The sequence below is a fragment of the Nymphaea colorata genome, chromosome 2 (genome assembly GCF_008831285.2).
Source record: "Nymphaea colorata isolate Beijing-Zhang1983 chromosome 2, ASM883128v2, whole genome shotgun sequence".
Lineage (NCBI taxonomy): Eukaryota > Viridiplantae > Streptophyta > Magnoliopsida > Nymphaeales > Nymphaeaceae > Nymphaea > Nymphaea colorata.
In genome coordinates, this window is record NC_045139.1 from 11993455 (window position 1) to 12106895 (window position 113441).

Here is a 113441-nt window from a genome sequence, read left to right on the forward strand (position 1 = left end):
CATCTGTTTGATGCCCTACTCGCTATCCACATTGATATTACTCTCTCGGATTCGGTGGGGGTAGCGTCCGGCTGCTTAAGTAGGGAACCGAAAAGTGGGGGGAAAAAAAAAGAGAGAATCCGAGCAACGGGTCCTTAAATAAATAGCTTATCTATTGTTGTTGGTGCTTTGGGTCACAGTTTTACTGCGTGCAATTATATTATCTTAAAACGCTAAAACAGAATTTATTAGTAGATTTTGAAAACAAAATCTTATTCCTGTGAGATAGATAGATTTTTAACAGCACCTGATTTTCGTTCATATTTGGATTTAGGCAAAGAACCGTTCACATGATGGTCGTTACACTAATCAAACCGCGCAAGCCCCCACCCGATGCCGGACTAATCTGCAGTTATGTTTACGAGATTCATCAACTAGACAGGAGGGACGGTCTTTTTCTTTCAATTACCAGTTCTTTTGATCGCAACAGAAGCAAAATGAGCTTGAGCATGTAGGCAAGCACCATTATTGCTAAATCCAACGCTTAATTTGCAGTCAGCCGAACAAGAAACATAAAAACAATTTTTACCAATCAAATATGAACCACATGACCAATCTTCAAAGACACGTTCCAATTTTACCCTTCCAAGTAGAGGTGGGCATTGGGCCGGCCCGGCCCGGCCCAATAAACCTGCGTCGGAAACAGCCCGTTAATAATAAAATAATATTTTTTAAATTATAAAATAATTTTTTAAATACTTACAGGAGCTGCTCTCCTATACTTACCCGACTGCCTCCTCTTTCCTGCAACACTTTACCTCTTCCATGATGCGTCTAACTTGCGTTTATACTATGGAGTGTATAATGAGGAATAAATATTTGCTTTTTATCTCTTTTCATATAGATATAGGAGTACAGGATTACTTTGGCTTTATATTTTCTTTTCTCAAGTGTTCCATCAACAAGTGGGATGGAGGAGGCTTCGGCCTTCACTCGAGCATGGGAACAGCCCCCCACTCACATGAAAACCATTAACCGAGTGAAAAACGCTAGTGAGTATATTATCCACGGAACAGTCGTACCTCCTCTCTATTCCATCTCAGACAAGGCATCACAAACTTAAAAAAGAAAAAAAGAGATTCCACTATGTTTGCTACATGCCCCTATTATAATTGTTTGCCTCATAAGCGCATACTTTGCTATTTACAGAAACGGATCCTCAAGTACATGGAACAGCGTCATAGTTATTTGATAAGCAACGACTTCATTGTCAGTAAATGTGACTACTGGCTCCATAGATATGAAGAATACCGGCTTGAAAATAGATGACGCTGAATGTGGAGAAACTTGAGCTGCAGTAACCTTTTACTGATTTAACAGACATCATGATGCCACAGCTGGCTCTCTTTGTGACAGGACATCAATGGGTGGCACAATCACTTTTCATTCTCTCTATGTGGCACAAGACTAAGCTGCTAGAAGGACATAGCTGTACATAGCATATTGCAGAGACAAAGAACCTTTCCATAAACAACAAGCAGCCACAACGTTTTATGCTGCCATAGTAACACTATCACAAAATGAGCACATGAAATATCACCTTTTTCTCCATCATGATGAGACCATCTCCACGTCTGCTAAGCTCTGATCATTATCGTGAAGAAGAGTTGTTGATGCTACCAAATCATCAATTCTCAAAGGAGACCGGCGTGCCATGTACTGAAATAAAATCTGCAATTATATTTGGTACGAAAAAGAAAGGATCAGTTCCGGCGGATATTGCTAAGGCAATAAAACATGACTCCATAAGATAGTACGATATACATCACTGCAATCATATTGGGTAGGTAAGGGGAAGAGGATTCCACAGGAGAAAGACTCTCATTTCTTGGTGTAGCCACCACATAAGCGTGCACACACACAAAAAAAAAACAAAACAAAAAGGACAGCAAGTTTTATCCTCAATCTTGAAACGTTTGCCTCTTCAGGATACACACAATCATGACGAAGCCACTGACTGCACCAAATAGTCAAAGCCCAAGTTTGCAGAACTTTCAGACTCGTATCAATTTCAAAGTTCTACCTTTGAGCAAGTATCAGCAAAAGCCCGCACGCGGTTTGCTTTCCCAACAAAATGAATGTCTGCCTTCTTAATGTCTCCATCAATAACATCAAGGCCTCCATCACCAACAGCAAAGCGAATAAGATTACCATGGTGGAGGTTGTTCTGTAAAGAACCAAGAAAAGGGGAAATATGAAGCTGCATCACAGAAGATACAAGCAACATGAAGAAGAAACATTCTAACAACATTGCAAATGAAATTTCAGATCAGACAGTCCTGGATTCTCAATGAGGTTATCATAACTAACAGAGTTAATGCACTGGAAGTTGGAACCGTCAATCAGCATGTGTGCTCATCCATGAGAAATGAGAAACAGGAAGTTCAAGTTACAAGCTTAAAGGGGTCTATATTTGTCTATGTTTCAGCATCTAGGGAATGATTTCTCATGTTAGATATGGACCAGAACATCACAAAGCAGTTTGCTCAGTCTTGGCAGAAACTCCACTGAGATTTAAGCACAACTTTTGCCTTCAAATGTATAACAAGGATAGATAGATAAAAAAAAATAATCAAAATATTTTTAATAATTGTTGAAAATATTTTCGTACCAAAAATAAAAATGGAAAGAATGTCCGCATATGCCACCAACTATATATGCCCCTGCTGCAGAAACTGTGCACACACAGCAGAAAATATTGTATAAACCTCTTAGCAGTGCTCTATATTTCACATCGATAGCTACCCTTTTCCATGAAACAAGCCCCATCTCAAAAATAATTGTTTTCCAATTTATATGTGTGTATGTATGAGGGTGCACAGACCTGTGCACGCATAACAACCTGGCGCTAGCATCAAGCTATTCATATATAGTTCCAGACATGTAACAACCAATTAAAGTTGCATCCAACCATGTCAAATTTATTCTAGACCCGATTCTTAAATGAAGGGCTTGTCTAGCCGTTGACCAACTGGACTCAAACACAAGAAAATTGTCTATTTGCATAAGGGAAACTTGTATAACAAATGGGTTTAACCTCCCAAGAAGATGCCGAGAACAAATTCGAACTATAGACAAAGGGTTTCCCATTGTTAATGGGGTTGAAAAGTTCTCAAGAAAATCCTTGTTCTATCCCTTAAAAAAATTCACAATGTAGCCATAGGGTCTGAATAGATTTGATGTTTCAAAAACATTAGTGAAAGTAAAGGAAGGTAGTTATTACATCAGCCAAGAAAATGATCTAATTTTCATTTAGAAAAATCAGTCACCAGTATATGCACTATGACTGCTTTGATATAGGCAGCCTCAGAAAGGGAAACACAGAAATAACCCAAGCCACCAACAAACTTGATTCAACGATTAAATAAGGTCACTGAGGTCGCCCTACAAGTGACACAACATTATCAGTGCATTGCAACGCCGGGCCACACCTTAAAAAGTGGCTCAAAGAAGCATTTCCTCATTCAGAACACAAATCCAGCATTATTCATCCATAAATTAGAACGATAAAAAGCTTTAGGTTCCATGATCCTTAGTTAGCCACCGCTAACAGGTACCACACTCAACAGAACTAAACCAAAAACTCGTGCACACCCCAAACAACCCTAATCAATTCCTCCCAGAGGGCTCTACAACTGAACTCTGCGAAATGATCCCTCTAGACACACACTACCTGCTTATTTATAAGGCTGACCCTGGGTCTATGTTTAGGATCTGACCTGTAAGGCAGCCATGATCCGAGACCCAGTTACTAACAATTACTCCCCCTTATGAAAAACACTTTGTCCTCAAGGTGTGAGGAAAATTTGGTGATTGAGACAGGCCTTCCTGCATTTAGACACCTTCCTGCCATGTCCTGAATTGAAATCTGTTAAAGATACAAAAAAAGGGGTTTTCTGAAATATTAGGAAGTTAGGGAAGGTCTCTTTAAATGTTTTGTTACTTTTAGTGGACTTCTCTTGTAATTTTCCCTAACCCTAATCTCTTAATAGAGATTAGGGTCACGTAATGCTAGACAACTTTTTGCTGCCTCTCTCTCTCTCTCGTAACATGGTATCAGAGCGGGTGTGGGCGTCGACGGCAGAGTGCACTTTCCGGTGACCTTCTCCGGCGATCACCAACTTCTCCGACGAACAGCCAAGTGAGTTCGTTCCTTTTTTTTTTCTCTCGTTCTCTCCCTTGTCACCGCTACTCCTTATTCCCTCTTATCACCCAATAAGGAGACAGTGAGGGAATAGGGGTTGGGCGTGCCGTGAGAAGGAGGACCTGATCACGCCTATGTGGAAGGCGTGATCAGATCCTCATATTGGTCGTATGAAGAGACTATTGTGGATGCAGCGTGACGTGTGACGCTGTGGTTTGTGATGATCGTAAATACAGTTTCGGTAAAGTCAAGCTGCGTGAGGTGTTGTGGATGCTTTGTGGAGTCTATGTGCTGCTTATAAATTCAGGTTTTTGAATATGATCAGATTTTTTCTATAGATCGTGGATACAAATTCAGTAAAGAAAGGCTGCGTGAGGACTGTTGCTGATCCTTAGTACAAGTTTTTGTTTGATTTCGTGGATTTCTTTGACACGTGGACAGGAAGTTTTATGAGAACTAGCTGCTGTTATAAGTGGCAGCAGTCTTCAGTCGTTGGGAGTTCATTCTTGTTTTTGTCATCGGCTAAATCAGATCTGAAGTGACAGTAATTTCCTAGCCCTCCTTCTTTAAACGTTTGCGTCAATCTGGTCTTCTTTATTTACTATGGCTGAAAACAGTAAATCTGAAGGGTCTACTGACTACAAGATGGCTGGGAATTCATTCTCTTATGGAACCACGATGAAACTTAATGGCTCAAATTATGAAATATGGTCTAGGGTATTCATAATGTCGGTGGCTGGTCATAGGAAGAAATATATTCTTGAGGAGGATGAACCTATTGAGAAAAAAGGAATATATGCTGCGTGGGATGAAGATAATTATATTGTTATGTCTTGGATTATGAATAGTGTGGAGTCTCATATAGCCCCAACTATTGCATATTATACCAAGGCCAAGGATATGTGGTCTTTCTTGAGAAAGACATACTCGCATGCCACTAATGTAATCAAGATCCTACAACTAGAAGAGGAGTTATGCAACATTCGACAAGGGGATCAGGACCTATCTCAATATTTTGCTACTTTGACTGCTGCATATGAACGGTTAAAGGCTCTTCGCCCACCTTGCCAGCATTGTTATGCATCACACGTTGAGACTGGTATGGTGGCAAAGTTCTTATCTGGCCTATCTTCAGAATACTCTGTGGCAAAGTCTCAAATTCTAACAGGCAGTGAACTTCCAGATTTAGCAGACACGTATAATAGGCTGAGTCGCTTTGCAGCCACTCTTTCTCAGACTACGCATGACATACCAGTCTCTGCACTTGTGATATCAGGAGGACGGGGCCCTAGTTCTTTTGGAGGCACTAGGGGGCGTGGTACAGGCCGTGGTGCTGGACGTGGCAGATTTCAGTGCTCTTATTGTGGCAAAATTGGTCATCTAGAGGACCGTTGTTGGGACAAACATCCTCACCTCAGGTCTAATGTTTCCTCTGGACGTGGTGGAGGTAGAATCACCACAAGCAGAGGTCCTTCTTCATCCCAGGCAACTCATTCAAAGGCAACAATATCTATGGTTGAGTCTTCTACTGATCCTTCTATATCTATGTCATATTCTCTTAACCTAAGTAAGGATGAATATGATCGTGTTCTTGCTCAGAGGTCTGGCTCTACATCTGCCTCTACATCTACCAATGCTGCTGTTGTAGATTCAGCATTCTCTGTTGGTGCTCCTACTGCTGATCCAGGTATGACATGGATGATAGACTCGGGCGCTTCTAGACATTGTTGTAATCAACCACAAAATTTTTCATCATTTGTCAGATTTTCTACACCACAGTATGTTAAGCTGGCTGATGGCAAGTTGTCCCCTGTTTTGGGTAGCGGTGATATTTATCTTCCACATTTAGGCACTATTACACATGTGCTATATGCACCTCAATTTCCTGTTAATTTGATATCTGTGAAGCAGCTAGCTATCGACTTACAATGTAAAGTCATTTTTGAATCTGACTCTTGTTCTTTTCAGGACTTACCAACTGGGAAGATGATTGGTGGCGGCCATGAGCGTGAGGGCCTTTATTTTTTGTCAATCCCAGTTGATGTTGCTGCATCTTCAGTCCCTTCCAAGCCTTCTCCCTTCCAATGGCATCTCAGATTGGGTCATCCGTCCGTACCAAAACTTCGTCGCATGTTTCCAGACATTCCTGCATCAGAGTCCTTCTTATGTGATGCCTGCCAGTTGGGCAAGCATACACGGAGCAGCTTTCCTTCAAGTCAGAGTCCATCGAGTCAGAGTCCTTTTGATCTCATTCATGTGGATGTATGGGGTCCTAGTCGGGTTCCTTTTCGATCATGTTTTCGATATTATCTTGTTCTAGTTGATGATTTTACTAGAGTCAGTTGGGTTTTCTTGTTAAGGGAAAGATCTGAAGTCATATGTATTCTTCAAAAATTTATCAAGGAAATAAAAACTCAGTTTGGATTCATTGTCAAAAATATTCGCACTGATAATGCTCTTGAATTCAAGTCTTCCATTCTACTTCAGTTTTATGCCGACCATGGAATTCGACCTCAATATACTTGTCCACATACGTCCCAACAGAATGGTGTAGCCGAACGCAAACATCGGCAACTCCTAAACGTAGCTCGTACCCTCATGTTACATTCTCACATGCCTGCCTATTTTTGGGGTGATGCTATCCTTACTGCGTGTTACCTCATTAATAGATTACCCTCTTCCTCCATTCAAGACCGTATTCCAATTCAAATTCTATATCCAGGGCGTTCATTATTTCATTTACCTCCCAAAGTTTTTGGATGCACTTGCTTCGCACATATCCTAGGCCCGAACAAAAGCAAACTGGCTGCCCAAGCTATCAAATGTATCTTTATTGGCTATTCAGCTAATCAAAAGGGATACAAATGCTTTGATCCCGTGACCAAGAAAGACATTATCAGTGCGGATGTTACCTTCTTTGAGTCTCGTCCTTATTTCCCTCCGTCAAGTCCCTCTTCATCTGAGATGCATGCACCTATACCTCTTCCTATTCCACCAGTGTCACTTGAGTCATTTCCATCATCTCAACCTAGGTCACATGAACGTTTTCTTGAGCCTCCGTTGGTTTACACTCGTCGTCTAGGTCCCTCTCTCAACCGTCCACCAGCATCGTCTCAAGAGGTAAGCTCTACTGATAAGACTGACTCAGGTTTAAGTGATGACTATTCTGCAGCAGATCTCCCTATTGCTATTCGCAAGGGCAAGCGACAGTGTACCTTACATCCTATATCTAATTCTGTCTCTACTGCTCATCTGAGTACACACTTAGTACAGTTTGATCAAGCTTTATCTAGTCATGTTATCCCGTCCTCGCACCATCACGCCCTGTTAGATCCACGTTGGCGACAAGCTATGCAGGAGGAAATGGATGCTCTTCTTTCTCGGGAGACTTGGGATTTGGTAGACCCCCCAACACGCTGTGATGTGGTTGGCTCACGATGGGTATTCACCATCAAGTATCATTCTGATGGGTCAGTTGAAAGGTTCAAGGCCCGTCTTGTCGCAAAAGGTTATACTCAGACTTATGGTGTTGACTTCTTTGAGACCTTTTCGCCTGTGGCCCGGTTGGGCACTATTCGCTTGATTATCTCTCTTGCTGTCCAACGAGAGTGGCCTCTTTTTCAATTGGATGTCAAAAATGCCTTTCTGTATGGAGACCTTTCTGAAATTGTTTATATGCAGCAACCACCTGGTTTTGAGCGACAAGGGGAGTGTTCCAAGGTATGCAAGTTAAAGAAGGCTATTTATAGACTCAAACAGAGTCCCCGTGCATGGTTCCAAAAGCTTACTGAAGTGTTATCTAAGTGTGGATTTAGCCGATCCCAACTTGATCACTCATTGTTTATCAAGCGAGGCTCAGCAGGACTTGTGATATTGATTGTCTACGTGGATGATATTGTTCTTACAGGGGAAAATGATCAAGAGATAGCTCAAACAAAGGAGTTTTTACAGCAACACTTTGTTACGAAAGACCTTGGACAACTTCGTTATTTTCTTGGTATTGAGGTGGCTCGTAGTAATAAAGGAGTTGTAGTGTCTCAAAGGAAATATGCTCTTGATCTTCTACAGGAAACAGGACTATTGGGGGCTAAACCTGCCACACTTCCCATGAATCCTCGCATTCATATACATGATGATGACTCAGAGCCGTTTGACTCTAGATCTTACAGATCTCTGATAGGGAAACTGTTATATTTGACTGTCACTCGTCCCGACATTAGCTTTGCTGTGAATAAGTTGAGCCAATTCATGGAAAAACCCCGAAAAGTTCACTGGGATGCAGCTCTAATGATTGTAAGATACTTGAAATCAGCCCCGGGAAAGGGGCTATGGTTCAAGAAAGGAGAATGTGTTGACATCGAGGCGTATAGTGATGCTGATTATGCTGGATCTATAGATGATAGGAAGTCTACTACCGGGTTTTGTGTCTTTGTGGGCGGTAATCTTATTTCCTGGAGGAGCAAGAAGCAGAATGTTGTGGCTCGTTCTAGTGCTGAGTCAGAATATAGGGCTATGGCTCAAACTGTGGCTGAAATGTCGTGGGTTAGATCACTACTTGTAGAGTTGGATGTCTCAGTGAATCTCCCAATGAAGATGTATTGTGACAACAAGGCAGCTACATATATCGCTAACAATCCTGTCTTCCATGAGCGGACTAAACACATTGAAGTGGATTGCCACTATATTCGGGACTTAGTTCAAGGAGGAATTGTTAGCACTATTCATGTCTCCTCAGAAGATCAGGCAGCAGATATTCTCACTAAAGCTCTTCCCATAGGCGATTTCCTGAGATGTTGTAACAAGCTGAGCATGATTGACATATATGCTCCAGCTTGAGGGGGAGTGTTAAAGATACAAAAAAAGGGGTTTTCTGAAATATTAGGAAGTTAGGGAAGGTCTCTTTAAATGTTTTGTTACTTTTAGTGGACTTCTCTTGTAATTTTCCCTAACCCTAATCTCTTAATAGAGATTAGGGTCACGTAATGCTAGACAACTTTTTGCTGCCTCTCTCTCTCTCTCGTAACAAGGCAGCCATGATCCGAGACCCAGTTACTAACAATTACTCCCCCTTATGAAAAACACTTTGTCCTCAAGGTGTGAGGAAAATTTGGTGATTGAGACAGGCCTTCCTGCATTTAGACACCTTCCTGCCATGTCCTGAATTGAAATCTTTATGGATGGGATGGTGACTAATGTCGCAATACTGCTGTGGCTGGCTTGCAACCCACAACCACCCAATCTCTGAATCTCCCCTATGCCATCAGGCCTACATAGCTGTTGCTCAGACACCAAATGCATGCATTTCTTGAGAAATAGCAGTTGTAGAACCACCTTTGAATTTATCGCCAGAGTGACCTCATGTGGAAGAAGCACATGATCAATTTCTAATTTTCGTGGTGCAATTGTTCCTTGAGTTTGAACAGAAAGCGAGTACAGTCAAGCCCAATAACCATATCCTTCACCTTTTCTGCTGTTTCGTACTTGTAAATCCTGCACGTAAAATGCCCCACGGCCCCAACAGCAAACTCTTCTCTTACATATAAATAGGCACCCTATCCTCATTTCTCACCTGAAATTGCAAGTGTAGCATTCGTGACAATAACCCTACCTCTTTAGTCGGCACCCATGAACACATAAAATGTTGTTCTTGTCAATTACCCAACAATATGGTGATCCACTGGTATTACCAAATAAAGAAGGATGACACCACCTTCACCTCCATTCACCCTAGCAAGCTTGTAGATTTTTAATTGTGTTTTCCAAAGCCCATATAATTAAGTCAGCATAAGCAGAAGTCATTGTGTATGTATCTGACCCCAAGTCCTCCAATAGGTGACCAAATTTATAAAAAGGATAATCACTATAAATCTTTTTTTTGTTCTTTTTATGCCCATCAGGTTCGTTCCTTTCAAGGTTCCATTTTTTTCAAATAGAATAGCTACCATATCTAACCTTCCCAGTAAAGAGTAAACTGACCTGGCCATGACGAGATCCATAAGTGGGTATGCTAAGGAGGTATTCGATCTCAAGAGCACCCTTGGCTAGTTGGTATGGTTGTATCTGGGAGGTTGTGTCTACGATAGTGAACTGCGCAAAGCACTCTTCCTCGGGGCGAAAGCAAAGAGACTACCTAGTGGACGGCCATATACAAGTAACGTATGTTCCATGACAGTGACCACGCACTGAACTCATGCTCCCACTCCCGATAAGGACTCCATGGCAGTGCATGCTCTGCAATCAGTAATAGTCTGATACAGTATCAATGGTAGGATTTCAAGTATGCTCCCTAACTTCAATTTCCCTCCAGGATCAGCTATATGATTGTGGTGGTAGTTTAATGATCACCAATAAATGCCCCCAAACTGCCTGTCTCGCTTTGGCAACCGACAACGGCTGGCAACAAGCTTGGGGCTGGATGACATGAGGACAATCTTTGCAACTGTCATATCTCTCTTAGTTCTTTCTGCTCTCCAATCTTTAAAGAGTTTAAGGACACTTGCCGACTCCCAAGACATTATGTCTCCGAAAAAGATATTCCCTTTCATGGTTTCAACAACCTTAATCCAGTTCTCAGTCTTAGCGAAGGAAGCATTAACAACTAGTAACCATCTTTGACATGATGAACCCACTTTATCCAAGGTAAGCTCTCGTTCAATGTTCAATGCCGAGAAACATCGAATTTCAACACCTATCCTTGAAGAAGGTGGCACCGAAGCACTCATGTCTTTGAGTGGCATCCACTAGTGGCTATCTCACCTAGAGCAAAACCAATGATGAATGGTGGCAATTTCACAAGATGGAAAGGGTCGGCTTGGTCAAACAGTGCAGGAAAGGATGCGACTTCATCAAAAATTGGTCGAGAGCGTCATCGCTTGTCCACATGCTCCTAACAGTTATTGTCCCCATTTCTGCTATGACTAGGAAAGGATCCTTCCAAGTTATTGCCTTGTTCCACACACTACCAGGATGCCTTGCATAAAATAGTGGAGTGTCACGCCGACCACCCACAACATCTACAGGAACTGGTAACTCGTCTATGCCTTCGCATGAACAGAAATTTGTGGACGCCTGGACGGGTAGTGGGGATACCTCGATGCCATAGCTGCTGATGTAGTGAATGAGTCCCACGAATGATCTTCAAGGCCATCCCTTATCACTTCAGTCCCCATGTTCTGCAAAATTTCTGTACAGAGCTGTGATGGTTTTGCAACCTAGCAAGCCATCGTCAATGGAAGTCTCGATTGTCCCTGCTTCCCGATCTGCTTGATGATTATTAGGGTCCACGCAGAGATGTTTAGGTCAATTAATTCATACATTGTTCTAAGACCAAAACTGTAGGGTCCCTCCCATGCGGGCAACAAGTGCTCATAGTGTGGCGAACTCAACAAGGGTTGAGTGAGCCTTGTCTCCAATTCCAAATAATAATGATTGTACCAAATTTTTCAGAGGCCTCTGCATACCTAGGTACTCATATGCAAGCAAACAAGGTGTAGGCTTCGCCGGGTACTCCAGCTGCTACCGCACATTCCTATTAGTCTTCAGGCAAGGTAGAGCCCTAGCGCCTGTAGTCCGAAGGATTGGCACTTCCGTTTTCTAGCCTTTTTGGCCATCAGACGTGTCTTTACCACAAATCTGCGCATCTTTTTTGTGCTAGACTCATATCAACGTTTTGCAAAATCCATTGTTTTCACTTTGTCACGTTTTGTTGCACCCATGGTGCCAATGAATGCGACACTGTAGGAGGATGAGCAGATGGTAGCCTGGCATGACATTGATGTTGTATTGTACTTTGTCGTTCCTCATCTCATTCTATTCCAATGAATCCTCTTCCTCTTTTTTTGAAAAGGCAAATCAGAAGTCCTCGATCTCTCATGCCTCCATTTTTTTCTTTCATGCCTGCCATGAGACCTATTGGGTGGCATCAAAGGTTTTGCATGCATCCAAGAAGGTTTCCATTGCCTTAAACACCTTTGATCCCTATGTAATGATGTGTCCAGAGCGACCTCGTGCTCTATCAATAACTCCTCTTTCGAAAGATCGCTGAATCCTGCAACTTTCGTATCCCAACAGGAAGATTGCATAGAAACATTAGAAAAATGGTGTGCACCTTGCCTTTTTAATGTTGGTGATAGGACAAATACTGTAATCTTGCAGGTCCTCCTCTTTGCTGCTTGTAATCTCTTGCTTCATGAACTCATCACGAGGGGAATTGCTGATGCTACTGTAAAACTTGACCTCATGGAAGACCTTATAGCAATTTCTGCTTGAGAGGCCGGTGCTATAGTTATTGCTTGACTTGCATTAGTATGTATGTACAAAAACTCAGAGATATTCTCGGTTCCATTCTTCCTACTATCGACTCTATTGAGCAACTGTTCTAACAGCCCTCTGAAGACCCTTTGCTCAGCCATCATCATCTCCAACCCGTGATCAATGGATTCCACTGACTGTTCAATCTTCCCAAAACTCCTTCCATCGCCTCCAAGCAATCATTCATCATTTGGTGCTCTACATCCGATCACTTGCGAAAGGATTCAAGAGCCGAGAGTAACTCATTAACATGCATTGTGAAAAGGGCGGTATGGCTTGGTGAGAATGATGACTGGCTATGATACCAATTGTTAGCCACCGCTAACAAGTATCACACTCAACATAACTATACCCTTGCAAAAACTCACGCACACCCCTAACAACCCTAATCCCCGATTAGGGTAATTCCTCCCAGAGGGCTCTACAACTGAACTCTGCGAAAAGATCCCCCTGGACACACCACCTGCTTATTTATAAGGCGGACACTGGGTCAATGTTTAGGACCCGACCCGTAAGGCAGCCACGGTCTGAGACCGGTGACTAACATCCTTCCATCAGTCGTCCAATTCAGCTACAAGTAATTGCATTCCCAGAAAAATTTTAACTGCAAAAATCAAAATGTAGGGCTAGGTGATAACAACCTTTTGTATTGTTTCCAGATCAAGTTTGCCTAAAACAACTGGAGAGTCATCAGAGGTAGCTACACTTCCATCTTCCAGCAATTCCAGCACCACCTGTAATAAGAAATCATTCTAGATCATGCACACATTCAGATGCAGTGGATAAAAAACAAAGAGAAACAAATGAAGCGGGACAATGTAAGTTATCGTTCAACATTTTTCACAATTAGAAATACACGTGCCCACATGCCCAAGGGCAAAGAACAAAACTACGAAAAGCAATACCAGGCAAAAGGTTAGAAGAAGATTTTGAGTGCATTGTCAGGCAAATACTTATCCCCATGTGTACAAAAGATTTGAGATGGTCCTATGTTGAAAACTTCTAGAAATCTTCAGAACATCATATGCCTGTGTCATACTATCCATTAGTTGTCTTAATTCATCGCTTTTATTTTTTTTATGCGAGCAAAAGCTAGTTACGAGTGGTTGGAACTCGCTATACTAGGCACTAAGGCTGGTTTTTGGGCACAATAATTACAATTGATATCAGAACCAATATCAAAACTCACATCTGGAGCCCAGCACACGTGGACTTAGATTATAATGCACAATTTGTGTCAGAAGACTTAAGAATAGACCCACATCAAAGATTTTGAGAAATCTTCAAGGCTTTGTAATGCAGTGAATAGGGCTCCTCACCATAAACCCCATGATAATATGATTTAAAGAGAGACACTAAATAATAATGAAGAAAGAATGGAACAAGAACCCAATAAAGCAAAATTAGGGATACTCTTATTATTTGACTTCACTCTTTATTATTCCTCAAAAACTCAACACGTCCTTTAAATAGGGCTTTCTAACCATTTGGATCCACGATCAGAACCCAATAAAAATAAAATTTCTCAACACAATAATGAGGAAAAAAACAAAAGAAAACAAGTAAAATGGATCCCAGCAAAAACATCTCTAAACACGGTTCTAGCACCATGCCAAATGTGGCCAAAAAAGAAAAGCAAAAAAGATGTCCAAAAGTGAACCAACCCCTTGGACTACTACAGAAAACACTAGCGGATTTCAAAGTAGCAAGATCCAATTCAAAAACTTTAACCAATCGGCCACGTCTAGCATATTTGTTCACAGTAGTAGGAACTAGGAACATTATAACTGACTCTATCGAGTTCACCACCATAGAACTCAACAATTGCAGGACTGATCCATAGATCTAATAGTGTTTTGGATCCAACTTTTATTTATTTGTTCCATTTAGTTTAATCATTTCAACCCTTTTATTCACATTGGTTTATGTCTTCGATACAAGACAAATTTGTTTACAGTTCTTTTGAGAGATTACTAAAGTTGATCAATATTAAGCCCAAATTTTGTTTTGTTAATTTTCTTTACTCCTTTCTTTCCTTCATTCAAGTATCTTTCAAATTTCACTTTAAATCACATCACCATAGGGTTTAGGACAAGGAACCCTATTCATTATGTTAGCATTAATGCAATCGTGGAAACAACAAACCTACATACCACCAACAGGAATCACTAGCATCAATGGGGGCTTTGTATCATTGGTATTCTTGTTTGTGGCTTCTCTACCCCAAAACATACCCTTCCTAGTGCAAAAAACCAACTTAGGATGGGGTAGTCATGAGGATAGCAACCCCATGGCCATCGTTGCACAGGAGAGAAGCACAATGAGAGCCCCGTTGCCTGTCAATGATGCCCCTTGCATTGGATCAACCTGACCAGTGTGAGTGATTCTTGTTGTAACACACTCAACTTTAAGGTAAAAAACAAAAGATTATAATTTTTTTATTATTAACAAGAAATAATTTTTTATAATAAAATCATATACACAAAATATCCATCAATACCACATTTTTATTAAAATGTAATAGAGTTTTAAGAAACTTAACGCTTTCAAAGTTTTCAATCTTAATATTTAATTTCCTTCTTTTATGTTCTATTTCCTAAAATTCATATTTTTACAATATTGTTTTAAAATTTACTAAAAACAATATTGAAACAATGTAGGATTTATATATGACAAAATTTTTCTCCCAAAAAGATTTAAAATAAAATAATTTCTTATTTTTTATCTAAATGAAGTAAAGTAATTATGTAACTTAAATAATAATAAATTATTTAAAACTTAAAAGTTGGTTTTTCTTTCACTTTCTAAAGACAACTAAGTAGTGTACCAGGAAATATAGGTTTTTAGAAGTTAAAATACATTCTTTGTACTTCTGGCAGAGGTAGAACTCTAGGTTTTTAAAAGTTCAAAATGCATTTTATGTACTTTTGGCAAAAGGAAACAATTTGTGAGAAATACCTTAACTCTTTCTTATCTACTTCATGAAGCTAGGGAGGCACTAAAGTGAATCAAAATAAGACACTGGCTACTTTTCAATAAAAATATCTAAAAGTCAAGATGGGCAGCTCCAACCAATACCATAGGGTGTGTCTGCCGCCACAGTCAAGCTCAAGTTTGACTTGCTTACTGTATGACATACACTTTTGACTCAATTGACCCTGAAGTGAGATCTTGAGAGAAGCTAAACTCGTTCTCCACTATTGCAAGAGCATGAAGCAAAAGCTGAAGGTAACGAAATAGAAGACCTGGTGACCATAAAACAGCTGTGAACATAAGAACACATGAAACGTTAGGGACTGAATGTTGTGATGGCAAAGCTCTTAGACTCAAAGAAATGGTAAACATGCATTTGAAAATATTTAGATTCTTCAAATTCCACAAAACCGTGTTCTATCCCTATAATCAGTGAAGAAAGATAAAAAATTGTGTGAAATAATTGGAAAATTTCAGGCAAAAAGGACTCATAGATGTGAAAATACCTGTTGCAGAGTTGGGACTACTCCTTTGCTATCTGTGTCTATAAAATACTGACTGCAAACTTGATCCTTCCATACTAACGATAGAGGGGTATTTCCAGTTTGATAATGAGCATGCCTGAGCAAATAAATTACCATGTCTCTTAAATCACAAGAAAAATTGTGTCAACCATATAAACACATTAACAATCACCTACATGTACAATACTTTCCCTTGGGTGAACAGGTCTATGTTAAAGTTATGTGATATAAAATTTAGGCAATCTCAATACAATGTTAATCTCCAAGATAGAATAAGAAATGTAGCATCAGCTGAAGGTCGCCTAAAATGATACAAGAGAGTGCAGTTTACAAATAAAGATTACACTAGAGAATGCATCATACTTCTTTGTAGTCAAGCAAGCTAAATAAAGGGTGTTTCCTACCTAACCGAGCAGTATACTTGATCTGTATAATTAGAACAGAGAAGAACCTATATATTTTTGTAAACTAAAGGACCATAACATGCAAGCAGAAAATTTATGCTAATTCAAACTTCAAAACTTAGAGATAATATAGAAAAAATGGAGTAGTTGAAACTTGAAAGGTAAAAGGTAGTCTACTACCAAGTTACCATCAACAAGCAGATAACACATATCTCTAGTTACATATATGGTATACCAAAGAGCATGAAGATGCACTTTTTCAGATAAAAACTTGACACAAAATCAAATAATTGGAACAAACTGGAGTAGGATAGCAGTGACTAGCATAACTAAGATTTAACTTGTAGCCATCACCACCTAGGGAACTAACAAATAGAAAATAAGTCACATGGATATTTCAGTAAGGTCCCACGTGCCCATGTTGCTAAGCGTACCCAAAGTGGGTACTTGGACACACTTGGATACTTTTTAGATCGAAACTGATGTAAACTACTTAGTTTTACTTGATTTAATTTTTTTCCAACTAATTTTCATTCTGTCTCGAGAGTTATTGTTCATGTAACGTTATTATTTATATCACTTGTTTATTTAAATGTTGCTTTCATTTAGATTTTTTTGTGTTATTTTGCACGTATACATATATATCCTGTCATGTACCCACATTTTCTAAAGTTGTCATGTCGGTACTCGTACTCCATACCTGGAACCAAACCGTACCGTATCCACATGACTTAGGACTGGACAGACTACTTACTGACACACAACTTCCAACAGGGATATTATGAGGACAGAAAAACATATCTCAAACCTATACATTACAAAACCACTGTATAAGCTAGTAGCTAAGAAGCTTTTACCAAAAGTAAACCAAAAAGTATGAACTATAGAAAATGTTAGCAGCCAAAGCTAGAGAACTTTTCATAGAAATACCCAACAATTCTTTTAATAATTCAGATGAAATCCAAAAATAAACAACTACACAAAAAGGCCAGTGGCCAAAATCTAGAGACTGAGAACTTGTAGCAGAACTACTCAACAACTTTCTTAGCAAGTCAGATGAAAGAAAAAACAACAAAGGTAGATCAAACAGACGCAAAGCTTAAGTCTCTAGGTCGCTAATATATCAATATGGCAGGTTCCCAAGTCCATGCGAGCATCGAAATGCATGAACAGTTTAATGAGGTAGAATATGTACAAGGCTGACTGTGAGCTTCCAAAGCATAAATCAGCCCTTAAATGGGCACCTAAATGGTTGCAAATTGCTGAGTAGAATGAAATGAAATGAAATGATAAAGCTTTATTTTTATGTAAAATTACATGATAAGATCAAATAAATTATGTACTTACCTGTTGTAAAACAACAAGCCATCTCTGATGAAAGGAAGATGACCTGTGTATGCTGCAAGGATTCCTGCTTGATCACAATCATAGACAGGGACAACACTGAAGCGATATTTGTGATAAAATGATGGAGGATTACAAGCACCGGTTTCAGCCAGCTTAGAATTCAACCAAAAAAATCTGAACTCTGCAGTACAATCATACAATGAATACCCTCGCCAGCAAATCATGTCAATCACATAGTAAGTTTGATCGTGCTGCACAATTCCCAAAGGAAGTTCTGTGTTAGGTAATGAGAAAAGCAACCTAAATGCTCAAAGAAAATATCTTAGTAAGTATTTCTGTAATCTTACATAGAAGTCTGTCAAAAATCGGCATACCTCATGAAATACACAATCAAGGATGGAAAACATGCTTGCAGGACCCATGACCTCCTTTGTCCTTGCACCATTAGGCAAAGCAGAGGGGAAGCGGTGTAAGACAGTGCCATTCCTTAGTCTGCTAATAGTAGTGCCATTTGATGACACCACGAAGCACCTCTTTCCAGCAGGCCTTGGGAAGACATACCTACAAAAAATACTGATTATTCATCAACAGAATCCCTTTCCAAGGAACATGTACAAGGAGGATCTCTGGAATAAATTGCAAGCAGTGAAAGTACAGCATCTTGCAACTGGAGTGTCCTATCATGACAATAATACATCATCATCCTCAAAAAATAGAGTACCTGTGACAGATTGACGCAGAAGCGGAGAAACAAGATTATTTGGATCTTTATTAAGTATTAACTATTCTTTTGTGTTTGGGTCCAGATCCACATATCAGTTTTACCCCACTTAAGGGTGATTAGGCCTCTGTTGTAATTAGTCTGGAGTTTAATGAAACCCTAATTTCTTTGAGTTTTCCTTTCCTATAGTTATTTCCGTTTCATTTTGCAATTTGTTTGGTATTCCTAGTTTAAGTTGGATATTGACCGTGGGTTAGAGGAGCAGTCCTCTTCCCCACTGCGTCACAGATCCATTTGCAGGATTTATCTACTCAACCTCACTAGTTGTTGATAAATGCATGGCATTGGGTCAGTTCTTTCTCTATGTCATGGAAAATTTATGTTGTATGTATGGTTGGATTAAGAAATGGTCTAAATTTAACTAAATGAATCTCGAAAGTCAATTGTCTTATATCCAAGAGAACGTGATAACAACATCCCATGTGTAAAGATGGCTTGAGAATAGTCTAGTACGTATAGTTCATTCATAGTCACAAGCATCAACGACTGCTACAACTTGGTGAGCCAAAACCTTATCATAACCATAATCTAGTAATTTCAGGCAGAAAAAAATCTCAGCAATTAAAATTATGAAAAATGAAAAAAGTAAAAATCTACTTCTTAAGAAAGTAAACGAATGTGTCACGATAATATCACAACAATGTCATGATATAATTGAGATACCAGCATGAAATATTTAAATTTCTTCCATTTTCAATAACTCAGAAGATTTTTACCGTTTATATAGACTTCCTAACATCTCATAATATTTAAAAATATCACAGACATCTGATACTATAGGTCAAACTCACTTAAGCATCCTTATATGTTCCTGCTATTTCACAGACCTTTTAGGTGCCAAAAGTAAAAACTGATTTCTAAAACCATAAGGTATCGACTCAACTCAACACAGAACATGGGAACATAAAACATCATATCGATTTGCGGTGATAATTCGAGGAAGAGTACTTTGAATTCCCTAAAACCCTAAAATTGACCAGGCAATGCAATATGAAACAAGCAACTCCAAAGTGGTATCATATGACAACGTGAAACAAGTAATTCCAAAGTTGTATCATATCCAAACACCTCGCAATCAAACTTCGAGTCTACGCAAACATTCCACCTAATTAATCCATACACTGAGGCAAAATTCCGCATTAAATGGCATAAAATAAAAGGTTCCTCCATACCAATCGACGCTAAGTCGGGGAGGGACGTCAATCATCCACTCAGGAAGCATAAGCTGCCGAGAGAACCACCGCCGCGCCTTTGGTCCCCGGAGCTTCGATGCCTGGAGCACGTCCATCTCCGAAGACGCGTCCTCAGCGTCCCCGGCTTCTGCCGGAGCCTTCGCCTCCGCCTCCGCCTCTGCATCGCCCGCGAGCTCACACTCGGGCTCCAACGGCTCGCGCTCGATGTCGGCTGGAGGATCGGAGAGGATGGCAGAGGCGAGGCAGCGGGCCTGATTCTGGGCGTCCCTTCGGGCCTGCGCCTGGCGGAGGAGCGCGATGTCTCGCCTCCTCTGCTGGTCGGAAATCGCGCGCCGCTTCAGCGGAAGACGCTCCATCGGCGGAGCCATCTCTCTCGCTCTGTCCCTCCCTTCGGCCGACCAGCTTTTGAAAATGCGGATCTTCTTGTCCCGGACCCTTCACCGAATCCTTATTCATTATTAGATCCGAAGAGGAGTCCGTATTGACGGACCCGACGACGGATCAGTCAACAAAGATTTATGGCTAAATGGATGTTGCTTAATCTACGCAGTTTTAATTCAGATTCTAATTCAATTATTGAAAAGCTATATATCTGACACAATTGGTAGCTATATCCATCAAATTGAATAAGAGAGCTTCCATGCCAAATTATTTATAATTTGTTCGAATATAAATTTTGTTTTGTCAAATTTGCCAACATTAATGGGATTGATTCAAACCAATGTTATCATAATCAATTTAATTCGACTAAACCAAATTTTTGTTAAGTGAGCAAATGAGTATTTTATCCTACCACTAAAAGAGAGAACTGAAGTCCTTCCCCACATCCTTTTAGGGCATCAGGCTTGTTTTCAATGGCTCCAGGTAAGACTTGTTACAGTGCTTTAATTTGTATATAAATGTATCTCTTTGTTTAGTACAAAAAGTTTGACATTACAAGAGCTCTCTCGAAATAGAGACTAGCTGCCTACCAGGTTCGTCTTTTCCATTGCACCAACCCATTGAGGTAAATAATCCAAATTCACGTTAAATTGAAGGCAAACCAATATGTTTTAGTAGCATATTCAAGAGATTTTTACAACTGATTCACGTTAAATCAACTGAATGGATGAAACCACCAAAAAAACCGAAAACTCGTGAAGAGATTTTTACAACAGTCATTAAAAAAGGCCCAAAAATCACACGAGCAATTTAGGTTCTATGCATTTGCATTTAGAGCTGAGACTAGGGATGTCAATATATCCGATTTGAATCGGATATCCGACCGATCCGATCCGAAAATCAGATTTCGGATTCGAATTCGGATATGACTTTGTTTTGTCCGAATTCGAATCTGAATCCGAATATATGACTATCCGAAAAAACGGATATGGTTGAAGATGTATCCGATCTGAATCCGATCCGTTGACATCTCTAGCTGAGACCCATGTCTTATGACCGTATGACATGAAACCATGGGTAATGGTCACCTCATTTTAATTTTCCCACTGGACACCATGACCTATGAATTGTATGATATGAGACCATGGTAATGGTAGCATTGATGATGATGCCAGACTGATGGTGGGCAGATGCTATCGCATGGTACCATGATGATGATATGAGGGGTAGAGAAGCGGCTAGACATACCACATATGTATATGATGGTTGGTCTCAGTTGATCCGTATCAGATCCAGAGTCCACCAGTTCTTGAAACGCTTTAGAGAACACAAAAAGAAAACCATGGGAATTGGAGAAAAACTTTTCTTTTTCAGTTTCGTTCTAGCAAAGCGTCTTTCAATCGGAGCCTCTTTTTCTATGCGAGCACAAATGCAGAAGAGCCATTGTTTTCTCATAAAAGGCTGGAAGCCCCTTTCTTTGAAATGTATAAGATTGATATCACCGGAAATGGAGAGAGTTGATTGGTAAAGTTGACAGTCGGGCTGAGGGTTTCCCAAGAAGAATAAACGGAGTCTGGGTTTAAAGGGAAGACAAAGAGTTACACCCCTCATGATAAAAGTATTGTTGGAAAAACACTTCAAGGGAGCTAAAAATTTATCGTCATTGAATTGGTGGGGGTCGCGCGAACGCGTTCCCCCGCTATCACAAATTATAACGTCCACTCTCCCAACTTGGGGAGATGGTAGAGGGACTCTCCTCCCGAGTGCAATGGAAGCAGTCACCCTAGGCCATCGGCCTTCTTGTTCACCGATAGACCCCGTCCAGGTAAGTATGCTTTTAAACAGCCCAGCGAGTCTCTTTTATAACCGCTCTCCAACCCCGCTCTCTTTCGACGTCGTTCGATACAGGACTAAATTTTCTCCCCTGGCTGGCCGCTTTACTCTCCCTCACAAAGGGATGCACTGAGCGCTGAGTTGGATATTTTCTTTTATTCCAGATATCCGTCTAGACTATAGCGTATATCCTCTTCAGGAGTAAACAATTTTTTGTTTTTTGGCAAATTTGATTTTAAGCTTATGAAGTCTCGATCTTCTTCCTTTTTTTTTTCTTTTTCTTTTTCTCGCGTCTCAAGAGTTTTTCCTCCATCCTTGATCAGAGTAAGATGGTGACTCGTGCCAATGGTTTCACTCAGTTCCATGGCGCGATTTCGTTGTTATTTTCCTTTTGATTATTTGATCGTAAATGTCCTGTGATATTATATCTTTTACCAAATGAGCGCAAACTCCAAAGAGTTTTTGTTGATCGACAACGTCCGGAAGTATACTTTTTGTCAAACAGAGTGGACAGGGAGACCTCGAGCTAATGCTTTTCTTCTGGAGCAGCTTGCAAACTCGCTTTTTGGTATCAATTGAATCCGTTTTCAGGGCTTACTTTCTGCCTATAACCTAAAAATGCAATTTTTTTTTTTCCAAATGTTTATACTAATCTAGACAGCAAAAGCTTTAGCCAACTGTTGAGGAACGAAAATGTAATTTAATGATAAACATTTTCTATTTTTCAAGTTAACAAATGTTCCCATATATATATATATATATATATATATATATATATAACCATTCTTTGCAAAGCTAGGCTAAAACATAATCTGTCATTTCTCGTCCAACTAACCATTATCAATTTGACCAACTTTACTTTTAATCCTTTCATTTGATTACTATTTTGTTTGAGTAGTATCATTCAAGTGAGCGAGAGGTTAACAACCACCGCTTAGAAAAAAGTCCTAAAGCCCCCACCCATTTCCCTACTCCCAAGTCCTATACTATGTTGGCACTTGGATAGAATACGGTATATCAGTCAACTAGAGTGTCACAATCACATCATTTACAGTCCAGAAAAGTAGCATTCATGGAAATCAAGCTGATAATGTGCCTTCTACACAACTGTTTGTCCAACCAAGTATGCTACGCCCCTTGACGTCTGTTTGCTACATCATTAACCCTCTTCCATCTTACCTTCCATCTTACCTACCAAACTCTTTTGCATTCCAAGAGATCTTGCATTCTCCTATTTCATCCACATTGGCAGCCCCATATCAACTGCATCACCACCTTTACGGATTTGATGCAAATATGGCTTTTCTTTGTTTATATTTGAATATGAATTTGAACCTGAATATATGAATATCCGAAAAGGCAGATATGGTTAAGAGTATGTCCAATTTGATTCCGCAACATTGATATCCCTACCTCTATCAGATTTCTACTTTCAATCTGAACTTCATAGTGGAAGGAAACTCAAGTATTGCTATAGCAATTTTTTTTCGTTTATGATTCTAGTTACACCAATACTTAGAGCCCACTCCTTTTACTTCTTCCCTCCCAACTGCCTTGCGTATCAAACCTGTTTGAGACCAGACGTTCGTCAACAAAGCAAATTATCGTCCCAAACCCTGCCTTCAAACCATGAAGCAGTCTCTCCAAGTTGTCTCGTTCCTTCAACTATTGACTGAACAGATTTCCATTCTTCCGTGAGGGACCATACTCCTCGCCCACCAGATTTTCTAAATCACTGAAAATAAACAAATTTTCCGACATCGGTTCCGTTCAACCATTTCATCTTCAAATTCACCTTAGACCCGGTGTAAGTTCCTCCTTAGCCCTCTGCCACGGAATCCGTCTCAAAGTTCTTAATTATGAAGTCCCACACCCCCCATAGCCTTGGAACATCTGAAAATTTTGTGAAATGTTTCTTTCCTCCTCTTCCATGCACCATACACCTATTGGCTGTGCTCATTCCCGTATCTTCCGGATTATATATCCTAAGTGAGCAACTTCTGCTCAGAGGCAACAGACCAGATAACTCCTTCCTCCAGTTCTCCTTCACACTTTTTTCTGTAATCCACCCCCCCCCCCCCCCCCCAGAGTTTCTTACCTTTATCTTCAACCCATGTTCTTTACATCAAACTTTTTCTCATATTGAATCACCAACTCTCCACAATGGGTCTCTTTTATAATGCCATCCACCAACAAAGTGCCAAGAATTATACGAAGGCTACCCATTCCTCATCTTAGAATTTGAGCAAGCCTTATGCTCTTCTCTTGTGAGCGTGAATGTAACTATTGATGGTTTTTCAGGATTCACTCTCAACCCTGCCTGCGCTTCCAACCCAACCAGTTACTTCGACTGTGGTTGATAGATTTAATCAAGTGATGCTTATTAAAAAAATACAGAAAGTAGTCTCGTTTTGAAATTATAGGCAAAAAGTAATCCCACAAATGAGAATTTCTCTTCTACGTAAGATAGAGAACAATGTCAACTTTTCAAATCGTTTGCATCAACCTGGCCACAATTGAAAATGCCAGTCCACTTCCATCTCTCTTATTAGGTGAGATTTTTACTATAGTCATGGAGCTTGTTTTCAGGATTTTCTGCCCAAAAAGAAAATTTCATGATAAATAAAGAACAATTATGTTGGTTGAGAAAATCTCAATAGGACATTATTTCAGGAAGGTGCAGCAAATTAAACAACAAATTGAAAAAAAAAAAAACAGGATCAATATTGTTGTAGCAGGTTTGTGGAAACCCCATGTTGGACCAAAAACGACAAGGACCAAAGAGAGGATGGGAACTGAATATCATTCTATCATATAAGAAGCAGCTGAACCGAAAGGAAAAAGGGGCGAGAGATATAGGCACATGCAAGGAGAAGCAGACTAGCCGTTAAGTATATCCAGCAGAATCTTGCAGCTGCAATGGTTCGTTCCCAAACTAAGAAAAATCAACTCGGGCCAATGATAGAACATACATGCAAACAGCAGAAATATGATGGGACGCCCAAAGTATCACAAGACATTTAATGATATAATCAAAGAATCGAGGTCCATCTGACAATTTTCTAAGTATATGCCTACACTTCATGATAGCACGGCACTGTATTATGTGTGAGAACGTCTTATTTTCTTACATATTAAAGTTTGTAGTGGGATCCTGTGGTAGATTACAAACATCTCATATATGCAAGTCGCCTCCAAGTAGACAAAATGATCCACGGCGAGACCAAGTCCACCGCCATCGAGATTGAAGTCACCTGCCCATGCCTGATGTAAAAGATAATAGCTACACCCTTTGGTCTTCACATTTGGTCTTCAGAATGTGCTACTTTTCACATGCAGCTCTGGGACTCGTAGCGATGGATGTGCTAGCAGATTCAATTGAATATATTTACAGCTGTTTTGGAAGAAGGAAAACAGAACAGGAAAAATCAACAGAGATCAAGGCAAACAAGTGGAGAGTCTTCTGACCAAACAAAATGTCTATAAGTTCAACCATAAGTAATCAGGGACACACCTTTTATATACTGGCTTCCATGCGTGATGTCACATCTGATGCTGTTGACCATACATGGTGCTCATCTCTGTCGCACGTTTAAGAAGATACCTGTATTCCTGACTTCTTGACCATTCATCAATTTCCCGTGCACGTAAAACAGGCAATGGATGAGACAGTTGGCTCGTCTGTGCATTCCTGAAGCCATATTCACAGGAATATATAGTCAATTGTGTATGTGTTTGCCTAACAAATTGCACAAATTCAAACCTAAACCAGCTCCTACCACGAAGTGCAAGCACATGAATCAGTGAAGTTGGTGAGAACATGCATTTATTTGTTAGCTATGAAATTTAGATGTATAAAAGCCTTACACATGGACCGATATATGTGAACATGAACTTCCAAGTGTTTCACAAATAAAAAGCAAATGAAAGAACACGTGGAAAGGCTACTGAAGATCGATTATGATATTTTCACCTTATATACCATCCCAATGGGCTTGAAGAGGCCTTGTCATATGAGCGAGCCTGCTCAAGAAAGGCATCCACATTCAACTGATCGGCCAAGGATGGGCAGCCTCCTGCTAGTTTCATCAATACCGAGATGACCACCTCTTGATTCACAAGAATACAAGTTCAAACTTAGTTATTAAAGCAAATGAGAAATGCCAAAATTTAACGCTCGAAGAGAATACAGTCATCCTCATGCAAGTTTCACATCTAAACATAGGAAAAAAAAAAGCAATATATTTCTTTTAAGGTAAAAGATGGAAAAGTTTTAGAAAAATCAACACAAAAAGAACAAAAACAAGAGTGACTACACAAAAGGAGGACAAATAAAGTGATTACACACACACACACACACATAATAGCCGCAAAAAACACATGAACAACAAGCAAAATAAGCCAGCCAAACAAAACAGCAAAAAAAGGCCAAAACAAAAAAAAAACATTTTTTTTCATTTTAGGTGCCTTTTTATCCTTTTTAAGGAAAGACCATAGTGACACATAACGTCTCGGAGTTTTAAACGGCAAGGTTTTTCTCGGGTATAATACGGCATGCTTAAAAAATACAGGGAAAAAAGGAAAAAAAAACAGTATTTTTTTAAATTAAAAAAGAAAAAATAAAATAAGTGAGAAAATAATAACACAAGCATCAAAAGATAAGTAGGTTTGCAACAAATAAAAAATAGAAAAAGAAAAAAAAAACTGTTTGGCATTACAAAAATAAAAAAAAATGAAAAAAAGTGAAAAAAGGCGTTAAAAATGCATTTTGTTCATTTTTCATGTTTTTTTCGAAAAAACACATTTTTTTAAAGTTTTAAACGGCATTTCATTTTCTCGTGTTTTTTTTAAAATAATGTGTTTTTGTGACTATCGAAAGACTACTTGTTTCAATTTTCTAATTTTTATTTGTTACTTATCTATTTATTTTTTTGATGTTCACTTATTAGTTTCTCATCTATTTTATTTTTCTATAAATTTTAGGATTTTTTATTTTTTTAAATTTACCATATTTTTTCCATTTTTTTCAAGTTTGATGTATTATACCCAAGAAAAACCTCACCGTTTAAAACTCGAAAAGGATATTTGTGGCTATATATATGCCTAAAATCAATTAGCCAAGTCCTAATAGGGGACAAATGCATTCCCAGAACAAGCATGTGGTAATGATTGTCTCTTTTTTCGAACAAAGTCAACTAAAAATATCAAATATAACTCTTCGCTTCAAAGATGATAAAAGGCTTAACTAGAGTAGCTATATCACTTAACATTACTTTTCCAAATTAAACCTGTTGGTTGCTCTAGAACTTGCATAGTAGGCCACAGAAATATCAAACTAAAACCTTAACCACATAGATGTCTAGTCAATTTCTGGCAGCTTAAAGAATGATATTCCATATTCTGAGAAGGTGGATTCTTCACTGCCGAGCTCCTCATTTTTCTGTTTCCTTGCCCTAAATTTGAAAGGAGAACCAAAACATCCTTTTCTAGGAATATGGTAATTCAGGAGCCTCTCTACCTTCGGATTTTGCGAAACAAGAAGTGCAGCTCTATCACAAGTCAACTCAGCTGCACGGAGCCACCTGAATAGTTGTTCTTCCAAATTTTGTGCTATAAATCCACCCAGCCCTGAAAGAAGCAGAAACACTCCAAGTGAATTTTGTCCCCTGAGTCCAAGACTCCAAACACATATATTGAAAGGTAGGCATGTGTTTCCAATTCTAGCTTTAGAATTATAGATGTTAACTCACCAGGAATAGTGTATGCACCCAAGGTCAGAATGTTGGCGAAGGTAAGCCACACCCCATGATCGCATTTCAAATGGCCTAGCTCATGAGCCATGACAGCCTAGAAAACAAGCATGAAGAAGGAAAAAGTTAAGCGCTTTGTTTTTCCTTTTCCTCTTGATACAAATGGTGTAAAGAAGACATCCAGCAACCCGCACAAGAACATTTATTTCCTTTAGCAGTACAACTATATATTTTAAAAGTTTAACAGGCGCTATATTATATTGCCTGCTTTCTCAAACATCAACTTCCTGAATGTGCTATAAAAAACAATGTTCTTGACAGAAAGTATGCCACTTTCAAAAGGAAAAACTCAAATGAACTACTCAAAGAGAGGACTGTGATAATTGTGCAGGTTCATTCAAAATTGGATAATGAATTGTGTTCCTCAACAGTCAATAGGAATACAATCCTCCTCAATTCATGAATAGGCATTATAGCTGTTGCTAGAGCTACTATAATCCTGCTTATACAATGATATGAATTAAATAAACTACAGAACTTGTATTCATGGGCATCATCCATATGAAATCTCTCTCTCCCCACTCTTATATATGTGTGTGCGAGTGTGTCTATGCATGTAGATACATATGAACGTGAGTATTTATATATGAATCTTCACATACATACATATCATTCTGCAGACAGAGATTTTAAATAAAGTGCTTGGCGACTGTGCAACACAAGTTTATATTCATGCACAGTAATGACAGAAAGCATTTAAACCAACTAAGCAAATACTGAGTTAGAATCAACTACAAAGAATGTTGAAAGAGACACAACAAAACCTGCAATTCTTTTCTTGTCAATAGCTCCACAAGGCTTGTGTGCACAACGACGAATGGCTTCCTACCACTAATGGCAAGTGTATATGCATTTGGAACAGGATTTTGACGAATATAGAGATCTGGAGCTTCAACATTCAGTATTGCAGCAGCCTCAACCATCAATGTATGAAGATCAGAGAGCTGACAAGGGAACATGAAAGGAGTTATATGTAAGCTGTAAAACAGTCTGCAAACAGTTAGCAGTGCAACTAAGAACTGTAAATGAACTTTTTGGGGTTGAAAATCAACAACCAACAAAAAGAGTATACATGTGGAAACCCCAAATCAGCTAATTCTGTAAAGAAATGGCTTAGTTGTTTGGTGTCAATTGTAAATTTTGAAGAAGTAATTAGAATATCTCCTCAATTTGTTTTCGGGTGGACTCAAAGAGAAAAGGATAATGGTTCTGGCAACAAGACAATGGAAGTTGACCATGGGCTCCACTCTGGGTCAGAGTATCACTCATATAACGCAGAAGTCCAAATATTTCAGATGGTTCAGCAATAACGATGAAAACAAAAATTAATAAGGAGATTGTGCTACACACAGTTCTTCCAGATAAATAAACATTACAAACGAACAGTTGAACGCCAAGGAGTACAAGGATTTTATGATTTTTATGTGAAATTTTAAAAGCTGCCCCCTTGAGGATGTCATCCATCATATCATAGTCCAAACTCCATCATAATCCAAAATTTCTGCACCAATAGAGTGTTCTAGTTTTCTGGCTAACATTTTAGGGACACAAGAAAACAAATGTGGTAAATGTACTAAATCTGTACTAGAATATTCATAGAGGTTCCTTTTGTTCCTATTGGTCCTTTAAGAATGAAGTTTAATTTAGGATATCAAATGCAGTTCTCAAATTACTTGCAGTAAAGAACTAGGAACTACCCTATATGGTTTCTAAGACGTGCGGCAACTGCTTGGTACTAATTTAACTACACATGCAGGTCTGTTTTTGCGATAAGAAAGGCATTTTTGAGTGCAATCCAAAAATAGTAAAAAACTTCTACTCTCGTCGGGGAATAATCTTGGGCACGACAAAATCCATTGCTTCGAAATACTTATGACTTATGAGATGATAACAGATTACAAGGTTTAAACTGTTTGCCCTATGTTCAACAACCTTCAGGTATTCAAAAGTTTCTGCAACTACCAAGGCAGAAATTTATCAAAAGCTAAATGAACGCCATGATTTAGATGTCTATAAAGATTTGATGACACAAGTTTGTCACCTAGTAAAATTTGCTGACCACAACTGCTGACTTCATTCCTACAACCAAGACAATTTCTGGAAAAACTAAAACCTACTGGGACTTAAAAGACAATGATTGAAAATGAGCCAAAACCTGCACAGTCTAAGACTCTAAAGACTGTGGAGCCAATAGAAAGCTAAAAGCTTCTCTTGTGGGTAAATTTTGTCCTTATAGGTATCAAATTAAAGCAGCAAAAACACTGAAATAATCACTCTTTTCAGATTAGATCTTCACCAATTGGTGAATACCCATACCTGATTTTCAGTCACAAGAACAGATGTCCCTATATTTTCAAGAAGCATCACTTGCTCCGAAATTGGTCCTGCACAGAAAACAGTTTCAATCATTGATTTTGATTATCTAAGTGATAATGGAAGAAAATTCATAAAACTTAGCACCTAGCAGCTAATTGTGTAGTCTCCATATATTTGGTGCTTCTATGTTGGATCAGGATACTGTATACGTTGTGATTTGAACCAATTTTATGTCTTCATTATCCAGTGTGTGAACGTAACCTTAACAATGCAATTTGTTCAGATGATTTTATAGTTCAATTTTATTGGTGGAGACTAGCACTTAAGGAGAAAGAAAAAGAGAATGGTGATGATATGGACAGAAAAAAGGGGAATAAAAAGGAGAAGGAACTACTAGGGAGCAGGGACTTCATATGCAATAACAAAGGGAAAATCACAAACAGGAAAGTGCATGAGTTATGAAGCACCTTAAGATAGACAAACCTCATTAAGAAAGGACCACTGTACTAAATAAGCTATCCCATTTTTTAGTACAATTTGTTTCAAATTTGGGACGTAATGCAAATAAGAACACCAGTTGATACAATTGCTTTAGTGGAAGTCGTGTCAGAAATGAATTTGACAAATAAAAATTCAAGCATTAGATGAAATATAACATTTGGCAACTCACTGTTCACTGAAAGGATCCTATCAAAACAATAACTTTGAAGACGTGTATTATGAAAAGGATAGCAACAGTTACCTAGTAAGGCCTTGCCAAGCTCATTCAGTCCAGGAATTGCCCTCAAAAGTAATGTGTTCTAAGATCAGTAAAAACAACTTATTAGCAATATAATAAATTGAAATAGATTCCAAAATTGTAGCATAGAGTATTTTGCAGGTGAAGAACTATGCCTCCAAGGAAAAGCCTTCACTATATGGGGAACTCAGGATAAAAGAGGGATTGCCATTAAAATGAATTATCTTGTTTGTACGTAGGAATATATCTTGATAAGCTTCATTAATTGATGTATACACCATTTCCTTTGTTTAATCAATAACATTTAAGCAGAAGTGGAAAAAAGAGAGAACGGGATACTTTTGAACCGCTAAATGTCAAGCAGCTGATATAGCTAAAAGGTAAAACCAGCTATGGTACAAAGCTATAGAAAGGCTTTTCCTCTAGCAGCTTATGACTACGGTCAAACTTCTTCAACAAAAAGTCCTCTCATACACCAGCCATGTCTAACTCCACCGTAGAACAAGATGGCTTAGGATGAAATGTTCCAACCTACTCTGCCTGAACATGTCTTTTCAGAAGGTACGCTAAGAAAAAATAAAGTAGACGAAAAATAAACATTTCTCCCTGGGAATTCTATCGTAAATATAGCAACAACGACAAGAAACTGGTATTCAGATAAAGCAAGGGAACCGAATTAATTTCTACTGCATATAATAGAACGAAGGTTTTCGGTTACAAAAAGAAGAAACATATTTCAAGGCCCACAAATTTTGCTTCAATCTTGTAAACGAATTAAACGAAGAAAGAACAGCCTCTTTCTAGATGATCAAAAAAATCGAAACTTCCCGTCTCATCAGCCGCTCCAATTCAAATTCCAAAAACAACAAGAAGCCACATATTTATTTCAATCACCTCTAAACAAACTCCGAGAATAAATTCAGAGTAGACGCTCGTCTTGGCGAGGATTCGTCACAATCAGACATCCCAAATCTCCAGAGAAAGTACTAACTACACAATTCAACGACCGAATGCAACAAAAAAGAAAACGTATTACTCGAGCAATTTTGGACAACAAAGGCAAACAGTCAACTCTCTCTTCCACCCGAACTCGAAAAAATCGAAAGTCCCAATCCCTCAACACAACACACTGAAGTAGGAGACTTAACCTGCTTGTCAAGAGGGTGCCTGAAATCATCTGCCTGCAGGTCTCGGAAGACCATGGCCGCTCGACAAACCGCAACTCTACCCCTTGGCGCCTGCTCCACTCAAGGTACTATCGGGATCAGGCGAGAAGCAGAAAGAAAGAAGAAAAAGACGGACTAACTCCAGTACGAGCATAGCACGGATTACCTTCGGTACGGCAGAACTGAAGAAGGTTGAAGGAAGGCAAGGCTTCCTCGGGAGGGAGGAAGGAGGAAGGAGCACCCCCGCCATCGATTCACCGATGAATCGATCAGGGGAGCGGGAGATTGAGAGACAAAGCGAGAGGAGCAAGAGGAGAAGAAGGGGACGAATGGGAGGGAGACTTGGAGCGAGGGCGTTCACATCCCCCGTCCGTGGAAGGCGTCTGCCGCCACCTCCCTGTCGATGGAACCCATGGCAGACTTTGTTCGATAAGTGGGTCCCGCTATGGATTTTTCGAGTTCTGATTCTTCTGCGAATGGTGGGGACAATTAATTCCTAAATAAGGCAATGTTGTGCATGGGTAAGAAGTCCCGTTCAGATCGCAGCCATACTCACAGCGACAGCCCCACCTCGGGCCCGCCTCCTTGTCTAAACCCCGGATGAGCCCTGGCCTGATTATATATATATATATATATATATATATATATATATATATAAAATTTAATATTCAATGTAATTATTATAATAAAATAAACATATATTATTTGGTATTTGGTACAGTTGAATTCAATTTGACCCAACATAAACCCAATTTTAGGGTTTTGGTTTGAGTCGAACTGGATATCCAGTATCCATCAAGTACTGTCTTGATGCCACCTTATGGGCAATTGTATGTGCTAAGCTCCAGGTGATTGTAGGTTTAATAAAATAAACGATTATAAAAAAAGAAAAAAATGGTAGTGGGAGAGATTGAATGCTGCCATGTACTCGATTTTGTTGGATGGTTAAAATATTTTAAAATTTTGTCATTAAAATAATCATTAGATTGACATTAATTACAATTTATGGTACAGTGCAGTGCTAGTTGATGATAACTTTAGTGACAATTTATAATTCTTTATCAATGAACTTTTAGATTTTAGTCATCTAAGAACACTTAACACACGATAACATTGTCTTTTATTAAACATTAAGGAAATGAAATGGATTCTGGTGGATGGCAAAATATTTAACTACCATCACTAAAAACATTATATTACAATGATGTATAATGTAGTGACAGTTTGCCATGCTTTTAATAATGGTTTATAGTGTCATTAACATTTTAAATATTTAGCCATCACAATTGGCTGGTTTCAGTTTTCTTATGTTTCGATACTATTACTCTTTGTCTACAACTTTTCCATGGCATTGTTTCCATAAGTCAAAGTTTACTTTTGTAAAAAGAAAATTTAAAATTAAATCTAGATGCAATAATAGTCTTGCTTAATGCTCAATGTTGTTAATATCGGTATTGTATCATAGCAATGGTATTAATACACTGCGTTATGAATATTGGGTTTATAATATTGCCCTTTTTAAATTAAAAACAAGAATTTCAAATAGGAAGAATTTTCAAACATTATGAATGTTTTCTCTCTCCCCCTCAATCTTTATGTGCCTCTCTCCTAGGGCTGGGCGTCGGGCCGGTGCCGGCCCGGCCCGTTTAGGCCTGATAAATTAAAAAAAAATATTTTTTATTTTTGTTTAAATAATATTTTTTATTCTTAATAAATATATTTTATATTAAAAAATGTTATTTTATAATTAAAAAATATTTTTTTTAATTTAAATGGGCCCGCCCTTACCCTCTCCCCCTTTAGTTTCCCTAATTTCTCTAATGCCAAATTTTTTTTGTTTGGCCACCGTCACCATAACAGGTCGCCACCTTTGTCTATTTCCTACGTAATTCGGTTGGCCTAACAAAGTGTTCGATACGAATATAACAAGTTTATCAACAGTGCATGACACACCAACCACCACTCTAGCTGGATGCTATTGTCCAACAAGTCACCATACAGTTATTGCCTATTGGTTTGCTTTATATAGCTATTAATTTCTGCTCATATTACAAAGAATTTAACTAAATTAAGTAGAATCACTTTGCATGATGTTCACAATATGTAGCTAAAGGTATTTTCGTTGGCAAGGCTCAAACACTATTTCTCTCATGTATAATAAACATTTGTTAAGATGATGTTTGCAGCCTTTTACGAGCGAATAGTTTTTTTAGTATCTAGTTGCATAATATTATTGAAGATAAGTAAAAGCTCCATTTTGCCCATTTTTCAAACGGTAGATGACAAGAAACATGTTAAGCAACTTTTGCCATTGCCATTTCAGCAAGGACAATGTTACAAGCAACATTCTTTTGGAGCTGCTGCATGTTGTGAAATTGGCTTTGGTTATGCAGCTCATTTTGCAAATCCTTCTGTGAAAAGGATAATGATGTGGCTGAAAGTTGTACAAGTGTGTAGGGAATAGAAAGTTGTAGAAGCAATTATTATAAATGAAACTGATTTATTTTTTCATTATGTCATTCCTTTAAAAGAACTTTGATCTATATATACCTTGTAACAATGTCAATGTAATGAATGAATTCTTTCTAGCCAAGTTCCATTTCTCTAGTTTTGTTATGTTTCCTGTACTATTTCTATGTGCGCTAGCTAAGCATGAAGCTTCGTCCTACCAAGTGCCTACGTTTAGAAGTTCTCCACCAATTGGATCATAATCTTCAGTTGATTTAAACATAGCTAAGTTTTGTAATCCACATTATCTTCAACACTCCAATAAAAATGTGAATGTGCTTGTCTCTCTACTGCTCACAAGAGAGATGATACTACTTAAGGCAGTGGTACTTAAGATTGCTTTTATTGATGGAAACCTTTCCCAACCAGACCTTTATTTTCCTTCGCCCATTTTCTAGAGGCATAGCAATCACATGGTATAATTTTAAACTTATATCAAATGGTCTTGATAATAGCATGATTTATATAAGTTATAGTGGCGAGGTATAAACAAATTTGAAAGATCGCTTTACACATAATACAACACCTTGTAAGTTTTAAAACAAAAATTTGTGATTAGTTGCTGGAAAATGGCCTTTGATCAGGCAGGTCTGTTGCTGGTCACGGTAGAGCGGCAGTGACGATACAAGTCTGTTCTACCACAGATTTGATTACCCAAATGATCTCCGATCTTTATGAAAATTGAGTATGTGATATATCAGACCTCAAGACAATTCCAACGGCATATTACACGCATTGAGATTCTCAGAGAATCGTCAGATCCAAATTGAAGAACAGCAACCTACTGTCGGATGCGACAGAGTCACAACCGAGGAAGTCGTTCTGTTTCTCCTATGATTTGACCAACCAAATGACTCCAATTGCCACAAATTTAGGTATGTTGTAGAGGATGCTGAGATAATTCCGATGATATATGACACGTCCTCTAACTCTTGGTAGATCTTCCGATCTTGCTGTTTGAACAGACAGGTATTTCTGAATGTTCGCCTGAACGCTCGACCGAGTCCGAGCTTTCTTCCGTGAATCAACCCAAGGGTAAATATCAAGGGGAACTCGAGTACTTGCCTGGTTTACAGGATTGGTCAGTTGTCTTTGTAGCCTTCGAACGACTCCACTAGATCCATGAAAAAATCAACCTTTGGCAGCCTTCCCGGTAGAGATGTCGGCTTCTCAACCCTTGTGTGTTTGTAAAAGAAGGCACCGAGATCTCTAACCTTTGTGTGGGGTATTTTGTGGACTTGTAAAAGACGTGGTACGTCGGAGCTTGCCTCGAATCCAAGAGATGTATCCTTCAGTCGAGTGGGTTAAGGAGAAGACAAGAAAGGGAAGAAGGGAGAGAGTAGACCGTCGGGTTTTGGAGTGAAGGGGGAATGCCGACAGTGCAAGCCAGATTCAGCCAAGGGGGAAGGTAAGAAACGCCGCGGAAGAAAGGAGGCGCGTGGGGGAGAAGGAGACGAGAAGAAAGAGAAAGTTGAGGCCCAAATGAATTCCAATGCTATTGAAGCATAATTGAAAAACCCTAATTACAAAGCTTATATACATCAAGTGTCTTAGTTCTAACTATAACCCGAGACAAAACAAAAGCAAATACGAGTCTAATGTGTCTCAAACTGAGACGGTACAAAAAGTACTAAAACAAAGAACCAAATCAAATGGGCGCCTGGATCCAATTATGTACCACACGCTCCAATGTGTCTTGGACTTATGGGTCCGAGTATGACCTTGCAGGTTGCTTCTTCTGCTTGTGCCCATGCTTGGCTGTGCGTAGTGCAGTGGCCTGCTGCTCTTGGCGTTCCACGCCAAGGTCAACCTCACTAGAAACTGATGCTATCGGCCTGCCAAGCAGTACTTGGCATGCCTACCTGCAACTCACGCCGCTGGTCGACTCTGCTCTAGTGCTCTTGGCTAGGCATTCGGCCATCCTCGACAGTGCCAGAATTAAGCATGTATCAGATCCACCCTCCTTAGATCGAGCTTGACCCCAAGCTCATGCCACGATGTCTCCATGGGTGATCTGTACCGCTCCAACCAACTCCCCCCAACTCCTATGCATTTTATTAGGTCCGTAATCCCTGGGTAAGAGCTCTAGGGAGTTCCTCTGAAGAGGAAACCGTCACCTTAGCATCCTCGTATAAACCTGTAAGATGACTCCCATATTCCTCTTTCCAACTAGCATCTGACCACCTTGTCTTTACCTTGGACCATAGTCCCATGGTATAATGCCAAGTAGTGACCTTTGCTGCCCAAGAATATACTTGGGCTCTTGCGGTTTCTCCATCTTCATGCGTGGATTGCCCCTATCATGGATCTGCCATATACAATCTTTTCTTGGGTCCTCATGTTGGCCCCTAAGGAGTAACTGTGGTCCTATAGTACCAACCACATCCAGCCATGCTTTAGTTGCGCTATCAATTCCCGGATCATGAGTTAGGGGCGAGTGAATAGATCCAAGAACTAGGATCTCTAGTAGACTCAGTGACTCTTCAAGCTCTGATGTATAGCCTACTAGGCCGGGGTATTGGATCTCTTCCAAGGCATGGGAAAAAGACTCACTATCTCATTGTGGTTTGGTTCCTTTTTGGCCATCCTTTCATGAGCATCACATAAGTCAACTTCTTTTTGGAGTAGCCCACGAAAGGTTGTCCTCTGTAGGTTGCTCCTCTCATTTTCCGTAGTACTACCACCCTCCTTAGGCTTTTCCTTACCCTTAGGAGTGAGGAGTTGCAGTGATAATTGTGCTCTTGGGGCACTTTGAACTTGCGTGGAAGATACAAGTTGACCATTCTCCTCAACATCTCTGAGTGGTTCCTTGACATCATCTTTTCGACTCAAGTTAGGGACTGCACATAAGGACTCGAGGATCCGATCTTCTTTGAGAACTACAAGGGGATCTCCTTTCCACTCTTCGTCATAGCCTTGGGTGGTACCGAGTTTGAGCTCATCTTGTAGTTGGCATCGTATCAACTCTACTTCATCGTTAAGCATGATGCTCTCAAAAGGTGCGAACTCATTCTTTCCATTCAAGTCCTTGACATTTTCAGCTAGCTTGACACATTGTTACCTTCTCATTCATCTTGGGCTCTATAACGCCGAAACTCTCAACCTTTTCCTCCCTTGGCTTCGGTTGGGCACTTGGTATCGTCCTCTTTGGATTGACAACAATCATAGGAGTTGGAGTGGGGTCACATGTAGTCAAGGTAGGGCAAGACACCAAGTGTGTTTCTCCATGATGAAATCTGGGCCTTGTAAGAAGACCTTTGTTTGAGTAGGCTCTTCCGTAAGCCTTAGTATTGCCGGTTTTTGATGGAGGTGGCCGAGTCGTTCTACCCATGACTTCTTTTTCACAACTTAGACTTGTGTTGCGCTTGAGAAAGGTTAGACTAGAAGTTTCAAGTATCTCTTTCCTTTTGCCACCTTGTACAATTAGGCCTTGGGCCACGGTCTTCAAGTGAACAACCCCTTGATTTAGGGCTGGTTTACCGGAGATCAATGCCTTAAACACTTCCTTGATTTCGTCGAGTGTTTGAAGATGATCATCGCTATTCTCCCACTCGTGACTTATCTGATATATTTCATTCTCATGTGTCGAAGATTTCTCATTATATGCTGCCCCCAATTTGTGCGGAGTGGTATTCACCTCACTTGGTGAATCCGAACCTTCACCATCTTCACTAAAAAACTCTGAGCCACTGCTATCATCATTAGATTCAAAGAAAGTTTTATCTTCATCTTCACTTTTGTCACTTGGCTCCATACAAGGTACTTTACGTTCATTAGCAACTAGAGGGAGTCTTGCCTCCAATACAAAATATTGGGTCAAAGATCCAACTTGGATAACATTTCCCCGAAAGATCGGCACCCTTCGTTGAGGTTTCACCTCAAATCCAACCACATTGAGCCTACCCATGTGACTGTAGTTGGTGATCATAAATGCACGGGTCACCTTATTGATGGCCAATTAAAAATGACGTCATTGTATACTAGGGTGTCGAAAACCCAAATCACAATCGGGATCTCTACCTGCCAGGATATAAACCCACCCTGGACCTTGGTCCAAATCTGCTCCTCGGATCAACATGGTGCTCTTCACACACACTTCGTTCTTGTAGGTGCTAAAAACCAAATCCATCATTGTCCTCTCAAGACGGGCACCCAAATGCGCCTTCCACTCTACCAAATCAAAAACTGCTGAAACAAAACGCTAGAAATCTGCTACTACTGAAACCAAAGCACTCACTACTTCTACTGAACTTAAATTGCTCAAAAACTGCCCATACAATCTTCGGTCTACTAATTGCACTTATGCCCTATGTGTGCTAAGGGAGGCAGAACCGCCTGTCAACGTGCCCGCCAGGCGCCTCAGTGACTATCTCTTGCTCTCAGCCGGGCCAAAAAGTGGGGCCTAAACTGTCACGTCCGCCTGACGCCTCGACAGCAACCTCGAGCTGAAGCACCTTAGGGTCGTGCAATGTGCATACCCGCAGTTAGACTGTTTTCAAGCAGTCCATAGACTAGTACAGAGATATGCCAAATGGTGAAATTTTGCCTCCAAACTTGGTCAGTACTAAGATATGATAATTATCTAACTACCCTCTCAATCTGAGCTCAATTCAACCTCAGAAAGCCTTCGAACCAACTTAATCTTGCTGGCAGACTGTTACTTGAACATGTTCTGTCCACCAAGCCTGTCTGGCTGGAAAATGGGCAAATATCCAAACTTGTCAAAAAAATGTCATTCAGTTCCCTATACAACCTTGAAGCACAAATTATTACGAAACTCTTCACCAATTTTCGGGCTATTCCGATTCTGTTTGTCCTTAGAAATCGCCGATATACTACTACTGGCTGCTACAAAAACTGCAGTCTATTCCTACCGCAAACTCCAAAATAGAAATCCAAAACAACTGCACACCAAAACTAGAACTGACTCAAAACCAGAAGTTGGCTACCTTCAAGTATGCTCTGATACCAACTGATAGGTTGATATCAGCCTATGGGAATCACCAAAATAGCCTATACAACTGGCTGTACCACAGAAATCCAACTCTCTACAAATTGAAATCTGCAACTCCTACTAGCACCGAAACACCACAATATGAAAAAGTTATCGGTTGTACTCCGATCTCACTCTGATACCAAATTGTTAGGACCCAGACCCGGCCAACGTTGACCAAGACCTCTGCCAGATGCTAATCCTCTCCCAAGATCTCTCGGAGGAGCCGTCAGACAAAAACTAAAAACAAGTTATTTACAAATTCAAAACCCGACCGGACAGGACCCTGGCACAAAATCTCCTAGGTAGCGGTACAAGTATAGTGTCTCCCAAGCCGTGAAACTTACTTCCTACTATAAAAAAGGAGGTTTGAAGGTCGTACAATGCGCGAGCGATACAAATGAAGCTCTCAATCTTCACTCACAAACCATACAATCAAACCATTCATATACCTTGTCATACATGCCTAATGAACGTGCAAACCACACCTAATCTCAATAGATAGGCCGCTGCCCCCGCAGTCGTGTCCTCAATTGTTGAGCCTTAGAGGTACCGCTGGTCATGGCGATGGCCGTAGCCGGGACAAAAAGTAAAGCATGGAAGATAACACCCAATCCACGTAGCTATAGGGGGTTAAGAAGTCATTGGCCAAGTCAATGTTTTGCTAAGTCTAGATGATGACCTGAGGTGAAGACCAATCCTCGGGTATTGCAGGAACGGGGAGTGAAGAGGCTCGGCCCTCCTGGCCGAGGACGAAGTATGCTCCCGTCGAAGGTGGCTGTAGCTCACGGGATGAAGTCCACCTGACGATGCGGCACGCATTGCTGCAGTTACTCCTTGCTTAGCCCCGTAGGAGGGGAGGTGGTTCGCCTAGGCTATGTCTCGGATGAGGGGGAAAGGCTAGGTCGGGTTACCCTTGCTTGGACTCAGTGGAGGTAGGTTCGAGTTCGGCTAAGTGGATGGGGTTTGGTCAAGGTTGGATGGGTAGGTTCGGTCTACGTGGGCTAGGTCAGGTTTGACCTTAGGTGGGTTAGGTTCGCGCGAGGCTAGGTTTGGTCAAGGGTAGGAAGGAAATTATGCGAGTTAGGGTTTGAGTATTATTGCACAAGGTAGCACTTTCACTTAATTAGAAAGGGACTACTTGTTAGCAACGGCTAAGGTGAGGTGGCGCAGCTGCTAGGTATGGCGTGGAGGGAAAGTACGGATTCTGAGTAGGATAGTGGAGGCTAGGAAAAGTGCGTGGAGGGAGAGTTCTTATTTTGGCGCTAATGGATTGGCTAGAAATTAGGAACCGTTGAGATGGAGATGGGCGAGTGGGCATGCCTTTCTAGATGCAAGGCGAGGTGGCAGCACCAGGAATGTGCGAGCTGACTTCCTTTCAACAATATTTCCTCCAAAAATGATGGAAGGGATCTCCTTTTGGAAACGGCTAATCCTTCCTAGATTGTCGCTAGGACTTGCCCTATGGAATTGCGTCCAGATTCATGTATAGTTGTCTGCCTTCTTTGATCATGCCAAGGATAAATGACACGTGTAGGACTTGGATGATGTGAATGAGGTACTAGCTAGGGTAACCTTGAATCCTTCCAAACTTAGCAACGGTTGATGAGGAAGCGTGCGACGGCTAGGGTTTGGAGATGAAACCCATGCGTCCTCAATTCGAACAAAAGACCAAAAGGGAAATCAAATTAAATCCACATTAATACGAAATTAATATAATGAGTAAGGGTATTTTCATCACTTCATCAGATTACCAAAAAATCTAATTCTTGATCGAAAAGAGTGTCGCTTTCACTGGTTGACCACGCCGGTGCAATTGGCCCTAGATCTCTAAAGATGGTGTGCAGACAGTCCCGATTCAACCGTAGGTTTATCAGTCAAATGATATCCGATTAAAATTCAGATATGTTGTAGCTGAGATTAAATTGAATCCAACGATACCAAGAACGTCTGAAAACTCTCTGCGGATCACCGGAAAATGGCCTTTGATCAGGCAGGTCTACTGCTGGTCATGGCAGAGCGGTGGCGGTGATACAGGTCTATTCCGTTGCAGATTTAACTACCCAAATGATGTTTGATTCTTATGAAAATTGAGTATGCGATAGATTACCTCAAGACGATTCCAAAAGCGTATTACATGCATTGAGATTCTTAGTGAATCGCCCAATCCAGATCGAAGAACAGCAACCTGCTGCTGGATGCGGTAGAGTCGCGGTCGAGGAAGTTGTTCTGTTTCTCCGACGATTTGACCAACCAAACGACCTTCGATCGCCCCAAAATGATTCAGATGATATATGGCACGCCCTCTAACTCTCGGTATATCTTTCGATCTTGCTATTTAGACAGACGATGAGAGGAGTGGTCCAGGTGTTCCGAGTATTCATTTATCCAATTGTTAGGATCGAATCCGGTAGCGACTAGAAAAACCTCCCCAAGCGTCGGTCCTACCATCTCTCGAGGGAGCCAAAAAGCCAAAACCTAAACAAGTTAATACAAGAAAACTACCCAGCCAGACAGGCACCCCAGCACAAAGCCCAGTAGGACAGTGATACAAGTAAGAGTTACCTAACCGAGAGGTGTAGTTGCCTACTACAAAAGATGGAGATCAAGGCGTACAACCATGAAGCGATACAAGAAATAACACTCACAACTCAATCAAACCATATAAACCATAAAAAACCACAACCTAAATTAAACAAACCACACCGAACCCTTGGTAGACTTGCTGCCTGGTGGTCATGTCTATGGCTAAGAGCCTCCGAAGTACCGCTAGAAACAACACTGGCCGAAGCCGGGCTAAATCAAATGAAGCAAGTGCTACCAGCCCACGTACTATAGGGAGAAGAGGGAGTTACTAGCCTAGAAACTCGGCTCTCTCTGCAAGAGATATCAAGGAAAAATCAATGGCAAATACTGTCCCCGATACAATACAACTACTGAAGGAGAGATGCCCGAGGAGACCGGCCGGAATGGCCTACCGCGCCTAAAGCTATCGCCAAAGAATGTTGCCGCTGCTGAAGAGGTGATGTTGTCCATGCTTGGCCGAAGAGCCGAGGCAATCGATGACGCTGAATGAGGATGGTCGATAGAGTGGTCGAGAACGTCTCAGACTGCCTCCAGTCGTGGCCAAGGGTGGTTGCCCTTGAAGATGCCAGAGGCCACTTGGCACAAGACGATGTTGTGTCGCCTGGAAGGTGATCACGGACAACCTCCTCGAATGTTGGAGCACAAGCTGGTGTACAAACCCCTTGGTTGGTCTTGTTGCGTCGCCTGGAAGGTGATCACGAACAACCTCCTCGAATGTTGGAGCACAAGCCGGTGTACACACCCCTTGGTTGGTCTTCAACTGCTGGACATCTTCGTGGTAACAAGAAGTTTTGTCTAGAGCTCGGGGAAATCCTAGCAAAGGAATGGGCTAGGTCGGATGAGCTCGGTCTAGAGCTCCATCAAGCCTAACTAGAGGGGGGGTTAACTCGGGATTTAGATAGGGTAGGTTTGGTTGGGGTTTGACTAGGTTAAGGCTTGGGTTCAATTGCAGCTAGGGTTCAATTGCAGCTAGGGTTGACTCGAAGGGGGTAGGCTAGGTAATTTGGATAAAGGTTAACTCGATGATGAAAGGGTGTTCGAATTGGAAGGCTAGACGAGAAGGTAGGAAACGGCTAGGGTTTAACCGGTTAGGAAAGGTGGGGGCTACTTCCCTAAAGATTAGGAAAGGAGGCGCGTGAAGGATGGGTTGCCTTAAAGGTAGGGGAGAGAACAAGTGTGGTGGCATGGAAATTCCTAAAGAGTAGGAGGGGATGGCGAGGTGGGAAAGGGTTTCCTAAATGATAGGGAGAGGTCGTGGGGGTTGGAGTTACTTAAAATGTAGGAGAGGGCTGAGATGGCGGAAGCTTCCTAAAGTGAAGGGATGCAAGTGAGAAGGGAAAGCTTCTATTTGGAAGGAGGTGGCACGCGATAACCTTCCTAGATGAAGGACTAGGGTTGAATGTGATAGGGCAAGAGAATCACTTACCGAATTTGAAGATCGATGGCTAACAAAATGATATAGGCACCAGCGGCTAGGGTTGAAACCCTAGTGCGCTCCTCCGATCAAGTCCAAAATACCCCTCTATCCTTTGAACGCTTTTGAGACCAATGAAGGGTAGTTTCATCCCATGCCGGCAAATTACATGTCCGGAAATAGTGCATCGACCACTGTGATTGGTATATTTCGGCCGAGGCCGAATTTCATACTTTTTTTACTCGGTTAGCCGTCAATTTTGGCTGATTTCTTCATTTCCTATGGGTGATGCTTTTGAACGATAGCACTTGTCGATTTGACACTCAATCTCGCTTATTTTGAAGGATTTAACTTGCTGATTTCAAGCAGATTACTTGACTTGAATCGAGAGTCACCAGATTGAATTTTGAGTGGATTTCACCGGTGGACTCGAACCAAATTTTCAGGAAAAAACCGGGAGATAGTAGGTGTTCTTGAGACATATAAGAGAGGAGTTAAGGAAGATTTCAGCTGTGAGAATGAAGCCCTAACTCTCGGGTTTACACCGAATGATCGAACTTATCCTTTGGTCAAACTCAAGCTTAACTCATTCACAATGTAGTTGCTCACCAACACGTTAAGATCTTACTGTACTAACATTGGTCGCCCAAGACCATGCAGCCTTCCCGTAGAGATGCTGACTTCTCAACCCTTGTGTGTTTGCAAGAGAAGGCACTGATATCTCTAACCTTTGCATGGGGTATTTCATGGACTTGATGGACACGCGATTTGCCGGAGCTCACCTTGAATCCTAAAGCCGTGATCCTTCGGCCGAATGGGTGAGGAGAAGACCAAGAAAGGGGAGAAAGGAAGAGATTAACCATCGAATTTTGGAGTGAATGGGGAATGCCGACAATGCAAGCCGGATTCAGCCAAGGGAGAAGGGAAGAAACACCGCGGAAGAAAGAGGGTGCGTGAGGGAGAAGGAGACGTGAAGAGAGAGAAAGATGACGCCTAAATGAATTCCAATTCTATTCAAGCATAATCAAAACCTAATTACAAAGAGTTTATATACAATCTCAAATGTCTCGGTTCTTAAATGACGCGAACCGAGACACACACGAATCAAAGTAAAGTGCGAAGAACAAAAAAACCGGGACGAGACCCCCTAAGTGTCTAAAACGCCTTGAGTCTTGCGAGCTCAAGGGGGGAACTTGTTTGGGTGCCGCCCAGACTCGGTCTTAGATGTAGCGCATGGTTGAACCAGGTAGGTTCAGCCCAACTTGTCTAGGTTTGGTCCTAGACTACCTTGATCAATTTCAGGTTTGGACTCAGACAATGGTTCGAACTCTCCTAGACCGGTAAGTTCTTGTGTTGATTCAAGTCCGCTTGAGGGGTCGCCTTCAATTGCCCGAACTTGGCAATTGATGCTCTGCCCTCGCCTCCCACTGCAACAACTCCAAGCTCTTCTTGAACCTCCTTAAGCTTACTCATATCTTGGTCGGCCATGGTTTGGCACCAGGCCGATGCCCTTAGTCGACGTCGGCTGCACTCGGCGGCCTCAGTGGCCAGCCTTTTCTTTGGTTGTCGCCCGCATTCGGCTGCGTGCCGCAGCCCTTTTTTCGCTAGGCTCTTTTTGCTTGGCCGATGGTCTTTGGTGGGTGTTGCCACGGCTAATGCCCTTAGCCCGGCCCTTTTGCATTGCCTTGGCCATGACCTCGGCACTCCTCGACATGCCCGGAATTTGGCTCGTATTAGATTCACCCTCCTTAAATTGAGCTTGTCCCCAAGCTCGTGTTAAGTAGTCTCCCTGGTGGGTCTGCCCGATATCATTCATGCCTATCACGCTTTGCCTCATATGTGGCCTATAATCTCTGGGTAGCAGCCCTAAAGAATTCTTAAGCTGAAGGAATAATCGTCGTGGGCTTCTAGAATACACCTGTGTGAAGGCCCCAGTCGGTTTACTCTCAGTTACTATCCGAATGTGCTATGATTGTCTTGGACCATAGTCACGAAGTAACTGTCCGATGAATATCCTCTGCTACCCTTGTAGTTGTTGGTCAACTTCTGTGCACTTTATCTATGAAGTGGCTTTGCCTCGATAGTGTGCTTGCCATGGTCTACTGCCCGCTCGTGGTCCTTACTGGGCCATAGTGATTAATGTCTGCTCCTTACTCCTTACTGCATCCCACAGATTTCTGCTCTGGGGTCGTATGTCAAGGGTTACTCTGGCATGCGTGTTTCAAGGGGGCTAGGAGATTCCCACAGCTCTCGGCTATAGTTCAGTGAATCCAAAAACTGTTAAGCTTTCCACCGCTCTAGGTAAAGCTTTTCGTTCTTGTGACCAAGAGTCGGCATCCTTAATTGATCGTGGCCACCCTCCTTAGGATGCATCTGGTGTTGTGATGATACTAGGATGGCCAAAGAATAACCCATGCATGCTGACTCTACTTCTAAGTCCTCATGGCCGTGCGAAGCTAGGCCCTTGTTCTCATAAGATTCTGCTTGTTGACTCATAGCCGATGGTTTCTTTTTACCCACTTTGTTCGCATCATACATGCTGACATGGTTTGCCCTTAATTTGGCACGAGGTCTCTTTATCCTTGGATTAGGACAATCCTCAGTGCTAGTCATGTGGTCTCCTTCTGACTCCGGAAGGATTCCGTCAAGCTCGGCTAATAACTCCTCATTTAACATTTCCTAGTTGCTAAGTGGTTTCGTTCTCTGCTTACACTCTGGCCTCGTTGAGTTCTTCTTATGAGGGGTTTCGTACAACTTCGATTTGCTCCCTTTTCATACTATGTCCTGGGCATGGTCTGATCCAAAAGAGTGATTTACTAGCTCTTGAGTCACCCGTATTTGGAGTTCCTTTCTTGCCCTTTTAATGGGTTGCGTGTAAATAGTTGGATCTGTACCACCCTCCTTAGGTTTTGTCTTATCCTTAAGAATGGAAGGAGGTGATACCTGTATATTTACTCTCCTCGATTGGTTCATCTTTTGTTACCGAATTCAGAGTAGTGTCAAGGGGATTGGATCCCACACTTAGAGCAACGAGTGATTCTTCCTCACGACATCCTTTGCTACCTAGTATGAGCTCTTCTTGGAGTTGACAACGGATCGGCTCGATTCCATCATTCGAAAGTATTCGCTCAAGGGGGTCAAGCTCACATGGCTCTTCCTTCTTCTCCATGGGTGAAGCTAGAGCTTGACAGATTAAAAGCTCATCTTAGTACTGGCCTGGTGCTGACTTAGGACTAGATTCGCATATCCTGTCTTTAGACATCAAAGGATCTTCTTTTTGTGACACCGGGTGAGTTTTACTTGGCTTGCCATCCTTTGTATTCGGCTTAGAGTTTTCACTAAGTCTAGCCGAAGTAGGTTCGGAGAATGCCAACACCCTCGTGGTATCTCTTGCTATACAGTCTGTAACTCCCTTCTGAAACCTCATTTGGTTAGACGGCTTTTCTTCTGTAGGGGCAGTTTTTGTTGCATAAGTCTGCCTATACACCTTTGTGTTACCCGTTCGCCTAGGTGGAATGACTTTTGGTGAGGTTGGCTTTCGTACAGAGGGGGTACCGCCGCTTTCTTTTTCTTGAGATCGTGCTACTAGTGACCGGGGAGTCTCAAGTAGCCCTTTCTCTTGATTACTCCTAAAAGGTAGCTGAGGTGTGTTTCTTAATATTCTCATGAATTTATCTCCACTGTCCATGCTTGTGTGAGAAAGGGTGGACTAGCAGTCAAAAGTATTCATTTCATTTTGTCATCCTGTAAGGTTTGGCCTTGGGCCATAGATGTATTGCTCTTGGCAAGGGTGGACCAAGTGTCCTGAGTATTCCTTTATCCAGGGATGAAACTTTTTCATTATATGTTGCCCTGAGTTTGAGAGGTGTCCCGAGTATTCCTTTATTCTTGAAAGAAAGTACAGGAAAACAACAAAAAGATAGAGTAGTTCAGTCCTTGATAAGCTTTAATGATACACACAATGCTATAAGAGGCTAAAGTTCTTGGTGGCAAAAGTCTACAAGTTGGTGTTCCAAGAAGGAAATGGAAGGAGCCTTGAATTTAGCCAAACTGAATGAAGATGTGGGGCTTAATCACAAATTTAGACACTTGATTTCTCAAGAATTGAGTAACAGAAGGCAATCTCAAGAATTGAGTGACAAAAATAATATTATTGCATGATATCATACTTTTAGGCCAGACCAAAGAGTGATGTTTGAAGTTAAATGGTCTTCCTAGCACCTCTACAGGAGAAAATATTGGGAGAAGACAATGAGCTCCAATGTTGTTGAAACTAAAAAGCCTAATTCCTCTATTTTACCTTCAATTGTGCATAGTAAAGACTCAAAAAAAAAAAAAATCATGCTCTAGTTTTAACTAAAAATGAATGTATTTATATCAAAGAACTCACAAAAGATAAATTTATCCCTCTGGCTAACTTTGTAGGTATGATTTATCTCCAAATGCATAGTTGGATTATTGATAGGGTGCTAACAACTATAAGTCATCATCCATTAATCTTATTACTAATATTTCACGTCTACATTCACATTTTCATTAGATTACCTGCTATCAAAACTGCTTGACCCACTCATGTCAATCAAGTTGTTCTTTCACTATCCTTGTTAGTCCAAACATTGACTACTTCGTCCAACTTTAAGTTCAACAAGATATCAATTATTACATTCACCAATCACGATAATTTCTATACATTTTTTTCCTCTATAGTTGTTTTATGCATGATCCTAACTCCAAGATGACTGGTTTGGGTGATTTGAGGAATAACTTATATATCTATAAATTTTCAATCAATTTAGCAAACTCTATCTCTATTATTTATGGCTCCAAACAACCTAAGAAAGGAGACCTAGAGGTGGAACATCCTTCATATTCCAAAAGCTACTATTTTCATAGTATGGTTCAAACACCAAATGTCAAACCTTTTCTTATACCTATAAAATTTTGAAAAAGAATATGGAAACCTTGTATTTTGATATACCTTTAATTTTGAATTATTGCACTTGATACTTGTAGACTACATTCATAATCTTGACCTTTGAGTGCATTACTTCCTTTTAGGTATTGATGTTTACACAAGAGTAATGTGGATTTACCTAATGGGATACAAAAGTGAACTTATTATTAGTTAAAAACTTCATCAATATAGTAGAAAGATAGTACAAAATGAATCTTGAAAGTTGGAGTTCATAATAGACATTTTTTCTAATGAGATGGAGAAATTTCTGTTTGACAAGGAATTGAACATCAACATTTCTTTGTGTCTATATTTCACAATAAATGACATGGTTGAGAGAAAATGCTGCCACATTCTAAATGTTGCTCAAGACTTGAAAATTCAATCTATTCTGCCCTTAATTTTTTAGTATGCAAACATTCTAACAACTACCAACACCAAACAACCAAAAATCCTTACGTAGTCTTTTAGGTCTCATGGGTTACTATTGTCTTTTCATACTGCATCACTTTCCCTCCCACCCACCTCTTGAAAAAAAGTTTAGTTGTTCTGGCTTAAAATGTCACTTTTGTATTTCAAGCCTTAAAAGAAGCGTTGTCAAAACCACATGTTCTCGCCTTACCAAAATTCTCGAAGGCCTTTGTCATGGAAATAGATGCTAGTGGTTTGGGGATCAGAATAATGCTTAACTATGATGGTTATCTTATTGCCAACTTATGCAAAACTTTCATATCTTAGGGCAAACCCTTGTCCACCTATGATAAGGAAAAACTAACCATAGTTTATGACCCTAGACAAATGGAGACCCTACATTTTAGGCCGTCGCTTTATTGTTAATACGAACATCATAACCTCAAGTTCCTCGCTAGGCAACACATTACTATTCCCATGCAGCAGAGGTGGCTTGCTAACGTTATGACCTATGATTTTGAGTTTCAATAACAAAAGAGTCATGAGAGTGACATAATTGATATTCTCTCAAAGGTTGAGAGTGATCGTACGAAGATGGAGCAATCCTAATGCTATCTCATATTTTTGTTACGATATGGCCTAAAATAGTAGACGACAAATTTAGATGAAGAAATACCCTTTATAGGGTCCAAGCTCCAGAATGACCCTGGCATGTCCGAGTTAAACCTTTAGAAATGAGTTCTTAATTTCAAGGGTAGAATATGGTTGTCTACTTATTCATTGTTGATCCCTCAGTTGTTAGATTATTTACATTACTCACCTTTAGTTAAATACGAAAAGTATGCAAAAAACTCTTAAGTGCCTCAAAGATCATTCTTCTAAAAGCATTTGAAATCGATGGTCAAAAAATTTGTGAGAAAGCATGTTCCTTGTCGACACCATAAGTATGAATGCACCAAACCACCAAGCCATTTGTCTCCTCTACCTATATCTGAAAAAACTTAGGCGGACTTTTTTGTGGACTTTGTTGAAGCTGTACTTTGCTCTCATGCCAAGGAAACAATCATGCTTATTGTTGATAGGCTCACGAAATATGTTTATTTCATTCATTTACCTCAGATCTTCTCTGTCCCTACAGTAACAAAAGCTTTTATGAGCATGTTGGCAAAATTGCTTAATGTCTCACAGACCATAATCTCTCATAGGGATTCACACTTCCAAAGTAGTTTCTGATGTGTGTACTTTAATCTTATGGGAGTCAAGTTTTTCTTTGATTCGACCTTAAGCAGGGTTTTACCTTTACAGTCCCAAGTCAATATGCTCTGTCGTGTTTCTCACCATAAGTATTTTCATAGTCAGCCCCCATCCGACCAAAATGCGCCATGGGATGCACTCTCATCCTTGCCCGAACCAAATCTTAAAGGTGAGAAGGTTCACAAAAGAATGCACATTTAGTTGTTGTCTTGTTCCAATGGTATCAAGAAAAAACAGGTCAGACCTGGGAGGACGAAGAATGTTTGTTCGACAAGTTCCCGTTCATTCGGTCTTGGGGACAACCAATTCCAAGGAGGAGGAGCTTATGTGGACCCATTGTCACAAAAAACGGGGATGGGTATTAGACGGCGAGGAAAAAAACGGGTATAATACGACAAAGTTTTATATATCGGGAATAAAACGGGAAAAGTTTGGCAAATTTTTTTTAAAAATTAAACATTTAATACATCTTAAAAATTATAAAAAATAATAATTAATAAAAAACGACAAAAAACAAGAAAATAACGTATAATACGGGTATTATACGAATATTAAACGGGTATTATACGCGTTTTTTGTTTTTTGACGTTTTTTTTTTAAAAAAGGGAATAGTACGGGTATTATACAGGAGAACTGTTTTTAGCGTTAAATACGAACGGTGTTTTTTGTGACAATGTGTGGACCTTAGTAAGAAACCCCACCCTTCATGACCCCCAACATGCACCCTATAGCAACAGCCCAGTTGAGCATTAGGAGGAGGCGAACTGAGCAGTATAGACCGTCCAGAGCAGCACGGCTACACTTGTAGTCGATTCCATATCTAGCATGCGAGGCTTGGCCACACCCGACAGCCCAAAGCCAGCACCGTCGAGTCCACAGCAAGAGCACATGCCAAACCCACGCCACTTCTGCGGGTTCGAACGCAACTTCAAGTACACAAGACCGATCCAGGACAGTCCTCATACATGGGGCGTTACGCCTCAGCACTGGAACTGATAGGTCTCCTTTCGGCACCCACCACCTCCAGTACACCTCCTCAGGCACTGGTCCCGCTAGAGCATGCGAGCTAGAAAGGGTGCTTTCGTCTTGGCAAGCCCCATGTTTTTAGCTACCCAGAGCGCTCGAGCCATTGGAAGAGCTCGATCTCCCTTAGTTTCTACCTCCCACATCACTCAAGCCAATAGGAGTGCTTCATTTGAATTTAGCATTCTTTGATTGGTTTTTTGCTTGAGTTATAGTGCATTGGGCTTGAAATCCTAAACTTTGCATTAATTGATATTATAGAAGATTGATTTGAGTTAAGGAATACAATGTCTGTCTCTCTCTCATCCGTTTCTTGGTTAGGTGCAAAGCCTACACCTCCCTCATCTTTGTCGCAATTCTGTTCGGTCCGCCAGGCGGGCCAACCGCTTCCCCCCTCTCAGACTTCAATGGGCGATCTTGTATTTTATCGCGTGAGGGACTAGGCACTTTCTAAGGATCTTAGGGCTAGGTGCACGGAACCGCACTACTAAGACCCCACATGAAGATCAGTAAATCCTTTGAGGATTGATAGAGATAACCTTAACGCATTGGAGAGATCACTCTTAGCCACGAACATTATTGTAACGGAAGCCTGTGTTTGAGGGAATATGCCATAAACTGCGAGAAATTATAATGGCATCATCCAATTGAGAGAAAGTTATGTGCGTCGGGCGACTGGAAATGTCTTCTATACTCTTTTTACTTTTTTTTTTATTTTCAATTTTGTCTTTACAAAAAAAAAAAAATAGTGTGAAATAAGGGTATTTTAGTCATTAACCATACAGACACATGAAAAATCGTGCACCAATATAACACATATAACGGTTCGCATCCAATTCCTTGTCTTTCCTTTCCTCCTTGAGAACTAAACTCGGATTAGGGATAATCATTTTTTGCACCTGGCCCCTCCAAGGTAAGTGGATATAGATCTTGACCATCATGGGTAGATCCAAATCCAAATAACGGCATAGGAGAATCTTTTATCTTATCAAATACCAAATGTAGAGGACACATCTAGTTTGTTCTTGAAAAATGCTCTCTTGCATGTTTCGTGCGCTCGAATAAACACATGAAATAAAACTATTCTGATTGGGTGTTTCGTTCCACCAATCAAGCGACATCTTATAGCCTTTTCTTATAATGTGCCTGGTTCCTTGGTGCTTCATGTGGGCAGAATATTTCAGGTCTATGCTTGTCTCCATTCTACACTAGTTGCTTATTGTTCCACCAATTTTGGTGGAATGCCATGTGCTGCATGGAATGTTGTGTTCCTGGAATGCAACGTTCCAGAACATCAGAACAAGCTCTTATGGAACAAATCATGTGCCTTGGGAGTGGTGGACTTCGCTGACACCCATGACACTTGGTATTTCATAAGGGGAGCGAATACCCCGAATCTCTTATAACCATGAAAATTGTCTCGAGTCTTACTTGCCTTCTAGAAAGTACGCAGACGAAAAATTTTCAATATCGCGACATTGGTAAGTCACTTTTACCAATCAAAGTGACATTGACAGGTCAACTGTTACTAGATGAGTGGAGTCCTAGTGAGCTGTAGAAAATTCAACATATTTTCAACTATGAAAAGCTAAAACGGATATAACATAAAAAATCAGCTCATATCATGTTTCCCCTGCAATTGAAAAACCCAAATCCCATATGAAATAGATTAGCAACTTAAAATGAAGAACCATGTTATCTTATGTTACGAAATATAATTAGAAAAACGTAAATAACGTAAAAACCAGATAACCTTTTTTGGCATTCGAAATATACGATACGCTTTCGAAAATCCAAAATTTTGAAAGGATATTGCTATCCATTTCAAGCATAAGTGAGAGAACTTTTAACTTTATTGATTGATCTTAGGGAAGCAACAGTAGGTACATGGTAGGTAAACGACTAGGTCTCAGTTAATGAGAAAAAACTTTACGGGTTGGAGCACTTTGTCTTGATGGAAAACAATCCGTGGAAATAGTAACGTGCAACGTCACAGCCTAGCGAAGATGATGTTCTATCGCTTTCCACAATCTTCGCCCTGATAGAAACAAATCAACTAAGGTTGGAGAAGCAATCTAACTTCAGATCCAAAGCCAACAAGAGAGAGTTAATTTGAGAGAGAGAGACAGAGGGAGAGATGACGATCCTTGAGAGGAAAGCAAGCTTCATATTTGTTAGACGACGCCCACCATCAGCCACTTTTCTGACGTGTCTTCAAAGCAAAAACTCTACCGTTCTAAGTATCTCTCCCTATCTTGGGCTCAGTCTTGTGTTTTTCTTGAGTCCTCAAAAATTCATGGACTGGTCGCTTAGTTTCTTAATGTTTCTCTGAAACTGAAACTCAAAGTACCACCGCGTTCTATTCCCGGTGACAGTTGACGGTCTTGATTCCCATTGGAGAAATGAGGAACTCAATGTTGATTGAGTCCTCATGTAGGTATCTGCTTCAAGAGCTGAAGGTTGGTATAGTTTTCATCCTGACAACAGTAAGATTTATTTCTGTAATTTACGCTCTTGGTTGTTTGATCAGTTATTGTCATTATGGCTGCATAATTTTAATCGTCATGAGGTTTGTATCGGCTGCAACAGTTTAATGTTGCTGTTGTTTTTGTTGTTTTTAAATCAAATTATTGCATTAGATATGCTCTTGATTGCCTCATCATACAAGCCATGATGGTTAAATGATTAAATCCTCATCTGGGTGACTGCTAAAACAATTGATCAGGACTTGCTATTTCTTAATAACAAAACGATTTTTATCACTCGTTATTCCGTGCGACTGGAAGGCTGATAATGAAATGATTTAGATTATCCCGTTGAATTCATTACAGAGATCAAGATCGGATCTCTTCATTAAAAGAATAGGACAAATGACTTCCTGTACTCTTTATAGGTGCCGATTTTGTACCAATTTTGTTTCATTGACTTACTTATTTGTTGTGGTTCGAAATTGAGTAGCTGATATGGGATGAAGTTGGAGAAGACCAGATAGAGAGAGAGAAGGCTCTGCTTGAATTAGAGGAAGAGTGTCGAGAAGTTTGCAGAAGGAAAGTTGACAGAGCGAACACTTTGAGAGCTCGTTTGCACCAGCTGTTGGTAGACTCTCAAGCAGAATACACCAACCTTCTTGTGTCCTTAGGAGAAGGGTTCCTCGCTCCTCGAGTGAGTGTTATTTCTCTCAGATCTTTCTTTTTGGTTTTTTGGTATATATATATATATATATATATATATATATATATATATATATATAACAAGCAGCTGTATATATGAGATTTGATGCCAACGGCTGCTGCCGAGCAAGGAATGAGCGAAAATTTAACAAGAAAACTTCTTGTTTCTTTTTCTCTTTTTCTTGTATTGAGATTTTCAAGGTTTTCTTATTTTGCTGCTGGGGTTTTATCAACAAAAGTTTCTCAAGAAAAACAATGTTGGAATTGGTCGTAACAAAAATTCTTTAATTTCTGAGTACCACGTTCCTTTCCATGACAAAAGACCTTATCATAAGAGGTATATATATACATATATATCGAGAGAGATAGAGAGAGAGAGTACCAAACTCATAGGTGTTAAGACCTCGTAGGAACCACCATTCTTGACTGTTAACGTTTCCTAATTGAAAGAAAATCAAAGAGAACAAGTTGTTATGGTGAATGACTAAAATACCTATCTCTTTTTCTCCTTGGTTTTTTCTCGGTCATTCAACTTATAAATACCAACTGTTAATATTATCCTTTAGGGTCTCCACTTAAGGTCTACTGGCTACCAATTTCAGTATATACAGATATATAAAAAGTCAATGCTACCATATGTCATTAGTTACATGATGGTTAAAATTTAAAAAATCATTTACTAAAAACAATCACTAAATTGATATTAGCCATGGTTTATGATGCGGTGTAGGTGTATGGTGGCATTACCGACAATTTATTGAGTCCTTGGTTTTCTTCTTTACGTGTTCAAGTGGGTACAATTTAGCTTTTGTTGTTGCTTCTTAGATTGCATTAACAATCAAATCATATTAGCCATCCAATTAATTGATTTGATGGTTGTGGCCGGGTAAGAAATCTTAGGCCACATAAAACTTGGAGAAGACCGTTCAATCTAGTGGGGGGAAATATCAGATAATGCCACTTACCCAATACTTCATGCAGTAAAAGGAAAAATAACTACATAAAAAATGCAAAATATTGAAAAAATGTAAGAGGAGAATAACTGTGAAAATCTATGTCTGCACCAAATTTTATAGGCCAAAAGAGTGTGGCCGTTAATCATCAACGAGATATACAATCAATTCCTCAAGTTTCCAGTGCACATTGTGCGTCTTAGCTAAAAAGCAACAATTTCATTTGAGTTAATGAGATAAAGGTTCGATATAACTTTCTTGTACAAAACATGTTTTAGATCATGCTCTTAAGAAATAGTTATAACCATCAACAATTGATGCATTTTAAGCGATTGATTTTTTTGTTCTTGATTTTCCTTTCTACAATTTCCGCTAACATGCTCCAAAGGTTCTTATTTTTCAAATAAATTATGTAAATCACTTTTAACAAAATGATTTTGGTTATTCAGTACTTGATCGCTAAAGCAGGAAACACAAGAGCACAAAAAACATGGGGACATCCAGTCATTATATATGTGCAAAATATTGCGTTTGTGGGTGTGTGTCTATGGTTTATCTTTCAGAAAGTCACCGTCTCATAAATAAAAATATATTAAAGATAATAATACAAGTTAGTGAATACTTCTTGGGCCCTTAAAGCTGGTTATGTATGTCATACTGGTGGTGTATGAATTTTTGTTCTCAGTATGGTTAATAACAAAAATACTCTCATTTAATAAAAAAAAGAAAACTTTTTGAAGATAAAAAAAATCAAAAAAAAAGTGAAAAGATTAAAAATGTCATTTTTTTTGTATAATTACCAAAATGTCCCCCTTTCCTTTTGGCGTATGTGGGTTGCATGCACCTCACTCTACTGGGCCCTGCTTGGGAGATCCCATCGTTTATTCCTGGATTTTGTATTTGCGTAGCCAGAGAAGTTAGCTGGAACGCTGAAGCAGCAGCTCGACTCCATCACGCCAGCACTTAGTGAAATGAAGAAGAGGAAGGATGACAGAGTCAAGCAATTTCAGGACGTTCGAACCCAAATTCAGAGGATTTCATCAGAAATATCTGGAAATGAAGAACCAGAAACTCTTGAATGGGATGTCAACCAAGGCGATCTCTCTCTAAAGAGGCTTGAAGATTACAAAATAGTACTACAAAAACTATACAAGGAGAAGGTGGCACAACCCATATTTGATTCCTTTGGGCATGTTTGATAACAAGATGTTACTGTTCCATTTATCTGCCCCCAAAATTAGGTGGGTTCATGGAACAATTCAAAAAGTGTACCATGAATCTGCCTCAATTTTTGGAACAGATACATAAAACAATAACAACAATTACTGTTGCCAAACAACCCCTTTTAGTAAACATCATTTCCTGTTCTGACTTGGAACTGTATTTCCGTTTCATGGTAGAATGACAGACTTAAGAAAGTTGATGAATATCTAAGGTCTATAAACAGCCTCTGTGCTGTTTTAGGGATGGATTCTTCTCAGATCTTGGGAGACATCCATACAAGCATGAATACTTCATTTGGGCTGCAATTGAAGAACATAAACAGTGATACTTTGGCCAAATTGAATGATACACTTGCGTGGCTGAAGGATGAGAAGAAAAAAAGGCTTGACAAGGTAATTTTCACATCCAGAAAAGCTCTGTAGTCCACTCACGAATTTTGGAGTGTGAAAATTATTTTCATCTGAAAACATGATAAATTTTTCCAACGATGCATCTGATTGATATACAGATAAACTTACCCAACTACACTGTCTAATATAAGATGTCATTTGAATATCTAAAGGACATTTGATAAAACGAACATTTTTTTCTTGGAACACATGTTAAAAACATATATTCTAAGAACACCATTTTCTCTGAGAGGGAGAAGATGTGGAGATTGAACCAATGCTCTCTCTCTCTCTCTCTCTGTGAACAAAATCGAATTCTTCGTTGTTACTTTTTCTTTTTGTGGTTTGCAACAGCTTAAAATGCTAGCGAAGACACTGAAAAGTCTGTGGAGTCTGATGGACACTCCAGTTGAAGAACAGCGTGCATTTGCTCATGTAACAGCAACCTTACTGGCATCATCACCATCATCATCTGATATATCAAGTTCAGTAATCCTCACCCTGGAGGTGATTCATAAGGTGAAAATATTATCCAGATTTGCAGTTTCAACAGAACTCTCTTTAACAATGCTCTCCTGTGGTCAGTATCTTCTGAAAGTGTATTTGATACTTCTGGTTCTACTCAGGCCGAGGTCGAGGTTGAGAGGCTAGATCAATTAAAAGCCACCAAAATGAAAGTTCTCTTCTATAGGAAACGAATGGAGCTCGAGGAAATATGCAAGAGAAGTCACCTGGACTTTGCCCCACTAACCGAGATGGACAGCTTGGTCGATTTGATAAATTCTGGTATGATATAATCTATTCCTAAGTAATGGACTTTATGCATGTTGAGAACTTCAAATCTTCAAGCTCATCACATAAGAAAGACTAGAGTGGTCCACGAACTTAAATCGCAGCATAAGCAAAGACAGAAGATCTAATAAGGTCATGTACAAGTAACATTGGAATTTCATTTCCATGGCTTTTAGGAGAAGGCCCGGAAAAAAAGGTTACAACAAAAAAACAAGGAACTTTTCAAACGTGTTTCTTCGTACAGATATATGCTTTTATAGGTCACAAATTCTTTGAAATTTTCATATTTAACACAAGATCTTTGGGTGAGTAGAAGCCACTCGAAGATGGGGCAAAATTGTCCCGCATTTCTTTTGCTTTCAAGGTTCAAAGCTGCTTCAAGGCCTGAGTGGACCAATGATACACTCATCAACTAGAGCGTGCGTCACTGTCCTTATTTACAGTTTAAAGAAAAAACATCCATAAGAATCAAACAGATGAAGCCCACAAGCCCAACCAACTGAGCTATACCCCTATGGACTAGCAATAAGTTCTTACATCAATATCAAGCAAGGCAACCACTTCACGATTTTGCTTCTTAACGAAACATGATCCTCAACAAGTTAGATGTGTACACAGGACACAGTAGTATAAAATTTTGGAACCGACTGGCTTTTTTCAATCATTACATGAAGCACGGCCAATGAACTAGTGCAGAACGAATTTAAAAAGTATGCTGACTTCATAGTCCTTAATGAAGGGGAAATAGACACGGCTGACCTTCTTGCAAGCATGGACGAGCATATCGCTAGAGCAAAGGAGGAGGCTTCCAGCAGAAAGGACATAATGGAGAAGGTTGACAAATGGACAGCCGCCTGTGAAGAAGAAAGATGGTTGGAAGAATATAACAAGGTGCCGTAATGATCTTCCCGAGATACTATATTCTGATGGAAAACAATCTAATGCGTGTCAGCATATTTTGCAGGATGAAAGCAGGTATGCAATGAGTAGGGGTGCACATAAAAATCTGAAACGAGCTGAGCGTGCTAGGATTATGGTTACCAAAATTCCTGGTAATTAACCCTAGAACTTGAGAAATTTTTGGTAATTGAATCTCAAGAAGGTATTCTGAGTGCAAATTAAGAACAGGAGTAATCATGGTTTTTACATTTCTCCTGCAGCACTTGTGGAACTGTTGATTGTCAAGACCAGAACATGGGAAGCAGAAAGAAAAAAAGTTTTATTGTATGAAGATGTAAGCTGCGTCTGCAACTGCATTTACACCAATAGCTTTAGAAGCAAATAGAGCAACCCCATGTCGTCTCTGCGCATGTGTGTGTGAGAGAGGTACAGTGCGAGAGGCGTCACTTCGACTATTATGAATCCTCTCGAACTGTTTCTGCAGGTACCATTGTTAGATCTGCTGGACGAGTACACCTTGCTAAGGCAGGAAAAAGAGAACGAGAAACAAAGGCAAAGGGCAAGTAAATTAATTTCCATCAAAATCGTGCCAATTCAATTGTGAAAAAAAGCTCGTAGACTCTGGCTCACAGAAATGGGGCTCCAGACAAGCTTCACCTTATTGAAAACCATGAACTGATACTGTTCCATTTTTACAGGAAAAGAAAAAAGTTCAGAGCAAAGTCAATGGCCGCCAGGAGATTCTCTTTTCACCACGTCCAGGATCTAGCAGCAGTCGATTTTCAACAAGATATTTGAACACAAGCTTTAGTAGCACGGTACCTGTGCAGAGAAGACCTTCCACAGGAATGAATTCCACAATCCAAGGTACATCCCTCATCAAAGAAAATAGCCAGTCACGAAGGCCAAGGATGCCAATGCATCTGAGTTATTCTTATCACAGAGACGACTCCACATCCGAAGTTTCTGCAACATTTTCAGGCCCACAGTCTCCTTGAGTACTATAAATGCCACTCAACTGCCTGCAAAATTTCTGAATTGCACCACTTGGAAAAGCAAGCATATACAACACGAAGAATTGGAAAGAAAAAAAAAAAATAGTTATCATGGCTGAGACGCCCCACTTTGGTGCTAATCTGTAACAATCGTTTATTGTTAAATATTTTCCTGCTTCACAAAGAGATCTTTCTCAAGTTCTGCACGTGATGTAATCATGATAATAAATATGAAGTTTCAAGTTCTCCGTTTTTGACCTTCCCGTGCTGAACTAATGCATTTACAATAACAGTTTCCTCTGCAAAATAGCTAAGAAAAATCTACATCCTTGTCAAAGAATGGGTGTGTCAATCGCCAACTGCCTCTGACATTGCTCTGCTTATTCTGGTATAAAACCTGTCAAAACAATTTAAAGACAGTAAGAAACGTGCAAGAAAAGCTTAAGTATAAACTGGCTGTCTCATACACCCAGTCATGGTCATGTAACAAGCGAATTTAAAACTAAAGGTTTCTCCAAGAGTGCTAGATGAACTTTTATAGGGGATTGAAGGGAGGCAAGTGCTATGACATGGATGTATCAGGGCACCTAGCAAAAAGCAAGCACAACAAAGTACAGGAGAAACAGAAAGCTACAAAGTTAAAAATAAGATGTCAAACATCATTAGTTAATGAGAAAATGCAAAAAAAAAAATCAATGTGAGACACACTTTGCTGAACAAAGACACCATGGTTTGTTTCTATATACAACATGAGGACTGTATCCTGCTGAATTATCATTTAAGGCATATATTTTGTCCATTTACTAAAATGTGCTACTTCTTTGAGAAGAATGTCTTAAACTTTGTGAAGGAATCATTTGGCAAACATTGTTGAGATACCTACCATTATGAAACAAAGCACCACTTTCTGCAACCAACATTGAATGCTAAAAATCATAATACATGTGGTGAGACCAATTCGGGCCAAGTTTTAAACAGAAATTTAGTGCCTGCCCCTCAGTTTTAACCATGGTTTGAGATATTGGTTATCAAATGTGACCTATGCACCAAACTAAGGCAACTTAAAAAAAAACTTGGAATTTTTCCATGGACAAGCACAAAAGAAGCATGGACAATGAAAAGATTTCACAATAACAAAATCCAGCATAAATATCATCAAAACTTTCTCGGGAGATCAAAAACTAATTTTCAAGATAATGCTGGGATCACAAAGTTCATGATAGTTGATGAAGTGTCTTTTCATATCTTATGCAAAAGCATGGAAGAAACTCAGAAAATGAACCTCCTTCTCTAGGTAGCTTCACATCTCAGCAGCCAAAAAGAATAATGCTAAACCTGGGTCAGGTTGGAGAGATGGATACTTGCAACGAATAACCATGCTGAGGCCTTCTACAGCAGGTCCAACAACAGTACAAATTCAACAGATAATGAATCAATTTGGTGCTTGCGTGAGGCAGGAGTTGAGGGGGCACTTGGGAGAACGCCTGGTCACCCTCAGCATTTAGCGTTTGAGGTAGAGCAAGGACAAGGGTTCATCTTAGTGGTTAATGAATTCAAGAGGAAGAGAAAGTTATCATATTAGCTCACCTAACATTCAATAAATAAAACTCATGCATGATATAAACCAGAAAGAATATGCAACTTACGACTTTTTGATCATCTCCTCCTGTACACAGATATGCATCATTTGGAGCTACAGCAACCTGAGATCCGGTTTTCTCTTGATGAAAAAGCATAATAATGCAAACAATTAAAAATGTATTAAAAAAAACAAAAGAATTTAACTCACAGTGTTAGCACACCGAGTATGGGTGGTCATGTATCTTATGCATGGTTGTCCAAGAGAGACATCCCACATGGCAACACTGAAATGAGCAAACTATGTCAGTATTTCTGCAGTTTAAAGTTGAACAGAGCAGTATTCAGAAGATTGAAGATAAGCCATTATTACCTCCCATTCCCACTTGCTGTTACCAAAATAGATTCTGTGTTTAGCCAACGAGCATCATTTACACCTTGGTCCCCCACATCAACAAATCTGTTCAATTGTGCACCAGTGGAAGGTCAAATTTTAACGTCTGACTGAACTAACAAGTATAGACTATGCACACAGTAACATAATTTCCAAACATGAGCAAAATAAGACAATGACAAATAATGTATGACCACAGTTTTTTTTTTTTTTATGAGCAAGGTCTGCTAACACTCATTTCTATGTCAATACTTTGCCGCTGAGCAACAAAATGTACATTTCAGAAAGGAAAAAATACAAAAAATCTGCCTGCCCTTACTTTTTATTATCATGTTTTTGTTAGCTGTGAGCAGTGACAAACATGTAAATGGGGCAACAAGTGTTAAAAAAAAATCACAAAAGGGTAATCTAAATCATGCTCAGTTATTAGGTGAAAGTTTGCTCAACACCTTCAAGAGATGTATTTGTAATTATCCTAAAGCCTAGGATTCTTTCCTAACTTCCTTAGATGATGTCAAGCATTTTGCTAAGAACGAATCTCAGAAGAACCACCAAGCAGATTACCTTACTTCACCTTTGCTGCATCTTTCTATGACTTTTTTCTCATTCACATGTATTCTCCACATTAAACTTGCAGGCCTTAGGTTTATCTCTTAACTCTCCCATTTTAAGCATTTTTACCATGATCTGACAAACAGATTACATAAATTCAACTTTGTGATGTTTTCGAATGATTTCTTATCTATGTTGCATGGACATGGATATGGGCGTCAATGTCGGACATGGGTACGAGTGACGAACACGGTGATATATATATATATATATATAATTTTACAGAGAAAAAAAATAATAAATTCTGCAAGCAAAAATGAATCGTGCTAATTTGAAACATACAAAGTTCATATATAATTCTTCATGACTTACAAAACTACACAAAAAATTCATGAAGGTGTATCTTTCATTCTTTTGTCTAAACAAGAAGCAAGCGAGCAACAAACCATATTTTTTGTCTCCAAAAACTATGGAAGCTAAAGGCCCAAAGGTGAATGTGCTGCTGGAAATCGGCTAGTGGCTGATGCTGGAGGCCTGGAGCCCATCGAAGGAGTGTCGCAGGCCAGACATTGAATGAAATGTAAAAAAAAGTCCCAACATTTTTTAGGGTTTTACAAAAAAATGTTGAGTGTTGGGCACGTGTCGGCCTTCGAGAAGTGTCAGGCACATCTAAGACAACAAGTGTCCAGTTTTAGAAACGTGTCTAAAGGATACGCACGTCCAATTTTTGGACACTTTGTATTTTGAAAATGGTGTGTCCATGACGTGTCAACGAGTGCCCGCAACACTTCATTTTTTTGAAGTGTACATGCAATGTAGCTTCTTATTCCTATCACAGTCGCAATTATTGGTGATATTTATTGTCACATTCTTATCACCAAAAAATTATGAAAAAAAACTTCTCAGTAAATAATGTATAATGTTTTCAAGATATCACCAACAAAAAAGATCATGACATTTCTTCTTCTAAAAATATCCTTGTTATATGTGATCTAGTTCTATATCTCCCACTTGCTTTCTTTTGAAATTTGAAAGCTATTTGTAATGTTTATCAATATTTGTAAGAAAATAGTGGAAACTTCATAGTTCATTACCATTAGGAGAATACTTCCAAGCAAAATCTAGAAAAATTCCCCAGAAAGACATTTGCAACTAGGATGCATAATATGGTACTGGATTATCCTTGCAGACACTGGACTCGTAATTTTCACCTCAAAAGGTAGAAGAACTAAAGTAGATAAGGCAAGATAATAGGATTTCAACCTGCACAGGATATGTTATTAATCAAATAGACCAATTTGACATATACTACTGACTCAAGAAACTTCAGGCAATTGTTTAATGTGAATTTACAACAGGTTTTCTGCATCTCCTACTGCTTTACAGCAGGCATGCACTAGAAGCTTTAAAATGTTACTGGAGCAAAAGATGAAAGCAAAACTACATAGTTCAAGCTTTCAAGGTGTAATTGCTATTGAATTGACATGTGATCCAACTTGATGTCAAAGGGTCAAATGTAGGGTGGTTCTTGTCAACAAGGAGAAACCTAGACACCACCAACACAAACATCATAAGTCAATGATAGAATAACACTCCAAAGATAACATCCTCAGCTCGAAGGTCTACAAGATGTCAGGTTGTGCAAGAGGATGACGTTCACAGGAGCCATGCTAACCTCCTTTTGACCTGCCTCGATGGGGTTTGACATAGTTGGACTGGATTGCTACCATAACACAAGCATGCATGGCTTGACTCCTACAAGCACCATTCTCCTGAACAAGCTGAAGCTAGCATACACTGTGGAAGCAAAAGTCCTGACCTTAGGCATTTTACCATGTGGGTCAACCTGCAATTTAAGTACTACAGGCTCCATAATTCTATTCAGCCAAAAGAAAGAGAAAGTAAAAAACCTCGGCCACCAGAAAGGCAGGTAACAGTCTGTGTTGGACAGGCAAGATGAAGGAGTCAAAAGTCAATTACTGTATAAACTTATGCTTGGTTAGTTACAGCATGCGCACATATGAGAATTCATCCACATACACATTACCAAGGTCATAGGAAAGTTAATTTCAAAGTCTAAATGTATTTAAATGTTCATTGGAATGCAGTAGTACTTCTAATGGATGCACCCATTATGTCATTAAGCTGTAGCAAAACAAGCAGTGCATGTCTTCACTTATAATAATTGCTTTGGACATCTGTATTTCTTGAGAGCAATTCACTTAGCATTCAGCCACCATGTATGATGAGGCTGTTTTGATTTTACCTGTCCCCAAGTCCTTAAAAATGTTTGCTCTTGTTTAGTGCATTTTATGACCACAATGTGTTTCTTTCTGTGCAGGTTGACAAGAAAATCACAGAACTGAATCACAAGGATATAGAACCACAGTCAAGGAATCAATAGCAAACTACAAACTTAAAAAATTGACTTTGTGCATAACAATTTAAGCAAGCAATGCATGTTATTTCATGGCCTACTCAAGGACCTCCATGGTTTCTAAGCCTGCACCTCCACAAAAGCATAAAAAAAGTAACATAAATACTTCAATCAATTAAGACATGCAGGTGCTGAGAAATGAGATGAGAAGCTCAAAGCATGTAGAAAGTCCGGGGAAGCTTCAGTTTTATGGTCTTTATCATAAAACTAAATAATAAAGGACAAAAGAAAATTACCCTGGATGTTGACCTGCATGTTCAACAGTAGGCATTGGCTTTCCATGGCTCAGGCAATGCAAGGGCCTCATAGAAGACAACCCGTTCACAGGAAGAGGTCTTTCAGAAGGCATTGGTCCATGGTTCATTGGTATAAGTCTGGTATCCCATACTAAAGTGTTATTGGCTGTACTTGAAGCATGGAAATATGTACCACAACTGCTAAATGAGACAGATGTCACCTGCAATATACAATAAAAATGGTAAACATATATAAGACATACAAAAAATGTAATAAAAAGGGAGAGGGCAAGAAGATAATATGTTTTCTGAATGATGAAACCAAACAATTTGTTCAAGCTAAAAGCATTCACATAAGCAAATGACTAATTAGTGATGGTAAGCCTCGAAGACCTCAGGAATAAAATAACACATATGTCTAGGTTACACAGGCACTTCTATAAGCATATGCAATATGTCCATGTGAGATATTAGCATTAAAGCTCCTCCAAAACTTCTTAATAGATTTGCCCCTTTCTTTTCCTTATCTGACAAAAAAAGGCTATACCTTTTCTATTCAATTAGGAAAAACAAAAGAGAGCAGGGGCTTAGGTGCTACCCTTCATTTGCTCTTTTATGGTTGGACAACAAATTGAAGAGGGCAGAGTAGACACACTATTCCCTTGTAATGTCCTGCCTCACATTAAAATACATGTACATTTATCTATTTATTTTTAATGGTTTTAAGAACGCATAACTAACCTATTTATATAATTGTACATGTAGGGATGCTAGATCCTGACTTCTAACAAACTTAACAACCCCAACAACTCAAATTTTCTCTCTCAAATTTATTGGATGTTCAATGGTAAACATTCAATGAAGAGAGAGAGAGAGAGAGAGTTGATACAAATGCTCATGCCAGTACCCATGCAAAGCTTTGAGGATAAATTCAGTATATGCATATGCATGCATGTTTCAATTATCAAGTGCTTCTGAGTTTCGATAAACACAACATTTATTATATGAAGTATCAATAAAAAGAGTCCTATGTTGTCAAAAGTATCCTAGGCAGTGAATTGAGCCTAAAATCTAAACAGAATTAGGTAATAAGTGGTCCAACAGAACCAATAAAATGCATATTAATTGTTAAAATTAACAAGAAAAATAAAGTATTCTCAATGAAAACCTACACAATTCGTAACCACTAATGACTAAGCAACTAAAATGCATGAAATACTAACACATTAAACATTTCATAGCATGATAATGGACATAAGTACAAGATTGAAAAATCAAACTTAAGCAAGTTGAACAATTAAAGTTTAAATATTATATAATATAAAAAGATAAATTTACAATTTACATCAATTCTTTCAGCGTTGCAAAAATCTTTTAATTTTTTAAATGAACTGCTAAATCTCTAGTTACAATTTCTAAAAAATAAAAGCCTAATTAAAACCTAAAAATACTGATACAATTTTTCTAAAAAAGGGAATATACATCATCAACATAATCAGCTTTCATGTAAGTGCTGATAGTTGTAAAACCATCTTCAATCATTATTCAAATAAACTAAAAAAAACATAATACGAAGATCAAAACAAATATAAGCAACAAAATTAAGAACCTAAAAGAACATATAATGAATCAAAGTTTTAGTAATATATGAATTGTAACTATAACTATTGTGTGCATGCACACATATATAAAAGAATGAAAAAGAAAAAAGAAAATTTGCATAAAACAAGAGAAGAAAAGAAAAAATAATTACTCTAGATGACAACAGACAAACTTAAAAAAAAATGCCTCATATGGCACAACAAAAGAGAGAACAGAAAGGAAAAAGAGAGGAAATATAGGCTGTTCAGGAAAAAAAATCCAGTCTCTTGGGTGCCTCGGTGATGCGAGCCTGATCTAGGACTGCTTCCAGGACCCCAGGGTGACGCTCGGCTAGAAGCGGCAGGACTGCCCTGCAGCCAGAGTTGTTCGTAGCCACACCCATGAGAACGGCTACTTTGCTCGGCCATGCTTTTGGCTGCGAGAAGATCCTTTAATTTTACGAGTTCACGGCCCAAGTTTCAGCATGATCCGAGCATGGGAGAGATAGATATGGCACTCGGAAGCCGGCGGACTGAGTGTCGAATGGATGGCTTGCGCAGGAGCAGATTCTGTCTGATGCACAGTCAACCGGATAAAAAGGACGGTAGATCCCTCCTCCAATCTCTAATAAAGATGTGTAATAGCTCATCGGAAAGATAATCACAAGAGTTTTCCAACGAGTATAGGCATGCAAAGAACTGACATTGTTAGCATAGGAGAGTGATGCCTGAATCTGGTTGTCGACCGAACCTCACTTCAGGAAAATAGTTGCGGGATGAATCAACAATAGCTCTCTTGTCCAGGCCCTGATTGAGGCATGTAATATCTCGTTCGAAAGCTAACTTCAAGAGCTTTCCAATGAATATAAGCTTGTGAAGATTGGAAGTCGTTTGATTAGGACAATCTGTTGAAAATTCGACGCTGATCTGCAGGTCTTCCGATTGGCTTGATCTTTCATTGACAGAGTCGATCGGAAGACCTGCAGATCTTGTTCTACAAACAGACAGACCTAGGCATCGATTTTCCAACAGATCGACCTAACCAAAAGACGTCCGATCTTCATGAGCCTAGATCCGCTAGAAAGCTCTTGAAGTTAGCTTTCCAATGAGATATTACACGCCTCAATCGGGGCCCGGACGAGAGAGCTATTGTTGATTCATCCGGCAACTATTTTCCCAATGTGAGGTTCAGCTGACAACCAAATTCAGGCGTCACTTTCTCGCAGATTGTCCTATGCCAACGACGTTGGATCCTTGCATGCCTCTACTCATTGGAAAGCTCTTGCAATTATCTTTCCAACGAGCTATTGCACACCTTGATTGGAGTTCGGATGAGGGAGCTACCGTCCTTTTTATCCAGCTGACTGTGCATCAGACAGAATCTGCTCCTGCACATGCCATCTGTTCAACACATTCAACCCATCAGCTTCCAAGTGCCATTCTCCCTCTCCCGTGCTAGGATCATGCTGAAACTTGGGCTGTGAACTTGTAATTAAAGGATCCTCCCATACCCAAAAGTATGGCCGAGCAAAGTAGCCGTTCTCACGGGCATGGCAACAACCAACCCTGGCTGCAGGGCAGTCCTGCTGCTTCTAGCTGAGCATTACCTTGGGGTCCTGGATGCAGGCCTAGATCAGGCTTGCATCACTAGGCAAGCCTATGCACCTTGCAGGATTATGGCCTGGATGTTTTCAAGTGGCAGACTTCCTAGGAACAGCGAACCTAAGCGAGCAACCAAGCCTAAGTGCCAACCTAGGCATGCCTTTGACAATGCAGAAACTAGAAAGAACGATAGCATTACAACGATATCCTGTTAGAAATAAAAAGGAATAAAATCAGAACGTATATCAGAATATATATCACAAACTAGTGATGCATTGGAGTTTCCTTCAATGACAACGCTATCAACCTTGATATTGAAGTTCTCATCTAGATGAAAAGACATTGTTTTTATTTCATCTACAATGAGATAGTGGTGCAGGACACATAAACTAACAAGAAATGAAGCACAAGCTGTGGAACCTTTATCTCCTCTAGAAGGAGGCAGTGGCAGGAAGTATAAGATCAGAATTTTAAAGAAGAGAATAACTGTAATATCAAGGGCATTAGAACACAGTGGAAATTCTTCATGTTCTTGCAATGCATAAAGTAGGATGAATGAAAAAGCACTTGGGCGAAAACACAAGTAACAGGACAAGTTGGCACTTATGAGCAGCGTATCAAGAGCCAGAAGACGATACTGTTTTTTTGGCAATCAGTAGATGTACAGGAATAAGACCATCAGAGTAAAATATGTGCAGGGTTCATTAACTAAAATTATTAGCAGTGATTTCATCATTATAGTATCCAACCTCACAATTAGATCCCACAGAAAGACGGGCTATTCCCCCACATGTCCTTATGTCAAATAGCCCAAGTGTTCCATCTCCAGCACCTTTTACATAATGAAGATTTCAATAAACTATCAGAAAACGATGGAATGACCAATCTTTTGTGGCAATTAAAAATAAGAAATAACAACAAAAAGGATAGATACCTGTGATTATAGTGCTGCTTCTCGGGTCCGTCCTCAATGAAGTGATATACTAACAAAGCCAAAATCCAACTGTCACCATGAGGATCTAAGCAAGGAAAATGACAAAATATCAATACTCACAGAGTTGCTTGCTGGAAAAGAAACACAACTTTGAGGAGTTTCAATGTCCCATAACTGAACATGAGCAGGCCCACCATAAGCAGAATCACTACCACAAACAAGAAGATTCTGGTTGCAGAACTCCATTGCATCAATTGATGGCAACGTCTGATCACTTGCTCTATATATGAAAAGAAAGCAACCAAATCAAGCATATATGCAACCTTACTTCAATAATTAAAACTAGAATGGAAGATTGAAACACGTATGAGCAACACTATGAATTGTTGATCTGTGTTATTTAATAAAATATACTCAAGCACCTAGCGCGAAGATAAAAACAAGCAAATGATGAAAAAATCAAGACGATAACACTAGATGAAGTAGAAAACTTTATAACGTGAAACAGTAGGGATGTACAAAAAATTAAAAGCATTAGAAACTAAAGAAACAAGATGGAGGTGTGAAAAAGCATAAGCAGGGAAAGAGAAGCATAAACCCATCACTTCCCCCATCAAGAAAGACATAAAGGGGAGTCAGGTCCAGTGCTCTTCCTGCACACCAGATTTCTTTTACTATTTTATTCCTAGGAAAAGCTTCCTAGCACTACTGTTGTTTTTTTCTCCGAATTAATATCAAAATATGGCAAGGCAAAAAACAGGTACACACAAAAAGGGGGCAAAGGAAAAAGAGGGCCTACAGATCATGATGTATACAAAAGGTCAAGCAAGGTCATAGATAGAGAAAGCAAGTCATTTACCTTTTACCAACATTTAGGTCTGATGCAAGTTCCCCTGTCAGAGCATTCCATAATAGAAGTTTTCCATCACCTTCACTACCACTTGTGACCACAAGGCCTGAATTATGAGGAAAAGGTTAAAGAAAAAAATATCAGATCAGTAGTTCAACACAGACATCCTCAATGAAAGTGAAAAACAACACTAGATGCAGAAGCAGTATTCATATTTATGACTGCAACGTCTATCTGCAACAAAATGCTTCATATCCCTGGCTAACCCAGGCTCCAAGGTGTTGTTAAAGATAAGGCAAGATGATCATTGAAGAAAAATATGCAAATACATACATATATGCCTCTTTTATGCACACACACACACATATATATGATACAGGTCAACGCACAATCAGGTATATACACATGTATAGTGTGTGTGTAGGTTTCATTTATGTAATATTTCTACTGCTTTCTGTTTTAATTCTCTCTTGTCCTTTTTCGTGATAAAATCGTGAGCAAAAGTTATTTTCAAAAAAGATATGCAAAAATAAATAAAATAAAAAACTAAGCCACATATAAAATATTTTTTTTTAAATTGACCTGTGACACTCTTGAATCAGGCCATATAATCAGATCAAAAATATTTTTAAAATATTTTTACTTGGATAATAAGTTCTAGAGTGTTAGGGGCATTGTTGTAAACCAACTTAAATTCTCTTCTTTTCTTTCCTTTATGTAGTCTAAACAAACATAGTTTTAAGAAGTTTTTTCCTTTTTATTCAAACAAGTTTTTATAATCATCCATTTCCTTTTGTTTCCTTTCATCTCATTTCCCTCCCCATTCCCTTTCTTTTCCTTTTCTTTTCATCCATTCTTTTCCCTCCCTTTCCATCCATCCACCCTATATACACATGAGTTGAGATCCAAAGAAAGGAATTGATGGAAAGGAAAGGAAAGGGAATGGAGAAAGAAAGGAGAGGAAAGGAAAGGGATTACTGTAAAAACTTGTTCGGTTAGAAACGAAAGGAAACAAAATGAATTATTAAAGAATTATTTCATATGTAGCTTAATTTTTATTTTATTTATTTTTGTACATTTTTTATTTTTTAAATGACTTTTAAATATTTTATCACCGTAACTTTCTAGACTATCCCATATAAATAATAAAATATGATCACTATATAAAATATTTTACCATATAAATATTTATTTTTAAATACTTAATTGTGAGAGTTCCAGAGGAACATCCGAGTGTTAGTTCAATGTTGAAATGATTTGTATGAATGTGCATTAAAAAAAAAGGTAAAATATATCGGACTGAGACTCAAGGTGTAAGAAAAGTGAAAAGAGAAAAAAAGTTGGATCAGTGTGTGTGTGTGCGTGTCTATATATATATATATATATATATATATATATATATATATATATATATATATATATATATATATATAGAGAGAGAGAGAGAGAGAGAGAGAGAAAGAATAACGCACATTGATAAGGAGTCTTAACTTTCCCTCCCAATCTCTCTATTTCTGGAGGGATTGGAAACACATTAGTTTCTCATTTCCTTTCCCTTCCTCCCCTTTCCTTTCCTCTACATCCAAACATTTTGCTTTCTCCTTTCCTTTCCCTCCTTATTAACTAGCCATCCAAACACTCTATCCTTTCCATTCCTTTTTCTCCCTTTCCTTCCATCCAAACAGGGTGTTAGTGCACAAGTGTATTCATGCGAGTGCATTTTGTGCTCATTGTGAGCTATTTGTGTTAACTTTCTTGTTTGATTCAAATTTTTATGACTTGAGCAAGTGATTTGGAGGCCATCTTCACAGACTACGTACGTTATCACTTATCACACTTCAAAATATTCCAGACATCAGCAATTGACTCATGTCAACAACTCATTAAGTACATAGTAAGCATCAATATATCCTAAAAGGAACGAGGATGTTCTGCTAGTATATCCTGTATCCAGTCAACAATGTTTTAGTACTACATTTCACAGCAACTAGAATGTCAAAAGGATATGAGTGCATCCAACATTTAGACAAATTGATGCAGATAAAAATGAAACACTATCTACCAATTAAGAGATCAGCATGACAACATGACACATACAGCTTTGCCAATGGTTTACAGCCATAGCATTTATCTTCTTGATGTGTCCAATAGCATCACGATCATTACCAGAAGGCCGTAGAGTGAAAATGCATGCACCTGTTGTGGAGTCCCAGACCTGTTTCGAACTTCATAAGAATGAGAATCTGGCAATGTATTACGTACCAAAATATGAACAAGGAATCCTTGCTGATTTAATTTAACTCTTCCAATTAAAAAAAAATAGATAGATACCTTCAATAAGTTAGCACCACAAGAAACAACACTAGCACCTTCTACTGCATATTCAACTGCTTGAATCTGCTCCATTATTGAATACACTATACGTCAGAAAACCATACATTATTGGTTTCATATAGTGGAACAAGTTTGTAGAGCACACAAATATCAACCGATACGGGTAACCAACAATGACATTAACTCATAATTTTGCAGCTTCTCGTTCACCAATCACGCACAGGAAAAACTGTGACACGAACACAAGCTAAAATGCTAAATTATGCAGCAGCATGAGAAAATACATGAATACCTGACAGTTGTGACCAGACAATTCAGTTGCTTTGCCAGCAAGGAGATCATACAGCAATAATTCATTGGGTGCCTGCAAAAGATCTACTGGATGGAGATCACTAAAGTTTGGCAAAGTCAATGAGATAAATAACATCGCAGGATACAACACAGTCTCCAATGCAAAAGTAAGCTTGTCAACAAGAGTTTCCAACATCGACAGATCTAAGAATATAAATATTCCAGTTTCCAGTCTGAAATTCTTTTTCCAATCGGGCAAATATTCCAGTTTGCTGCCATCAACGAAAAACGACTTTCAAGCAAGAGGCAGTTCTTACCTCGTTAGAGCTACATACAATCTGAGGATGTCCACCAGGATGAAATCTTACATCTAGAACCTTCTGAACACCTTGCTGAGAGACATCGAGATGCAAGAAGATGTTAACCCATAAAGAAAACCAAGGATATCTCTATGAAAGACAGTCGTTACGGAAAGCCATTATCATTATTAATACATAACATAATCACTCACATTTTTCCCTTGAAGACTACAATGCAAGCATGAACAACAATCCCATTCTTCACTCACCCATTAAGAAGCCCAAGAAACAGGCTTTATTTGGATGGGAAAACCAAATTCAGATTAAGCATAGGATCACTAAGAGCTAAGTTAGTTCTTTCATCTATGACGAAGAAAGATATTAAAATTTGTAGTGCCAGCAAATAACATCTGTTTCCAAACAGTTGCTTCAGATACAATGTCCCAGATACTGGGAGTGTCCCAACAGTCAGCTAAGCTTCAGATCAGGTGCATAGTCAGTCCAGCTCAGACAACCAGAACCAGACTTCATAAGATAATATATGTGTGTGTAAAGAGAGAGAGAGAGAGAGAGAGAGACGGAGGTACTTGTATGGGTACGCATATATGTATGATATGCATAAATGTATACTTACACAAATTCAAATGTGTAAAACACATTTCTTCTCTTCCTTTCATTTCCAGTTTTGTAATTTGTTTCCCCCTGAAAGAACATAACTATTATGAGGTGTCTACCACTGGGAGAGTCCAATGCCGATAAACTAGATGTTTGACATTTCCAACAGCTAGAATGCTAGCTATTTTGTGTTTATAAGGGAGCTCTCTCCATGTGGATTAGGTGCTCTATTATGGAATTTTAGGAATTTAAGAAGGATCTTCTTTTTGCCTTATTCATTATATCTCTTTCTTTGTTGAGTGTGATATGAGCTAGATTTATGAGTTTATAAACCCCGCAGTTCTTTTGGCTCTTCTAGGTCCACGTTTTCACAGTCATACAATATTAGTATCCAACCGATACTTAAGTTATGCCACCCAAACTTCAGAACAGAATTTCATATTAAATTTTTTCTCATTATGGATGATGGAAGTAACACCTAAAAAAAGAGTTCAGGAACTAGCTATTAGCCTATTCATTTGTGACTCTCTAAAAGAGCTCCATAAGGCATTGTTGTTTGACCATGTGATCTGGAAGCTGCAAATGAAGATCATAACAGAGAGCTACTTGTAAGCAAAATACTTTTTGGTCTTTAGGAACATGCCTCCAAGCTATTTAATAATTGTTAAGAGAACTTTGAGGGACAACACACAAGTCCTAGAACCACTCAAGCAGTGCAAAGTAGTGGAGGTTAGAATAACTAAAAGGCACTATATCTACAATGATTACCTCCGGGAAATAAAATTCCATCATAACCAGTTAGCATGCTTAATAGGCTGTTATCTCTACATTATGCCTTATTAACCATATCTATATGGAGTGGTAAAATGAGGGGCAGACAGGTATATACTTTTCTTTTTTCACCATGGAAATTTAGACTCATTTTCATGTCATATTACAAAAGTGATGAACCAGTCATTTGGAGCCCATTCTAAAGGGTTGTCCCATCATTCAACCTAGCCAAACAGTCACTGGTACTAAAAAAAGATATAACTGACATACATCCACACTCCCAAGAGGTTGTGCAACAGCCACGCTGGATGTATAGGCACACCAGGTAGGAACCCATGAGTAGTAAGATTTTTGAACCAGCCACACAGCAGGCCCTACAAATTGCCTACCTAGTGAGTTCCAACCTGTAAGTACAAACCAAGCTATCAGTCATCATCAAATTGACAAAACAAAGTTGTGAAGTGCTCAAAATATGTTCAAAAGTTTCTGCATATATTTTTTTGGCAAACAAATAAGCAAGAGAAGAACCTTTTAGATAGGGTGTCCAGTTCTCATTTTGCCTTCCAACATAACCACGCTGTGAGAGTGTCAGTGGCCAACTAAAACCCCTTTCTCTTCCATGCAAACATGTGACTATGTTCCTTTGACAACCTTCTGAGAGAGACAGACTTTTAAAAGATGATGAAGAGCAAGAGTCAGCATCAATTATCTTTCTTCTGCATCTTGATCTCGAAGGAAAACCTGAAAAGGTATCTACAGGAGAAAACAATGAAAGAAAAGCCATTATCTCGAAATAGATAAAATGGCTAAAAATATGTGGAACTGACTATTGAATACAATTTAAAAGTGACAACATGCAGAGAGTGGTAATTCAAAAATCAGACAAATAGGAAACCTCAAAGTCCAAACTTAGAAGGTTACAGTTACTCATAAACAGTTTCTTAGCCACGCCTATTTGTTACAGAATAATTCATCAAAATCACAAGCTCAATGGAAACATGAGAATTGAACTTCACAGCATACAAAACATATAATGACAGTTCATAAATACATTGCAAACATCGCCTTTCATGACAAACAAAAACTGATGAACGTGTTATTTGGCCTGCCCAGCTCTTGTCATATATCTGCTCTGCAGTTTCCACTGTCCATCCTGATTCTTTAGCAGTCTCCAACTAGAATGAAGATTGAATTAACTGGAATCAATGGGCTGCAGAAGAAAGGTTCTTACATATTTGAGAAAATTGGCGTCAACAACTATTGTATTAAGTGAAGAATTAGCCTGTCAAACACATCACTGCACAATGAACAAGACTGACATAATGGAAACACTCATGTAATTATGAATCCAGACAAGTAAAAGTATGGAACCGTGCATCAGGTATAGCACAAACAGCAAAAGAAAAAACATAAAAGTAAACTTTTTCTTTAGTAGACCAATTAAGAGAAATATTGCTGGGCAAACGGACACATATAATAGGTGATATGTAGACAATGAAACTCTAAACCAAGCACGCATCCAACATGTAGACAAATATTGAATTGGGTAAGCTGATGAGAGATGAACTCTATTCATAACCATATAACTTTGCATTGGCTGCATCATTCAACAGTTTGCAACTCAAATAACATGATAACAACCTATTTGTTAAACTAGAATGAGCTACTAGCTGGAAAGAGCAGGACTCAATGCAGATAAGCTTAGCAGGTCTCGAAAACTCAGAGATGCATACACATGTACACGTGTGAATATGCATACATTGCATAGACAACATGACATACCATTTCAAGTACAAGCTCTTGAAGGGGCTTATAATTAAGAACCTTGGACAATAAATGAAGCTAATACTGGACTGTATTTAACTGATAATAAATTTTAAAACAATAAATTAGGATTAAGATCACAAAAAGGGAACAATAGAGATCATTCTGAAGGGTTGAATGCAATAAATACTGGTTTAACCAAAGTTTGGTGGTGTATCCAAGAATCATATTCTGCGCATGCAGGATCTGCACAACTGAAGTGCTCATGCAGCATCAGTTTGTGTTGGGTTGCATATATTGTCAAAATAATGGTATTGAATTTGGCTTTACAAGCTTTATACAGTGCTATGTTTGACACACCTGATTTCCAGTATGACACATATATTGCCACATCATAGGAACGTGCCAAAATGAGTTTGTGTCGTGCATGGCATGAAGATCCAGTGTACAACTGCTTAGGGACAGAAGGCAGGCTCAGGCAGTCATGAATAGGAAGTTAAAAAAGGATAGTGCAGGATAGTGCTATCTTTGTCGAAATACTTCTGATAAACATTTTAAAAAGAAAAAAGTCATGAAAAGTAAAACTATGAAATTGAAAATGGAGATTCCTTCCCCTGCATCGAGCTTATAGCCAATTACAGATTAATAGATCAATTCCAAAAAAATGAAAAAGGAAAAACTAGCCTTTTTACTAGAAAATATTTGTGCACATGTATGTAAGATGTATATAGGAATTTCTATGGCTTTGGACATGTGCTACATGTGCTACACATATCCATGTCCTTTTGGCAGCAGACAAATGTACAGATAAATACTAGATTAGCCACTGAACCATATGAACTGAAAAAACAAGTATCTGTAAGGTGCAGTGTGAGCTAAATGAAGTATCAGAAGTCATGTTTTTATCAAGGACAACCCCATACTATAATCCTCATCACATACTTGCTGGGGAATTCTCACCAAGGGAGTACACATAAGAACTTGCAAAATTATCCAGCAGCAATTAGAGGTATCCACCACAGCAACAGAATAGTAATACCGCCTATGTTTCATCTTGTAACATAGCAAGCTTAAATGGACATAACATGCATTCACATTTCTAAAAGTGAGACAAATTTCCTTCAGACTTCAAGTATTTTTTTTATGCCTGTTCAAGACTGTAAAATTTCCTTCTCTGCTATCTTTTAGCTTGTTCAGACTCTCTTGGAATTTCAAGCCACGGTTCAAAAGAATTATCCAATCCTAGTCTGGAGACAAAGGCAATATAGATAGTTCTAAAACGAAATGTATGCCTTTTTTACTATCCACTAGTGTGTGCTGTCTTTTTTACTATCCACTAGTGTGTGCATTGTCACCACTGGAGAATCAATGTCCAGGCTGATAGAAACATTACCAAACTATGCAGGACAAAACATTATGAACCATCATAAAAAACTGTCCTTTGTCTATATTAAGAGGACAATATGCTTACCAACAGATGCCTCAGAATAAGTCCATGCTGTCGGTGGGGTTACTGTTGCAAAATCTTTTGATCTTCTTTTCCTGCCAGCTTTTGAATCTAATGGAGTTTGAGGACTTGGCCGCCCAGAACACGACAAGCTCCCAGTGTCAATGCTGTGAGGTGCATCCCCAGGTTTATCCCTATTCATCTCACCACCATCTATGGAACATCAAACAATAAGAGTATCTTTAGAAAGGCTATACAATAAAAGAAGTCAAAATTCTCCAAGTAGCACTAACCGTTGCATTTTGAAAGAAGGCTTATCAACCGGCTCTGCAGTTCAGACAAGCTAGAAGCAAGAAACCAAACAACCAAGTTAGTCACATGAATTAAAACAAGACCGCGGTATAATAACTTACAGCTGATATCTGAGAAAGGCCTTCTCTTTGCCAAATGAAGGTTCCCTCATTTCAGTTGTTGGCAAGCTCCCTGCAGAAAAGAACAATCATAACATCTGAGTCTTAAGACTTACCAAGTTTAGTCTACAAAAGGTTTCACCCATAGTTAGCTTAGGAATGGATGGCAGAAAGAGGATTTACAGACCGAAGAATTTTAGATTGTGAATGGAAAAGAAAACAACAATTCATTCTTTAAATGATTCCTGAAATAGTAGCAAAGTTAGATCTATAGGAATCTCTAATATAAAATTGTACATACACATTGTCGCACATCCAGCGTCATAAGATCGGCCAGATTTTTGCTATTAAGTAGAAACCTCACCCAATGTTGTGGAAGGTGTAGTGTAACGCGTATCGGTCGGGCCGACCTATACGCCGTATCGTAACGTATCGCAAACGTAACGTAGCATATGGTAAAATTAATTTTTAATTTTAAAAAAATATTTAAAATAAAAAATAGAGAAAATCATTAAAATTTTGAAAAAATAAACAAAAAATAAGAAATCAAGAAAAATGTATTCAAATATAAAAAAGATCATCATACATAAGGAACATTAATGTGTATCAACAACACATTCAAAAATAAGAAAACAGATATTCAAAATAACATAATAAGCATCCATCACAATTTTTAACTTGAAAATTTTATGGAATCTTAGGACTTGGAGTTTTAGGACTTAGATTACATACCAATTTTATAAGTTCAAAACATATAGTTATCATCTTTCATGATTCAACGATAATATCTCCCAAATCGATGAATCCTCGGTTATTTTTTATGAAAATGGGTAAAATCTCTCCCTCCTACGTCTCTTGGAGTTTATAAATACACGAAGAGAGAGAGGAAGGAGTGTTTAAACTTTAAAAAATAAAGAATTTTGTGTTTTAATCTTATCGTACGATACGGGGGTTTATCGCCCGTATCGTACGATATGGGCGATACGCTTACAATACACGAGCGTATCGTGTATCATAAGCGTACCATATAGGTTTTCTAAACCTATCTGATACATATCGTACAATACGCATGTGTATCATACGATACGGATAACATTGACCTCACCCCTATGGAGACATGCCTATAAAACAATCTTTGGGCATCATGCCTACAAAAGGAAGCTTCACAGCCATAAAAAGGTGTGAAAACAGCTAGAACAAAAAAATGGAGAGAAGAAATTGCCTGGAGGCACTTTTTTAACAAACTCTATACCAATAGAAACCCATTTCAACAGTTTAAACTTTAAATTGATTAATTCATCAAAAAAGTCAATTCTGTTGCACCCAAAAAAAACTTTATTTTGATGTTCCACATTTGCCAAAGTCCTACACGTAGGTCCAGCCTAGATATAGAAAGACATCAAGCATCTTGGAGAAAACCTCAATTACAATATCGTGACTTGCTCCTGGAAGGTATAGTGAATATAAGTGGTTGTATTGGAGAAGAATATAACTCATTCTTTTTCCTCTGGAAGAGGCAATAGACCCGTGCCTCATTATGTATATAACTATATAAGCGCTGCAAACAAAATTCAAGCTCGAGCCAGGTCTAGGATTGTTGAACTCTCATCACTGGACACTTAAAGTTAAAATGTTTAATAGACCTCAAGCTGGTTGGCTCATTAAAAAGACAAAATAACATAAAAGCAAGAAGGAGAAAAGGAAGCATAAATTCTGAAGTGTCACAATTTACACATGCACGTTTCAAAAAAGAAGGCAAATGACCTACTAGCTCCTGTAGTGCTTATTTTTTTCAACTTTTACCTAGCAAACATCAACTACACATTAGATCAGAAGCTTAATCAAGCTTGATCACTTCCCCAAGCTCCAGTCGTTAATATGGCAAGCCTCTAACCAATGTTCAGACTCGGCTCTTTTATAATCTCGGAGAAGCCTGAACTTAATTCATTCAGACACCTCTAAGGAAAATCAGAACCAAAACGCATAAAATGCAAGTAGATGCACTGTCACAAACATCGTTTTCACCTTTTCGGGTTTTTAACAGTGAGATTTTCCACGAGCAGTTTTCAGCAAAGTTGTAAGAAAACTCGGAAAGCTTTAAAAAATGAAAAAAATAACAAAAAGGTAAAAATAAAATAAATCAGAAACTAATAAGAAAACATAAATAAAACTCGATAAAAGTGATAAAGAGAATGTTATAATGATGACAAATATGATGAAAAATGAATTAGTCTAATTTTAAATTTGAATCCATAATAATATTAACATTAAAAAAGAGAAAAATGAAAAAAAGGAAAATTTTGAGAAAAAACGCAAAAAAATGCTATAAATATATTTTCACATTACTTTTTCAAAATATTGTGATTTTTTCATGTTTTTCTTATTTTTCTCGATAATATCGTGATGTCTGTGACACTGATCCTAAAAGCATCAGTATCTAACTTTTTCGATGTAAATAATAGATTTAGGAACAAAAAAAGCTACAAAAACCATAGAAATATGCAGGCACCAGCAAGAGAAGAGGGTGAAAAGTGAAGGAGAAGGAAGAACATACAACTGGAAGCAGCAACTCAAAGAATACGGATATTCCTAGTAATTAAAATAAGAACCAAAGGCCGAAAACAGAAATTTTGTTTTCATTTTTTACAGAATCTTGAGTATGATCTATCTCCAACACTAGTTTCATGGAGGATCAGTTGACTGCTTCGTAAATACATTCTAAAGACTTACAAAATATTTTAGCAACAGATAAGGAGAACTGGAGATTCGGAGAACTGTTGACCTGGAACAACTACCGCATATGATGGTGTCTCGCTCTTTACAGGCTTTACAGGTGTCCGCACAGGTGGCCTCCCACGTGGTCTACGACCCTACAGTTAAATAGTTATCACATGTAGGATAAAGACATAAAGTATATAAAGTGGCATTCAATGAAGCACTCAATTTAAAGCACTTGTAAGACATTAAAATAAGCAAGCAATCTGAAGTAGGCAATAAGTCATAAGCAAGTCCCATACGAGTATAGCTGGCTAAGCAAGCAATCTGAAGTAGGCAATAAGTCATAAGCAAGCACCATACGAGTATAGCTGGCTAACTCAAGTGTATCCATTGGTGAAAGACAATTCCAAGTTGACCGAAGAAGATGCAGATTCTTGATAACTCTTGTTATTTTTTAATATGTGGCTGCATTTGTGCAGTACTATTCACAGCATGCCTTTGATTAGCCTATCCATCATCCATGATCCACCTACCACAACATATGATCTAAGAGGAGGTATAACCTAATAGGCCAGAGAAATTAGCAGAGAGACAAGAAGCCATCCAACATAGTTTTCCACGCAATCTAGCCCTGATGTGATGAATTGAAAACTTTACCAACACAGTCAGCCATCTTCAGATTCACATGACGTAGTCCAACACTATTTCCATGCACCGAAAGAGATAAACTAAAAATATACAAGAAGAATCATCTATTTATCCAACATGGTTTTAGCTTCACATATTTGCAAATGCCACTATCCACTTCAACATACATAATGAAGCTTTACTAGGAGAAGTAAAGAATAAAAATTACCTCCTTAAGCCTCCCACGTTTCCTTAGCAACTTCTTGTGCAGCTTCTGTATGTAATGCATGAAATTGTAACGGGAATTCCTAGACTGCAATGCATTTTTTTCTGCTGGATTTTCAGAAAGCCAGCGAACTATTTCACTTTTCTTGACAATCTCAGTTGTATTCAGTGTCTCTAACCATGCATAAACAGGTTTCCACATGTCAGAACGTTGGAATTGATAGAGCTTAGGCTCAGCCATGACAGCATCAGTCTCCTGCAAAACAACATACAATTAGCCATTTAAGACTTTTAATCTAAGTCACACGGATGTGACAACTATGGTGGCGCACCCGCACCTGCACCCGCATAGGTGCGGGTGCAGGTGCGGCTATGGCCCAACTCGACGTCAAATGATTTTTGGCTGTTCTGAAAAATGTTTTGGCCAAGTTTTCATTGATATATCGATTGAAGGTAACCTTGACAAAAAAAGTTTAAAAATATAGACAAATAAAATTACTTATATAACAACTAACATATATATGTATATAATATATGTATACCTATATATATATATATATATATATATATATATATATATCCAGCGTTGTATGTATCGTACGATACGGGACCGTATCGTACGATATGATACACTCCCTGTATCATAAATAGGGGTGCATCGTGCCTGTATCGTACGATACGTACAATACAGGCTCCCGTATCATACGATACGGTGTGATACACCTCGTATCGTACGATATGGGCTGATTTCAAAAAAGGGGAGCTTGAATCCCCCTTTTTCGAGTTTTCTTTATAAAAATCCGCCCCTTGTTTATTTCTAACCTAGAGATTGTGCCACCATGGAGGAAAATCATCGATTTTCATCATTAAATCATCGATTTTCAAAGTAAAATCATCTATTAAACCATGGATTTGTGTGTGGGTGGATGATTCCCGTTGGGAGGAAGGGCTTTTTTTAAATCGTGAAGATGAAGATGAAGAAGAAGATGGAGATTAGGATGAGAATGAATATGATGAAGATTATGAATGAGAGTCAAGAGTGCTTTCACTTTATATGTATTGACATTGAACATTTTCACAATTTCATTATCTTGATGAATTTTGATGTTTACGAATGATGAACTGTAACTTTATAGCAAAAATAAGTCTATCATTATGTAAAACATGTTTTTTATGAAGAACATATTATTCTTGATTTTTACTGATTTTTTATCATTTTTTTCAATTTTTTTTATTTATTAAAAAAAACGATACGGTTATGATACGTTACGATATTTTACGATACGGCGTATCTTAAAGCTAGACCGATACGGCTTACGATACGCTTTTTGCAACATTGTACATATCCTCTCGCCGCGCCCGCATCCAATTTTTTTTTTGGAACTTGCTACATCCCGTACTGGCACCCGCGCCTATGTGACATAGATTTTAATCTCATATTACTATATAAATGAGTTTCTTGAGCATAATATAGATGTTTCTAGAATCTGAGGTATCAATTCAAATGTATTATACCAACAGAAATGCAAAACGAAAAGCTAAACATCTTCATCAAGATTGCATTATGATGACCCTAGTAGCAACAAAATATATATGATTCATCTCACATAGCCAGATAAATGGACTCAGGGGCAGATAATATAAGAGTAGTCCTGGTGATGGAGTAGAAAATTAGCAGCTGAGTGCCTTCAAATACCCAAAGACTAGAGAAATTTTAAAAAAAAAAAAACTATATAAATGAGCTTTCTTGAACACGATGTGGATGTTTCTAGAATCTGAGCAACCACTTCCTAACATGTTATATATATGCAACATAAAAAGGCAAAATGTCTAGGACAATATCACATTGTGATGCTCATAGTTAATAATAGAATAAGAAATGATTTAGCTCACGTGTCCAGACAGATGAATTAAGGGACAAAGTTACGCATGGATATCAAGGTATTCCTGGTGATGTTGAAAAAAGTAGTTTCATGTCTTCATATACCCAACAACTAGAGAAACAAAAAAAGTTTAAGAATACTAAATCCATGAAATGTTATAGCAGGTAAACAAGAATCCCTAGGAAAGGAAACCAGGAGTTTTCACATGTTCATTCATCCAACTTAACACTTAGGATGGACATTGAAGTCGTCCTGAAGATGTCACTAAGAAAAGTTGGCTATAACACTTAAAACAACAGTGGAGAGAGACAGGGGCTGTTCAAACTTCAAATACATGCCTTGTCACAAACAAATCGCATCTCGGTAGTTTCTTCTGCTTGGATTAGGTTCTGTTGTTGCATAATCTCATTATCCCTCGAACTCCCCTGCACAAAAGTATCTCCAGGAGGATCATTTTTTATAACGTGATCCCATCCCTCAGCAGCAGTTCTTCCTGGCTGCATTTTCCTTTCTTGTTTATTTTCCTTCTTTGCACAACCTTATCTGCAGTATGGAACAATCATAAACGAAAGTACAAATACGAGTTTGAGCTTGTAACATCCCAACAATGAGAAAGTCTGGGACGAATGTGAAAGCATCAATTGCTAGACATAAACCAACAACATGAACAGTTCAAAAAAATGAAAACCAATCCATCAGATGCTTATGTAAAGCACTGTCACATCTTTCTCTCGTAGAGCACCGTCACTATTTTTAGAAACATAAAGCTTAAACTCCATGCATTCTCACTTGTAAGTGGTCGAATGGTGACCTTTTCGCGAGCTTCATAGGTCAAGGTTTTCACAACCCGGTACGCTGTTGGTAATATTTTGCCAATAACAAGGAAAGGGGGGCAGAAAGGTTGTAGAAACTGTCAAGATATCATCACAGTGAAAGATCTACAGCCAAAATAATTTGGTTGTAGACATAGTCGAGAACCGATAACTACAAGATTCTCTCGTTGGGTTCACAAGCTGCAAGCAGGTAGTTGCTCTGTGCTGCTCCACAGCAAGCTCATGGTAATTTAACAGACATAGAATAATCCATTTTATACGAGTAATATCAGAACAAACCAAGGATCGACAGGTTGAAGCTTCAGAACTCCGAGATTTGAGGGATCACATCAATGCAGCATTTGGCGTCATAGGTCGCCAAACGCCATTCGGAAGGAACAAACTCTCGGACGAAAATTGTCCAAGGAAAATCAAAAAGCCCTTCAAGAAGAAACAAGAAGCCCTAAAATATCGAGCCGTTGCAGCGTTGCCACAGAGAGAGAGAGAGAGAGAGCGTGTGAGAGAGAGATAGAGAGAGAGAAAGAGAGAGAGGAAATGACCTGTTCTCCGACATGGTGTCGTGCAGACGGACAAATATGGCCGGCCGGAAATGGGGTACGCCGGCGGCGAGAGAGAAGTCTTCCAAGGGAAGGCGAGGGAAGGCAGTCAGGCACTGCACTGGGGGACCCTGCAAAAGGCGACAACTTTCATACTTGGCCCACCATTTTACGTTTAACTTGCACTAAAGGGCTCAACGAATAGGGGAAAATGGCAAAACCTGTACTTTTGACAGTCCTGAATATTTTGTCAAAGGAGCTCTCTTTCAAGATATGGGATAAGAATAGGTGCTCGGTTGAAAATGTCTTACGATTTCGCTTCTGCCAATGACCACGCTCTAAGTTTTCAGATTCTTTCCGTTTGTCAGCCGATAAGGATCGTCTATTTTTTATTTCTTGTTTAAAAAAACAAATGTACACGTGTTAGAATATTTAGCAAATAAAAAATATTTTAATTTTTTTTAACTTTTGTACTGACCCAAACGGGTACAGTGCTAAATTAACTTTTGTATTGTTTTACAAAAAATCATTAACATTTGTTTATATATATATATATATATATATATATATATATATATATATATATGGTTAAATTTCAAAAATTCATGGTTAAGAAGATCATAAATAGACACTAAGGCGACAATAAATTGCCTCTCCATCGTAAACAGTGGCTAATTCCAATTTAAGAACTGTTTTATAGTAACAAGTTTTTAAGTTTTAATTATTTGACAAAAGCTAACATTACAGCGAGAATGTATAATTGTATGATCATCCATTTTATATATATATTATCAAAGAGATGTCTGACTTAGATGGAACTGCTTTCAAGCTGTTTAGGTTTTTGTTTCTTTTATTATTATATTTTTTTGGTACACTCCACTCTCTCTCCCTGACCATTCCCTCCCTCCCTTTCTTTCCCAACCCCTCCTCTACAATGGTGGCCGCTTGCGCCATTCCCGGATGCCAGCAGGCTTGCCGGGCCTTCGCCATCCTGAGAGAGGCCACGCGGGCCCGCCGGCATCAGGAAACGGCACCAGCGGCCGCCTCTTCCTGTTCCCCAACTGTCCTCAGAGAAGATGGGTGGAAAACTTAACCCATCTCGGCCGGAGCTTGGGCGGGCCCGCCGGTGAGCTGCGGCCAAGATCCGTAGAGTTTTCCACCCATTGAAAAAACAAGTGAGAGAGTTGGGGAAGCCAGAGAAGTAGTCCGTCGAGATGGAGCCTAGAGTCGGTCAGAGGCCCATATCAAAAAATTTAAGTAAGGTGGGACGAGAGTATTTTATTATTATTATTATTATTATTATTATTAATATTGTTATTTTTTATGGTTTTACTTTTAATGTTCAAAATAAAAAATTTTAAATATAACAAATTTAAAAATAGGATAGATAATCTGTATAAGATACTTTCAATCAACGGACAAAAATGCACATGCACTTTAATAACACCATTACACAAATACACATTAATTTACACAAATGGTTCATATACAAAAATCAAAATTAACTCAGTTAGTCTCCACCCAATGGTTTTGAAAGTTTGAAGACCAAGAAAATAAGCATTCCAATAAAATCAAGCTCATGTTAAGTAGTTGAATCAGTTTCATTTTTAGCGAAAACTAAAAGAACATACAAGTTTGCCATTTATTTTAGATTGCATAGCAAGCTAAAAGCAGTAGTAGCAGTTTAAAATTCAGTAACAAAATTTTTTAGTATATATTGCGAAGCACATCTAGAAGGGGCGAGGAAGACGCGGCAAGGGTCAAGGTCAACTTTGTTAAAAATTCAAAAAAAACCCTAAAAATTAGACGAAAATAGACCGGCTCACATTTGATAGCACCCGACTCGGGTCAAACGCGAGTTGGGTGCGAGTCAGAAAAGGACAATTTTAGTCAGGTGCGGTCAACCGCACCCGATACTTGTTTGACCACTTTGGGTGCGCACCTGCACCCGCATCGCGTCGACGAGGGTGCAAGGCCAAAAAGGGTGCACCTAGGTGACTTAGGCCGGAGGCCGTGGGTTATGTGAAAGCGAGAAGGGAGGAACAAGGAATCTGCAATTCTCATTTTAAAATCAAAATTACAAACCATCAAACGTCCCCCTAAAAGGTGATGAATTTAATGTAAACTTAACATGATCAATACAACTAACACGTTGTGAAATTGCCTTCCTTTGATTACCTTTTTTAGCATCAATCAAAAACTTCATTTAACTAACAAAAACTAACTAATTTGGATATAGCTGAGCATTTGCTAATATTATGGGCCACAGACCGAAAGGCAACCGCAGATTAATTAACTTGAAATTTTTCTTAAGTTACGTAGATGTTTCCGTTGCAGCCAAAATGTGACAGCTTCCATCTAATGGATTCTTATCAAACTAATTTATTTCTTTTATAAAATTTTAGCTATAAAAGAAAATAGTTAATAAAACATGACAACACTTGGCTTGAGAAAACATGAAGATTCATTGAATCAGTCATGCTTACAATTGACAAAGAAAATAATTGAAATATCTCTGGCAGACTATCTTAATTATACGTTAATATTTTTAATACGTGGTTAAGTTAAATTAAAAGGAAAGGCTTTTTTGAGGGGGCAATAAAAACATTGTAAAATGTTTTGTTGACACAAAAGGGTTACACAACACAAGATATCCTAGATATAAGTAAGCCTTAATATTTCCGTTAGCAAATAGCCTCTTATGTCAAGTATGAAGCTGTCCTAAAATCCCTCTAATGTAGGATTCATAATATAAACAAATACAGAAGTTTACCATTATATTTTGGGGCATTTGATATACCTAGAATTATGAAATTTTAAAATCAAAATGCTTATTTTTTAAGAAATTAAAATTATTCAACAAACTAAGTATTTTTGTTTTCGGAATTAAGAAACTAAAACCTGGTTGGTTCCATTCCAGTTTGAGGAGGAATTACGATTTTGGAATTTTCATTCTTGAATCAAAATTTCAAACCTTCAAACACTCCTTAGTTTATAGCCGGAACCTCAAAGTTGAGATCGGATGGGAGAAGGGGGGGTCTAACCTTAAATCCATGGATAAGAGATTCCCAATAATATGGATGGGAGAGGGGAGTCTGACCTTAAATCCATGGACCAGAGATTCCCAATAATCTGAGATCACCTGGGCTCTCTCAAACTAAGGCTATCAAACGCTCCATAAAGGAATTCAAATTTTTACGCTTAATTTTTTACGCGGTAAGAATTATCTTATTACATATTAAATGGAGTTGAAGTGGGCATCGTGCATCAAACTAGGCCAACATTTTTATCGACAAAGTTAAAGTTTCAAGTGCATATGTACTTAAAAATGTGCTACCATATTAGGTTCCATCGACACATAAACCTGGGTTATACAAGATCAAGGGCATAGTGGTGTGCCAACATTTCTGCATGCCCAAATAGTTACCTTTCTTGTTGTAACTGTTATCTTATCAGGTTTAATTACCGGTAATGCATTGGATGTTGAGGAGGCAAGTTTGAGCTCGTCTCATTTAAGCTCGTGTCATTTGATTCATGTATTTTTTTTTCTTTAAATAAAAAAACCAAAAAATGTGTTAAAATTCATAAAAAGAATATCAATATGCCCCTGAAGTGTAACAGATAGAGAAGACACAAGCCTAGTCGAGTATAAACAAGTCGGGCTTGTGAGTTTGGAACTTGACTTGTTTATAATTTGAGTTTTAACTCAAGCTTGAGCACTACTCATTTATTAAAAGGAGATAAGCTCGAGTCGAGCTTACACAGGTGAGTTGGAATCGAGCCTGAGTCATTGTACATCCCTAATCGTCATCTTTGGGATCAGCGATTGTAGCCCAAGCTTTCTTCAAGCGCAAACATGTCTGTCTCTTCAAATCTCTCGTTTTTCAACCACAAGTCTGCTTTCTTATTGTATATATCTCCCTCTCGTGCGTACGTTGTGAGCTTCATCAAGCACAGGGCATGGAGATGATGGAGTGTTTATTGAAATCTTCTCATTGTATCCCATGTTGTAAAACACTTTCTTGCATGCATAGTAGTTTAGGTTTTCTACTTTCATGCATATATCATGCATAGAATTAGTAAGCTGTTTCTCTTTTTTGTTGGTTTCCCTTCTGATTTTGTCGGTTCTTTGCTACCTAATCTTGATTTTCTATGTTACGTCTCATCGTGCTCGTATTGTTTAGTGTGTTCCAGATCTGTTTGGAATATTGTAGTTTGTTTTTTGGTTGGGAAAGGTGAAGGAAACTCGTGGCATGACATTGTTTCTGCAAAATTCTTCGTAGCCATGGCCAGCGTTCCTTCCTTCTCTTCATATTATGTTTCTTTGTCTAGCTTTTGGTTTGATCATGGTATAAGGGTCTGCTTCTGCATCTAGGATCATATCTGGAAAACTAGAGTGTTGTGTTCAAGGAGTAGCATTCATGGGAATCAAACTAAAGTGTTGTGCTCGGATGAATGGCTTCTATGAGAATCAAACGGACCATGACTGAACTTTCACTCGCTCGCCAGCCCGACCAACTATGCTATGCTCCTTGAAGCTAAATGCTCAAATTGATTTTAATTTGATTTAAAGATGTAAATCATGCTTAAATGCACGTTGATGGAAATTAATATCCATTCACATGCTATGTAATTAACCAAGTTCAGGTGGTCATAATAAATAAATTGTCAGTATGATAAATAAGAAGCGTCAAGGAAGTTTGTTTGTTAACATGAAAAACGTGGCCTCTTAAATTCATGTAAATAAGAGTGTTCTGCAAATAAATACATTTTATAAAGCATATAAATGTCAATACCGAGATGCTATATGACAGTGATACCTATTCTATTGCAACCAGTATTACAATGACAATTGTTTATTAATTTACTTATTTTGTAGATGTGCAGTTACAAAAACTGCTTCCAAGGCAGGCCCTTACGATTCTTCTCCCAAGCTAATTTTCCTTTCCTGTTTTTCAAATTTAGCTCTTGAACTTCATCAACCTTTCAATTTATGGAACCTCTCTCTCTCTCTCTCTCTTCTCTCGTTTTTGACGCAGAAACAGCTAATTAATTTACAGTAAGTAAAGATACAAAGCGCGACGTTTGGATGTCATTTTCTTGAAGCAGTTAAGAAGCGTAGGTGGATCAGGGTTGGAGGGTATACGTGTGCACTTAACATTCATCAACTGCACAAGAAATTTTTGGAAGGAGTTGATGACGGGCTGTCAAAAAGAATTTCGGTGCAAGTTAAAAGCAGATTCGTAGACGGCACAATGCCAAAAAATTTACCTCTTCTTTGGCATCTAATATATATTTAATAGTGGGTATATATTCCAAGACAGTCGTCCCACAATGAAAAAGAAAAATGAGAGAGAGAGAGGAGATTAATGAGATCAATTCTTTTTTCTCTCTTCGATTGTAGGCATTTTTTTAGGTGAGTAGGAGAAATATTTCATTCCTCGCCTAAGAAGAGAGCTGAAGTTCCACCCAACCTCTCTTCCCACTGGTTTTCATGCCTTAAAGTACTATCCTTCGCGTTTAACTTGCACATCAATGACCCTCTCTTTTGTAATATAACTCGATGCTCAAGGGATTTGAAATGAGAACTGCCTTCTGTCATGTCTGTCGTACCGATCCCCTTGGGGACCCTTGCTTATGGCTATTTGCTTAGTGTTTTGAAATAAAAGGATGGGCTTAATTAGACACTTGCACACTAGACAGGTATAGAATAATATCAGCCTTTCATTCTTTTTCATATCAGTGATTGAGAGAATAACAACGAGAGAAAAGTGATGGGGCATTTATATTGTTTACTATTAGTTCATACATTTTTCTTTATGTTATCTACCAAACATGCTCCTGTTATCACTTAACCACTAGAATACTAAAAACCCCCACATGGAACCTTTCAACTTCTCTTTTAAGGTATTTTATCCTTCGACCATACAACTGTAAATGTCTTACCCTTTGAAAGCATTTTAGGTTACCAATGCCCCTTTGAAAAAAAAAAATGTATTAGTTTGCCATGGTAGGGAGAGAAAAAGACCTATATATATATATATATATATATATATATATATATTGGATTCCTCTGGCATTCCATCCATTCATGCAGCCCTTTACATGTCCCATGCATCAGGCTGCACATAAAAGCAGTAGTTACCAAGGGTTTGATAGCTACCTATATATATATATATTGTTGTGTTTGTATTAAATGTGCTTCCTAATATATGCTTCTATCTGTTAGGCCAACTTATTTTCCATTTGCCTGCTTTTAAAAGTGGGTTAATTCATACAAAACTGATGAGAAAAAAAAATCAATTTATGGCTTCAGGACTAAAATTTGCTTATACAATATTGTGAACATTAAGTAGCACTTTGAACCTTAAACCTGAAGCTTGGACCAAATCGGTATGACAAAATGATTCATGACATAAGCCCTAACACACTATGTTGGTTATTAAATGACAAATACAACCTGAGTTTCGGCTACTACTACAACTTATGGAATCGAGCAGCTTGAACATGCTTTCCTTAGCTTGTTGGCCTCACTTGTAGGGCTGGGCCTACCTAGAAGGACTTAAAGTTCGAGCTAAAACTTTGGATGCGGAATATGGTAGGGAGCAGAGATGCAAATGGACTTAAGATTGGCGACCGCTTCATGCATTCAAAAATGACAGAGCACTCATACTGGATCCAGGTCTTAAAGTAATCCTGGACCGTGAGGGTAGGGGGAAAGGGAAAGTGGCTTCGGCATCTTTGGGATATCTTCCATTCGAGATCTGAAGCATTTAGAGGAGACAAAAGTTGAATGGAAATTTTTTTGTGCATCCCCAATTCTGTAGGTCAGGGAAGATGATTGCACATGGGTTGTTGACAACTTTATTGTCAAGGACAACTGGACAATTGTGATGCAAATTTTGGACAACCTATGGTGTTGAATGCATGTTGAAAACAATAAAACAAAGAGAAGGAAGAAATATCTCTTCATCCTTTATTGAGTGAGTAACCGGTGATCATCAATGGACAATTATGATTTTATATATATATATATATATATATATATATATATATATATATATATATATATCCAAGGGCCCCGCCTTTTTCTCTATTCAGCTCAGTAGTGAAGCATTCAAGAAAAGGGGAAAGAAAAACTTAGCTGTGATATCTAGTAGTCAGACCTAACCTTTCTCTATGTACTTTCTTTGTTAGAACATTAAACATGTGGTTATGCATGTCAAAAGACATACTCACTCTACATGTTTCACTTTTACCCTTGACATCATTTAGCTTGAAGGTCTTACATCTTGTTGGCAGTTACTAGCACCTATGAAACCTGCCCTAAAAAATGAGGCTCATTCATAGAACACCGTAACAAGTGTTTTATGAATAAGTTCTATTTTTAGAGCATTCATAGAACACCGTAACAAGTGTTTTATGAATAAGTTCTATTTTTAGAGCAGATTCATAAGACACTAACAAGAAGTTATTGTTGTCAAATAGTCTTTAAGGGCACTTTTGGTAAACGAAACTTTTGGTAATTATTTCTTGAATCTACCTAAAAAATTGAGGTGGATTTATAAAAAAATTAAGATGTTCCATGAATCTTCCTCATTCTTTAGGCCAGATTCACAAAACAATACATAATATTCCACCTGGCAAACAAGCTCGAATGGCCTTTGAGAACTCTTAATTAGCACATTGTATTGAATGCATTTAAAGGGTCAAATCGCTTGCATCATTTTTTAGCCAATTTTTTTTTTAAAAAAAAGATCATTAGAACTCATAGAAATTTCTTTTTGAAAACTTACGGATAATTAACATTAATATGTTTATGAAAAACTGGCATGATTCAGGAAATTACAAAAAAAACGTTGTCTTTATAAAATAATATAATTCACGAAGACATGCTTCATAACAAAAACATGGAACAATACTTTATAAACCTACTTTAGCCTTATAATATTTTTTCTTTTCATAAAGCACGTTTATTGAGTTGGTACTTCTATAATTTCACGTCTCTCACTTTCCTTTGTGCCCACGATGACACTTAAGGGAAAGTGAAATTGTAGAGGACTCACTAAAAGAAAAGTGAATTTGTGATAACTTCTTTATCGAAGGTATTCTAATTTTTTATATGAGATAAAATGGTTTTTCAAATAAACTTTTCTATTTTTTATCTATAAACATGTATTTGCAAAATATTTTATGAGCTTAAGCAGTTATTTGTAATCAAACATTAAATGGCTTTTTTTTTGTAAATACAAATAAGTTTACCATTTTTTTATACACTGCTTTTACATCAAATGAGCCACAATTGCCCGTGCTAGTGCTTACGAGGGCTTTACTCCACCTAATTGAGGTAAATTGTATGAATGCTGTGTCCATAGCATGTGGAGAGTCTTCACCTTGGTAAAAAGTTGGGAGCGTTTTCGGTGCATTAAAGAGTCACAATTGGTAGTTGGAAAAATGTTCGGCTAACAATAAATAAAGACAGGCTCAATGGACGGAGGATAGTAGGTGGTCATTCTGTTTTTCGAGTTATTAGCACATCAACTTCTTGTACTACAAAAGGAAGCACTGATATGCAAATTGAAACATGGTAGGAGCATCACACCAAGAGTCCAAAAGCAGGATTGGTATCTTATGGAGAATGGTAGAAGGTGAGGACTTCGGATCTCTTATTGGGTGGCAATATAAAATACTCATCTTTCTTACATAACAATTAACCCAAAAAAAAAAAGACAAGCCAATTGGTAGTCTCCATTATATTAAATTTGTAAAATAGTTGATGCTTGACGAGAATATGCCTTCAACTTAAGTAAAAACATAATTTACAGATGGTAGTATGGCAGGAGATGAAATGGTGAAGGTAGAGATGTAGAATCAAGTCCTAACCTCAGCGTTTATCACTTCTCAAGATTTTTTTTTTTACCAATTATAAAATTATTTTCTTCCAAAACAAAGCAGCAAAAAGAAAAAAGCATGAATCATGACATTATATAGCATAACTGGCAAGGATCGGTCTGGTTATCCTCATTGCCAACTCTATCCGATCAAAGCTTATTTATGCCAGCTTATTGAAAGTTCTTTGCATTTCAAAGTTTTGGCCAACATTCTCGAAGGCCACTAGAGTATAGAGGGTGACTCGCTTGTCGAACCTTTACACAGTTTCGTTAGAGGGATTGGTCAATTTTAAAAAACAAGTACACCACCCATGCTTTTTTTGAAGCGGGTTATATATGCTCCCCTATGCACGAAAGTTTCATGTACGCTTGTGATGCTGCCATGTGGTGACCAAAGGTTTTGAGATTTGATAATAGAATCGAGATCGGCAGCCAAAGAATTTACTTAGTCAAGAATGTTTCGATTGGCGAATGTGGGATTGACTATGTCATTTCAAGTCGTTATGACCAATATATCCTTCTAAGCCGCGAAGAAGTGTCTTTGTTTCGCCATTTTCGTTATTTCATATCTTATCGTTATCTCATACTCACTTCATCATCTCAGACTCCTTTGTTATCTGAGATGCTATAGAACCTATTTTGTTATTTTATACCCATGTCATTATCTAGGATGCTATAAGACCCATTTCATTATCTCATACCCATGTCCTTATAAGACCCATTTCGTCATCTCATACCTTTGTCATCATCTTAGATGCTATAAGACTCATTTTGTTATCTCATACCCTCGACGTTACCTCAGACCCTATATGACATGGTTCGTTATCTCATGTTCTTGTCGTTATCTTAAACGCTATGGGACGTTCTACCCATTTCGTTATCTTATAACCTTATCGTTTATGTCAGACGCTATAGAACGTCCTGCCTGTTTCAATATGTTAAACACTATAGGATGCATTATTTGGTCCTCTCCGTTTCGTGATCTCATACACTATAAGACACATGTTAATATTTGGTTATGCCCATGCATATTGGGGCATTAAAGTAAATATGTATATTATACTTTATTTTCATCACAAAGGTCAATATTGAAAGTTCACATATTGATAAGAGGGTCCACCCCATGGCGGTTGTTGTGTACAAGTGGCATACAAGTCACCAACTTTGGCCTGCGCCAATATTTGGTCTCGCCCATCAAGTCAAGGTAGGATGGGCTTGGCATGGTCATCAACTTTGGTTTGAGCCCAAACCCTAGGCTATATTTTTAACAGACAAGATTTTGCTTGGCTTACGTGTAAGCAAAGCCATGATGCATCATGTATCAGGTCAACATGATCTACCCAATAATAACATATTAGAGTTTGCACCTATCCTGTATTGAATAGCAAAACCGCGTCCAGTCAATGTTCACCATGAAAGAAGTGCAAATCAATAACTTAAAACTGTTGGTCACTAAGGGGATTGGCACAACTAACGAGGACAGGGGCTGATAGATAGTCGGTTTCTATTTTGAATCCTTTAGATGTCAACTTTCTATGTTATAATAAGGGGATCACAACTGATGGAGACCTTCTACCCAATGGCCGAGAGGACCAAGCTTCCTCGACCAGGTTTGCGGCAGTCATGATAGAAGGCGTAGAGAAACCAAGGGGGGCTAGTGACAATCATGAAGTTGGTGTAGCGGGCGGTGTGGGTGGAGCATCAACAGCCGAACATGGACAGAGGGCCGAAGACTTCAAGGAAGATCAAGAGATAGACCCGGCTGAAACAAGTTTGAACCTAGAGACTAGTCCTACAACCGCGTCCAACGTGATAGTTTAAGGCCTAACTTAGACAAATTATATAGCTAAGCCCTCACGGGTGAGGTTAACTCGATACTTACCGAGTCTGGGCGGCACCCAAACAAGTCGCCACCTCGAGCTCACAAGGTTGGAAGGGTTTTAGCTCTTTGAGACATCTCGTCTCGGTTCATTTCCCTTTATGTATTTGCTTAATGTTGAGTCGTTTCATTTCAACAAAAGTATCCGTTTATATGTTCGAACCGGTTTTATTTACAGTACTTAAACGCTTTTGTAAGCCTTTTTTTATTATGCAATCTATGAATCAAAGTTGAAATTCTCGTGTGAAATTTGGCTCTTGCCTCTCTCTATCCCTCGCCGGTGACCGACGGTGATCGGGGTTCCAAGCTTCAACCCGTGGCTCTGGTTGAAGAACGACAGGCTTGAAGATGTTCCTTGAGGCCACCGGAAATCCTCTTGGAGCATCTTCATCCTACGCACAATTTCCTCAACTGATTTGTAGTCTTCTCTCAGTGCAATTCCTTCAAACACGAAAGGAATTAGAGGCTAGAGAAGATAAGAAGGCTTGGAGGAGAGCGACACATGGCTCTAGTCGCCTAGTACCCAAGAGTGAGACTCCGGCTGCGCGAGACGAGGTTGGTGCCGTTAAATCTCCCGGCTCCTTCCCTACTCGAGCGGAGCAAAGAACATGTTGAAATCATCCCTAGTAGGCCTCTTAATCTCTACCAAAAACAGAGAGAGAGATCGCTGGAAAGGAGGATCGACGTCGGTTCTTCTTACGGGCTGTTTTCAAGGTGAGAAACCGAGAGAACTCGTCAGATTCCATTGGTAGAAGACCAATCAGAGTTCAGCGAATTTGATCGGTGGATCGACTTGAAATCACGTCCACGGCAGCAGCAATCCAATTCTAATCCAATTGTGAAGTTGTTGTTGAAGAGAAGATAAGATTCCCCTTAACCAAATACCAGAAACAAGCAAAATCGTGTTCACGGCAAGGAGAAACAGACCAGTGATTTGGTCAGAACTTGCGTGAGAATCTGATGCAAACCATGCCCAATTCTACTCTCTCATTGATTCCATTAGCATCGCCTCAATCTTAGCAATCTTCCAGCCAATTTTTAGGCGATTTCATCCATCCACGGCAGAGAACCAGCTCTCGAACGGAAGTTGGCTAACGGCGCCAGAAAATCGAACGTTGCTTCTTTTCTGGTGAAACCCGACGGAGTCCAAACAAATCCAGATTTTTTCCATAATGCCCATGGTCAATATCATTTGACATTAAGTTGGAATTTAATTGGCAAGGGCACAACAGTCATTTCACCTCCTAAGCTCTTAAAGAAAAGGAAGCGAGCAGCGATCGTTACACGCAGCAGCTCTATTTTGTTCTCCTCGACTTAACGCTGGGATTTACAATTCTCCCTATTGCCTCTCAATCTCAACCGTCCATCATCCACGTGGCACACATCCAGCACTCCAGCTCCCCTTCATCTCCAACACACGGGCCAGCACCTCCTTCACTTCATTGCACATGCCACTTTGCCATCATTGAGAATTAAAGAGGTAAGTTTCATATCTCGTAGCTAGGAAGCCTTTCGCATACCCTTAACCCCTTCAATCCTTGTAACCGACCTCTAATCCCATCACGAGCCCGAACCTCTCTTAATCACCCACCAACTTGTCATTAGTAACCACCTCTTAGCCTAACCCTTCCTAATCATCAAGACCACCCCTCGTAGCCTTAACTCCACACTCTCTTCACCTAGCTCTAAACCATAACCGACCCCTTTGCATTAACCTCACCACCAGTCTAGACTCAATCAAACCCACCACCGAACCACCTAGGTTTACCTTGACTAAACTTACTTGGATGAGTCCACTCGAGCTCACACCACAGACCAAGCTCACTCAACCAGACCTAGCCTATCTCGGTTTTCACTATCTGTGAGGGAATCGGGAATAAGAAGGCCAGGGAAAGGACCCAAATCTTCCAACCAGACCTAACCCACTTTACCAAGACCAAGCGTACCTAAACCTACACCGAGCTCACTCCTTGTTCTGAACTCGGTTTGACCCCTTGAGTCCATTAGCTAGGTTCTTCTCCAAGGATTGCACGTGATCAGTCCAGCACCTCCACTACAACCGACAACACCATCTTGCAGCCTCCTTTGCTGCAACCTTCAACCGAACATCCTCCCAGGCGCCAAGGTGACCTCGGCCAGGTGGGCTGAGCCCCTGCCTCCATCCAGGCGCTCCTCCACCACATTGCTCTCCCTCTCTCTCGGCCGACCGAGGCCTACAGCAGCTCGCTCCATCCACTTGGTGTCACCGGCAGCTCCCAGTGCTGTCGCCCGTCCTTGCCGAGACTCTCCATATCTCTCGGCCAGCTTTCACCAGTCCACAAGTAGTCCTAGGCCAGGCGGGCCTAGCCTCCGTTCCAACTCTTTGCTGAAATATCTGAGAGTGGCTTTGCCACTGGTTTTCTCTCTGATCACTTGCTGATCAAGCCGATCTCTCGTCGGCTAGGTAACTTCTAACCACCCTATAGAACGTGGGTAATTGGGTGCACTTGCTTTCTAAACCAGGCTTTAGCCATTTGCTACTGTCGGTAGTCCCTCCACGGCACCTTGCCAAGGACACGGCTGCGGGTAGCCAGACCACCAAAGGGAAAGGACATGGTTCGGCCATTCTAGGGAATGTATGGATGGTCTGTGAATGAATGTTGAGTGAGTTGTGAGAGCTAAAATTGTATCGCTCACGTTTGTATAAGCATTGATCCCCTTAGCGCTGTAGTAGGATTGAAACCTTGGGCACAGATAAAACTCTCTTGTATCTTTGACCTAGGGTATTATTAAGCCGAGGTTGCTGTTCGGCGGGGATAAATTTTGTAAATATAATTTGTTTTTAGTTAGCCACGAGTGATCCTGGCATCGGGGTCTATACTCGGGCATGAATTTGTCAAGCTGGGTCTAGAGGTTCTCCACCTACAACTGTGCAAATTGAAGTACAATAAAAACTGCACTTCGAGGCACCAAAAGGGGGTGTGACTTCGGCTTTCAATGGGATGGTGAGTCTCCATCCCTTACTACTTTAGATAGTTGTTGGATTTAGAGAGCATTTGGTAATACAAATGTGTGGACACAGCTCAATCTGGTTGGATGATGAAATCATAATTTTATTAAAATCGACAATTTTAATATAAAATCGAAGCCTTTTTTTTATCCAAAGCTTACATAAAAATTATTATATTGTAAATTTAAAATACAAGTAAATTTGACAGAAAATGACTTCATAAATGAAAATAAAAGTACATGAGTGGACAATATGTAAGAAAAAAACACATTGGTTACTTGGGGTCTTTGAACAGTTCTTGTTAGTCACGCCACCGACACCAAAAAGTCTCGGTTCCCTACATTCTTGTGGTTATTTTTCAAATCCAAGAGGCAATGGGGTTGGCAGGATGGATGGGGATGCCTTCGCCCTCGAGCTCCCACACAATGCCATTATTTTAACAACTAGTAAAACGGGTTCGTATTAAATGCAATCAACCTTCCTTATTTTGGCAGCTCCATTTTAGTATCTCCCTCTCATTCTTTTCTGCAAGATCGTGCAAAGAACATGTTCCACTTAAAAAAGAAGAATTGACGTGGGAAAGCGTGCCCAGCCCAATGGGAGCACTTCTTAATTCTTATTGGATTATATTCCATGATAAAAAATATTAATATATATATACATACATATAATATATATGTGCTTTATTTTAATAACGATGCAGGCGTTAATTAGTGGTTCCAATATTCAAAAGCCTTAAACAGATGGGCTGGGTGTGGGTCGGAGCAGGGCAAGAGCCCGTGTTAGGTCACACACTAGTAGTGGCAACCTCGTAGTGGACGCCATAAACTTACAGTTATGGGGCCGGACTGGCCCGATTTAGAGCTGGGCTTGGCCCACCGATTTAGTCCAGGTACGGTTTTAGTTAAAAAAAAAATAAATTCTTGTAAATATATATATATATATATTAAAAAAAATAAAGAGAGAGAGAGAGAGTTCAGCCTTTTAGATGGAGAGAGAAAGAGAGAGAGAGATCTCCTTTGTTCTCTCTCAATAAAGAGTATCATCTATTGGAATTGAAGAACAAACATGTCTCATCTCATGTTTTTGGCACATAAAGTTATACTATGCTTCTTGGGACAAAAGAGGTAAAGAGAGAGGGAGAGCACCAATAAAAGGTGGAGCAAGTTTTATGCACCATTCAGCTATGTTTTAGTTCCTTTATTTTGTTTGTTATTTTTTTATTTAACTACGTCCATATGATCTACATGATTTATATTAGCAGGAATGGGGTATTTGATCATCTCTTTAAAAATTTCATCTGTCAACACTTTATACTGTGAGTTGGGTATTATGGCATTCCACCTACAAGAAGTAACGACAGTAGGAATGGTTGCCACTTGTATTAGGTTGATTGTAGCATTTCATTATTGCATTTCATTGCATTGGACCGTCGTATGTAGAATACCATAATAAACGACATGTTTGCCACTTGTATTAGGTTGATTGTAGCATTTCATTATTGCATTTCATTGCATTGGACCGTCGTATGTAGAATACCATAATAAACGACATGTTTGCCACTTGTATTAGGTTGATTGTAGCATTTCATTATTGCATTTCATTGCATTGGACCGTCGTATGTAGAATACCATAATAAACGACATGTTGTGCAACAACTTGTGCCTACAATTTTAATTAAACTAAATAGATCATGACATTAATATCGTCAAAGAGTTTATTTCCGACAAAGCAACCAACGTGGTATACATGCAACATGTGATTTAGCCATCATGCAACAAGAACGCGTTTGAAAGGTGAAATGAGGCATCAGCTTCCAAGGGTTGGCTCTGTGCATTGAAATTGCGGGGGGTTCATGTAAAACATGTTGCTTTCAGTGGAGAGTGTCGTGGGACACCTTCTACCGTGTTTGGGATGTGAGAGAGCATGTATCACTATCTCGCTCAACTCATTTCTCCATCATTCAAACACGCCCTAAAGAAGTAAAAGCAAAAGCGTCAACTTCAACCCACGCCATATGGATGGTAATTACAATACTAAGGGAGTGTTTGAAAGGCAGATCGCACACCCTTTTCGCCTTTTATTTCATTCATTTTTTTTTGTTGCACCAGCTTTGGTACCGGACGCGAATTCTTATTTGAGATCCCCTCAGACCTAGTGATGGATTATGTTCGAAGGACGCTCAAATTCACTCTCGGATGGACAACACAAGAAGCTCTATGTGAAGGCCCCTTGAGTTCATGAACATGCTAACTTTAATGGTTGCTTGATTGCTAGGACAAATAGCTAACATAAACTGTCAAAATCCAGGAAAAAATGGGATTTTCTAAAAACTGGAAACTGGATAGCGAATCTAAGGAACTCAATGTGCAGGGAATCAAGGACAAGGTCCACCAGGGAAAAAGATGATTAAGCTGATTTTGGGTGCGTAGAAAGATTATTTTATCCGGCTAATAAGAGATAGAATCTTCACCCATCTCCCAATCCGCAGCATTTTAAACCTGGGATATGGGTGTTTATGGCAGAGAAGATGTTTGCTTCAACTTAGATATGGGTGTATCAAAATGATGACTAGCTACCTACCAGCCTATTCGTACGTACATAATTTACCAATAAAATGGAGGGGCGGGTTTGTGGAATAGTAATAGAATGTGACGAAGTTGGTGACGAAGTTCGAAAAGTACTACTAGGAAATATTAAAACTATTAAAAAGATGAACCTTGTTACGCCTTTGATAAGTGCTACTGACACTGACAAAGAAAGCTTCCACGACCATGAAGCTCAACTGCTTTCCCGCCTAGGAGACCGTGAAGTGCAAATTTCAACTGCTTTCCCGCCTGGAACTTGCTCATCAACCTCATGTATATTCCATTTGGTTATTTATCATGTCACAGCACAGGAAACCCAATACAGTTTCTCTCTCCATCCGATTTTCTTCTTTTTTTTTTTTTCCGTTCTGGGCCGATAATTTTTTTCATACGGGCTTATTAAATTTCAAAATTTTACAGGAACCAAATTAATATTTTTAAAAGGCACTATTTGGTAAAATTTTGTTTTTCTCTCTCTCTTTCTCTCAGATCTTAGGTTGCAATATCGATGATGAGTCATCTTGATCCTTTCAAGACGAAAAGCTAAGAGAGAATAAAAAATGTTGCTAATTAATTTTAGATGGCTAAAATATTAAATCTTTTTTTTTCTCACTTATTTTCTCTCAACCACTCTTCTTCCAAAGGTCAATGGTCAAGATGGTTTTCTCCATGTAATGGCCAACATGGTCACTATATATATATATATATATATATATATAAAGCAGAGGCTACCAATCCTTACTCCTTGTGACATCAGATATGATGTTGTATTGCCAATTCTTTGGTTCAAGGGCTTAATTTTAATCACTCCATGCTTAATTGTTTAGTAGAACAGGTGGAATATGCGAGCATCAGTGCCCTCATCCTCTATATTGTGGTAAAAGAAAGATGTGTGATTGAAAAATGGCAGCTATTGATTATTGAGTTTGTCAAATGTCCAACTCGCCGAATTATACTTCCTGACACATAAGAAATTGGAAGATCAAGAGGGTACGATCATTGATCATCTCATCTCTTGCAAGTAACTATTTAAGAGCTTCATCTACCTACCTGGCTAAGAAGCACGTTAATCTTTGTGCTTGGGGCAAGGACTTAGTTAATGAGGTTTAACCGAGGCGGGTCGATTGCTAATTGAAAACCAAACTGATTGAAATCTACGTCACCCTAACTTGCCTATTGAAAACAAATATCATTAACCCACTTGTTGAAAATATATATATATATATTTTTTGTCGTTGATGCAGAGGAGATGTGGAGCAGGGCTCATGCTTATATTTTCCTTTTAGTTTTTGAGATTTACTTGAGTAGTTTTTAGAGCCCGTTTGATAATATAAACAATATGTTACTGTTTTATGTATTTATTTCAAAAAGCTGTTACTCTTATCGTCTTGGTAACACTTGCAACTTTCACAAAAATTCACTGCAAACTCTTATTTGACAGGTATCATGAGATGCATGACTTCTTAAAGAAAATGACAAAAAGTGGTCAGGCTTTGAAATTGTAAACAATGGATGGAGGCAAAAGTGAAGGCGTCCCTGAGTTTATGAGTTGATCGTCAGCAAAGGGTTTGGTTTAAAAGTGATCTCGATGATTTTGACGGTGTGTCGGTTATGCAACCCAATGTATGTACATGAAAAAAGTGACATATATATATATATAAAGGTTTATCTAGATAATTTAAAAGGAGTTGAATTGAAGCACCGTTAGGTGATGAGTTTCGAGTTTGGAGAGCATCAATTTCTTTATGTTATAAAAGAGGAGCCACCAATGCATAAGCTTAAGCATCACGATTAAGGAGCAATGCCTTAAGTCTTATATAAGTAATTGGATGGAAGATTAGACTCTCTTCTATACAGTAGAATAAAATACTCTTTTTGCTCAGTCAAAATAAGATAAAATTAGATAAGGCTGATTCGATTCTCCTTTCTTCTTATTACTGGACGGGACGAACCCAGTCGAGTGAAACAGTTGAAATTTGGATAAGTTGAACAGATCGGGTCAAACTTCTTAAAGGCCAAGAAACCGAAACCATGAAGCCATATGATCTCATCCAACCGGAGGACGGCGGCAGCATAAAGACCGTCCGCCAGTTGCCTCTCCACGGCCAAGGTGTGTTTCACCGTTGAGCTCTACATCACACGCATTAGCCGTCCGTTGCCGAGATCAACGGTGAGATCGATGTGGTGGGCCCACAGAAACCGCGGCATATGACCGCAAGCGGCTTTGTCTCCCTGTGCTGGGTCGGTTTCCCCGCTGCCGGCTGGCGGTAGAGCGGCGAGAGACGCTTACACGTACTTGGGAAAATAATTTTCTTATTTTTTCGTCTACCGATACTAATACAATTCAAAACTCAATTCTCATTTACAAATATCTGTTTAATATTTATATTATCTGAACATAAAAAACTTGTGATAATTTCACGACATTTTCGTTCCCGACATTTTCTGGTTTTAATTTACAGGCCGTTAACCTATCCAATATGTCACGAAGCAGGAAAAAAGAGAAGAAGAGACAATGCCTCGGTTCCCCACGCCCACGTCCTCGCTTTTATTAGGGTTGAAAAGATCGGCGATTAGTAATTGGACCACGCGTTGCTCTCACTAGGTCACATGCACGTAAGGCGGGTGGCGTCTCCAACGGAAAGACCCTAAACCCGGGAGGGTCAGACTCTGACCGCATGCGGTTTGGAGTCAAACAGCCGCGAACAACTAACCCCATTCCCCACCCCTGGTTAGCCATAAGAGCAACTGAAGTTCGTTGCCTAAACCATAAGCTTAACCACCCCCGACAAATGCACTCTCTCTCTAACTAAGGCGGTCTTAGAGAGAGAAATAGGCGGAGATGTGTGGGAGTTGAGAGAGAGTTGGAGAGGAGGAAGTTTCAGACATGGCATCAGTCTAAGCGTCTTGAGGGAGAAAAAGGAGGGTGCGTGCAGACAAGGAGAAACGGGGATTGCTAGTAACATAAGCAACCAGAAGGAGGCGGTCAACGCCATTTGACCTGGTTACAGAGAAAAAGAGAGAGAGAAGGTAAAAGGAAAGAAGAAGAGAGAGAACGGGGGTGACTAAAATCGAGGAAACTGCTTGCCTTTCTTTATTCGATTCTGTTTGGTTCTTTGGTGTTATTCTTACCATCGCTGATCAAGTATATATATACTTAGAGACACAGAGAGAGTATTTATTTGTTCGGGGTAACAATGGGCCTTTGCATCGGTGCTGTTGGGGCGTGAGGGAGCGCCTCTCTCTCTTTCTCTCCCGTATAAAGAGAACGATTTGGGACTCGACTTGGTTGGTGTCTCTCTCTGTCTCTCTCTTTCTCTCTAATTGGTCGAGGGTGTTGGAGAAAAGAGATGCAGGAGAGAGGGAGGAGGAGGAGGAGGGGGTGCTGCCCAAGAGTGAGTTTGACGAAGGGAAGGGTAGAAGAAAATAGGAAGAGGGTGCTGGCCTATAGCCAAGGTTTCCGGTGTAAGCGCCGGAGAACGGTGCCACAGAGCGAGAGAAGGGAAGATTTCTTCGAACAATTGCCCGATGATCTCGTTCTCTGCATACTCTCAAAGCTCAGTTCCCGAGCGTCGTCGCCGGGGGATTTCGTCAACGTTCTTGCAACGTAATCTCTCGATTCCTGTAAAAACATGTTCATTTTTTTCTTTTCTTTTCTTGGTTATGAACAATGGGCTGATTTGGGTTCGACTTTTGTTTTCAGGTGTAAGAGATTGAATGGGTTGGGGATGCAACCCGTCGTTCTGGGGAGGGCTTCGCCGGGAGCTCTGTCGGTGAGGGCGTCGAGGTGGACGGAATCGGCTCACAGGTTCCTCAAGAGGTGCGCCGACGCTGGGAATGTCGAGGCCTGCTTTATCCTGGGCATGGTTAGTGGGCCTCTCTCTTGTTCCCTCCATTGATGACTCTCTCCATGTCTTTTGTGGTTCTGAACAATGGTGGCGTGCTCTTGGTTTTGCAACAGATTCGGTTTTACTGCCTCGAGTCCCGCGGGAGCGGCGCCTCGCTTATGGCGAAGGCCGCGATTGCGTCTCATGCCCCTGCTCTCTACTCGCTGGCAGTCATCCAATTCAACGGCAGCGGCGGCACAAAGAACGACAAGGACCTCCGCGCCGGCGTTGCTCTCTGCGCCCGCGCCGCCTCCCTCGGCCACATCGACGCCCTCCGCGAGTTCGGCCACTGCCTCCAGGACGGATACGGCGTCCGCCAGAACGTTGCCGAGGGCCGCCGCTTCCTCCTCCAGGCCAACGCCCGCGAGCTCGCGTCCGTTCTCTCCGGCGGTTGCTGCGCCTGGCGCCTCCCTGCTTTTCCTTCCCACCGCCACCGGCCGAGGTGCGACCCGGCGAGGTTCCGACCGTGGCTTGCAGGACTCATCGAGAGCCGTTGGCAGTTGGCAGGCTGCCCTCTCCTCAGCGACTTCGGGTGCAACGTCCCGGCTCCCGAGCCCCACCCTGCCAACCGGTTCCTACTCGAGTGGTTCGCCGACCGGCCTCCGGAAGGCAGCCTCCGGCTGTGTTCTCACGAAACCTGCGGGAGGCCGGAGACTAGGAAGCACGAGTTCAGGCGGTGCTCCGTCTGCGGGAACGTTAACTACTGCTCTCGGGCTTGCCAGGCGCTCGATTGGAAGGTACGACATAAACACTACTGCTTTCCCCTCGATCGGTGGGACGAGGAGGAAGAGGAAGAAGGTGGTGGTGACGAAGAAGGTGAAGAAGAGGAGGAGGAAGAAGCAGAAGGGAATGTGGAGGAACAGTACAGTGAGGAATTCATGGAGACTGATGGTAGCATTTAGAAGAGAGAGAGAGAGAGGCAGCAGGAGACTGGAAGGATTGTACAGTGGTGTTTGTTCCTTTTTTTTTTTTTTTCCATCCCCCTCTGTTTTTTTCTCTTCTGGTCATCCTGCTTCCCGTTTTTCTTTAGAAATCTGAGAGATGAAGTTTCTCTCCTTCTTGTAACGTAAGAGTAAAGAGTAAAACCGGCGAAAAGGAAAGGTAAAAATTTGTTTTTTGTTTGTTTTTCTGTTGTTGGTGCAGTTTGGTTTTGTTGGTTGTGATGCAGCAGTTTGGGTGGTTGGAAGGCATAATGCAGAAGCTCTTGGGTGCTTGAGGTTGAGAGATTGGTGCTGGTTTGTTGAATTCACATTTATTTTCTTGTCTGCTTTTTCTGGTTAACGTTTCGATTTAGTTTCTTCCCTGATATCCTTTCAAAGAAGGAAAAGATGAACCATCCAGGGCTGAGAGAGATGAACTCTTGCCACCTCTCTTGGTTGCTCATAAATGTGGCCTTTAAATGAAAGCTTTTCCGTGGGAGAAACAAGAGGAGATTGTCGTGGGCGAAAAGAACACTCCATGGAGAAACAGATCCTATTTCGATGAACACAACCAAGCTAACCAAACAGGGCCCTACTCTTCATTTTTTTTTTTTTTTTTGAAATTGTTTTGAGATTAAAAATTTGACAAAACCAAGCTCCCATTTTATGGGGAGACAAAAAGAAGGCACTTTCAACTTCGCAAAAATATTCATATTAAAAGCCGCAGTTCAACGAATGAAGGAAAATCAAATCCAACAAAATGTTCTTGCCGAATGAACTTCCAAATTGTTCATTTGAGTTTGTGAAGTTCCGTAAAGATGATAAATTCGAATGCTAAGCCTTGTGTTTAGGATTCCATTATTTTAGAAAAATGGTGTACATGGTCTTGGGGTTTAGGGTTTAGTAGGAACAAGGTAGGGTAGGGGAGAAGAAGCGATGGATAATACCCAAAAGGAAAAGAAGATCGTTAATTCCGTCCCGTCCTCCTCCACCACTCTTTTATCACCCATGCCGTTGTTGATTAATTCTTGGCCCGAAAAAAAGGGAGAGAGAGGAAGAAGAGATAGATAACGCTCACACGATAATCGAACCTAAGACACACATTTGGATAATGCTCACGAAAACCAAACCGAAGACACACGTTTGCCTTTTTTGCTTCTCTTCACATTCAATGGATTTAATAAAACTTTTGAGTTGTTTTTAACTTCCAAGGGTCTTGAATCCAACTGCTGCTTAGTTTGGGTGTTCGGTCCACGCATTAAAAATCAAAACTTATTCTTCGTTTTTATGTGACATAGTGGATTTGGATTCTCCTTTTATGAGACCCGCATCGTTTTAATTTCCTAAGCTTAGGACCCCTTCCCTTTCTCTTTAGTGGTCGATATCTGTACTACGATTGGTGTGTTTTGTGACCATTCGAGGCAACGGCAGATCGTTCTGGGACCCCCAAATCCTTGAGGGACCGGCAAGCGATAAGATGTCTCCCTCTCTCCCCAAGAAGCCAAGGACATCAAGTTACTACTGCCCCGGAAAATCGGATGGAAGACCTCAGTTCGGCCGTCCATCCTGGAGACAGACGGCCGAGATTGAGCTGGAAGCTGCGGTCCATTCCATGTCTCGATGGTTCTTGGAAGCGATCTTTTTGCCCTCTTTTCTTCCTTGTCTTAAGACATTATTTGAAAGTGGCAGCTAAAGACTGACGTGGAGATGACTTGATTTGCACGGTCGTAAGCTTCAGATCGCGAAAAGTCACGCCGAATTGAACAAATACATGACATGCCTGATAGGACGCGTAAGGTTGTGAAAATTATTAGTTGGAAAGTAGGAGAAGCCTTTCATTTTTATCTTGAAGCTTCACCATTCTGTTCTGGTTATGTTTTAAATTTATATATCGATAACTTTTTTTATTCAAAACGGATAATGGGGCTACCTATCAATCCTTGCTTTGTCCAGAAAGATTAATTGAGACCCATTAATGTCATGAGCCTCGTGGTGTCCTATTAAACTCTACAAATGTCGTCTAAACTATAGACAGCCTACATTCAAACGAAAGAACTTCTTTTCTTCGTCATATGTGGGAAATACTTATCACTAACTACACTAAATCAGCAAAAAGAAAATTGTTTTTTAAATTTATTAGTTGCATTGAATTGGGACACCACGAGGCTCAATTAGGTTTTCCTCATGTATGTAACGGACCCTGGCTCTGAGCCCAGGTCCGGTAAATTACTGCGGTTCTGGGCTCAGGCTGATGCTCACGAGCCGAGCTTGGGTGCGGATCTGGCTTTGCACTGCCCATCAACATAATATATATATATATATATATATATATATATAAACACTCATTCATAGATTTTCATATCTGAAACATGTATCCATATACGTAACAGGACAATTATTTGAAGAAGTTAATGTGAAATAAAAAAACATTGAGGGGTTGGTGTCGGCGACGGCCCACATGTGAGCAGGCCATATGTGACTCCACCACTTATGTGAAAATAATTAAATTTGGAATAGAGGAGATATCTCTATCTCCAAGTTGGAATCCGGTGAAAGCTTAGTTGCAAGCTGATAAGCAAGCAACCACGAAGTCTCGTATACGGTTGCGTGTTGTTTATGGATTCAAAGCCAGCCATGTACGTAGGCGTTATCTAACAATTCTTCACTCCACTATTTTAGTAAATCGTCATTTTCTTAGGCCGCAGTTTTCAAAATTTTGTTGTTTAATTAGAAACAACTTGCAGAAATAATGTGTTCTAAGAGATTATTCATATCAAACCAACCACGCAACCGCATTTAACTGGTTCTTAAATTAATTTAAAAGTCTAACACAATCAAAAGATTATGTTAGAGGATCTTGACCATAATATTGTCGTCCACACCATGACATGTTACTGCATGCATGATTGACGGAAAGTAGCTTCAGTTAATTAACGTCAAGTGCATGGAATCGTGCTTATGTCCTACCCATGCATGCCACGTAACTTATTTTGGCCATCCATCTGATGTAGATGGATGGTTGAGAGGAAAACATGAAAAACAAAAGTGGAAATTGATAGTAAATAGTGAAAATGTCTATCACCTTTTTTTTTTCTTTGTTTTTTTTCTTGACCATCCATTATGATGAATTGTACGACCCTGGTTGGATGGATGGTGACTTTAAAAAACCAAAGTGTTTTATATATATATATATATACACACAAGACGTTTACATGTTAAACCATAAGGAATTTTCTTAGTCGTTTGATCTTTTGAAAATGGATGACCGAAGAAAAATCAAGATGCTACAGAATTTGTTGGATGGTTAAAGAAGTTTATTGCTAAAAAGATCACCCATATAAGCTGTTGCGAGACTATAACCCATCGCTAGCGCCAATGTAATAGCTGTTTTTATGATAAATTTCTTTAGTTATCCAACAACATTTGACATCCGATAGGATTGAATAGTATATGTGAATGTGTGTGTGTGTGATGACTCTTGCTATCTAAAGGTACCTAGCCATCTAATTAAGGTCATCCATCTAATATAAATGGATGATTGAGAAAAAAATATAGAGAAAGAAGTGAGAACTAATAATAGATGACGAAAATGTCCATCATATTTTTCTCTTTTTTTTTCTCTTAAATGTCTATCATGCTTAATTGGATAATTCTGATTAGATGACTCGGTGACTTTAAAAATCCAGATAATTCTCATTAGATGACTTAGTGACTTTAAAAATCTAGAGTCACCATTCAATTTTCATATATATATATATAAGTGAATGATGAATCTAGAGTCACCCTGCCATAGCATCTCACTAAGATCGTCCATTTGAATTAAGGAAAAAGAAATGTGAAATATAGCAAATGACAAGAATGTCCATCATTTTTTTCTCATTGTTCTTCTAACCGTTTATCATGATAGATCATACATGAATGCATGATGGGTTCTTAGTTGTGCATATTTTCCAAGTCAAGGAATCAAACTTATATTCTAGAACAAGTAAGTAAATTCACTCACGAGACGGCAAAGGGCTCATGGTCCCACGGGTTTGGACATACACCTTTGTCTTTGGGTCCCATGTGCCTTTTTTCTTTATGAAAAGGAGAAAAATAAATGAAATTTTAAATTGAAAAAATTGATAAAGAAGCAGGATATATAATATGTCTCCTGATCAACGTTGCAAGAATTGGTTTGAAGACTGAATGGGCACAGCTGCTGATTCGGCCACCGATTCAACTGGATTGGTTTATCTGCTAAAATTGTTTGGAAATTTATTCGAAAAAGTGGGGAATATATAAAAACTTTTAAATAAACAAGGAAAATCTTACAATATATATATATTGTAAATTCATCTCGAATTATCATAAAGATGTACCGTTCCCGATATGGATCAGATCTATTAAAAATAAGATATATTCTCTGATCCATTTACATCTACGCACTCATTACTGCATTTAATTAATGTCGATACATGAAGCTCTGGACTCTTGATTGATTGTAGTTCAAGTTTTCATTAGTTTAGTTACCAATTGCTTGGATAAGTTTAGCTAACGCTGACTCGTTACTCGTTTCAAGCAAATATATAAAAGTAGGATCCTAAGTGACCTACGAATTATGGTGCATTATCAGGAAATTGGATGTCTCTAGTTGCACGTTAAAGCAAGCAACAATATTGAGTGTTAACAACCTTTAGATCTAAAATGTTGAATCGTAGACCTCCTTCAACTTCGAGGCTTTGAGTCAATTCACCTAGGCCGGTTTGTGGCCGAGCTCAGCAAGGGCGGAGTCAAGGTAGGGCCTGCATGGGTCTTGGCCCCACTTCAATTTTTTTTTTTTTTAAATTTACATGTAAATTTTAGAAAATTTCACTTGTTTTATATAAACAATTTGAGAAATGATATTCCGGCCCTAGTCAGAATTTAGAAACTTTAATTCGGCCTCTTCATGAAAAATTTCTGGCTCAGCCCTTGCATGTCAGCCAGCTTGGCGACGCCATGTATGCCCTCATGCCAGGTCAGAGTGGAAGGGATGTCTACGTCGGCAAGTGCCTTAAGGAAGGAAAATTCTCCGTAACAATCAAACATGATTCGGGGATCGGCTTGCTTTGCTTCATGATCACAAGATCTCCTTTCAACCAACATGGTTACGTGAGGGGGCACGCCTTGTGTGCTCCCCTATATTCCAACCTTTCTGCTTGTTCTGACCCACTCCTCCCCTCATGACCTGGGCCCCTTCCTTAAAAGTAGACAAGGACCGGACCATCCTCACATCTCTCTCTCTCTTCTTTTGAGGTTAAGGGTTGAGTGCGTTGCTTGCTCTCATAATTGAAGCAAAGTGCCAACTTTCTTTCTCGCTAGCTTCCTTTTAGGATGGCCCAGCCTCTCTTTCCCAGTATGAAGTTGTTCGAAAGGTGGGACCCAAGGATAAAGAGATCATAAGGAAATAGAGTCATTGATCTTGAAGGAAGGACAGGGTGCATACTGGCAAGAAGGAATAGTATTTCATCTTATTACTATTTAACAAATTAAAGCCGAAGTCTTCACCCCTCCCCTCATTATTAATGGTCCAAGCCTACATCGTAGTGTCACCCTCAATATGCTTTATGATTTGTGCTACAGGACCCCTTTTAAAGCATACTAGATTGACACACCTGCCACTTGATTAAGAGAATGAGACTGACTGGCTACCAGCCCCAATCCTAGTCATTGCATCAACCTCCTTGAGGGGACAAGAGCCGTTGATCTTGAAGGACGGACAAGGTTTACTACAATTGCATAAATTAATGTTAATTCACTTTTACGTCAAAGATGTTATTTTTGAAACTCTAGCTGATTGGATTGCGATTTCCATCAAGGGCAGAGCCAAGGGCTGGCCCGGCCTCTGGCTCCCACCTCAATAAATTTTAAAAAATTTATTTATCCTATATGAAAATTTTGAAACTTTGTATTTCGGCCTTTGTTAAAATTTTGAAACTATAATTTGGCCCCCCTTCCCCCCATAAAAAATTTCTAGCTCTACCCTGATTTCCACATTGGTTATTATAATTAGGTTACACTTGGAGCTTTCTCAAATACAAATATGTAAAAGAATGACTGAGATTAGACAATTTGGATTGATAATAAAAAAATATACGCGATGTTCCAATTGTGTTAAGTAGTTAATGGTGTCCAATAAACGCAATAACATAGTTTCCTAAAATCATTTCAAGTTATTAGATACAAAAATTGTATGAATAAAATACACTTAGCAAAAAAATTCATAAGGTTAAAAATTGGAAACTTTATGGAAAGACAAAGTACTCTAAAAAAGAAGAGAGCTTGTATTTTTGGTTATTTAAGACATTTTTAGCTTTGAATGAAATAATAAAAAGAAAATCATGCTTTTAACGTATCTAATTGACAGCCTATTTGTGGCAATTGATTTCTTAATCAAGTAGATATATAAATGAAAACCCTATTTGTGGTGTCACTACATTTGGCGGACATGTTTTAAACTATTCAAGAGGAGAAACCCCAAGTGTGAAACTATTTGTGATCTCTGTCCTCGTGGTTCATAGTTAGGAGAATTCTTGAATCATGTTATTCAGTGGTTAAGTTCAAACTATAAACTAATATACGTTGATGCTTAAATTGGATTTGAAAAAAATCTAATTTCAATTATGTTTGAATTTTTCCCAAATTAAAAACATGTTTACCTGTCTAGATGCATAGTGCATTTACAATTTTCGTAATTTACATTTGCATTTTTAGATCTTCGACATAAACAAGGCAAAGAACGCAGCCTCAAGGGCCTTTTTCGTAATAGTATCACTCTGTTCCTATCTTATGAACCTGCCCGTAAAAATTTAGCAGAATTATAAAATGTTGTAACAAGTGTTCGACGAAAGTGCTTTATTTTTTGGGACAATTCATAGTCATAAGGCATCAGTAACAATGTGTTCCAAAGGTATTCTTGTAGTGGCAGCATTTAGTTGTCATGCAAACATAAATAAAATCAGATAAAAATCCAATCCAACAAGACAGACTCAAGTCGAAGTAGAGCCCCAAAATACAAGCACTAACAATAACAACCTGGTTCTGTAACCATGAAAGTGTCGTGACTAAGGGGCTCTGGATCAGTGTCACAAAAAACATGTTTTCTTCGAAAAAAATGTAAAAAATGTGATAAATTAAATTACCGTTTAAAACTTTAAAAAATGTATTTTTTTTAAAAAAAACATTTTTTTAATGTATTTTTTCACTTTTTTTAATTTTTTAATGCCAAACAAATTTTTTATATTTTATATTTTATATTTGTTGCAAATCTACTTGTCTTTTGATGTTTGTGTAATTAGTTTCTTACTTATTTTATTTTTCATCTATTTTTAGTTTTTTTATTTTTTTAAAATTTATCATATTTTTCTTGTTTTTTTTAAGGCTACTATATTATACTCAAGAAAAACTTTGTTGTTTAAAACTCCGAAACATTATTTGTGACTATGGTATGGACCGAAACATTATTTGACTATGGTATGGATGCAAATAAATCCTATTCAGGTCGGATATCCGACTAAACTGCTTCAAAAAAATAGTGATACAGAAAAGAATTTATCATTCAATTAAGAAATTGAATGGTACTCAAATTTAAGAAATAACATATGTTTAAATTCATATTTGAATTGGGATTTAAATAAATATCTTATTGTATTTGAATTCAAATTTAGTTTTAAATAACTTTCCTATCTAATATTCATCCAGCTTAAAAGTCAGTTCTTGATATATTGGAATGCTGTCAACATTCAGTTGAAAGTCAGATTCAGATTCAGCTGTCAATGTAAAAATTGGTTTCAGATTGTGAATTCGGATTTGGACAATTGAGAT

At 39.1% G+C, this 113441-nt stretch overlaps 5 protein-coding genes and 2 non-coding genes across 9 annotated transcripts; 3 read left to right on the plus strand and 4 right to left on the minus strand.

Annotated features, from left to right (window-relative positions):
• Positions 1-1098: 1098 nt before the first annotated feature.
• Positions 1099-20133, minus strand: LOC116246851 (uncharacterized). Of its 2 annotated transcripts, XM_031618743.2 has the most exons (8): positions 19695-20133; positions 18116-18302; positions 17742-17992; positions 15973-16087; positions 13135-13227; positions 2063-2206; positions 1580-1710; positions 1099-1468 (listed from the first exon to the last, which is right to left on the minus strand). In XM_031618743.2, exons 1-7 carry the CDS (start codon positions 20081-20083, stop codon positions 1591-1593), a joined length of 1299 nt encoding a protein of 432 aa, XP_031474603.1. In that variant the 5' UTR covers positions 20084-20133; the 3' UTR covers positions 1099-1468; positions 1580-1590. The 2 variants fall into 2 exon arrangements, with proteins under 2 accessions (XP_031474603.1, XP_031474602.1); XM_031618742.2 differs by having other exon boundaries at positions 1099-1710.
• Positions 20134-21768: 1635 nt separating this feature from the next.
• On the minus strand, positions 21769-21929 carry LOC116249402 (U1 spliceosomal RNA). The gene has a single exon (XR_004171170.2). It is a non-coding gene; the product is annotated as a U1 spliceosomal RNA (small nuclear RNA).
• A 3007-nt stretch (positions 21930-24936) lies between these two features.
• On the minus strand, positions 24937-32370 carry LOC116249045 (plastoglobule-localized metallopeptidase 48, chloroplastic). Of its 2 annotated transcripts, XM_031622157.2 has the most exons (10): positions 32127-32369; positions 31943-32032; positions 30798-30855; positions 30056-30123; positions 28504-28683; positions 27680-27776; positions 27448-27557; positions 25903-26036; positions 25444-25620; positions 24937-25323 (listed from the first exon to the last, which is right to left on the minus strand). In XM_031622157.2, the coding sequence occupies exons 1-9, from the start codon at positions 32208-32210 to the stop codon at positions 25473-25475; spliced, it is 969 nt and encodes a 322-aa protein (XP_031478017.1). In that variant the 5' UTR covers positions 32211-32369; the 3' UTR covers positions 24937-25323; positions 25444-25472. The 2 variants fall into 2 exon arrangements, 1 of the variants encoding a protein (XP_031478017.1); XR_004171083.2 differs by lacking the exon at positions 24937-25323 and having other exon boundaries at positions 25482-25620; positions 25903-26038; positions 32127-32370.
• Positions 32371-53394: 21024 nt separating this feature from the next.
• LOC116247710 (65-kDa microtubule-associated protein 8) lies at positions 53395-59780 on the plus strand. The gene is made up of 11 exons (XM_031619972.2): positions 53395-53562; positions 54062-54265; positions 56135-56386; positions 56627-56842; positions 57194-57358; positions 57466-57625; positions 58371-58522; positions 58596-58683; positions 58792-58865; positions 59016-59090; positions 59230-59780. The coding sequence occupies exons 1-11, from the start codon at positions 53506-53508 to the stop codon at positions 59527-59529; spliced, it is 1743 nt and encodes a 580-aa protein (XP_031475832.1). The 5' UTR covers positions 53395-53505; the 3' UTR covers positions 59530-59780.
• Positions 59656-84606, minus strand: LOC116247709 (uncharacterized). The gene is made up of 22 exons (XM_031619970.2): positions 84446-84606; positions 83412-83616; positions 81195-81446; positions 80403-80490; positions 77624-77693; positions 77504-77553; positions 77235-77423; positions 74528-74752; positions 74270-74403; positions 72632-72706; positions 72316-72387; positions 72021-72086; positions 71787-71904; positions 69699-69795; positions 68960-69119; positions 68840-68888; positions 68655-68737; positions 64724-64944; positions 61478-61564; positions 61316-61391; positions 61173-61229; positions 59656-59923 (listed from the first exon to the last, which is right to left on the minus strand). The coding sequence occupies exons 2-22, from the start codon at positions 83574-83576 to the stop codon at positions 59837-59839; spliced, it is 2421 nt and encodes an 806-aa protein (XP_031475830.1). The 5' UTR covers positions 83577-83616; positions 84446-84606; the 3' UTR covers positions 59656-59836.
• Positions 84607-101858: 17252 nt separating this feature from the next.
• Positions 101859-102012, plus strand: LOC116249413 (U4 spliceosomal RNA). The gene has a single exon (XR_004171179.1). It is a non-coding gene; the product is annotated as a U4 spliceosomal RNA (small nuclear RNA).
• A 1861-nt stretch (positions 102013-103873) lies between these two features.
• On the plus strand, positions 103874-105793 carry LOC116246799 (F-box protein At1g67340-like). The gene is made up of 3 exons (XM_031618663.2): positions 103874-104396; positions 104493-104655; positions 104751-105793. The coding sequence occupies exons 1-3, from the start codon at positions 104140-104142 to the stop codon at positions 105576-105578; spliced, it is 1248 nt and encodes a 415-aa protein (XP_031474523.1). The 5' UTR covers positions 103874-104139; the 3' UTR covers positions 105579-105793.
• The last annotated feature ends 7648 nt before the right edge of the window (positions 105794-113441 follow it).

Coding starts and splice junctions, on each gene's coding strand:
- LOC116246851 (XM_031618743.2), bottom strand. CDS start 20,083: ATGGCTCCGCCGATGGAGCGTCTTCCGCTGAAGCGGCGCGCGATTTCC. Junction 18,303..19,694: donor CCCCGACTTAGCGTCGATTG/GTATGGAGGAAC, acceptor TATTTTTTGTAG/GTATGTCTTCCCAAGGCCTG. Junction 2,207..13,134: donor ATCTGGAAACAATACAAAAG/GTTGTTATCACC, acceptor GGTTCTTTACAG/AACAACCTCCACCATGGTAA.
- LOC116249045 (XM_031622157.2), bottom strand. CDS start 32,210: ATGGCGGGGGTGCTCCTTCCTCCTTCCTCCCTCCCGAGGAAGCCTTGC. Junction 32,033..32,126: donor TCAGTTCTGCCGTACCGAAG/GTAATCCGTGCT, acceptor TGAGTGGAGCAG/GCGCCAAGGGGTAGAGTTGC. Junction 27,558..27,679: donor GGGTGCATACACTATTCCTG/GTGAGTTAACAT, acceptor TGCTTCTTTCAG/GGCTGGGTGGATTTATAGCA.
- LOC116247710 (XM_031619972.2), top strand. CDS start 53,506: ATGAGGAACTCAATGTTGATTGAGTCCTCATGTAGGTATCTGCTTCAA. Junction 56,387..56,626: donor AAAAACTATACAAGGAGAAG/GTGGCACAACCC, acceptor GTTTCATGGTAG/AATGACAGACTTAAGAAAGT. Junction 58,866..59,015: donor AAGTTTTATTGTATGAAGAT/GTAAGCTGCGTC, acceptor CTGTTTCTGCAG/GTACCATTGTTAGATCTGCT.
- LOC116247709 (XM_031619970.2), bottom strand. CDS start 83,576: ATGCAGCCAGGAAGAACTGCTGCTGAGGGATGGGATCACGTTATAAAA. Junction 72,388..72,631: donor TTGTATGTAGCTCTAACGAG/GTAAGAACTGCC, acceptor GATCTTTTGCAG/GCACCCAATGAATTATTGCT. Junction 71,905..72,020: donor GTGGTGCTAACTTATTGAAG/GTATCTATCTAT, acceptor AGTTCGAAACAG/GTCTGGGACTCCACAACAGG.
- LOC116246799 (XM_031618663.2), top strand. CDS start 104,140: ATGCAGGAGAGAGGGAGGAGGAGGAGGAGGGGGTGCTGCCCAAGAGTG. Junction 104,397..104,492: donor TTCGTCAACGTTCTTGCAAC/GTAATCTCTCGA, acceptor TTTTGTTTTCAG/GTGTAAGAGATTGAATGGGT. Junction 104,656..104,750: donor CCTGCTTTATCCTGGGCATG/GTTAGTGGGCCT, acceptor GTTTTGCAACAG/ATTCGGTTTTACTGCCTCGA.